The sequence below is a fragment of the Amphibalanus amphitrite genome, unplaced genomic scaffold (assembly GCF_019059575.1).
Source record: "Amphibalanus amphitrite isolate SeventyFive unplaced genomic scaffold, NRLGWU_Aamphi_draft 000361F_arrow, whole genome shotgun sequence".
Classification (NCBI taxonomy): Eukaryota; Metazoa; Arthropoda; class Thecostraca; order Balanomorpha; family Balanidae; genus Amphibalanus; species Amphibalanus amphitrite.
In genome coordinates, this window is record NW_024881855.1 from 15,295 (window position 1) to 137,190 (window position 121,896).

The following is a 121,896-nucleotide window of genomic DNA, read 5'->3' on the forward strand; positions in this document are numbered from 1 at the left end:
AAAATGGTGTCCATGACCCCTGTTTATGCCTTGAGGTCATCTTAGGTCACGAATGGTATCTAACAGTTTTTCGCAAATAACTTTTGATAGAGGCATGCTAGAGCGATGAAAACGCATTAGATGTGTTCAGCTCGACGATACGGATCGACTGACAGGGGCGCGGGAACTACTTTCCGACTGGGGGGGGGGGGGGGCACACCATAATAGAGATTAACCTAGGGTACCCCCAAATCTAGTTTTCTCACCGGTTTTAGGCCACTTATTTTTCACCCCTCGGCTTTTTCAACAAAAAAGAAAACGTTTGCAAAAAAAGTGTGGTATTCCGTCTCAAAGCTGTGGGGGCACCGCCCCCACGGCCCCAGAGTTGGGGGGGGGGCAAGCTGCCCCCACTGCCCCCCCGGCTCCCGCGCCTATTTCGACTGATATGTAACATGACCCTTTCAGGTCAGGTCATGACCTTGACGTGAGGTCAAATTTTCAAGCTGACCTTTCAAGGTCAAGTTTTAGTTCATTCGATGCGTCTTGACGAGAGGAACACGATGCCGGTAAAAGTAAGCTCGTGCAAGGCTTGGGTCAAAAGTTATTGCAGAAAAACTGTTTCCGAAAAAATCGGCTATTTTTGCAGTTTTTGCCCCCTGCAGGCAAAACCGTTGACGTTAGGTCAAATCTGAGAGAATTACTCAGAAAGGGCGTTAATAGGGCTATCGAATGCGCTTTTCCGCGGCGCTGTAGCTCTATTGTTTCCCGAGTCATGCGCTGGCATCTTGGAAATTGTCGACATTCGACCTGGAAATCGGCGAGATTTTGCCTTCAATGACCTCTGGTGACCTGACCTTTGACCTGACCAAACAATTGACCGAAGCGATTTCGTCATTATTTTTGACGCTCTTTCGAACGCCGCCTTCCGCGTATCGCTACGTGGCCCAGGAGCCGAGTTACAAGGGGGGTGTTCAAACACCCCCCCCCCCAGCAGGGCGTGGAAATCCAAGACCCCCAGCCGGGCGCGGGTTAATTAGACACCTTGTCTTAAAATTTCAACCTTCTAACTACCATAGTTTGGCCGTACAGCAATATAAATGGCACCATCGTATTCCTGAGCTCAAACTGCATCTGATAGGCACCTTTTTGTTGGCAAATTTCATTTTCAAAAATTGACTTTTTCTGACCTGAAAGTGACCTGACCTCTGGTAAATTCAGCTGAAAATGGCCTCAAATGACACAGACGACATTATTTTCGAAATCTACGAGTAAAATGGACCATAAAACATGCGTCACGTGACCGATACATGATAAACAATTTTCGTGACCTTGGATGACCTGGCCTTGACCTGAAAAAAAATCGAAGTAAAAGTTCGGTACCCTCAGGGTATCTATGGCACATGTCAAGGACTAAGGAGTGTGTAAATCAAAAATGAGCCTGATCGGCGGCCAGAGCCTAAATTGTGAAGCAAAAATGCCGATAATTTTTACATTGACCTGACCTGTGACGTCATCGGTGACTTCGAGGTCAATGACAATAGGTTTCGCTCGACTGTTTTTTCGAGGGCTATCAGACGCCGTTCGAGTTTTGACGATCGTTCCAGTAGTTTCGGAGATGGGAGGGGGGGCTCTGGACTCTGGAGAGCTCCCCGCCCCCCCCCCCCCCGTCACTCGCGTTATGGAAAATACCCCAGTCATGCGCGGGTTAAGGCTTTAACTGTAATGGTATGTGATTATCCACCGGGCGATCTTTTGGTGAAAGCTTAACCGTTCAATATCACTTGTACCCCTGTTCAAGCAATAATAACTCATCACGTACAGCTTCTGTTATAGTGCCGTAAATGGATCATCGGAATCGGTCAGACGCAGGCTTCCTGTGTAATATGAACCCAGCGACCTGGCGACCGCGGGTATCAGGTGTCGGCGTTGACGTGGTGCCCCTCCCCCTTGGTTGGGTGAGATGTGTGGGCGCAGTCCGGGCACTTAGTCGGGTCGTGGGCGCAGTTTGAGCTCCACGTGGCGCAGTCAGCCCGCCACCGTAACAGCCGAGCTGGCGCAGCGGCTCGCTCAGCCCCCGATCGACACCAGGCCATGGGCGGACGTCCGGGCGCGATATTTGCATCACATTACAATCAGCCGGCCGCTTTTCTGAGCTCCGTAAGTGATCGTACACACACACACGGCTCGCAGAGACGTGCTTGCCACGTTCAGCGCCTACTCCATAACGGAAATCCGTCTCCTGCAACCGGCTATTTGGGCGCGACTTTTCGGCTGATATAAACTGAGTTGTTGGTGAGGCGGATATCCTAATCCATTGTTGTCTATTTTCAATGAAGTGATATCTTATTATTCCTGTCAAGTTAAAAATGGTTTTGAATAAGACCGGTAGGCAACAATTAAATGAAGCATTTGTATAATTGCATTTCGTGTCATAATAAACCACAGATGTGGATTTTTACTCTTTGAAAGCCACGTCTTCCTGTCCTAGTTTTTGAAAACGAGAAAATTGGAATTGCTAATTGGCGTAGCGGATATCTTAACCGATTTTCTATACCGGAATGAAAGGAAAGGATATAAAGTTAAACCCTTCTTCAAAACTCGTGGATATAACGCCTCAAAATTTACTCAAATAGACAATGTTCTGAAAGTTTTTGCTAACCCGCGCTCCCCTGAGAGTCCTGGTTTTACACGCCCTGATTGGGGGATCTAGGAAAGTAAGCATGCTAGAAAGACGGCTAAAGACGCCGTAAAAAACAATAGATTGTTCGCTATAAGATCTGCCAGAAACACCAGGATATTTTTCGATCAGGTCATTGCTGGGTTCACTGGAGGTCACCAAAAGTGAAATGTTAACGAATTTGGGTTTCCGATTTTGACAACTTTTTTTCAAATGGAGCTTAAGTCGGGAACCAATAGAGCTACAGCGTCGTGGAAAAGCGCATTCGATAGCCCTTCAAAAGGCCTTTCTGAGCAAGCTTTGTTCTCAGATTTCACCTAAGGTCAACGGCTTAGCTTCCTAAGGGCAAAAACTCAAAATATGACGTTTTTGCAAAAACGATTTTCTGTAAACATTCTGATAACAAGCTTGTATTCCGTTGCTTTTATCGGCATCGCGTTTCTCTCGTCAAGACGCGTCGAATGAACTATAAGTTGACCTGGAAAGGTTAACTTGAAAATTTGACCTCAGGTCAAGGTTACATAAAAGGTCATGTTGTATATCAATCGACTGGTATGGTTAAGCTGAACGCATCCATGACGTTTTCACCGCTCTAGCAGGTTTCTGTCTAAAGTTATTGTCGACTAGCTGTTAAAGACGTTTCATGACCTGAAATGACCTCGGGGACATTAAATGGGCGGGCCAAAGGTGCAATTTTCCGATTCAGTGTGTTATGTACACCTGCTTCTAGATGTTAGATGATGTTTTCGTCCAAAAGAAGAACAATTCAATTTTCTCCCATTGACTTACAGTGAAGAGGTCGCAAAATTGAGCTGACCTTAGCTCACCGATATCGAAATTCCAAGATATACGAATTGTTTGCATTGATTTCACTATGCAATATCCCGAGTTTCAAACTTTTGGGATGTAAACTGTAGAAATGACAAACAAATTATTTGTGGAGGCATGGTTACCTAAGTTGACCTGGTGACCTGACCTTGTGTGACCTTGGATCAAAAGTTGCACACATGATGCGAAATTGATATATCATGAGATAAGCCAAGTTTCGCGGCGCGCAGCGCCGCGATTTTCTTTATACACGCAAAAACTAGCAGGTGTGGCCAAAAACTCGTCAAAACGCCCCCCACCCTGACGAAGGTTAAAAGGACGTTCTAAAGATTTGATCCAAGGTCAAGGCCATCACCTGGCCGGGAAACGTCATATTGCATATCATTTGATCCGTGTCGTTGAGCCAAACACATCCAGTTTTTAATCGATCTAGTGAGTCTTTCAAAAATTGATGTAAAAACTGCTGGAGACTTTTGATGACCTGAGCTGACGTCAGGGGCATAACGAGGGCTCATGGACAGGGTTGTATACGACTCAATCAATAGCAATCAATTCAATCACGACAAATTTGGGAAACCAATCAAATCAATCAAGTCAAAGCAGTTTTCGGGAATTGATTCAATCGACTCAAACGCGACAATGAAAGAAATCAATCAACTCAATCAAACGACTCAAACCAAGACATACATTAGGTTTTTTGCCCCACCAACTTGGAAAAGTGTCCATAGCAGTCTGGTGTACCTACCTACCTACCTACCTACCTACCTACCTACCTACCTACCTACCTACCTACCTACCTACCTACCTACCTACCTACCTACCTACCTACAGAAGAAACATAAAAGTATTGTCATTTAAAATTATAAATTGCCATGCCATTCAAAGTTTCTATGTAATAAGGATAGATACCTAGTGATGGACAGGTGGATCATGATATTGAGGTTCAATGGGTAGAATTGGAGCAGAAGTTTCATTTAACCCTCGCCCGCACATGGGGGGGGGGTGGTTGCCACCCCCCCAGGCAGTCTTTCTGCTCTGCACTCAACATTTTTAAAGCTAGAAGGCTGATTTTTCGTATAGCTGCTCGTCTATCCTTTCTTGATGTCCACTGAAAATTTCAAGTTCCTGTGATTTTTGGTTTCGGAGATATGACCTTGTTTTTCAGGTCATGTCATGACCCAAATGGCCAATTCTCAACATCTTGCGTTTGCCATGGGCCTTGTGAGCTTTTGACACCCTGATTTCGGCCTTTTTTGCCAGTCTTACCTCCCACCTATCATGGAACATGTTGTTCGACGATGTACAGGGGTCAAGGTCAGGGTCAAGGTCAACCTAGGTCATCTAAGATAATTGCGTTTTAGGCAAGCTGAATTTATTTTTTGTGAAGTTTTTTGACTGCATTTTTGGTAAAAGCTTCTCAGATCATGATTTCATGTGATATGGACCCAAAAACAATCGGTGCACACATCAGTATACACACAGACACACACAGACATACAAACACATATAATTGACCTTGACCTAACTTGACCTGGAATGACCTCAGCAGCAAAATTCTGGTCGGATAGTGTGACAAAGAGGTTCTAGCTGGCTTGGCACCAGAAAACAGCATCGTCATCGGTATTTGATAAGCAGCGCACTTGATATCCAACGGTGACCCAAAACAGCAATATTTTTTAGTTTGACCTGACCTGGAAGGTCAATGATTGACCTGAGAAGGTAAAACTGGGTATCATTGGATTCGTCTCTTCCCAAAGAATCTTTTTGGTCTTTACTGCTAAGCTCTATCTCCAACAGGAACGAAATAGCGCGGGGGGGGGGGTGGCAACCACCCCCCCCCCCCCATGTGCGTTCTAGGATGGGAAAATGGCATGTGCGGGCGAGGGTTAATGGGTGCAAAATAACCCAGTAGTTGACTCGCCCCTTAACCCAAATCACCACCTTTCACCTAAAAGTTGTCAATTTAATTTTGGCCATATTCCAACTCCATTTACACTAAATATCAGATATTGCAGTTGAAAGTTGGCTGCTCGGATTTTGGCAGCGTTCGTGATTTGGCCATTTACCCTACACCATGTCTATTTTAATGGATAATATGCATCAATAACATATTAACCATAGGGAAATAGAAATAAATATCTTACCTGCATGTGACGGTTTCGGTTAGACAGAGACTGACGGGCAGCCTGAAAAATCTTTCCACACAATGTGCATTTGAGACGTGGGATGTTGTCAGATTGGAAAGGAAGAGATTAGAAGTATTTAGCGGTCCACGACTCTGGACGTGGCATGTCAATGTTAGGTAGGTACCTATGTGAATAATTCAAAACATTTTATTGCAATACAATTTGAAACTGTTAGGACTGGGGGATAAGGATGAGGATTAAAATATATTTAAAAGGAAATGGAGAGGACAGGGACTCTGGAACCACAGGATAAGTTAAGGACAAAGGAAGTAGGAACAAGGAAAATTAAAACGTGAAAACGGCACGGTGCGACTGCAAAGAAAACGTTTTGCCAATAAGTATGCTAAGCTTTTATAAATCCTTATTCTACGTCTTTTTATTTTTGGTGAGATGACGTCATTGATTATCATGCAGTATGGTAGATCATCATAAAATAAATCGGTTGTAATACACCAATTTCGTTTCTATTATTATTTCATTTGAAATAAAACCACTTACTAATATTCGGTAAAATATTTTAAGGAAAATGAAATATATTAAATATGTTATGCTTAGTCTCTCAGGAGAAAAGGATCAACAAACGTTCTGCTGCAAATTAAACAATGCAGCAAATTAGCTATTTAGGTAAGTAAACGTAATTAGCGAGACGAAAACGGCGCTTTTGTTTCAGTTATTTTTGTGTGGGTTGTTTCTGAGGAGATGTGGAGATGTGAATTATTAATTAATCACACTTTATTAGTATATAGGGCCTTGCACTTTATCATCTGGTTAAAAAAAAAACGTTTCCTGCTGAGTGCAGAAAGGTAGGTAGGTGCATCGCCAGGTTCTATCACCAGGATTGGAGCACTTATGAGTTATTGCAGTTGAAAGTCAAAGTTGGCTGTTCATGTTTAGGCCCTCTTCTTTATTTGGCCATCTACCCCATATTGCAGTTGTGATGACAAGCAGTTTCAGTGTAGTTTTGTGATCTTTGATTTCATCAATTGGTGTCATTATTTTTTGTCAACTAAAACTTATTTGAACTTTCCATTCAATCGACTCAATCATACGAGTCACTCTAATTTTCGGGAATCAAATCAGTCAACCAGTCGCTAAAGTCAAACGAGTCAGTCAACCAGTCATCTCGAAAAGTCAATCAACTCAATCCAATCAACTCAAAATACGCGTTGAAACAAATCAATCAATTCAATCGACTTGATTGGTATACAACCCTGCTCATGGACACCATTTTCAGATACCATTTGTCATTTCAGTTGAGACAAGTATAATAACACGGAACAAAAATGATAGACGAACGCGTTTCGGCTAAATCACCGTCATCAGCGTCTAAAAGGAGAACAAACGAGTCAGTCCCTCTTCCCATTTCAGCCCCTTCAATAATCGAGTTCGCTGACTAGTTGAATCGTTCCTTATCACTTAATTTCAAACTTTTCAGCCTTGTAAGAACCATTGAATACCACTGACAATTCCTTTATTTCAAGCGACTCTCGTTGAAAGTCAGCGACTCTCGACTGACTCGTTCTCCTTTTAGACGCTGATGACGGTGATTTAGCCGAAACGCGTTCGTCTATCATTTTTGTTCCGTGTTATTATACCATTTGTCATGTTTACGCATTATCTGATGTTGGAGAGTGTTAAGCATGACTTTCTCTCAAAAGAAGCGCAATTCAATTTTCTCTCATTGGCGTATCATTTAAGGTCGCAAAATTAACTTGAAGTTAGTCTAAGGTCACTGAGATCATCCTTGAACAGTCACTATGCCACCTATAAGGGCATAGTTCACTTTCCCAAAATTAAGGATTATATCAAATGACAGATGTGACATATAAGTGCATTGATATGGCCTAAACTTTTGAATTTATTTAAGCTAATTTATTTTTAAAATAAATTCAAACGTTTAGGCCATACATGCACTTATATGTCACATCTGTCATTTGATAATCCTCAACATGTCAAGAAGTGCATTGAATGTGCCATGTCACGTTAGGCAATCTTTCTATCTTTAACAAAAGCTTAACCGAACGACCGAACGAATCGAATTTCTTCGAAGATGCAAGGAAGAACTAGTCCTTACGAACTCAGCGCCGAGCAAGCTTCGCCCAAAATGGAGCAATAAACCCGCGCCCCACTGGGGTCTGTGTATAACGCGCCCTACTGGGGGGGGGGGTATTCATAGCCCCCCTCCTAACTCCGAAACTACTGGGCCAATCGTCAAAATTCAAACGGAATCTGATAGCCCCGGAAAACTGCGAAACCTAATTTCATTGACCTCGAGGTCACCGATGACGTCACAAGTCAGGTCAAAGTAAAAATTATCGATGTTTGGCTTGTTCACATTTTGGGCTCTGGCTGCCGTCTTACCAGTCAGATCAAGCTGATTTTTGGTTTACACACTCGTGAACAGATGCTTTAGATACCCTGAGGGTACTAAACTTGTACTTTGATTTTTAGGTCAGGGTCAGGTCATCACAGGTCACGGAAATCTTCTATCATAAGTCGGTCACGTGACACATGTTTTATGGTCCATTTAGGCCATAGATTTCGAATTCGGTGTCGCCTGTGCCATTTGAGGCCATTTTCATCTGAATATAGCTGAGGTCAGGTCACTTTCAGGTAAAAAAAGGTCAAAGTTTTTAGTCGAAAATTTTTAACAAAAAAAAAAACATGTATATCAGATGCAGAATTTGAGCTTAGGAACACGATGGTGCTATTTTAATTGGTGTACGATATCAAATTCGTACTGAAAAATTGATTTGAATTGTTTAAAATTGTGAAATTTTTGCTATAATGCGTATTCTGGGCCATTTTTGAATATATATGGCTAAAACTTGCTAGAGTCAGTCATAGGCATGTGTTGTACCATATATATATTCCAGTTTTTTCGAAAAGTCAAAAATTTTATGATTTTTTTAAAATACAAATTTTGAATTTTAATATATATATATATATATAATTTTCAGAATTTTCACAATTTTGTAAATTCGAGATGGCAGTTTGATAGCGCACTCCATTCTGAGTCCTCTCACGCAAAGAAATTGGATCTAGCTAAAAAACTGAGCTCTTGGGAGTGACTCCCGTGGTTCAATGTTTTGCGTCGAAATCGGCCGAACATGACGTCACTCTGACGTCATTTCCGGCCGACCTATGATAGATACGAAGTTCAGATTTTGACACAAGGTGTCAAATTGATGCAGCCGAAGGTACTGAAAGTTTGGCGGCGATACGTCAAGTGGTTTAGAAGTTATTGCAGAAAAACGGGAGGGAGGGGGGGGGGCGGGCTATGAATAGTCTCCCCCCAGTGGGGCGCGGGTTAACATCATAATTTAATATTTATGCAAGCAATAGTGCTGAAAACTTACAACCAACATTATCAGCAAAGACGACTCTTGTTTGAATGGTTGCATTCGTTGATTCCGTTTCCTTTTCTTTTTTCTCTTTTTACCCGGCTATAGATGAAGTCAGCTTCTATATTAGACTTCAATTAGACTTCGTAGAGCATTCTTTGAACGGGTCAAGAGCTTGCGTTTGTTGTTTTCCGCAGCCTCTCTAGTATTATCTCTTAACTCTTTCCCTTGCGGTTCGAGGCGAGAGCTTTTTTTTGCACTTGCACTTGTTCGTCAAATATTCGTCATAATTCGTCAAAACAAGTTTACAAGTGCTGGCTTTAATTCATAATTCATAATTCGTCATAGATTGTGGATAAGTAACTCAATGTTGGAGCGTCCGAGTTTGTTGATGTCTCCATGGAAACCGACTTTGCCACGTGTGCCGGCAGCGTTCTAGCAGCGGCCGCGGAACACCGCCCGGGTAGTGACAAGCGGTAGATGAGGTTCGAGTGGTCGTTAGAATCATTAGTGACAATCCCTCCTCCGCACTAGTTTTCATCATAGCCAAATTGGGGTCCCTACTCGGTACTTGCAACATCGAGAAATGCCTTAATTTCGAAGCATTCATTTTCGATGGTGCCTCACTTTAATTTTGAGTGGCAATGCAAAGCAGACATGTGTATGAATTTGAGAAAATTGATTCGGGATCTGTTATACTCTGTGGCGTGGTTCGCTCAGAAAAACCTCGCGCTCGGACGATGTCGCGGTCCGGGCGTTTTTTCCGTCACCGCACAGTTTTTACAGCGTGCCGGTGATATAACTCGGCTCGAATGCCGGCGTGTCTGGTCTGGCCGGCACAGTGCACATTGCGCGGTTTGCAGGTCGCCGGAGACCTTGTGAACGGTGCGCGTCGCCAGCACACAATGGCTGTCGGTGACCTAATGTCGCGTGGAGGTGCGCGCTGGGGAAGCAGCGTCGGCCTTGGCCGGAGACGTCCAGGGGGTGACGTCAGGTACAATTGACTATTTGAGGTATTCGGAAAAAGACGTTCGGTCCTATCCGCTCTACATATTGGTGACCTCATGACTTGCATGCTACAGCGGAAACTATATCTGATTCTTTGACCATTGTTTTACATTCTAGCATTCTTTAGATACAAATTAGTCATTCACCAGCTTCGTTTATGATCGACCTCACGTTGATACTATCTGTCGTTTTGGAGGTGTTTATTCCTCCCGTGCGCTAGAAATTGACGACATTTTATGATATGTTATCCATGTAAGGAAACCATTACGATCAGCATCTTACATTTTGTGTACTTACTGCACGGCCACGTACCTTTGAGCAAACGATTTCGATTTTTTTTAATGTCGAGTTTTCCCTCCCCTCTCAGAGTCACAAGCAACCACCATTCCGGATTCATGAATTGGCGTAGACTGGCAAGTGAAAGTAATTTAGTAATACTGATTTAAATGCGTGCTTTTCTAGCTTTTCCGCCTAGTGATCAGGGTCGATCGTTCAGGGGACACATGGCATGTCGGCATGACGTGTTGTTCTGCTGCCTCTTCTGTTGCTAAAACGTCTGGCCAATAAGAATATACATACCTACTGGATGGAATGTAGGAATGTAGGGCCAGGGCCTTGTTGTTGTAGAAGTGCTGACGTCGTAGTCTTTGACCCGGCTCTAAATTTGTAAAAGTTTCGAACTTGTTGGGGTCTAAAATGTTGAATTTGATATTGTATTCAGTCTGATACTACTACTTGCGTGCAGCGTTAATGGTTAATAGCTCATACTTTATATAGTTGAAAATGTTCTTGTTTGTGAGAAAACTAAAAGCTTGGTTCTTGGTGCAACTGTCTCCTTTCCAGACATTTTCCGGAAGTTCAAATAAAATACTCAACGTCGATGCCATGGACGGCGGTCTAAAGTGCCATCCAATTGTCAGACAGCCCGAGTCCGGCACGCCGGACGTACGGCCCTCCAGGTATTAAAGGGAACCTCCCACCTCCAAAAAAGTTAATGAATTGGCATAAAAGTGATGTCCCTTGGTTCGGAAAGATAAAAAATGAATATCTACCAAATTTCACCGAAAAATATTCACTGGTTTTCAAGATATTAGGCTTTTACTTTTGTTTACTTTTTGAGATCTCCACTGTTCCTAGCGACTTTATTTGAAAGTGCGGCACTTGTTGCGCGCAAAACAGCATATACCGCCGCGTGCTACCAAACGTTTTAGTAAAACATTTAAAATTGTTAGATCTCCGCGGACGTCACAAATTCTAAGGGGGCATTCCAATGCATTAGCCCCTTAGAATCCGAAAACTGCAAGTTTGAAATTCCATATCTCCGAATTCAAGCATTTTTCGATCTTGTGAGTGCCCAAACCGGTATTTTCAGGCCATGGCCACCAATTTGGCTATCTCAACTCAAAGCTAATGTTAAAGTGGGATGGTCACTTTAAGTGGTTGGTTGCCAACATCACAATAATCGATCTGCATTGATGAATACGTCTAATGGCTGTTGAAAACCACTGCCGAAATGTGTGCACGAGCTATTGGTGTCAATTTCAGAAAACGTATGTCCAATGTCCGTCCAATGTCCAATAGTTACGTCGACTGTCCGTCAAAAAATGTCCAAGCCAGCCATCTGTCCAAATATGTCCGACATCTACGCAATAGTTAACACTCAACACCGTTATTTAATTTGCTTTAATGTTTCGTTACCAGCTCAAAAGCGTTAATTATATCGAAAGCTGAGCTTTCAGCTTTCTAATAGCCAATCAATGTTAATTAACCCGCGCCCGGCTGGGGGTCCTGGATTTCCACGCCCTGCTAGGGGGGTGTTTGAACACCCCCCCCCCCTTGTAACTCGGCTCCTGGGCCACGTAGCGATACGCGGAAGGCGGCGTTCGAAAGAGCGTCAAAAATAATGACGAAATCACCTCGGTCAATTTTTTGGTCAGGTCAAAGGTCAGGTCACCAGAGGTCATGGAAGGCAAAATTTCGCCGATTTCCAGGTCGAATGTCGAAAATTTCCAAGAAGCTAACGCATAACTCAGGAACCAATAGAGCTACAGCGCCGCGGAAAAGCGCATTCGATAGCCCTATTCACGCCCTTTCTGAGTAACTTTCTCAGATTTGACCTAACTATAACGGTTTTGCCTGCAGGGGGCAAAAACTGCAAAAATAGCCGATTTTTTCGGAAAGTTTTTCTGCAATAACTTTTGACCCAAGCCCTGCACGAGCTTACTTTTACCGGCATCGTGTTCCTCTCGTCAAGACGCATCGGATGAACTATAACTTGACCTTGAAAGGTCAACTTGAAAATTTGACCTCAGGTCAAGGTCATGACCTGACCGGAAAGGGTCATGTTGCATATCAGTCGATCCGTATCGTCGAGCTGAACACATCTAAGGCGTTTTCATCGCTCTAGCATGTCTCTATCAAAAGTTATTTGCGAAAAACTGTTAGATACCATTCGTGACCTAAGATGACCTCAGGGCATAAACAAGGTTCACGGACGCCATTTTCATGTTCAGTGTGTCTAAACCACTTGTAATTCGGTGTTTGGGGGTGTTTATAATGTCTTTCGTCCAAAAGAGGCGCATTTCAATTTCCTCCCATTGACTTCTAATGGGGAGGTCGCAAAATTGACCTGACCTTAGGTCATCGATATCAAAATTCTGAGATATACATTTTGTACATGCTATTGCTCTTAGCAATCGCTGAAAGTTTCAAAGCGATCGGTCACTCGGTGGAGCTATGACAGACATTGAAACTTTTTATGAGGTGAGGTCGCTTCAAGCGACCTGGTGACCTGACCTTAAATGACCTTGGTCTGAAATTTTCACAACATATGTAGAATTGATGTATGATAAGGTGTTACAAAAAACGAATGTCCACAAGGGGGGTGTTCAAACCCCCCCCCCCCCCCCAGCAGGGCGCGGGTTAAACAAGATTACTTTATAAAAAAAAAAAAATGTTGAGGTGTAGCAAGCGATTGTCCAAAGTTGTCCAAAGCCTGCTGTCATTGTCCAACTGAATTCCGAAGTGGACATTGGACAAAATCGGAATTCCGAAGATTCAAGTTCCGATTGACACCACTAGCACGAACCCTCTTCTCATATCTATTAAGTCATTTCACAGGAGTGTCTCAGTCATTTAAAGTTATTACACCAAAAGCACATAGGCTAACCAACCACTCTTTTGCTGGAGGGCCGTACGTACGCACACGCTGGGTGACTCATTGCAACCGACTTTTCTAAGTTCACGGAGGTGGATAAAAAGTGTTTGTGAATTTGTAACAGGACGGTGAAATCATGGTCGCAATGTCAAATGCCAGAACAAGTCTATTCATCGATTGATGAAGTCATTGCTCACCTATGCCTTCGTACCCATTGGCAAGCACACAAATACAATTCATTCATGGAAAGTTTTGTGGTTCGACGGCCGGTCACAGGACGAGAACGGCGGGCGTGCACGGGGGAAAGATGTGCAAGCTCTCCGTCCTGGGAACTCAGTCATGCGCAGCAGAATCGGGTCTCAAAGCCGCCCCCTGACCCACAGGCGGCACTTTCCGGGAGCGATCCAGCTGACCGACACTGTCTGCTTCTGTCTTCGATCGCTCACACATTCCAGCTAGCGCCAGATGGCTAAGCCTCCACGCTTCAACAACTTTTGTTGCTGGACAACAACAATCGGCCTTGAGCTGCCCCCACCCCCTCCAAAGCACAGCTGGATTTGCCCGTGCATTCCACCACTGTATGTACCCATACTATTGTTTGTGATTCTTGGCATGAACGGTACTCATGATGTTACCAGATCGTCTGTTTTCCAGCTTGGGACTTCTTTGAAATTGATGAGACTTTTGGGTATTGGTAATCTGAGGATGCAGCTGCCAATAACTTGGCAACACAGGTAGAAAGAAGCCTTGAAAAAAAATTAACAAACGACTTACATATATCGGTTGTTTATAGCCTGGTGTCTAAAAACATGCTAAAAGTATGCTGAAACCGCGTGTCTGCACATTTTGCCACATGCTTTGCCGCCTTGGTTCAAAGCGATTCAGCGACTCTCTTAGCCTCTGCTTGGGAAGGCTGAATTCCGAACCCAGCGTGCATTCCATTCATCAGCGACACACTGCAGTTAAAGCAAAAATGATATCATCGCGACCAGTCCTGCATGCGTATGATGTCCGTACCTACCTTTAGACAGACATAAATACATAAATACATACAAAATACCTAATGGCTATTGCCCGCATATATATGTAATTTACATCAATAAATGCGGACATACCTAGGGATATAGCATTTAGTTATAAAGTAGCTTATAGTAGCTTCCTTCGGTCCCCGCCGGGGTCGCATTGCGCGGTGGCTTCTCGGGTCTGTCGGCACCTTACCGTGCTTCCGGCGAGGACATGCCACCCTGTCTGTCCCGTCCCGACCACCGCGCCGTCGGTAGGCTCGGAAAATTCGCAGTAATGGCTGGAAAACTGCCGGTACCGGTCATGGCTGGTGAAAACAAAGTGCCACAGGAGTCGGGCACTCAATAGTGCCGCCGCGTACAATGATCTGTTCCGAAAGGCGGGGGTTTAACTGTTGGCGAAGGCTGGCTGCGTCGAGCGGTAAAAACCGGTCCCAAGGAACGGTAGCAATGTTCATAACTCAACGAAAGGGAGAGCTTGTCTAGTCTGAGGTAAGGACAAGCCCGATGTACATACTGTAATTGTGGCCACTGGGCACGGGCAAAAATCGAAGCGCTTTTGATATGCCTGCAAAATTCAAAGACACACTAAGATTGGTGTTTGATCCTATCACATCCAAATGATATGATGTTTCCGTGATGAAACTTGTCGATCTTCCCGAAGTTTTCCTGAAAAGAAACATTGTTTGTAGTAGAAGAAACCCTGTTTAAAAGCGAAAGGTACATTTACAAACGTGCGACGTGAATTACTCACGGTGCCTCCCACGAACAAATCAGGGCACGACGCGCTTGAATCCGTGTTATACTAGCCTGAAATATATGTAATGACATGCATAACAATAAAATTGCATTGGAGATGCCGCAATATGCGACCATGCATCTTTTTCTAAGTATTATAATGATCCAATATTTTCAGCTAAAGATTCTGTCTCATATGTTTCAGATACCTGGAAGGACGGACATCGGAAGAGCCTGGGGAGATGTCGACACCCACCATACCGTAAATATCCTCGGCCATTCATCGGCGCCTCTCTGAGACACCAAGACGGTCTTTGATTGACACCCCGCCCCTCTCCTTCTGCCATCCACCGCCGGAAAGACTAATGAGACTTCCAGTGACCAATGGTGCACAGTCACAACGTGAACCAGTGGGACGCGAAGCCCGACACGAAGCCCTGCGCGTGCTGCGAGTGTACCGTCACGTCCTGCCAGCGTACCATGAATTCAGCTCTCGCGAACGCGTCCCTGCGGATCTAGGCCGGTTGCGGCAGACGCGTCCGTGTGGATTTGGACCGATTGCGGCAGACGCTTCCCTGCGAATCTCGGGAATCGGGGCCGATAGCCACGTTGGTCACCGGCGGCGACAACAGGTCCCTCTCCCAGTGAGCCGTGGGATCGACACCGGCTGAAGATGTGAGGACGGCGGAGGACCGGTGGCGGCCGGCCACACAGTGAGCGACCCCCAGCCGACTCCCTGGCCCGACAATCCGTCCCACCAGGAGGGACTTCTCTTTACTGCCGTTCAGGTCAGTGTGGCTGCTCCTCCCAGCTCAATGCCGATTCGAGAGAGGAACTCCGTGTGACCGGAAGATCGACTTTCATACAGAAATTGCCCGGGAATACCGTTATTTCTTATTTGACAGATGGTGACCTTTTGAAGCAGATATCTTAGACCAATTCAAGATGCGAAACAAGGTATTCATTGTAGTTCATGACTCTCAAGAGACGACGGGAAAAGATAGTTACGGAGTAAGTTATTTCGCAATTTATTTGGAATTGTTATTAGCAGAATAACTTCATAAATTTATAAAAGCTCAGTATCTTTTTGTATTTCACTTCCCCTCATATTTTTACCAAATTAGTTGTCTGCTGGGTTCTTGGATGATCGCAAATGATACCTAGTAACTAATATCTTATCATCTGCAAACCATGTGAATGTGGAAGTAAAAACACACCACCAACGTCTGTCCTCAGAGCGCATCTGGCCGCCATGGTGCCCCTTTTGGTGACCCTGCTGACCCTAACGGGGCCTGGGCCGGTCGTTGTCCCGTGCTGCCGCCACGGCCACGCCGCCGGTATGGTCCTGCCGCCTGACCAGTGGTTCACGCAGAAACTGGATCACAACAACCCGGGCGACGAACGCACCCGGCAGCGGGTGAGACGATATCCGAGGCCATTGCAGTGGATGGACTATGGAGCACGATGTCGAGTGCGTCAATGCGAGCTTGGTCTTGGTAAATTGACACATTGTGAATTGTGAATGTCCGCCCGAATGGTGAATGCTTGGTTAGATGCGAGCTCGATATTGTAAAGTCCGATCAATTTACTAAAGTTCGCCCTATTCGCATCTTCCTTCTTTCCTCTTTACGTTTTTTTTCTCACATGTTGTTATTCAGCGTCACGTTTTTTTATTATTACGAGTATTATTGCTGTTCAAACCACTCCAATGACAGTTCCCTTCGAAATAATCTAGCTATTTAAGAAAAAATAATGATGCATTTTATTCTTGTAACACACAAATGATTTCGGCGTTTCTTGACCCATGAATAACGTCCCCATCCCGTTCGAAAGTGTTACCAGATGGACGACATATTCTATCAGCCTGGTGTTTCTGATGATCGGAGGAGAGGGTCCCGCCACGGCCAGCTGGATGGTGGCTAGCCATTGGATCGAGTACGTCCAGCAGTACGGAGCCCTCTGCTTCCAGCTGGGGCACCGCTTCCACGGCCAGAGCAGGCCCACCGCGTGAGTGGTAGGGGGATGGAGAGAGAGAGAGAGAGAGAGAGAGAGAGAGAGAGAGAGAGAGAGAGAGAGAGAGAGAGAGAGAGAGAGAGAGAGAGAGAGAGAGAGAGAGAGAGAGAGAGAGAGAGAGCGAGAGAGAGAGAGAGAGAGAGAGAGAGAGAGAGAGAGAGAGAGAGAGAGAGAGAGAGAGAGAGAGAGAGAGAGAGAGAGAGAGAGAGAGGGAGAGAGAGGGGGGGGGGGGTGAGGGGTGAGGGATGGAGGGAGGCATGAGGAAGAGAGGGTTCTTTCATAGGCGTCTTGCACAATTGTTAGGTTACTTTTTTCGGGTTTTTTTTTCAGTGAAAGAACACGTATGTCTCATTCAACCATCTCAAAGTAAAATTTCCTGTCCGCCGATTAATGGTGAAGGATGCTACCCGAACGTTGATATCAAAACAGTCTTGCGCACGATATGAATCCAGAATATGTCATTTAGGCTGTTCATAAGCTTATGATGTTCCGACATCGGCGCTCTCTTTCAATCCACCACCGTCTCCTGCAGTGACATGAGCGTGGAGAACGTGCAGTACCTGAGCTCGGAGCAGGAGCTGGCCGACATCGCCTCATTCTCCGCTGCCATGACCGAGAAGCACGCGCTGCCCGAGGGCACCAAAGTCCAAATGGGTGGCGTTCGGCGGCTCGTACCCGGGCACCCTGGTACCGCCTGGTACAGGCTGAAATACCTGCACATGGTACACGCCCGCAGTGTCCACCAGCGCGCCGCTGCTCGCCAAAACAGACTTCCTGGGTCAGTGCCGGGTGGTGTGGCGAGGGGCCCACCCGGTGCTGCCCTCTGCCTTCACCGCGGAGGTGTATACGCTGCCATCTAGTGGGGTGGTTCAGGTGTGGCTCTGTCGTGTGCGGTAAAAGTGCTGCTCGTCAGTCCGTTCACAAGGGATGGCGTTATTTGCTGCAACTATACTGAAACCCTCTTAGAATATTGATCGGGCCTTGTATGGCTGGAGCCAACAACTTAATTCCTATGCACGCATTAGATCTTTTGCATTGTTGAAAAGTCTCTGTACTTTAACCCTCGCCGGCCGAGGGGGGGGCGGGTGCCGCCCCCCCCCCATAGGGTTTTTTCGCGATAGCTCCGAACACGGTGGCGATAGAGAGCTGAAACTTGGCATACCTGACCTTTGATCCAAGCCGGATCTTTTGACACCAACCGCATTTTTAGGTCAGGTCAGGTCACTGACCTATGACGTCATAAGTGAACCTCTGCACGGTCTTCAGATGTCGCAACTTCGCAACGCCCTCACTGCCAGAGGAGATGTCACAGGGAAATGAAACTTGCAGGATCTAGTATCCATTATGAGTCCCACAACTTGTATATCTCGGATTTATCCTAAAGGTCATATGAGGTCAGGTCATTTTCGTGACCTCACCATTATAAGTCAATGGGGAAAAATTCAAACTGCTATTCTGGCGCCGGGAACGATCTCCAACTATCTCAAGCACACAGAATCGTGATTTGATGCACTCCTTGCAAGGTTAGATGCGTCACTTTTGCAATGTTGACCTTGCGTGACGTCATTTATGACGTCATCAAGGTCAAGTTAGTTTTTCGTCAATAACTCTTGATCAAATTGAGCTAGCGAGTCGGGAAAGGCACCAATGGACTCAGGAAGGCCTGCCGAATCGAATGATATGCGACATGACCTCTTTCGACCAAGTTCGTGACCTGGGGGTGCTGACCTGACCTTGACCTGAGGTCAACACCCCAAGTTGACCTGACCCGGACAAAAAGTATATCATTAGACGCGCCTGAGCGAGGCGAACACGATGCTGCCAAAATCGGCGCTCTGCGGCCGTTTTTTGCGAAGTTATTCACCAAAAACTGAACCGTACCCTGGGGCACTTGACCTGACCTCAGAGGTCACCGGTTGACCTAGGACCTTAAAATCGGGTACCAATCTCTGCGCCTCGTAACGGCGCACACGCTCGTTTTTTCCGCGACGCGCTAGCTCCACCAGGGGCGAAACGGCGAGGGGGGGGGTCGTACCCGCCCCCCCCCCCTCGGCCGGCGCGTATGTAGAAAACCAATAGGTCCGGCGAGGGTTAAACCCAAAGATTTTATGTTATACTTTTAAACCAGATCAATGATGATATCAACTGGTTTTCTGCGCCTTTTTGTTTTTTTGCCCGTGTTCTGTACCAGAAGCATATTTGGCATTCACATGGAGCATTTATTTCAGAGAGTTATACCACCATGACGTGCTAATTAATTTAAATCAAAAGCCGTAATTCATCCTCTCGCCTATCATAAATAACGAGAAGGGGTAAACGACCATTGAGCAAATGAAATGGATGGCTGTGATAAGCATCGTTACATATACTATGTAATACGAGAAGTAGTAGCCTTTGCTCATATTAATTTTCAACTAATGCACAAAATTGGATATATTAAAATAATACTGATATTTCGCCTTGCGGCATCATCAGAGTACACATCGATTTGAGATGCTCGTATTACATAAAACAGCCATTGACATCGATCGCCCATAATGTTCTTTGACTCGCCTACCCCGGCCCCCGGTCTCTCCCTTCCCTCTCCCTCGCTTCTCTCCCTTCTCTCTCTCTTCTCTCCCTTCTCTCTCGCTCCTCTCCCCTCCCCGACTAACCCACTCCCTCTCCCTATCTGCCTCAGGTAAATACGACCAGAGTTCCGTTGACGCCGCTGTGGCTGCCACCAACGCTAAATACGGCGGCCGTGACCTGGCCACCAGTCGAGTTATGCTCGTGAACGGCAGCATTGACCCGTGGCACGCCATGGGAGTGATTGTCAGCAGCGACCCCGCCCTGCCGGCCGTCTACTGATCAACGGTGAGTGGTCCCTCGAATGGGATGAGGCGATCAAGGCCACTGATCATGGCGAACCGCAGCCACACCTCACCCTTCGGGTCTCGGAGTGGACCATCCTCAGTTTGTCCCAAGGATAAGGCTTTGTGTCAAGGGCAGGGGCGTCGCCACGGATTTTTGAGTGGGGGGGTCAGGTTTCTAGTCTTCACCCGATGGATAGGTTTTTTTTTGCCGCACTTCCCAGTTTTGTGCGTGCGTATGTGTGTGTGTGTGTGCGCGTGTAACAAATCGGCGCGCAGCGCCGCGAAATTTGGTATAGCGTAAAAATTATCACTGGTCACTTAAGGTCAGGTCGCCATGTCAAGTTCAGTTATACGGTATACCTCTATCAAACTTTCCCCTCTCGCCATTCTTGTAGCTTTTCTCCCATAACTTCGAAATTTGGTACACTGTATACCTAATGTATGGGGTTATACGACATACGTGTCAGCAATTCATGATTCTGAGGATTTACATCATGATCTGGAGGCAGGTCAAATACGTGACCTCATCATTTAGAAAATAATGAGAAATTAGAAAAAGCACGAATGCCTCCTGCTTTGGTTCGTCAGAAATGCAAAATATCTTTGGAGCCATGGCAAATCAGCTTATCATTTCCAGGGACAGGGTGCAACTTATGGCGAGTGATGACTCGAAAGGTCATTAGTGGAAATGTCCATCGATGGCCACCAGCATTTTTTTTCTACAACTTTTGACGAAGACGCGGTAGAGCGATGACAGCACCTGGAAGGTCTTCACTGTTCAGCTCAACAACACGGATCCATTCATATGCAGCAGGAGGTCCTTTTTCGATCAGGACATAACGTTGACCTGAGGTCGTTTTAACGTTAATTCTGAATGGTCAAATTTTATTTCATGTGACGCGTCTCAAAGAGATAAACACGGTGGTGACAAGACAACATATGTAAATACCATACAAATTCACGGAATCTAAAGTTATTGCAAAGCAAATGTTTCGGCAGAATCTGTCCAGTTAGCTGTTTGCCTTCTATGGGCAAAACATAGACCTGAGATGAAATCTGACGCGAAGCTAGCGAAAGAGCGTTGAAAGAGCTATCGAATATGTTTTCTGCTTCACTGTAGCCCTTCTATTGGTGGGTTCCCAGTCGCTAACGTATAACGTATACTAAAGTAACGCTGAGGGCGCTGAGGTATGCTTTCGACCCCTGATCGATCTAGAGGTTTGCGGAAAAAAAGAGCATGCTGCCCGTGACGAGAGAAAGCCTATGATACCCATTTACAAGGTTTCGGGTCATCTCAGGACTCAGGTCATCGCCAATAAGTAGGGAAACTCGGGACCTGCTAGAACTTTGCGAATGTAAGTTGTGATGGTTTTTCGAGGTTCTGATTACGAATGTTATCTTAGTTTTGAACGAAGATGATGACTCCATGCATTTGGGGTAGATCAGGTCAGGTCAGATCGACCAGTACCTAATAGTGGATGACCACCACCGATTGCTTCCTAACATGCTATATGCATAAGCAACACAGCTACTTCTTAAATGTTCAGATGGGCGCTAAGTTCAAAGTCAGCTCCAAAAACTATTCTATACCTAAATTAAAAGCATGTTATGAAAAAGTGAACCAAGGTCATCTTTATTTGAATCAGGGATATCGATTTATTTTTAAGTAGGTGATTAACTCGAGCGCACCGGAAGTTTCGTTGCAATCGGCTCCTTTTTGCGCGACTTCTTTGCGAAAGTCCGAGACGGTTTCATCTGACTCCCTTTCCCCTACCTGTGCACTGTACATCTAGTTGTGACGGTAGCCATGGGGCTGAGGCTAGTTTGTAGTTTTGTAGTTAGGTACGGATCCGACGAATCGACTGCGACCATTTTTTTTAAACGATCAGACGAACGGCTCGGGGCAGTTTTGGCGCGTCCAATCCTTTGAGGGATAAAAAGGTACTAGAATGGTGGCTACTTAAAATTATTGTTGTGCTGGTGTTCCCCGCCCACAGCTAATTGAACTTTAGGTAATTGGCTAATTGGCTTTAGGGAGCTCTTGAAGCGATTCTGAATCTGATGTATTTGTTGGTGTTGCTGACGCCTGCTTCACTGACATAAAAGCTAAAAAAGCATACTCAGCATCGCAAAAAGTGGGGGGTCGACACCCCCAGTTTTCAAGAGTGGGGGGTCACGACCCCCCCCCCCCCCCCGACCCCCCCGTCGGCGACGCCCCTGGTCAAGGGGTATTTTTCCTGGTCCCTCTCCGCCGTTTCTTGGTACCCCGTCTTCCTCAAGCTTACGTGATCATTCAACGGCGCTAGATGAACTTGAAAGATGTTTCTTATGATTCCTTTTGCTGCGATTTTTTTTTTTTGAAATTAAATATATTTTCAAGAAAACGAGGCGATGTGCTGGTATATGATGGTAGGCACCGGGAAGAAGTGTTTTCGCCCGCTTATGCTGATATTTTGCTAGACTAGCAAAGCCGCCACATGCCTTTACAAGAAGCAGCAGACGGTTAATCACTGGTTGAACACTCAAAACAGTCTCAATCTGTCCGTAAATGTTTGGATTCAAGACACACGGCCGTAGAAAATTGGTCGTGATTAAATGAAGGCACTGGGAGTGAACCCTAAAACAGTAAGCATGGACAGTGGACGCTGCACAGATTTTCAGACTAGTAAAATTTGCAAACACCTCATTGAGGGACTAAGATTGTGCATTCTATTCCATTTTCGATTCAATTCGGTATTCAATATGAATAAAACACGGTAACGAGTCACGGGTTCCATATGAAAACTCGGTCAAAGTACCAGGGTTCCGTTCTATTCTGACCTGCCGCGGCTTGGTTGACCCACTCAAAAGCAAGACAGCCCGGCTAATGAATGCCAGATGTCTTTACGGTACAGGCAGCCTGTGACGCATTGCTTTTATGCGAGCCTGGAAACCGGACTGTTGTATGAGTGATGAGTATTGGCGGCAGTTGGATTGCGATGTGTACCATATCTCGCTCCCCTTCGAGATGCATGGCTTTGGCAACGGTCTGAGCTAACGATTTTGATAACGTTTTTCGTAGAAACTTGAGATGCTGATTCAAATGCAACGCACAAATATGACAAAACGGTGGCAACGACAGGAAAAATCACCGAGTTTAAGGATGACGATTTTGAAGCGTACCTTCTTTTCAAGTGTTTTTCCTTGCTAACTCAGTGGATTCACAAGATGATTCGTGAATTATCCTACACCCGTTGTGTTATGATTATTTGCTCATTGATTTATCTGAACATATTTATGAGCGATCTCGCGATTCCGACGGTGACTGGGCTGAAGTTGGGTTACTAGCCGCGACACTGCCAGTCTGCCACTATACTGATATTGCAGCAGTGTGGCCGTGGCGCTGGCTCCTGTGCTAGAGGATTCTATCATAAGGCACTTCTAATTAAGATCACATCAGCACTAACTGCGAAGAAACTACTCGTCAACATACTTAGAGTAACGAGTTGCATGCGATGACCTAATTTCTGTGCGTTTATGATGAGTGGGCGATTTCAGTGAGGTGAAATACGTGATTCGAGGCACGGTACTCTAACTAACCTTTTTAAGAATGTTTAGGCTTTGTAAAACGCCACCATTACCCTTGCGACCCATGGTAATCACTAATCAGGAAGTTGGACAGCAATGAGGCTTCTTACCCCAGTATCGAGCGCTGTAAGTACATACGACACCGTTGGGATTTGACAGACACGCAGTGAAGAAGCAAGGTTTGTATTTATCGTTATATCGTTATCACACACTTGCATATTGTAGTTCTACATAATTGTATTAGTCATAATGATCTCGCTCTTAATGGCGGAACAGCAGGCATCGTGTAGCTCTAGAATCTCCATACCGCGGAAGTCGAAGCATTACACGCCTTGAACACCTACGCCACTCAAAGCTCTCGCTCAATAAATACGCACTCACACGGTCGCTTAGCGTTGTTATCGACACTACTTAAGTCATAGCCTGTTCATCATAGCCTTGGCCTGTTCGATCTTTACATAAATTTAATTTAGCAATCACTTTGCGTTTTCTAAATAAGCTACCGCTCGCCCAGTGTTGTCATTCAAACCCGTGACTCGTTCATGCAACTCGTTTGCTGTGAAGAAGTGCAAATGTTCACAATATGGGTTGAAGCAGCCGTCGAAGGAAGTTGTTCCGAAGGAAGTTCTGGTGTGGTCGCCCTACCGGGCGTACAACTAAATGTTGCGGACGTTCGACCTGGTGGTAGGTGTCCGGTGGGCTGTGGACCGGCCGAAAGGGTGCCGGTCGTTCGCCGATGATTTTATCTCCCACAGGCGGGTTTCTGTGGTGGACTGTCGACTGAGAATAGGCTGGGAATGCGTGCGATGACGGGTTCCGGTGGTGTTCATGTGTTGGCGGTTGGTGGTGAGGTAAGAAACCGTGCTGGGACGGCGGAACCCCGGCAGGCAGGAGGTGGTTCGATGGATACACAAGTCTGGTCTGTTGTCCCCCTGTGGAATGTATCTGCTCAGTTCCTTTGCCAGCCTTGGTTCCACTTAATTCAGGTGTTTTCTCAGCTCCTGTGCCACTTGGTGCTCTCAGTCCTGGCTCTTGCGGATTGGACTGGTTTGGTCTGGGTCCTCGTTCTGGTAAGATGGGTGAACCAGCGTCCGTTGCAGCAGATTGGGTTGGTCTAGTTTGGAAGGTTATGGCTGGATCTGCCTCAGCCACGAACCCCGGCGCAGCGGGTCTTGCGCCATTATTTACGTTCCCAGTCGTCGGACCTGGACGTTCTGGGCCGCCGAGGCCTCCTGATGCTGGGTCTCTTCCAGCGCCTGTTCCGGCAAACGGCCGAGCTTCCACCGCTGCCGCGGCCGCTCCGCTCTGGGACGACGGCAGTGGGCGTGTTAAGCCATTCTGCAGGGTAGCTGGAACTGGGTTTCGTCCATTCGAAAAACTATTACTGAAAGTAAGCGGTGTTGCAGACGGTCTCGGTGTATCTGTCGATGATTCTGTTCTGGTTCCTTGCAGCAAGCGAGTTTGTGTTCCGTTCGCCGGTCCCAAAGCAGCTTCGGGATCAGTGAATGGGTCCGGAACTGTACCCGTTCCCGTGGGCACTCCTGCATCCATGCCAGGATCTGTCCCCACGCCTCCAGTTAGTGTGGCTGTTCCTGAATCTGTTCCTGAATCTCCTTCAGTAGTTGTTGCACCTCCTGTCGGACCTGTTTCTGAAACTCCTGCAGCAGCTGTTCCTGTACCATCAGCTGTTGCATCTGTTCCTGAATTCGTTCCTGAGTCTCCGTCAGTGCCTGTCCCCCCACCGTCAGCGGGCTGAACCACCGCTGGGTTTGTTACCGGACCAGGTGCCGGAGGATTTGGAGGCGGCGGAAAGTTGGCGTTGAACTGAGCTGTACCTGTTTCTTGCCCTCCATTATCTTCATCATCGTTCTCACCAGGTATGTTTGGTACGTTGCCCAGCGCTCCCTAAAAAAGGAGAAAAAATACAAATCAACTAATGTAAGGTGAATTTAAAGTTTCTTCATAGCACACATTTATTAGAAAATCCGTTTGCAGGGTAGGTATTTAGAATAGGGATAGTTATGACGAAGACAACAAAACATAGAAAACAGGTTGGTCGCAGACTGGTTTTCATCAAGGTTTGTTATGAATCTTACAAATGGTGCGCTATAAAAACATGCACATTGCACCGGCTAGGTTTTGCCATCAATTTTGGTCGCTTATTGACAGTTAAGAAATTAGATCATGCATTATTGGTTTGGTTCTGAGAACCATAGCGCGACGCATGTTTTTCGCCATTGATAGTTTTTTTCGGATGGCTTCACTCTCGCCCTCGCCGTAGCCTCGCCGTAACCCTCGCCCGTATTGGCCTTTTTACAGCGTCTAGCGTATTTGAGGATTCCGCAGCACACCTCCTACCGGCCGCCCCAACCGTTTGGGCCTGGCTAGAGCTTCCCGGTAGAAAACGAGCGTGGTTCTCGTGATGAGAGGAATCACAGGCTACCCATTTTAAGGTCCTAGTTCATCGTTTGACCTTCCAGGTCAGGTCAATTACTCAAAAGTCGCAAAACTTGGGACCTCTTAGAAGTTTATGAGTGAGATTGTCTTTTTTTTCTCGAGATCCTGATTAGGTACGAATTTTATGGTCGATCAGGTCAACCAGTTGGCGTCCTGTAGGGCAATCCGTAGTAGGTGTCAACCACCACTGACAGCTTCATAACATGTTTCGTATAGGCACCAAAATTACTTTTCAAATCTTCAAATGAGTACTTGATTCGAGTTCAGCAAAAAAAAGGCAATGTAAAGCTAAAAAAGTGAGCCAAGTTCATCTAAGGTCAATGACCTTCGCCTGATCTTCACGTGACCTTGACACCCACCATAACGTATGGGACAACCAGCATTTCACATGTTGGAACTTTACAATCACAAGACTAGAAACACGCGGATAATGTGCACTGACATGCGTCAAATCGCAATTCCGGCTTGACACGACCTCAAGAAACAAGCTACAGGTAAAAGGTCATTTTGGTCAGGGCCATGAAATGTTCGGGGTACCGGGTAGGTATAATTTGTAAAATTGATTCACTCAAGGGTATTGCAAGTTTCGTCGAGACCGGCCGCTTTTTGCGCGAGTTATTTGCTCAAAGCGGGGGGGGGGTTGTTCGACCCCCCCTATAAATGCGACGGCTAAGTAACGGTTAAAGTGGTCAAAGTGTAAGTGTTAAGGTAAAAGGACAGGTAAAGTTATAAATGTACACCACAACTTACAAGCCCTCTTTTTTCTGCGTGGTAGTTTTTTTTTTTTTGTTCGACAAAACCGGAGAATAACTCGAAGACTATGCTATCCGTCATTCGGAAATCGTAGTAACAGGACGCGCAAGGCTCCACCTTAGGTTCGGCTCATCATGGTATTTCATTTTCCATCCAGTAAGACAACAATACAAAAAAGTTAATATTTTGTCCTCAAAACAAACTGTTGCCTTTTGTCGCCACAGTTCGCTTAGTATTTATTTTATTAGCCCAATCGACAGAAAAAACATGGTTCATCTCTGTGCTATGAATTCCTATCAACTTATTACATAGCCGTCGAGCTATTAACGGTCTCGTCGAAAAAAAGGATACCTATACCACGCAGTGAGATGAGGACTGTGCAGCGTATGAACACTAATATACTGGATCTAAGGACAGCCCATGTCCGTTATCGCCAGGTAGGTAAGCATTTTGGTACTAAAACGTAACGTCAGTAATGCTAAAACGTACGAATGCGCTGTTGGGTCCGGCGAACGCGGCAATTCCTGCGCCGATGAATTGCTGCAGCCCCAGAACCAAGAGCAGCAGGGAGCCGACCGTCCAGAGCACCAGAGCACCCTCGTTGCCGATCGTCGGGTCGAGGAACGACGAGATGGTGGGAAGACTGTATTTGATCGTAGGGTTGAACGGTGCAATCGTGGTGTTCAGAACTGAAAAGAAAAGAAAAGCCCGGGAGTTGCAGGGTCTCTATTAACTCGTGCCGACTACCGTGTCGTTTTTTTTTGTGTGAAAATGTGTGCTTATCAAGATGATAGCAATTTACCTGTTGCTCATTACTGCGAAGAAATCGAGAACCTTTTTATTATTTTGTTATTGGTCATTTCTTTGGATTTTTGACAATTGGTTCAATGACCATTTTGTTAATGAGCAACAGGCTGATTGTTGTCATCTATAAATGTCATAATTCTCACCATGCTCAACTTCAGGTTCAAAACTTGAAAATGAATACCATGGGATTGGATGTACAACGGCAAGACGCAGTCAGGTATAGTCAGTCGACGAGAATGTGCTACTCAGAGTATGCTTACTTGAATGTAAAAGGGCAAAAGTAAATTGCAAACAAGTTCAAACTTCGTAATAATGGGAGCGTATGTCAAACCAAGCTTACCATTTTCGCACGGACATGGAGTAGTAGCTGTGATCTCAGGAGTACTGCCAGACATGATTTGCAAAGATATTCTGAGCCCGCAATGCCTGCTGACCACGTTTTGCAGCTAGACGTCCGCTCCTCGTCCGATTACGCTTGTAGCGGCGGCAATTGGATTTTTCGGCTCTTTTCGTCTACCTCCAGAAGACTGTTCGTCGAGCCTCAGTAGGACGTCCAGGTACCTCCAGTATGACGGGCGACCGGCTACGTCCAGTAGGGCGTGCTACTTCCTCCAATAGGACGACCGACCACCTCCAGAAGGGCGTCCGGCTACCTCCAGTAAGGCGTCCGGCTTCCTCCAGTAGGGCGTCCGGTTACCTTGAGTAGGACCTCCGGCTACCTTCAGTAGGGCGTGCTGCTTCCTCCAGTAGGGCGTGCTACTGCCTCCAGTAGGACATCCGGCTACCTTCAGTAGGGCGTGCTGCTTCCTCCAGTAGGGCGTGCTACTACCTCCAGTAAGGTGTCCGGCTACCTCCAGTAGGGCGCCTGGCTACCTCTAGTAGAGTGTCCGGCTTCCCCAGTAGGGCGACCGGCTACCTCCAGTAGGACCTCCGGCTTCCTCCAGTAGGGCGTGCTACTACCTTCAGTAGGGCGTCCGGCTTCCTCCAGTAGGGCGTCTGGCTTCCTCCTGTTACACTGACTGCTTACACCCGGCTACACTCGGCGCGTCCCTGGCCACGTCCGTCCGGCGTGACTGCCAACTTCTGACTGCTCGGTGTCTCTGACCTACTGCACTGGTGTCCCGGGCGGCCCCCACCGAGAGGTCAATTGAGGCCACGGGCCTATACATGAGCCGTCAGTAGGTCGGCATTTAGTTAGATACATTTGTGACCCGCCACCAGAGGCGGGGATTACCCTACACAGTACACACTGCATAGTTTGCACGGTTCACGTTCGGTGTGTTGCATTTTATGGCCGAAATATTTGAACGACATGCACTACGACATAGCTATGTCAATGTCGCTGTGTGTATGTCGTTCAAATACGTATCGGTCTACTCCATTTCCAGATATTTTGCCTACGTATCTTGCTGCTTTGCTTGCTGCCTTGAATAAAGGGCCTTGGCGAGGGCCATAGAAATTCATGATTTCGTGCTTCGAAATTCTAGGAAGTAATTAAACATCGTAAAATATGAATGGTATACTTTTCAGAGTTTGAAGAGTACATAGCATGTATTTTTTTTTTAAATGATGGCAAATATTTCGACCCCATTGAGGAGCCTTTTTCAATGCGTGACTATACATCAGTGAAAGTATATAAGACGACTCTAAAATCCCACTTAACTGATCGTAAAATAAGTTCTTTTGCATGAATTTAGGTCGGTATGCAAGTTTTTACCGAAAATTGTTTTTTATGTTTTTTTTTAGGAAGACGATAAGAATGTTTAGTATCACTAGGCTACCTATAACTCAAGAATTTAGAATCTAGAAATGTAGACCGCCCTTTTGAACCTTCGCTAACTGGTCATTGCAATGCAATTTTCATTGCAAGCAAGTATCGACTTATGCTTACCTTCAAATTTGTTTCTATGGAACCTACGTTATCCCGCAAAGTCTGATTTCTGCCGCAAAACTAATGTTATGCCACAGTGTAATAAATAACGTTATTTAATGGCATTGCCGCTATGTGACCTGACCCCACCTGTCGCAAACCTACTGCACTTAGCACACATTGACCTATTCATACACCACCAATACTATGGAGAAAGGGTAGTCTTTCCATACCATGTGTAACGAACGGCTGCAGTGGTGTGATTCTATTTATATCATTAACCCAGTGAACTTCCGTTGACATCGGTCATTGCCCCGACCTGGAGGGCCCGCAGACAGTGTGCTGCATGTATAAAACATTCAGCACAGCTCCCGCACTGGGTCAGTGCTGTCTCCGTATAAGGTCTGGCTCAAACGGTACCGTTTGGAATACGCTCGCCGCTAGAACCGTCGGCGATCTGATGTCAGGAGGCCCACCTCTCGTCTGCCCGTTCCCCGTGGGCGAGCCGCGCAGCTGGTGCGATGACGGTGGAAGCGGTGGAAAATTTCAGAACTGACGAGCCAGATACGTTATCGATGAATGTGTGCTGTATGTATGTCTACTAGATATGTCAAACCACAGGAGCTGTGACGGAATTCTATAACGGTCTCGTGGTATGTGATTTCATCAGATTGCTTCAGGTGAGTATCAATCAATTAATTTCTGCTCGTCAAATGACATTTAATGCTCTGTGATCTGGAACTTATATTGCAATAGGTTTGTCTCTACTATTCTTAATTTATGCGTATTTGGCGTATTTATGTAAGATTCACTGAAATCTTAGAAATGTGTCACAATAATATTAAGAATAGAATTGATATCTATTATATTAGTAGTTAGTACTATACTATGTCATCCATGGTTCAGCCAAAAGCCGAAATCCTTTCTCTCGCTTGTGCACCAATACGTAGCGGGTTTCAAAACAACATCCATCGATCGCCCCGATAATATTTTTTCGACTCTCTTTTCTCTTTCTCTTTCTCTTTCTCTTTCTCTTTCTCTTTCTCTTTCTCTTTCTCTTTCTCTTTCTCTTTTTATTTCTCTTTCTCTTTCTCTTTCTCTTTCTCTTTCTCTTTCTCTCTCTCTCTCTCTCTCTCTCTCTCTCTCTCTCTCTCTCTCTCTCTCTCTCTCTCTCTCTCTCTCTCTCTCTCTCTCTCTCTCTCTCTCTCTCTCTCTCTCTCTCTCTCTCTAACGCGATTAAAGTTGAATTTAATCGCGTTTCATTAATTTAATCAGCTGGCAGCCATCGCCCATCGTCCTCGATGTAGTCGAACTTGGCGCACTCGGATAGTGTTCGAAATTTGTGATGCTTACTTGTTGCTATGGCGACCGGGCAGTACCTACGCTTTTCATTCGTCAACAAGTGCTTGCGGAGCTGCCGCTCAAACTTTTGAACACAGTCTTTATGCGTCAGTTTGTGTGACGCGTCATATCTGAAACATGTTTCGTGAGGCTGCAAAACCATTCAGTTCATCTCCTTCAAAAGAAGTGTTTCGTAACATTTTCGATATGTTTTTTGGGCTTACTTGCTAGCTCCATTCATCCTATCCTGCGTGAGGATAGTCATAACTCGGGGACCAGTCGTTGAAAGCAAGAAACAACGACGAGGAGAATGTCTTGTAAAAATCGCAGCGATTGCGTTGAGCATTAAATGACGAAAATATTTTTTTACCCCCACCGCCTCAGGCGATCACGTGCCGTCACCCACCTGAATAAAACAGCCTAAATATGGGAGTACTCACACTCAGATCCTCACTCGATTTAATCTCTTATTCAGCTCATTTAGGAACTAAGATCGTCGCTTTTCTAAATGTTATGCAATATGATCTGAGTGAAACGGCGTGCGACCTGAATGAGACACGATCATTTATCGAGGTCGATAAAAAAAATAGGTGAAAGTACGAGAGTTTCGCTTTAACCTGACCTGGCTAGGTTTGACTTACCCACTCAAAAGCAATGCAGTTCGTCTGGTAAATATTAGACAACCCTATACGATGCGAAGAGATACTGACATACCGATTGTATGCGAGCCTCAAACCGGATTAAAGCCGGTTAGCCCAGTCACTTCCGCCATCAATTGACGTCTGCCTAAAAATGGGTTAAACAGGTATATTGTCACATCACTTTCGTAAACGGAAGCAGGTCGGTCCACTTTCTACTCACCCCATCGTTATAATATAGCCCAAATAAGCCAAATATAGCAGAATGAGCATCAAACGCACGCTTCTTTTACGGCGAACTCGGGGGTTGAAACTTGAAGGCTCCACGATTTTCACTCGACAATACAGTACAGTACATATACTATACAGTACAATACAGTACATATACTAATGAGTCATAGCCGACCTATTGTTCTTCCTCTCCTACTTTAATTAAAACGTGAAGAGGGTCGCAGCTAGTTACTAGGCACACGCAAGCAGTTTATAGCCAAGGAAGAGTATGCTTTCAAGTCTCAGCCTGGCAGTGCGACTGGTGCATGCGCATGCGTCATGCGTCTCATTTAAAAGCTTAAATTGCCGATTGAAGCATGCCACATTCTGGTGAAGAGCTATTTCCGCGTCAACTCAAAAGCCATTCTGCCTCTTGGTGACTGATTCCAGGGCCGAGACTTGGCCGAAGTAGGTATAGCTACCGAACGTGACACTGCTGCTGTTCTTACTGGCCGCTGTAGTTATTAGAAAAACCTATGATGACGTCTTCGGTGATAGATGTGATAACCAATGAGGTGTGGTGGAAGCGGTGTTCGGATGCCGCCGCTAAAGCCATGAAGGTGCGGGGGGACATAGCCGGGGTATGAGTGGGTCCCATGTCCCAGATGTCCCAGATGTCCCAGATGTCCCAGCGTCCCACAGAGATGTTCCGGATATCCGTGATGGGGACGTGGGTCGTCGTCGCCACAGATGCCGTTGCCTTCGGTGATGATAATTCTGCCCTCAATGCCAGTTATGACGGGAGACAGTCGCTCGATATGATCGCGGAGGAGATCAACGTCGAGCAGGTCTGGCGAGAAAAGAGATTGCCGTTAGTGCTGCGATAAAAATATCGAGTATTTTACACAGTGTAGTTAGTCTTCGAGCAACAGGTTAGGTTAAGCCAATCATTCAGATTGCAATCATTCCACCCACACAAAGAGTGTGGGTAACACAAACGCGCGAAAAAAAGAGGATGTCCACCGCGCTTTCACGTGCACTTAACCCTATTAGTGGCAGGCTCCTGGCTACCCCTATTAGTGGCAGGGGGGGGCTGTTTACGACCCCCCCTGATATCTCGAGATCTAACGGGCCGATTTTCAAAATTCAAACGGCATTCGATTTCGCTCAACGTGATCTACATTTCTAAAAAAAATAATAGGTAATTAAAAAATGTCAATAGGGGGGTAGAGGGGGGTAAAAACGGGCAAATTGCAGATACATTTTAGACTGTTTATCACGGTCAGGTTTCTGAACCAATCTTAACGCAACTTTTGCCGATCGATAGAGAATGAACCAGGAATTCACATGGATCCTAAAAATATGCATTTTCAAAAATCATAGGCGGATACAGATCATTGAGATTGGGGGTACACAAAAAGTATAGTAAATAAGGTTTTTGTTGGTACTGTTTCTAAAAAGGGTGGTAATGGTCTTGTTATGTTACAATTTTCTTATGAGAGAACGACTACAATTGTATTGGTCATGCATAGGCGGTGTCAGGGCACCTATGTTGGGAGGTAAAACATAACCGCCCTTTTTGGACGCCTGGATACGCCTATTATAGCAAAAACGTGTCAAAAGAGGATGCACAATAACTTTGAATATGTTATCACATGATACCTTTCATTCACTGTTCGTAAAACTGGTGCATACATTTATAATACATCAGCATCGTGATCTTCGCCCAAATGATTCGCTTCACGAATAGGACCCCCAATTCCCAGTGCTCTGGAGCCGCCCCTGGTAAAGTTATGAACTTGAAATTGTCAGGAAATGTGCCCAATTTAGTTTTAGGAAAAGTCAGAAAATTTCAGCATCGTAGCTTCAGCGGTTTCGGAGATATTCCCGAAAAACCTGAGGGGTGGATGAAAACAACCCCCCCCCCCCGCCACTAATAGGGTTAAAACGTGCTAGAATATCAAACGACATCCAAACGCTCCTGGAACAAGCGCACGGAGCCGGCGGTCTTATAGTTACTTATCAGAAACTGCCATTTATGTCTTTATAACAGAATTTCATGATCACTACTCACCTGCATTCAGTTCGGCAATTTTATTATCTCTGATGACATCATAACCATCTCCTCCCTGAGAAAGGAAGTTCGGCATTGCGATTCGGTACTCGGCATCGTCCTGAACGAGCTCCAGACGAGGCACGAGACAGAAGGTGCACGTGATCTCGAGGCGGCGCACCCGTGAACCCACCGGACACTCGAGGTCATAGGTCACTCGTATGCCTGTAGGCGGAACGGGGGAAAAGCTACGTTGGTCATTTGAAAATTGGGGTATGCTAACAATCCGGAAAGTATGCATGAATGAGAAGCTTCAGTCAACACCATGAATGTTGACATAAAACATTTAAACTTCTGTTTGAGCTGGCATATGACATATTTTGCTTTGCAATTTTCATGGAATCTCTAATGCTCACACAAACTTGACAAGAAGAAATGCTTTAGGTAAAAATATATCAAGCAATTCTAACGAGAAATTTTGGGAGACAAATGTTTCACACCTGCGACCTGCAGGAAGCGTCCAGCGCCCTCCTCCACTGCTGAGACGGAGTGTTCGAACACATCCCGCAGCGTGGCGCCGCGGAGGGTCACCACGTTGATGGTGTTGCCGAACGGCTGAATCTGGAGCACATCCGAGAGTCGGACGGATCCAGGCGCCACCGACTCGCGGATCCCACCGCCGTTCATGATGGCGGCCGATACCTGAAGGCGTTTGGGAAGGAGGGGGTCACTCAGTCATTCACTCACTCACTCAAGCACTCACTCACTTATTCACTTACTCACTCACGCACTCACTTACATTCAACATTATCTTTGATTGATCATTTGGTATTCACAAACTGCATCGATTCTGAATCCAGCACTGCCGCTCCTCCATAGCTCGTCCACAAAATGTTTATCGGCCTTTTGGCACCTCATTCCTCGCCTCCTCTCAAATGTTGTTATCTTCAGGCCACCTCACCTGGCTCCACTGTCCCTCAGCGGGGGTCAGCAGCGCCCTCAGCGTGGCGTCGGCGATCAGGTTGCCCAAGTTGCACTCCTCGGCGCGGCAGACACTTCTGTCCCCCACCAGTTGTACCAGAGTGGACCCAATCTCCTGGTTCCGGAGCACGACCAACTGGAGAATACGTCAGCGCGATGTGAGAGTGGGATCGTATAATCCATCGTCACTTCTTTCTCTCCCCTTCCCGCATCCTCTCTCTCTCTCTCTCTCTCTCTCTCTCTCTCTCTCTCTCTCTCTCTCTCTCTCTCTCTCTCTCTCTCTCTCTCTCTCTCTCTCTCTCTCTCTCTCTCTCTCTCTCTCTCTCTCTCTCTCTCTCTCTCTCTCTCTCTCTTTCTCTCTCTCTCTCTCTCTCTCTCTCTCTCTCTCTCTCTCTCTCTCTCTCTCTCTCTCTCTCTCTCTCTCTCTCTCTCTCTCTCCCTTGCACCGCACCTGTTCCCTGTACTGCTCCAGTGCCGCCTCAGCAGTCTCGTCCTGCTCTCCGTCTAGCAGGATCGGATTGCCGCCCCAATCAGTCACCTCGCCACCGTCATCAAATGTCACGTCCAGCCTGCCCAGGTACTTGCCGTACTGGTACGCCTGAACGACGAGCACGGTACGACCCGAGTCCTGGCGTACCACCACCGGGTACGGCCCCTCAGTGGGGTCTTCATGCGGTGCATCTCCTGTGAAAGGTTGATGACGTCAGCGGAAGTGTGTAGCCTCGTACCGGCATGTATTTGTATGAGCACGTCACTCTCCGAGATGCATTGGTAAGGATAAAGCTTGGGCCTTACCAGAGCAGACCGATGTATAAAACGATGTCTATGTGTTACAGTTAGTATGCGAAATCCGTTTATACTATGTAACTAGTTACGTTGCAAACTACCTGACCGGTCAGGTAGTTTGCAACCTAACTTAGTTAGTTTGCAACGTAACTATGTAGTTAGGCTGCAAACTCCCTTGCCGGTCAGGTAGTTTGCAGCGTAACTAGCTACGTTGCAACCTAACGGATTTCGCATACTAACTGTAACATATGCATGTCACGCCTTGACTTGGCAGTAGTTACACATTGGAGGAGTAATCGTACGCTTCAGCTACTCAAGGTAGTGTGGCCACTTGGCCACTGGTTACAGCTGTCAGCTTGAGCTACCACTGACCGTAGCACCTAGCTGAAGTGATCTTTGGCTGCAATATCTAAGCTCCACAATTCCTGAAGACCACTCACCTGTGTAGAGAAGCGAGTGAGAGTGGCCGCCGACAATGATGTCGACGTCCTCCAGCAGCTCAGCCATCTCCATCTCGCGCTTCAGTCCCGAGTGGCCCACGGCGAGGATGATGTCGACGCCCTGTCCCCTGAGGCGGCTGGCCTCTGCGCGCAGAGCTGCCACCTCGTCGGTGAACAGCACCTCTCGTGGCGCATTAGAAGTGCTCTGTAAGACAGGTGGTCAATTCTTTCATAGACTTAGTGACAGTAATGACAGATAACTTAGATTAACCCGCGCCCCGTTGGGCTCTGCCGAGCAACGCGCCCGGTTGGGGGGGGGGGGCATTTTGGCCCCCCCCCCTAAGATCTCGAGAACCACGCAACATAGCGACAAGCGGTAAACGGCGTTGGATAGCCCCAACGGGGAACTACCTTGTGACCCAATTTTATTGACCTAGGTCAAACCGATGACGTCACAGGTCAGGTCAAAGGTCCAATTTTCACCGTTTACAGGCACTTCAAGAAATGCGTTGTAAAATCGAGTAAAATGCATTTCATTGAAAATCATCGATGGGGAAATGTTCTTCAAACACATATTTTGCTATTTGAGGTCACTGATACCAGGTCAGGTCACAGAGGTCAGGTCACGGGGGGTCACAATATGAAAGTGTCGTGTGATACATGTTTTATGGTCCATTTTACATGACAAATGCGATTATATGGGTCAGGCAGCCTTTGGGGCCAGCTTAGATCACGTTTTGGTCAAGGTCAGGTCAAGGTCAGGTCAAGGTCAGGTCAAATTAGGTCAAATTTCAAAGTTAATATTTTTGCATAAAATGGGTATCGAATCGATGCAGCTCGTCACGGGGAGTTCAATGGTGGTCTTTGTTTTGCGGTACGTGGTCTAGAATTGCTAAAAATTGAGTTCAAAAATTTGACGTCATCATTTTTGAACAGTTTTTTCGCTATAACTTGGCCGAAAAACGAGATATCGATCTGAAATTTAGTATGTATATAGAAGTGCGCTGGGACTATCACATATATTCCGGTTTTTTCGAAATTCGGGAAAATTTTGGATTTTTTCAAAGTTTTTCTAAAAAAATCAATTTTTTGAATTTTTTTTTTGGTCAAAAACCAAAAATTTTGAAAATCCGAGATAGCAGTTTTGTAGCACCGCTTTTTGTCTAGGGGAGAGTGGGGTAATTTGGCCGCTTTTTTTAGAAAACGATGTAACTTAAAATTGACGACAAATTTCTGCATTTTCTCAACGCTGGCAGGTGTCGCATTCATTTTACTTTACTGGACAGTGAACTGGAAATGATAGAGTAATTACTTATATTGAAATTGTGACGTATTACAAAGGTCTGCAAGGCGGCCAAATTGCCCCACTAGCAGGGTTATTTGGCCGGGGGTGTGGGGCAATTTGGCCGGTGTTAGTTTGCGGTCGGGATTTTCTGCTATCTTGCGAGTAAGCTTCAGATTCAGCAATGACGTGTGTCCTATGACGCATTTGCCGCATTTTGGAGGTTGACTCATGGGGTCACAGGGGTCAAAGTAGCCAAATTACCGGCTCTAGATGCGAAGACAGTTTTTTACGAATAACTTTTGAAGTAATCAAGCTAGGGCAAAACTTCGAGTACCATCGTAATTCTCTCGTCAGTCCGCATCGAAACATATATGTGTTGACCTCGAGAAGTCAAGGTCAAAGGTTGACCTCAGGTCACGTTACCTCAGGTCGCTTGACCTCAAGGTCACGTGATTTCAAGGTCATCATGCATATCATTCGATGCGCCTTGGCGAGCTGAACAGAATGAGACCATTTGTGCGTCTGTACCTTTTTTATGTAAGGATTTATTAGCAAAAAACGTTTGGTAACCTTTGATGACGTCACATGCTCTTACAGTTGACCAATCGGAAGTAAGGCATAAAAGTAGTCAAAGTTGGTCATGAATCATGTCATTTATGGTACAATTGACCATGAAAATTCGGCCGTCCCAGCATAGTGACCATGAGCGCACCGGCCAAGTTGCCCCGCTAGTCCCGGCCAAATTACCCCATATTGCCATTCTGAAATTTTTGTGTATAAAGTCATCACGGCTATACGGAATTAGATGAAATTGCTCTTGGAACCGCTGAACACCGCCAAGAATGGCGCTATAATGTCTGAATTCGTTTTTAGCCCAAATACTACATGTTATACAACTTTGTAAACAGAAGTAAAAGTTACCATTTTCTAATGAAATTAACGTTTTATTAATTTTGAATAAAACTACGAGGGGCAAAGTTTTGACTTTTGTCCTCCAGTTATTTCTACCCATGACAAATGAATAGAGACTAGAGTTATTTCACTCACTTTTATTAGACATCGTACAGGTGGGGGCGGCCAATTTACACCACCGACCAAATTACCCCACTCTCCCCTACTAGACCATATAAAGAACTTTGAAATTGCTTGATAACTGTAGATTTGGTGAGCGTTTCAAGATTGCATGTTTTTTGCTCATTTTTGCTCGAACATGACCTCAGTTTGACCTCAATAACTCCTGACCTAAGGTGACCTAAGACTTGAAATTTGGTGTGAAGGTGTCAAATTGATGCCCGGGAAGGTACTGAAAATTTGGCGGCGCTGCGCGCCGCCGTTTTCTTGCTATTCAGGAAAAACCACAGGGGGGCCAAAATGGCCCCCCCCCCCCCCAACGGGGCGAGGGTTAAGTATTTAATTTTTTTTTACTTTTACGCTCGTTTTGGCAATAGTGATGACCAGGAACGATACGGACGAACGATAATGAAACTGCATGCGAGGAACAACTGATGATGTGAGGTCAGTTAGGTTTAGATCAACCAGATTGTTTAAAATGTATGCCTAAGCTGTGCTGTCTCAGTGCTATGTTAATTCTCCGAGGAAAGCACGACCAGAGGACTACGGCTTGCGCATGGTCTCTGACTCCGATCCCCATTGCGCGTACGGCAGCTTAGATCACATCCCGTCGGGATATCCCTCGTTCTGCATCGTTTCCACGGCTTCACATCCCCGACGTACCCTCGTTTCGGTCGTTGTGTATCCCATGATGCCGATCTTGCGTCCATCGAGCTCCCGGACCACGCTGTTGGCGCACTGGTCGGTGACGGACGAGGCCAGGGCGCCAAAGTCGATGTTTGTGCACAGCTGCTGGTGGTTAACGCCCTCCAGATACGGTAAAAGGCCGTCCAGACCGTCGTCGAACTCGTGGTTGCCCAGAGCCTGCAGCAACGCCATAGTGCACCGGGACGTTTACTGGGACGTTTTTAAAACGTCCTAACACATTCAAGCTCATTTTGATTTACGCAACATTCACTCGAAGAAAACATGTGTTAAACAAATTACATGGTTTGATTTGATGGCAATGTCATCATTCATCAATCATCATAAAAGCTGCAAACGGGTGTATTGACTTTGAACTTACCATAGCATCGTACGACACCATATTGATCATCTCGAGCACCACCTGCGACTTGAACAGGGTATAGTACAGGTCTCCTTGGAATATGTCGCCTCCGTACAGCGCCAGAGTGTTTGGCACCTGCTGTTTGATGCTGCTTACGGCGCTCACCAGCCGGCCAATGCCGCCGTAGCAGGGATTGTCCGGGTCATTGAAGTCACGGCACGCGCCCGTGCTGGCCGCCACGGGGTCAAAGTGGGAGTGCACGTCATTGTTGTGAATAATGGTCAGCTGAAACTCGGCCGCCGCTGGGCAGAGTGCGACGAGAAGAGACAAAAGGTGGAGACAAGCCATAACGCTGATGGCTCCCCAGTGGCCAGTGCTGAGCCCTCGTCACCTGGTCTGTGAGTTCTCCAGAACGACGGGCCTTTGGGGAGCTGCACCGTGCCGCTATCGGTGCTGACTTGTGTCGGCGCGCCGCCCAGATGTCACGTCTTCTGCGGCTGTCCGGTGACTGACACGGTCTGCCAATTATCACCCACCTACACAGGTATCTGCGGACCGCTAATGCTACCGGTCCGAACAAACTAAACTCGTTTCTTATCACTTTAAAAAGACAGGCGGCGCATTGACGGCATCTTCTCTGATAAGTTAAGCTCATTAATTTCTTGCCGGTTTCTGTTCAATTAACGCATACCTACGTCGTATAACGCAAGTTCATTTGCTGCTCCAAAGTTTCAAATAAAGCATGTGTCAGTTTTAGCCGCTCAAATGGATTGGGGACTACCAAGATAACTTAAGTCGGAGGAGCAACTGGTGAACAGGTAGACGACTGTGGGCAAAAGAAATCGTTGCACGGTACTCTCATGACTCACCTAATTTTTAAAACCATTCCTAAGCGTTCAGCACTAAGAACTATTCGCCGACCTACTTAGAGGTTAGGTAATGAGTTGAATGGCACAGCCCAATTTTTTCTACATTTATACTGAGTGAGCGATTTTGGTGAGGCGGAATAGAGTTCGACGTACATACGCTACTGTCCTTTGTTACGGAGCGAGCGAAGCGACTGGAGTCATTCGTAGATTCGCCCCCCCGCGCCCCGTAGGGGGGGGGGGCGAAACGCCTGTCCTTTTCCGTCGATATCTCCTAAACGACTGCAGATATCGTCACCAAACTTTTAGGACCCCTCCGGGCATCAATTTCACACATTGTGACCAACAATTTTTCCAGAGGCTCTGATAGGTTGGCCGCAAATGACGTCAGAATGACGTCATCTTCTGCCATTTTCGACCCCAAAAAGGTTTCCCGGGAAGAGCTGTCAGGCTTATAGCTTTGAAAATGTTCAGAAAAAAAAAATGTTCAAGAATTAAAAGGCGTAGAATTAGCAGGGCTATAAAACTGCTATCTTGGATGTTTGAAAGTTTCTTTGATTTTGACCCCCTGAAACAAAAAAAAAAAGGATTTTTTAATATAATAGCCAAAAAATCCAAAATTTTTCTGAATTTCGAAAAATGGAATATATATGATAGTCCCTCTCACCTCCTATCTACATACCAAATTTGGAGATTAATACCTCCTTTTTGGACAAGTTATAGCGTATACACTGTTCAAAATTGATGACGTCAAATTTTCAAACTCATTTTTTAGCAATTCTAGACGTCGTAGCGCAAAACAAAGACCACCATTAGACTCCCCGTGACGAGCTGCATCGAATCAATACCCATTTTATGCCAAAATATCAACCTTTGCAGGCCCTCTGAGGGCCCTAAATTAGCCTCGTAAGTGCCTAAACCGGCCCCTCAAGGTCCCACATCGGCCTCTGAAAGTCCCATTTCTGTCTCTGGAACCCAAAACTGACCCTTATGTGCCTCTGAGGGCCCCGTACTGGCTTCTGAAGCATCGATGCCGGCTTCTGAGGACCCATACCTATCGGTCTTTAACCCGCGCCCTGCTGGGGGGGGGTGTTTGAACACCCCCCCTTGTGGTTTTTCGCGAATATCTCAAAAACGGCGGCGCGGAGCGCCGCCGTTTTTGGTACACCTTATCATACATCAATTCTACACATGTTGTAAAAATTTCAGACCAAGGTCATTCAAGGTCAGGTCACCAGGTCACTTGAAGTGACCTCACCTCATAAAAACTTTCAATGTCTGTCATAGCTACACCGAGTGACCGATCGCTTTGAAACTTTCAGCGATTGCTAAGAGCAATAGCATGTACAAAATGTATATCTCAGAATTTTGATATCGATGACCTAAGGTCAGGTCAATTTTGCGACCTCCCCATTATAAGTCAATGGGAGAAAATTGAAATGCGCCTCTTTTGGATGAAAGACATTATAAACACTCCCAAACACCGAATTACAAGTGGTTTAGACACACTGAACTTGAAAATGGTGTCCGTGACCCTTGTTTATGCCCTGAGGTCATCTTAGGTCACGAATGGTATCTAACAGTTTTTCGCAAATAACTTTTGATAGAGGCATGCTAGAGCGATGAAAACGCCTTAGATGTGTTCAGCTCGACGATACGGATCGACTGATATGCAACATGACCCTTTCCGGTCAGGTCATGACCTTGACCTGAGGTCAAATTTTCAAGTTGACCTTTCAAGGTCAAGTTATAGTTCATTCGATGCGTCTTGACGAGAGGAACACGATGCCGGTAAAAGTAAGTTCGTACAAGGCTTGGGTCAAAAGTTATTGCAGAAAAACTGTTTTCGAAAAAATCGGCTATTTTTACAGTTTTTGCCCCCTGCAGGCAAAACCGTTGACGTTAGGTCAAATCTGAGAGAATTACTCAGAAAGGGCGTTAATAGGGCTATCGAATGCGCTTTTCCGCGGCGCTGTAGCTCTATTGGTTCCCGAGTTATGCGTTGGCTTCTTGGAAATTTTCGACATTCGACCTGGAAATCGGCGAAATTTTGGCTTCAATGACCTCTGGTGACCTGACCTTTGACCTGACCAAAAAATTGACCGAAGTGATTTCGTCATTATTTTTTGCGCTCTTTCGAACGCCGCCTTCCGCGTATCGCTACGTGGCCCAGGAGCCGAGTTACAAGGGGGGGTGTTCAAACACCCCCCCCCAGCAGGGCGTGGAAATCCAGGACCCCCAGCAGGGCGCGGGTTAAGGGCCTCACACCGACATCTGAGGCCCCACATTAGGCTCTGAGACGGCCTCAAACTCGCCTCTATAGGCCCCCAACTGGCCTATGAGGTCTCTACACCCGCCACTGATGGCCCTATTATGTTCTCTGGAAGGCCCAAAGACTTACCTTTGGGCGTCACGTACTTGCCCCTGAGGGTCCACATCAGCCTCTGCGCTCTGGGGTCCCATCTGGGGCCTTTGAGGCCCTTTGCTGACCCTTGAGTCCAACGCCGTCCTCGGGTGGCTTTGACATTGTACTCTAAGCCGGGCCCCATTGCAGCCTCTAGGCGATAGGTATCGCCAAAGCGCTATCGATGGGCCCATAAGTGTAGGAACCATGGGTGCAGTGGGTGCAGTTGCCCTAACAAATAACAATAATCCTCCAGTGGGTGGCAGACAATTCTGCACCCACAATAATTTGGAACAAAACCCCCTTTTCTCATCAACACTACTTGCCATGCAGCGCGACAAATTCAGGATATTTTGTCCAACATCTATCTTTCTAGTTGAGGTTTATTTGCCATTGGGTCTACAGTGCAGGGATATTTCTATCTTTCGAAGCAATTGCTAGTTGCTACTGTGATGGTGTTCAAATCTTGGGCATTTGTGCTCAGGTAGAAAAAGAAGACATAAAAAATAGCACATACAGATGACTGGTGACCCACTGTGAAAAGTACTGCGATATCTTCAAAAATGGCTAAGTAAGCCGCTTTTACTTTATGCGGTAGTCAATTCACAGTTGCGTGAATTATTGACATTTTCAATACTTCAAAATGCACTTATCGGTAGGTGCCTTTTTCGATATGGTACAGCCTCAAAGCTCGCAATGAGCCTCCACTCGGGTGCCGCTCCCCCCCCCCCCGCTTCACCAGTAATGGCTGGATTTCTGCACCCGTGCGGCGTGCACCCACAATGTTCCAGCCGTTCGCCCCGATGGGCCCCTTTAAGCTAGCACCGGGCCCCCGGGTCAGCGCAGGGGCCCCCTTGCCAAGTTGCCCCCCAAACGCCAAGTCTGCGACCGCCCTGTCAAAAAGGCCAACAAAAATTTCACTTCGATGAATATTAGCATGCTATAATTGACCAAATCCTTTACCGAATCAGAATACAGTTAAAACATAACAAACTCCAGCTACCTACGCACGACATCACTAAGCTGTTGTCAGATGGCTTTATAATTAGATTTAGTGCTGACATTTATTGCAGCTAAAGCTGTTCCAACAGTAACTCTGGCTGCCTTCTTCTTTCTCAGCTGCTACAACACCTGCTGTTCTGTAGCGCTAGTTGCTAACCTATGAGCTCCAGCACCCGCTACCATTCAGCTCCAGCTGACTTCTGAGATCTAGCATCCGCTACCAATCAGCTCCAGCACTTGCTACCAGCTCAGTTCCAGCACCCGCTACCACTCAGCTCCATTGCTACCCGCTCAGCTCCAGCACCCGCTACCACTCAGCTCCAGCATCCGCTACCACTCAGCAGTCCAGCACTTGCTACTACTCAGCGCGGCGCGCTCGCCGCGGCGTTGAACTGACACACAGGCACGGCGTCGGAGCCGAGCTTCATGCCCCAGCTGCGGCGCTGCGCCGACTTGGCCAGCCGGCGCCTCGTGCGCCGCTGGATGGTTCGCTCCACGTCCGGGTACAGGTGGGCCAGCGTCCAGAACCGCTCCCGTCCCAGGCGAAACAGCGTCGTGAAGCCAGGGGACCTGTGAATACAAACGGAAGAGGTATAATATAATATGGCTTGGAACTGAGCTGGAACTTACTCCCTGGCATTGCGGTTTACGAACAGCCCTGATGTTGCTCACTTTGTATATCATTGTTCTTATCTCACACCAACCCTCACCGGAGATCGCACTGAACTGACGTGAAACGTCTCTACTTGATATCGCCCTGATCTAAGCTAACTAATACCTAGACGTAAAGCCGTACACTGATCTGACCCAGGACCCCACACTGACCTGACTGACAGTGACCTGATCTGGCCCGTCCTGACCTGAATCTATGCTGACCTGACTAAACTGAGTACTGACCGTACCTCACACTTACCTGACCTCACGGCTTACTGTGACCTGACCCCACACTGACCTGACATCGACGCAGCGTCTGCAGTGTGGCGTCAGCAGGCTGTTCTCTCCGAACACGCTCCCAACCTGAAGGCGCTTCCTGACGACGTTCGACCCCGGGGCGTCCAGCACTTCAACGAACCCAGAGCCAACGATGTACATGTCACGGCCGACATCGCCCTGAGAAAGGGGAGGCGGAACGTAGACAAGAGATGCAGCTGATGTGGACTAAGCTACGTAAGCGGATTAAAGAGGTTAGCCAGCACCTGGAAAATCATCTAGATATTTTCATTCATGTGATATCGCTTACTAGTTCTCACAAATGAATCGAGAGACGGCTCTCTCAGACAACTTTTGCTGTGCTTGCCTGTCTGAAGACGAAATCTCCAGGAAGGAGGACGACCGGCTGCAGCTGCAGCACCGCGTCTCTGAGGAAGGTGATGTCGCAGCCTCTGAACAGGCGCACCTTGCCCAGCGTGCTGTAGTGGACCTGCATGGCCACATCGGTCCGCAGCTTCAGCGGCAGGCTCAGGAGGCAGTTGTGCTCCGCTGCCGGTGAGATAAGGCGGCATCAACTGGGCGACGTGATCACTGGTCATTGGTTAGACAGCATATACAAAAAAAAAAAAAAAACGGTACGGAGGGGACGCACTGGACCGTGCCAGGTGTTTAGTGTATGACGTCTCGGAATGTCATCAGCTATACCCATGCTCCTTGCCTATACATTCAGACACACAATCTTTGGGTATCCCTATATCCCGTATTCCCAGCTACTGCTGTTCCCGGCCGGAACACTCACTCGGCGTGGTATCCTCCTGATGGGTGTAGGTCAGCCAGAGTTTGACCCGCTGACGGGTCTCCTGCGGCACCCCCTTGTTCTTCAGCAGCAGCATCACCTTGTCCAGCCGCTCACGAAACTCTGTCTGAGACCGGCTCGCCATCGCCACAATGTCGTGGATCTGAGCAAAGACAACAAAAATGTAAAAACACTTAGGCACATATTCTGTCAAGGAATATAATGATCTAGTCTCGTTTCCGCTAAGCTGTCTGGAACTGTCGCATTTTGTAAGCGCTAGATGAAAAATCCACCCAACCTCACCACATCAAAAAAGTTTAGCTCTTTTGACCTCGTCCTTTTGATCTCTACCTGATGTTGCAGCGCGGCTTGACCAATGTCCTCGCCGGATCCGGCTAGTGCGATTTAAAAAATGATCACCTTTCCCAGGTCTGACAATTGACATGACGTTTGCATACCCCGTCTGACCTGACTTGACCTGGCCTGACCTGACCGAGTAGGATGGCGAACACGAACACTCCCAGCAGCCAGCTGGCCGCCATGAACACATACTCTGCGACGTTGGTCGGTTTGGGGTTCCTGCCTACCGACATGGCCGTCTTGGTGGCGAAAAACACGCACCGCGCGTACCTGTAGGGGCAAGCAGAGCAGTCATTACTTTCGTCGGTCAATGTTGATTTTAAACTTTTAACGTGTCAGCATATCGTTCACTCTGCAGGTTCCTTTTCGATTTACATAATGTACTTATTTGCATTTGTTTCGGCTTTGTTTTGCTCGCTAGACTTTGTATACGACAGCCACAGAATAGCAACAACAAGCTGTATCAATTGCTGATATACGCGGCCGACTATCAATAAGCTCACGCGTTGCCGACGTTGTTGTACACCCAGGTGTTGGAGCCGAAGCCCTGCAGCAGACTGGCCATGTAGTAGGCGCAGCTGTTGATGTGGATGAGGAAGAACATGTAGAACAGGGTGCGGGCCACTCGGGTGACGTTGGGGAACGCCGCCACCGCCGTCAGTCGGCCGAAAAACTCCCAGTACGTGTGTATCTGCCGATATGAAATACCGAATCTTTTGAAACGCAACAAAGAGGAAAGGATAAGAATTTCCAGTGGCAATTTATTAACGCTTCATGCATACTTGCACTTAAAGCTTGCAATCATAATAGGCATTCTGACCTTTCGAAATGACACGCGTCGAGAACACATATTCATTGTAAGCTGTAACTCCTACCTCCAAATTTTGATTTGAAAGAGCTTGAATCACTGGGTCAACTTACCTTTACCATTCGGTTTACTCGACAGAATGAGTTTGGGCCGTAAATAGCGTAAAGTATATCCAGAGGTATTACAGCTATAATGTCCATCTGCGAACAAAAACGACAGCAGACGTTTCAATATTGATAGTGGGTATTGATTGACCTTTTTACATGCATCATGCATCTTGACAACCCATCCTTGACCATATTCTGTCTCATCGACCCATATTACCACTGCAGACCTTTTTCCGTCTTCAGAGCACTCACTCACGCCCTTTGTTGGCCTGTTAACCATTCCCTATCCCACATTTACCCAGAACATTGTCGTTCCGACGTAGTGGCGGATGGTTTGCCTTCGTGACGTCACCCAGGTACCGTCCACGGTACTGACGAATGCCAGCCGCGGCTTCATACAGAGCACGTCCACCAGATTGATGACGTCACCGAGGTAGTCGCCCAACTGCCACGGCCAGTAGAACTCTGACGGAAATGTGATGTATAATACAATTTATTGCACTATTGCATTGACATTGATGATAACCGCAGGTTGTTTGAAAAGACAAACACTATTCGTTAGAATTGTGTTTTTCTATTGAAAAACAACCGGAGCGGTCCTTCTCCGGGCTATGTTTTGCATGGCTGGCCGCGAATTGGGGCAACTTGAGCGGGGCCTAGACGAATCGTTCAATCTTCGTAAAAAGTTCAGGGTATGGGCTCCCGGAGGCGATCTACCTGATGGCATCGGTCGCTACTCGCTTAGAATTATTTTGCGCGTGGCACGTGCGATTCCATTTTCCCCATGTTAAGTCAACGGGGTTTTAGACACTTTTTGCGCGATCGCCAATAGTGGAAAAACGAGCCAAGAAGGAGGTGGTTTATGCATGACTCATGAGTTACACGGTGAAGAAAAAGAAGTTGTCGGAAATATTAATCGAGCTGAGCCCCCGGGCGGTTCGGGAAGTGGATCAACGGTTATTTGTCCTACAGGTCCTACATCTTTCCTTGAAAACGGCAGAACAGTTGTACAGCTTGAAATCTAAAACAAAAATGCCGGACAGTTTCTGTCCCATTTTGCATTTTACCTTCATAGGCGGCGCCGAACGGGGAGGGCACCGGGGCACCGTGCCCCCCTTTGATTTTGGCATTTTAACATTAGCCCTATGGCCCGTTGCATGGAAAGAATGGGACCAAAAGTCGGCAGTGCCCCCCTTAATTGAGGGTGTTCCGCCGCTACTGTTTACCTTTATTAAACGCTATAAAATATTATTTGTGTAAGAAAAGATAATGTTCGTGATAAACGCATGCACGTCATGTCCGTTTTCTCTTAAAGGAAAAGTGCCACCTTCGTGAAATATGAAGATATCGTTGCTTTTCATTTTGACATTATTATTTTTCATGTTCTTTTTAAATCTGGTACCAGAAGTGCATAATTCGCAAAAAAGTATGTCAAACTATTTAACATATTGGTACTATGTTTGTACTCTCTACCGCACCTTCTGTATGATGTCATAGCGATGACATCACACTCAAGCCAATCAGCCTTCAGAAGACAGTCTCGTCGGCTTGTGTCAGATTAGCTGATTGGTTAAAGCTGAGCTGATTGGAGCTGATTGGTTAAAAACCAAAGCCTGGCCTCGCCGCGGGTGGCTGTATTACAGGATAAGAACGCATTCCTGGGATAAGGACGCATTCCCGGCATATTTTCTTTTAAAATTGCCGATACCTACAAATGGAGGCCGAAATCGGCCGTAAGGTTGGACACTCTCGGGGTTTTCGGACACGGGCTACAAGATGGCCATCTCAGTTTCAAACCCCATGTTAAAGGTGACCCTTTTCCTTCAAATCTCAATAAGCTTGGCCAGCGGTCATTGGGTGTAGGTTGGCGTTGGTCTGTGCGCTGACCTTGTCTGCCGTAGAAGAAGAAGGCCCTGTAGGGCACCATCCAGCAGTTATACAGAAACACCAGTACGACCACCAGTAGCCAGCCGATGTACCACCCACCTGTGGCAAAGGCACACGCACACACCTAAGGGAAGGAGCTGGAATGGTTGTATCATACTCAGCTGTAGGTGCCTACCTATACCCATTTCTTTTTTTTAGGCATATATTGAAGGTGGACTGGATTGGCTGAAACGGTTAGACTTTTGATAAAAATGTTATTGAGATTACGCCTTCAATTCATGCAGATCTAGTTGGAATGGAAGCTAGAATCAGCAGCTCAATGAAAAGACATTCCATGTCGTCATTTTCTTTTGCCACCCAGCCCCTCTCTCCCACCTCCCGCCTCACTCTGCGGTCTCAGCGCCTCCCAGCATGGCAGGCCGGACGGTTCAGAGAGCGGCCCGTCCTCCGGGGCTGACCCGTCCGGCAGCGCCTCAGGCGGGGTCGGGTCGTGGTACAGGACCCGCTGCAGCGGCGGCGGCGTCCAGTCGCGGCTCAGATCACTCTCCGCTGCAGCGTGGAACAAAATTTTTACAAATTTAAATTGGTGCAAATTGATACATTGATTCTTATCAAATGCAAATTGAAAGGAAGAGTAATAGAATGTTGCAATCAACCTTATGATTAGCTATCAACTTTCGTCTATTTTAGTCATTGACCGTTTAGTCTGAATTCTTTCCAGCTCATTCTTTCGTAATTACAGTTTTCTTTGGTGTTTCCACGACGGACGTTATTGCGTGATCAACACTCAAAGACACTGACACAAGTCAGAAACGTTACCTACATGTGTTAGTGATCATGAACGCTGTATCACACTTACCGTCAGACACATCCTCGATTTCGATATCGTTTTTTGTTTGGCCGATCTGTTTTGTTTTGGACTTCCACTGCTTCATACCGAGTAAAGTTGTAAGAGACCATCTGAAGGAGGTTCTTGATGTCCATGTTTGCTTCTTCGGCACCGAAGGAACTGAAAAATCCACAGATTGTTTGCACTTTGCAGACTGTCGCTAGCCATTTATAAATGCATAGATATAACCCGCGACCTGGTGGGGGGGCTATTTTTTGCCCCCCTCCAGACTTTTCGATATATCTCCAGAACCGCTGCGCCGATCGTCACCAAACTTTCAGTACCCTCCCGGACATCAATTTTACACATTGTGACCAAAAATTTTTCCAAAGGCTATGATAGGTTGGCCGGAAATGACGTCAGAGTGACGTCATGTTCTGCCGTTTTCGACCCAAAAAAGGGTTTCGCGGGAAGAGCTGTCAGGCCTATAGCTTTGCAAATACAGAAAAATGATAAAGACATAAAAGGTGTAAAATCAACAGGGCTACAAAACTGCTATCTCGGATTTTTGAAATTTTTGGATTTCGACCCCCAAAAATCAAAAAATAATTTTTTTAGATATAATAATCGAAATATCCAAAAAGTTTCTTGAATTTCGCAAAAACCGGAATATATGTGATAGTCCTTACCGCCTTCCATCCACATACCAAATTTGAGATTGATACCTCTTTTTTTGGCGAAGTTATAGCGAAAAAACTGCTCAAAATTGATGACGTCAAATTTTCAAACTCAATTTTTAGCAATTCTAGACCCCGTAGCGCAAAACAAAGACCACCATTAGACTCCCCGTGACGAGCTGCATCGAATCAATACCCAGTTTATGCAAAACTATCAACTTTAAAATTTGACCTTTTTTGGCCTGACCTTGACCTGACCTTGACCTGAACTTCACCAGAAGGTGACCTAAGCCGTACCTGATAGTCTTATAACCAACACCATTGAGTTGGAAATGAAAAATTGGCCATAAAACATGCATCACACAACCTTAGTAAAGTTGGGCTCATGTGACCTGACCTGTGACCCTTGGTGACCTGACCTGTGACCTGACCTGGTATTGTCAGTGACCTCTAATAGCAACATATCTACTAGGCAACTGACGCCCTATCGCTGATTCTCGACAAAATGCGTTTTCCTCGGTGTTATAGCGCATTCCCTAGAAGACCCGTGAACGGTGAAACATTTCATCTTTGACCTGACCTGTGACGTCATCGGTGACCCCGAGGTCAATGAAATTTGGTTTCCTTCGACAAATTTGACAGGCCTTTCGAACGCCGTTTGAATTTTGCGGATCCGTCCAGTAGTAAGTTTCGGAGATACGAGGGGGGGGGGGGGCAAAAAATAGCCCCCCCCCCACCAGGTCGCGTTATAAACAGACCCCACCAGGGCGCGGGATAATGTGTGATTTCTCTTTTCAATGTTTCTCGGCAAAACTAGTTTTACATATCGGAAAAATGTGGTACGAACTCGGCAACGTAGTCGTTTACTTCCCGTACGGAAAAACCGCTGCTATGTACGTAAAACGATGGACATTAAGGGTATTGCCAGAGATGAAATGCAGCCTCGTAAGTTGCATTTGTCAGTCATCATGAGTACAACTATCTAATCCTTTGACTTTCCCTAATATCCGAGGCTTTAAGTTTTTACCTGTCGGGTTTTACACTTTCATACAACATAATTAACTACGCTCATTGCCACAATCAATCATAGCTCACGTTTCTCGGGCAGTGTTGTCTGTTCCGCCTCCTCTCCTTTTCCACCGTGCTGCCGACCCTCGCTGTCCCCGGCGGCTGCAGGGGTCCTTCTCTGACCACTACGTAATCGAGATCCTCTGGACACCACGAGCTGCACTGGTGACTGGTCTCGAGGGAGCCGCGAACCTCCGGTGGGCCCCGGGCCCCGGGTGGGCCCTGGACCCCGTCTAGGTCCTGGACCCGGCACAGAGGGGTCCTCGAGGGATCCTGACACGGTTCTGAGCCGGGAGTCTTCATCGCTCAGCAGTGGAATATCGCGGTTCAGGAGAGTGGCGACGGCTTTTAGCGGCTTCACCGACATCGCCTATAGCGAGACACGTGCTGTAGCCCAATGAATTGATGTCTTTACTTCCGCACCAACTGAAAAAGTAGACATGAGTAATGGCTTTTTAGACTTCATAAATTACTTGGCATCATGGGGGACACCGGACAAATCATTTGGCTTTACAGGTTTCAATTTGTATGGGGAACTTTCGAGCCTTGAACATACCAATGACGGTTGAACAAATAGCTCGGTGACTTTGATTTGTGCAGTATTGGACATTGGTTATCCCGCTGGGAAAATATCAAAAAACGAACTATATTGAAGAATGGATGGGAAGAAAATGTTACGCTAACTCTAAGACATTTTAGGCATAAGTTATGCTCACACTTTTTAGTTCAAAGGAAGATCCATGACAAACAGGCTAGCTCTCACTTGTTTCGTCTCCCTGCTCACCGTTGCCGCTCACTGCACAACTGTCGCTGCTCTGTTGAAGGAGCTATCGGATGGCTCCAAACGTTCAATGATCGGCTTCACTAACGACCGCAATGATGGCCCGTACTTAGCCTCCGATAGCGCGCCCCGTTTTCATTATTCAACCACTAAGTGGTGGGCGGCACGGCGGTAATGGCCAATCAGGACGAGCTGTGCGGCCCACTCGGTCTGTGCACGGCCAGGTAATCGTGACCTGTCAAGTGACCCGTCACCAAGGGATGGCAGACGTCCGTGTGCACTTACCGACCACGAGTGACGGGGACGTGACGCCAGATACTGGGTGACGACGGGTGACGGCGTCTTCAACAACGTAACATAAGGGACTGGATGAGCATGTAGCGGTAAACAGCTGCACACTGCGCAGTGCGCTGCATTTTAGTTTGTCGTAGTTATGATCACATGCATACGTCCCACTCCCCTAATCTTGGAAAAAAAAACTGAAGTCGTTGGGTCTTGTACCTACTGAGTGCGCAACTACACCCATGCCACTAGAGTGAACTGAGTATACACCATACCTACCTAATACCTATGTTTATTGCCTAAACAGAACGGAATAGATTATAAGAATATGAATTTACAGCAACTGGAGCTACAGGTAGACCAATCAAAAAATTGCATCGTTGTTCTTCCGTCTGTGCCATGTAAAGTGCGTTGTAACGGGATTGGTCGCTGACTGCCGAACTTTGTGAAACACATGCCTACATTGCACTAATCTGAATACCAGATCGCAGTTTGTGAATTGGTAATTCACGATATTCACGATATCGTTTCATAAGGTCAGTGGTCTCCTGGACCAGTCAGAGAAGGGCCGGTGTAGTTGTCCAGCACCTATACATATATTCCCTCATTGCTCTACTCACAACTGCTTGTGGCGTCATCTGCACAACGCAGTGAACTCAACAATCAACATTGTAGATGACGCAAGTATCGCTGCTAGCGATGGGCGTCTACCGACTGAATTCAGGCTGAGAATGTAAAATAAACGAACGGAGGTAATACAATTTATATATACTTTGCTCGACAGTCCGGTGAGCCACCCCAAAAAAAGCATAATGGCTCAACATAGCCTACAGCCTATACTTTTGTAATTGTGTCTCCGTACGGACATTAGCGATAAGAAGGTACTTACCTACGTGGGGTAGGTAGGGATTGTTGTCCGCAACCCTTGCTTTTCACAGGCCATACTTAGAATACATCAACCTATTACCTAACCACGAGCAGTTTAAATAATGTTCACAAGCATGTATATTTACATTACAAGATTCATAATGAACACTACACATCCAACCAGCTCGCAACCAGCTGTATGTCATCACATTCATTAGCCCGTTCTTCAAGACATAGCTACTCATACCGCGACATGACAATGGCAACGCATTAAAATGATAGGCAACAGATATGCGAGAACAAGGTAAAAATCGGCGAATTGTCAAGTTCTCGGAGACATTCCAATTCATGGAACACCTATCCCTATGAATGTTCAACACTCCAATGGCACAACCTCGTCACCCTCACTCACCAAAATGCACCGCGGTTATCATATCACACATTTCTTTCGCGACTCTCTTATCTAATCACACATTGCGATTGCCTCATTTTGTCCTCCATCGCGCCGACTCCGGCGCGCACCTCGACTTCACCCAGGCTACCTCCATGGCACTGGGCAGCTTGTGTTCAAATCCTGGCACCTCCATCTCCTGCGAGGACCAGTTCCACTCGTGCGCGAACGGGTAGAATCCCATCGCCTGCAAGCCAAGCAATGCGCGATACACTCGCCGGTAGAACTCGCGGTGAAACGTAACCGGTAGATGCCAGGTGAAGTGCAGCTCGGCTCCCAGCTGCTCCACGTTTCTGAACAGGGTGGACTGCTCGCCGCCGCGCACCTGCTGCTCAAACACAGCCCATTCGGAGCCCTCCACATCCAGCTTCAGGTAGTGCACCGTGCGCGCTGCATGTCCCAGTCTCTGCGCGATCGAGTCCAGCGAGCGCACGGCCATGCCGTCCACCTGTCCGTCCCAGCCGCCGATGCCGTGCTTGTGGAAGAAGATAGAGCCGTTCTGGTAGCCCGCCGTGTCGTTAGTGGTCGGGTCGAAGGCGTGCACTGTGCAGCCGAATGACTCCATGTCGAAGTCGAAGGACCAGTCTTCACTGATGCCGAACGAGTAGACCAGACAGGAGGTGGAGGAGAGCAGTGTGAACTCGGCGTCCGCGCACACGTACTTGTGGCCGTCCAGCCGCAGGGACTTCAGATTGTCAAGGTGCTGAGGGAGAAGAACAGGGGCGTCACAGGAGGCAGCGGAGTCTATTTGAGAGGGCATGACGGATTCTCAGATCACATCGTCCCGTTCCGTCAGCCTTCATCAGATCGGACAGTCAGGTCTATCAGTCATATGACTCCAGCACTAAGCAGTCCGACCAGAAGTACAGACGTAAGTGCGAACTGCGGCCAATCATACACATTATACATCGACGGCCAGTCAGCTCACATCAGTCTGATCACTCAAACGGTTTCAGTGATTTGAGTCGTGGTTTGAGTGGTTTGAGTCAAACCACGTCAGTCCGCTCAGTCATCCCAATCAGTCAGCTCAATATATTCCTGCCCGGGGCCGGGATGATTCAATAAATGTCACCGAGGTTTTTTAGCGAAAACTCCGAGGGCCGTTAGGCCCGAGGTGCTTTTCGCTAAAAAAGCGAGGTGACATTTATTGAATTCCCGGCCTTAGGGCTGGAAGGTGTTTCCCATACCTGCCAAAAAGCTCACAACTATAATTGATAGTGACGTCAGCAGCCGTGTGGTTCAACGCGTTTAACCACACCCCTTGAACCACACGGCTGGCAATATTAAAGCACTGCATTAAACTTTGAAAAGTGTGGTACAGTGCACGTGCCATTAAAATGCCTGGATGTCTCGATTTAATCATGCAATGTAGCAGGTATGGGAAAGTCAGCACACTCACCGACATGCCGCCGAAGCGCAGCACCCTGTCGCAGGCGGCCCGGCTCGGTTCGGTCAGGTACCGGAACAGGGCGTGCAGCAGGACGTTATCGTCGTCCGGCATGGGCGGCAGGCGGGTCACCTCCATGTCCGGCCGGCACACCGAGCTCCCACTCCTGGCGAGGTGAACAGGGCTGAGTGAGCAGGGAGACTGGGGCTGAAGATGACGCATACCCAAACACACTCCCCGTTGACGATGGTTTGCGTTTTTACTGATATTCCTCCCTGAATTGACCTATACATACAGAATCATACATACAGACGTGATCCACGTTTCTGGCGCCTTTTTGGGAATACGTAGGTATAGGTTCCCCATTAATGTGCTTTATTAAAAAATGACCTCACAGCACAAGCAGCAGATTAAAGACGGACGGGCCCTTACTAGCGTCTTTCAGAGCACAAATAAATTACCTAGCGTCTATGTGTAAAAAGATTGTACGGAACGCTTTGGATAACCAGCAATACGACCCCTCCCCAATATTGGCTCAAAATGGAGAGCGGCCTTGTCCTGTTCAGCCGAGCTGCTTTGTGGTTACGGCCTGGTTCGAACCGCTTCGACACCCGCTAAACTGCTTCTTCCGGGAATAGGTTGCGGTCAGTGGCGGTGGTCGCGTTTCAGGTAATATGGGGCCAGTGAGCGGGACGGGTCGTGTCCGGCTCTTAATGACTGCCACGCCCACGGCAATGTAATTGATTGACTGACTGAACTTTAACTTATGTACAGGTGCTTAACAGATTTTTATTTACGTTTAATCCTTAGTAACATTTCAGAAGAATGTATATTTGAATTGACAGAAAGAAGACGGTTTATGACAGATTCAGTTACATAAGTGACATTCGTAATTTGCGCTGTCTGCAGGACAGAGGCCTAGTGCGCTCAAGTTTTGATCGTATTCTATTGACAGTTTCAATTTTTATATGAAAATATATTTTAATTGCTCAGTGCTTTATCAGTTATCGGGTTGGAAAAGAAATGATGTTACCTTCCCATGATAATAAAACCCGAAGATAACGTTCTGCTGTCGAGTCGCATATGCCACTCACCTGTGACGGCTGTGACCATCGTTCACGCTGCGCTGATCACGTGGCGGAAACAACAGCGAGAGAAGCGAGAACGCCGCAAGGAAAAACGCCACAGCCTGTCTCCTGTGCGGACACCACCGCCGCACCATCACCACCGTACCACTGACACCACTGACACCACCACTGACCTGACCTGGTCAGCGGTAACAAGGACTGCTCCTGTTTCGCTCACACCTCTCGCGCTCTCGCCTCAGTCACCTGGCCTGGTGCTGGCGTCAGGCCGTGAGCAGCGGCGGCCGCCGCGGTCCGCGGGGTCAACGACTGGCTCGCTGCGCCTGCGGCCGTCCGCCGTCCGCCGCGCGGCGGAGGAGACTGGCGGAGACGAGCGGAGGAGACGGGCAGAGACGACGGAGGAGACGGACAGACGGGTGCGGAGACGGAGGCCGGCAGATATTGGCAGACACGATCAGAGGAAACGGGTGGAGTAGACGGGCAGAGCTGGGGACGGGCGGAGGAGACGAGCATAGACGGAGACAGGTGGCTACGGGGACGATCGGAGACGAGGACGGAGAGAGACGGGGACGTGAAGACGGGCAAAGACGAGCGGGGACGGGTGGAGACGGGGTTGGGCCGAGGAGACAGGCAGAAAAGGGGCAGACGGTCAGAGACAAACGGAGGAGACGGTGGATATGAACGGAGACGGGTAGGGGAGATGGATGAGACAGGGAGACGGTCAGAGACGGTCACAGACAAGCGGAGGAGACGGTAGATATATTCACGAAGACGACGTGGATATGGAGGAGACGGGCACTGAGACGATCACGGAAACTGAGGAGACGGATAAGACGAATGAAGAAGACGAGGGAGACAGCGGAAACGGCGAGACTGACGGAGACAGCGGAGATAAGCAGAGGTGAAGAAGATGATGAAATGACGCCAGTTTCAGATTCACAGACCTCAGGCAGTTGACAAATGATGGGCAGTGGTCATCGTGGTGAATGATGACATGATGAGATAAAGTCAAAATTTTATCAGGAAAATGCATGATCGTACAAGGTGCTGAAACTAACGAAAATATGCACATTAATTTGGCAAACGAATAAACGTGCATGATCTCTGTTGATAAATATTGTTATTAAAAAATGGTTGTTATTCGTATTGCTATTGATTCCCTGTTGATACATCTTGTTATTCAAAAACAAAAAACGTGCATTATCTGTGCATATTTGAGACGTTCCTCCTATTTGTTCTACAATCTCAAGCAAGCTGTCATTGCAGTGTGCATGGAAGAGCGATGGTTGATCCTTACTACGTCACCCCACATCCGGAGCTGCAGCCGTCCGTCGCCGTCCTCAGATCAAATACCAGATGAGCGCACACTGACACCGTCGGAAGACGTGATTTATTTGCGTGTTGAGCGGCAATCGGCAGCAGTAGACGGCTATCTCCCAGCAGCATCGCCTGTGCTGACGACAGTCCCTCAAGGACGCGGGACATGCCACTGACAGGAACATCAAAAGGTGCGTGACGCTTACACTGACAGTCGCCTGTCGATGACATTGAGCGCGCGCCACATGACAGACGTGCAATGTGGTATGCGTGCTAGCGATAGCCCTATAGCAAAAATTACTTGCATCGCATTGTACGGATTAGGTAGGTAGGTACTGATGATATATATTTTACGAGTGAACAGTGGCGTCCGCACAAGCAGCAAGAGAGCGTTGAAAACTAAATGACTTGATAAAAGACAAATACCTAATGAAATTCTGTCATGTTAGGAGTTGCAACACCATTGAGCTCTTATACAGTGTGCACTGAAACTGAAACACTGTCAGAAGCCCCCTATGAATGTGCATGATAAAATGGTGTCGGTGTGGATTGAGTTCAGATGTAACGTTGAGTCCAGATGTAGCGTAACCCTGTGTTTCTTTTTATTGAACATCACATAGTTATTTGCCCAATCGTTCGCTATTCTGAGCAATTTTCATTGACCTGCGGGCAGTATCTACATAACAGATAACATTATAAGCATTAATGTCACCTCTGACAGACTGCCAACAGAGCATGAGTAGCTGCGGCACCCCACCGACTGGCCTCACACTAAATGTCGCGACTGACACCGGGTGACACGACTGAGTGACACCGAGTGACACTGGGTGACACCGATTAGTGTGAGTGACTGATGACAGCCGGCGGTGGTCGTTTGCGGAGTCGTTTGCAGGAGCGAGCTGTCGCTAACGTGGCCTTCCCGACACCTCCTGCACACTTCTTTTCGGTAGCACTGTTATCTTCTTTTGCACACTGAAGGCCTATGACCTGTTATCATCATGATCTTGAGTGAACTGCACCTATTTGGCATTCCCTAATTGGATCCGCCGTGTGCAAATTTCCAGGGAAACCCGCGTTAATTGAAACGCAGGGTACTACCTACCGCATTGTTTTTTACAGACTGCAATATAGTGTGAATATGGACACGCTTTGCACGCCATATAATGAATCTCATTTCCTTCTCGGCAAGAAATTTGGAATTCCCACGCCAGAGGTCATGCGGTCAAAGCTTGCAGCACAGTTACGGTCTGAGGTTAGGCATGTCCGGGTGTGCAGTGGCATCATCCAATTCCAGCATCAAGTGTGTGACTGCCTCGCGACCATATAAAAACAATCCCGGCGACGCGACACTCGGTGGGCGATTAGCCCGGCCGCTGCCGGTGCTGATAAGCCGCGCCGATTTTCTGCGACCGAGCCGGTGACGTTCTGCGGTGAGTCGCCTTACCCCTCCCCTCTGTGCGTCACCGACCCCCCTCTCTCCCCCTGCAACGTCCGTCGACGTCGACGATTCACGCTGCTGGCAAACAGTCGGCCCCGTCGGCGGCGGCGGGGGCGGGGCGGCCGCCCGCCCGGTCCGCCCAGCCCCCGCGGTGGCTCGTTGCTCGACGCATGCACAGTGCGCGGCGGGCGGCGGCGCCGGTGGGTCACGTTACGCAGCGCTCCCAGTCGCGTCACGGTAGCCGTCACGGGTAACATCACCAGACCTCTGCGCCGCTCTCGGCACGTGCCGACTACATCTGTCCCCGGAGATCCATTGGAGGCCGAGTTGGGTCCCAGGCAGCCTTGCGAGGCCGCCAGTCCAGTACGCTGACGGTCGCCGGACCTCCGCTGGTGACGGCACGTGCAGTCCTTTAGCCGACCGCGGCCGGGCGCTGAACCAGTCGCACACGACGTCGGAACTCGCCCGTCCGTCCGCACTTCTCCGCGAGCTCGCTCGGCGCCGTGACTGACGCGTGACGCACTGTGACACGTTGTGACGCGGTGTGACAGAGTATCCAGTATGGCGGAGACTCCTCTCCGAGTGGCCGTCTGCGCCGTGACCGCCCTGCTGCTGCTCGGATGGTGCGGTAAGTGTCACCTCCGTGACCGCCGGCTCAGCCGTATTCAATGAAGCCCCACCTTCGGTCTGTGACAGTCTGTGTTTTATGTTCACCTGCAGCGTAAGCCCCTGTCTCGTGAGCGTCCAATCGGTATACCTGCGTTGACGAGTGTCTGATCGAGTTCAGCCACGTCCGGCGCATGCTGCCCGGCTTTGTTGATCGTGAGGTTGGACCTAGATGAGCTGGGGTGGGGTTAGGGAGGGGCTCATGAATTCCGGCAATTAATTTCAACGTCCCGCCTCATGACAAATGCCCAAAGAAATCACACATCATGTTGAGAATGCAAAATATTTGGAATGTTGAAGTGCATTAGCGGCAATCGGCATTTTAATGAAACGGGGCTTAATTTGAAATAGCTGCGCCTGCAAAAGCACAATCATTGCGACTATGCCATTTATCTTTTAGATCAAAGGAGCACATCAGAGACGCACATTACCTACGCATCTAATTTGATTGGCTTCCATAAAATAAATTGCAAGCACTATCTACATGTTAGGATTACCACACGATCGTTTAACTTTCTACAACAAATGCAAAAAGATAGTCGAAGAAATAACTACGAGTACAATAGGGGAAGTTGGGGCAATGCCGGAGTTGGGGCAAAGCCGAAATTCGAGATATTTCTAAAACCGTACGACATGGATGCCACGTCTCAGTGATGCTCTGAAGCTTAAGTCTACAATTATCGCATGTTTGTTACGAGTTGTCATTTGGAATACTTCGGCTGTGAGGGCGCCAAAAGCGTTTTCAAGGTACGTTTCCCTTGTACTACATGCGCCTTTGAAGCTGCATTTCTTACTCATTATGCTACCGTTTGTCTGGCCAATTCGGTCAAGTAATCTTCAGCATGTCTTTGCATAAGTGTGCTGCCTATTTGAAATTTATACAGCACGTTTAAAAGTTATGGGCCTGCAAATGAAAGTATGGCTGGCTGGGGTAATGCCGAAAACGTGCAATTACGCACGTTAAAGCACGCTACGTGGACTTTGCTGCTGTAGAATAGCAACGCGTATTTTTAGTCAAACCATGGTGTGTCAAAAGTGGAAATAGCCGGTGCGCCGTCTGGCAACCCGGCAGCCCGCCGCCATAGGGAAATTCATGCTTTTTGTCGCTTTATCGCTCCCTATGAGTCACTTGATCTAATTAGAGCTTAACTAGGAACGAGGCGGGTCACTTGGACGTATTCGGGAGCCGAATACGATGTTTTCGAGCCAATACCTGGGAAACCCTGCCCGCCCAATGCGAGTTTTTAAGAGTCTGCATGCCCAAATTAACGTTGAGCGCGGCCATTTTCGGTCGGTTTTCCCCGACCTTGTGGCGAAATCGCCTTATTTATTCAACCAGGGTGGGCTAATTCGCTTAACTAGGAATGAGGCGTTGAAGAGAATTATTCAAGGAATAGAGCTGTGCAAAAATATTTTTTGTATTGTTAAAACTGTATCCGCCCTCGAACGATACATATTGTTGACCCATCAGAAACACATCACCTGGAATGCGTTTGGACTTGGCTGGATCTAATATTAGCGAGTATCTGCTAATGCAGTTTCTTGGCTTACATAGTACGCACACAAGCATGCATACTTCCTGCCCTTGGTTATTTCTCATTTGAATGAAAATTTTGCTATAATAACTATTCCAAGCAGTTAACAGGTTTTAGTGCAGTGCCAATCGGAACCGTTCAGCGCCGCCAGCCTCCCAGGCGGCGCGTAACGGCTGCCGCCGGCCGCCGCGCCGCCGCTCTGGCAGGGTGTTTGACTTCATATCTCTGTTGCTAGAAAAGTTGTGGACCGATTTACTTGATTCTTGCATGAAAAGATCCGCCATTCAATTCTTAGCAGATAACGAAAATTTGACGTCAATTGCACGATCCGCTGCCCATATTGTGGTACTGCCATCTATTGACAAGGCTGGCGAACTAAAGCCGGGCGGCTATTTCCACTTTTGACACACCATGAAATTACACTTTCAGCCGGCACAACGGCCTGTTACCTATAAGGAATGATTTACCCAGCATTTTTTTTATTATATCACACAATTATAACTTCCAGTGTGCACCAAGCGTCCTCAAGCTCTTAAAACGCGTGTCAGCTTTGATGAATTTTGGATAAAGTTTGAGATAAATTGGCAAAACATCAATGTCTGCATTCCTCGTAGATCATTTATCCCATTTTCGGCTTTCCCCGCAGTCCGGGGCAACGCCGAAAAAGTCAGTTCTTTGATATTTTTAGTTTTTGCGCTTAACGGTATGCGAATTCATCAAATGCGCCTGGTATGTTTGAAAGACAAAAGACTGGCCTCTCGAATGACGCCAACAAGAATAGCTTATGTTGTCTACCTTGCGTGCTACGGGCGTCAGAAAAAAAGTATTCGGCGTTCCCCCAACTTCCCCTACTATACATGGCCAATACTGAAAGCTGGGACTGGTGTATTCATGCGATAAATTGCGGTCTTTTTGAAGGTGTCAGACCATGAAACCTAACACCATGTCACAGAAATCACTGGTTTGAGCGGTGTCAAGTGGCTCGTTCGTTCCCTCGCACGTTGTCGGTCCGCTGACTCGCCGGAATACCTGTCCACCACAAACTGCCAACTGTGGCGGCCGCGCGATGTCGCACCGCGCCGCTCGGTGGCTCGTTTAGGTACCGCTCCGGTGGCATGTCGGCTCGTGGTCGCGTGCGTTGCGTCGGTGTCGCTGGCCGACTCATAATTGTACCGCCGCGACCCTCAACTCGAGTTGTCGCTGTCGCTGCTAGACCTACAGAGACGGCGCAGTGACCAGAGCGGCACAGACCACCGTAATGGATGCCTCATGTCTTCCTTCCATGAGTGAGGAGCTGCGTTTAGGTACAAATCGTTGCAGTTCTTCGAGACACCGGCCAAAGAAAAAAGAGATCAAACATGGGACAGCATCGATTTAGTCACCGCAGAATAAATTATGTTCCGCTGGTGCGCATACATTGCATATCAATGTCGTTTCGTAACCACATTCCTAATGGAAATAAACGAATCAAAATTTATCGCACTAATGTTTCAGCTAGTTGTAAGCTGTAACAAACAAGTGCCGCCTTTCGTTATCATAGCCGACTGTCCGGCAGCGCTAACAGCCACACCCGTCACGCCACCGACCGCTGGTGCCGCGGCGCTCGTCTGCAGGACGTTCGGCCGTGCCACCGTGTTTGTTTTCGTGCCACATTGGGAGCGTGCCGCGCGGCGCCACGAACACTGAAGATGTGTCGACTGGTCACCGCGAGCCGCGCTAATGGGCGCCGGCCCGTCAGCCGACCGCTGAACTGCACTCAGCGTGGCACGTCGATAACAAACTGAGACGGACCGCGTGCCCCGCGGCCGGGCGCGGTGATCGATATACCCGTTGACACTCCTTGATCAGGCCACGGACAGTGCACACGCCGCGAAACACTGTTAGTTTGCATGCATGGGTAACGTCAGGCAATGTTTTGGAGGACAATGCATAAAGGAATTTCTGACACATTCATGCTTTGATTGTCTCCTGGTCACTATTTGTGTTTTATGTGACTGTCCCACCTTTACATGAAAATTGAGTTGAGATAACCAAGTTGAAGTGGAACTCGAGAAAATACAAGCTGTGCTATTACTTTGACTTTTAGCTACTTGTTTTTCGAGAAAATCGCTTTCCTTCGTTGCAATGTGCGCATCATTGGGACCTCATCTCTTTAACACGGATTTAGTGTTATCATGGACTCGAAAGTTGTAAAAAGACGATTTTTTCGAAATCTAGCGGGTATCATTGGGCGAAAATTTGTTGATAGGTAGGTACTCGTCAATGATGCGCTCAAATGTATAGGGACAACACTTTTCAGCTAATTCTATAACATTTTTCAGGTAGGATAGTCCCTTGACCCTTTAACCTTAACCCTCGCCAGGCGAGGACTTGTTTCATAACACGGACGGCGAGGGGGGTTGGTACGACCCCCCCCCCTCGCGATTGACTCCTATGGCACTTAGAAACGCCAAATTTACAGGGTAGGTGGGTGAGGTCCATAGGAGATCTCGCCCCTGTGAAAGTTTGGTGACTTTATGTCAATATTTAGGGGGGTTTTAGGGGGTATAAGTGCAAAAAAAAAATTGCTAAAACATGTCAAAAGTTTTTCGCTTATAACTTTTTACCTAGTAAAGATAGAGCAAAAATAAAAGCATCAGTGAACTCAGGACGTCCTTGCGCATCGAATGATATAGGTACTTTGTTACCAATTTTAGTGAACTCTGGAATTCAGTTGCCAGTCCGATTTTCTAAGCTAGTCCAATTTTCCCCTGACCTTGTACCGGGTTTTGTGACCTGGTGACCTGACCTGAAAAGACTGGGACTTCAAATTTTTAGGAAAGGTGCGAAAATGTTGCCCCAGAGGGTATGTCAAATTTGGCACTTACGTTATTTGCGAAAACCCTTAGGGGGGTTGCATCAACCCCCCTCGCCGGGCGAGGGTTAAAATGTCAGCATCACACAACACCGAAACACTTATGAAGGAAGTCGTCCGACCTATCCCTGATAATTGGACACATTTTATTGGGCGCTTTTCCATTGCTGTTTTTAAGTCAAACACACTGCGCATAGTCACATAGATAAATTAGTTATGTCATAGCACACATCGCCTTTAGAGTCGATGCATCATGGGGCAACCATCTATGGAAAAGGTCATAAAAAAAAACTTAATTTTTGTCTGACCTCTGGGATTCTTGGTCATGCTAAGCCCTTTTGACTATTTCAAATTTTTCGATAATGTCTAGCAGTAAGGCTTCATGCCAATGACGTCATCAGCCTCCCTGACCGGGCGTCGGTCATGCAAACCGTTGTTTGGTGGGAGTTTGATATGTCTCCGATATTTTTTCACCTTCAACGGTGGAATCAAACATTTCATATTAAATCACTGTTTGAATACCAAACCAAGGAATGTTAGAACATGGCGTGGACACATTTCTGTAGGAATTGTGGTCCAATGCGTCCATGAAAATGTATGTTTCCATGTTGCGTCAGGCTCGTCCGCATGCACCTGTAGAACAGCCGTTCAGAGTTATTGCTCAGTGCCGCGTAAGAGCGAGGCCTCTTCATATGCATGACTGTTCCGCGGTTGATGCATGATGCAACTGCGGATAGGACACAAGGGATAGTGGTAAATGCATGCTGTTATCCGTCCCTAACATCCTGATAGCCATGGGGACCTTCAAAATTCCTAAGATGGTAATGAAAACCGTGAAGAATTCAACGGACCAAGCTGCATCGCAAATAGTTTAGTTACAATACTTTAGAATTCAGCGCTTTCATACACATTTCTCGAAGCATGCAGACGGCAAATGAAAGCACTATGTAGAATATTGTATTCAAAAGTATAATGCTGCAACTTAAACTTATAATTATTTCCCCTAGCTAATGAGCTTGATATAGTTAGGTATTCACCTCTTCTTTTCATTCTCAAATTACATCTGTCAGTTATAATTTTGGGCATGTTAACCTTTGATATACATAGACGACACGCTGTGGCTGAAAACTTTATTAATCGTTTGGGATGTGACAAATTGTAGGAATTATATAATGTTTTACATTTATTTTGCGCTCTTCTAAATTGATTTACGTGTTAATAAAAATACTCTTGTGGGAAGAAATTAAGATCATGAGCTCATCACCTTTGATGCAATGCATCCCATCAACGTTCCAGGAAATCCCGGTATCTACCGATTAACTTCAACAAACTGCATGGCTAAGCAAGTCATCCATGAAGATTCATATCAATGTAGCAACTGGTTCTGTGTAACTGGATGAGGTGGACCCTCGGACAAATGACTGATAACGTCGTGCACAGCTGCACTAGTGTTCCGTCGCTATCTCTAGGCGGCGGAATGGCTCTGCATGATTAAAAACGACACGAGACCTAGCTTCTTGTTTCCCGAGTGACGAGTCGTAAGAGTGCCTTGCCCGGCGATTAGGTAATGTCAATTGTCAAATTCAGCCAATGCATGCAAAGTTCGGGATCATTCAGGGGAATAGTAGAATCTCCGAAAGACGTTAAAATGTACAGCCTGAAACTGTCACTGTTTGAAAACTCACTTCGAAGCTGGAGAGACCGGAGAGCAAATAGTGACATCAGGAAACAGAAGCTGTCTAGAGAGGAAGCGTTTATATAACTATGATGAGCCTGTCTGAGATAGGCAAGAGCTGCTTGCTATAAATGAGGGCTGATGGCTGAGACGTTAGCTGTATGGTTCGAGATGAAAACAAACAGACCAATTATCTATGGCTTCATTTGATGGCTTCATTGTTCAGCAGACAGCTGAGAGCTGAACCATCATTCTGGCAACCGAAGTCTGAGTAACCGACCACAAAACAACTGACAATTTAACTCTTCGACCGACAGACCTGACTGCTGAGTGCTGAACATTTGACCATGACCGTTCAACCGTCATTGTATGCCCATGCCCAAGTAAACGGCCGACCGACCAACCTATCGGCCGACCGACCGTCCAGCCCAACCGTCCAACCGCTCGTGCGTCCCAACCAACCAAACGTCCAACCACCTGACCGCCCGACCGTCCGAGCGACCAAGACCGTCCGACCGCAGACCTTCCAGCCGACCGTCCGACGTCCCGAGCGACCTGTCGTGACGGAGGGCGGTCAGCAGGCCAGTTCACCACTAATGGGACACAAGGCTGCCGGCGCACGCTTCCCAGAAGCTCCTCGGCCGTCTGATCAGCTGCAGACGGGTTGGCGGACGGGAGTCGACCGGATCGTGTGGTGGACGGGGGTCCGCGGGGACCAGAGCGGGTGGTGGAGGAGAGGGGAATAGGACGGACGGTGGAAGGGGAGAAGAGCTGCTGAGCACACTGGGGACCAGGAGAATATCCACGACGGACGGTTGGAGGACTAAGGACCACTATTTCTGGGTACCGGCATACATACATACATACATACATACATACATACATACATACATACATACATACATACATACACATTACACATGTCTATAACTATATGTAGACCTTTGGCGTATATGCGACCAGACTGGGCGGAGAAATAGGTCTTCTGCCGCTTTGGGTGTCGTTTGTCAGAGGCGCTAGATACGATAGGTAGGCATTCGGAAGAGAGATGCAGGCACAGCATAGGGAGCCGTCATGACTGGATGCCTGCGGTTGTGTTTGGTCGCATGCTTAGGCAGTCACGGCCACAAATATCAGCGCAGGGAGCTGCAGAGCACAGTGGTGACGGGCATCGGTGACCGTTGTCACCGGCACACTGCACTGCAGGCCGTCCCGCTCTGTCTGTCCACAGTCCAGCTGCAGACCCAGCGTGGGCAGATCGCTGTGTCCTCTACATTGTCTCAGCCATACCAAAGTCTGTCTGAAACCCGGCCTACAAGCTTACCTGTCTACCAGGTGTGCAGACGACGAGTCTGGGGTGTTCAACAACTGTTCTGTAACAGACCCCTGTGACGGGTAGTGTGACAGGGTGCACTGTAAGAGACCCGGAGCCAGCCGTAGATTGCAGACGGCTGGACTCTGCCACTCATTAGGATCAAGTGACAAACCCAGGTCAGCAACAGGGGCGTCCTTATCAGCAGAGTTGGCACAGCCTCTCAGGCGGAAATCAACCAGCCTGCTGCGAGGCGTGAAAAAGTCCGAGGGATTATCTAACGAGCTCATTTGCCAGCACGTGGTCACTGGCTCCTCGAGTGTGTATTGTGTTTGGATTAGGCTTTAAGGTGTGATTTGTCACAACATATTTGAGCGCGCTGGCAAACACTCGTCAGTTTTGATTTGCCACATAACATCAAATACCTGACTTACTGCATTAATTTCCAACCGTGCATGGCTAGAAATTAATCGAAAGTAATCAGCCATATGCATGACAATGTTTCCATCGCTTCGAGACAGATCAGCGACGTGGACCTGCATGACATTTTTTACACTTCGCTTGATTTTCCACTTACTTCAAATTTAATTTTACATATTTGAAGCGCATTGGTCAATAACTATTTGGACATCCTACAGACTGAGAAAAATTGTCTGTTTTACCAACACACCTGGGTTTTACTCCAGTCAAGTGCAGTGCTGTGATGAAAAGATGCACAAATCATTTTCGATTAATTTGTTAGATAAGCTAAATCAGGCTGGAGATCGGCATCATTCAGTTCATCTACCTATTACTGCAAATTCAAGTTCATTATCTATGCATAAGCAGTGTGTGCATCCTTAACAATGCATCCTTAATGGTTTATCAGAGAAGTGATACACACGAACATTTGTTCCCGTCAAGAATGGATTACTATCGCATTCTTTCCTGTTCTGTCACGCTTTGTTCTTGTTTGCGGACGCAGTATTTTTCACCGTTTGAACCAGTGACAATGCAGCGTGGGTGGAGCCACAGTAGTTTAAACAGCCAATTAGTAGTTTTGTATTGCGATGACGCAGCAAACTGACCGCAGCCGCCATGCACACCCCTCCCCCCCCCCCCCCTCCCTCGAGGTCCGCGAACTGCCCCGCCGCCTTGGCGCACCGAGACGTTAAAACGGCTCTGCCGGGCGCCGTCGGCGGCTCAATGCATATTAAACATCTCCGCTGATGCGTGAATCATCCAGCAGCTATGTCGAACAGTAGTGCCGGCCTGGCTGCGTCATGGGGCGGCGACAGGACTGCATTTATTCGCCGGACGACTGGCAGTCGTCTCTGAACCAGAACTTGGGCTGGGGAGTGAGTTCGGTGTCACCACATTTCAAACATTTGTCGTACGCTGCGACCGTGTCGTCAGCCAGTTTCGTCAGCGTCAGCAGTGGCGGTGACGGCTCACTCCATTATTGAGCGGCTGTATTTCGATTCCAGCGGCCCAATCAATTAACTGGCGCTCTTTGGAAGCGGCGAGGGAACCGTGCAGCACTGCAGCAGGGTTGGACCTCGCCGTGGATGCAATGGCGAGGTTGCCTGGGCAGGAGCGAGGGCTGGACGGAGGATGAGTGGGGTTGGGCTATCCACTTGGGCTGGGCAACTATCCTTGGGGCTTGGGCTGGGGCTTGACAGAGTTGGAGCCCGGGCTGGCATTGGGATTGATGCGAAGAAATGAGTACCTATGCACCTGGCCGGCCCGTGCAAAGATTGAGACCTCTCGGCCTGGCTTAACTGCGGACCGGGGCCTAACGTCTTCCCTGGCATACCTTCAAAGCCATTCCCTCGGCCCCTCCCTGGCCGCCTGCGCGGTGGGCCGTGTCCACCGATGACCGCCGTTCGTCTCTGACACCGAGCTACCGCCATAGCGCTGCGTTCTGCGTAGAGCCGGGTTCGGTGATCAGCCCTGATGTTCCTCGCGCCGCACCCGCGGGCCGGGCCACCGTCGTCGCCGCGGCGTCCGTTCTGAGGTGATGTCAGCCGGCTGATGGGCTATAGCGGTCACAGCCACCCGGGAATCACGCGGATCTCTCGCCACCGCTGCCGCCTGTTGGTCACGGTCAACATAGTAAAACAGTAGTCAATTGCATGATGGGACCTTTGGAATGGACTATAGCGGACCTGACCAAAACAGGTCCACTGAGTGAGAGGATGTCAGCCGCTGGATGGAGCTGTCGGTCAGTGCACGTATGGGCGTCGGGCCTGCTCAGTCAGCATGAGAACTCGTGTGCTGGGCTCTAGTCATGGTTTACGGTGTACTTTGTAAAGGAAATGTTTAAATGCTTAAATAATTCATGTTTAGATGCTGGATCCTCCTAATTTTGATGTCTTATTAACGATGAAAATGTTAAAATCCATTATCAAAAACATCGAGAAATTGGTATGGTAGACATACGACGGGCCAGAGTTGCCAACGTGAAGGTTTATTGTCATGCTGCTCTTGCAATAGTTTTCTCCGACCACCGGATCTTCTGATGAAAAAGCTGAGCGTCTAGAACGCGATAAAATGCTGTTGCGTGATGAACAAGTAAAATAATTAGATTTGCTGCTCAAGCCTTTATCCTTGCGGCTAAGTGTGTTTGGGTGAGAGAGGGGAGAGTTTAGCTGTTGTTTGGGTGAAATAGCCGTGAATCAGGATGAAGCGCAAACCAAATAAGTTCTGCTCAACATGAGGTAGGAAGTTGCCAGCTTTATTTGATCCGTGAGAGTATGCGGCGCAAGATACTAAGATGCCAAAGGTAAGGCAAAAGATGCATGACGCGCAATGATGATAGGTGCGATTTGGTCACTATGATATACGGCAATAAGAAGGGAACTTGGTTTCCTTTTGCATGTTTCTCATAAAGTGGCGAGTATATGACCCGTGACTTAAGGCCCGGCGGTAGGCCCTGAGTGTGTCCTACATCGTCTCTACATATAAAAGCGCTCCCGCGGCCGAGTGGCGGACGGGACATTAGCTGGAGCTGCCTGATAGCGAGAGAAGGGTGGAGCTGGAAAATGGCCGCCGATCCTCTGAAGAGCTCATAAGATGCTAGCCGGATTTCATGCGCTGCAGCTCACCAACATTTGTATGGTGCTGGCCTGAAGCCGGTTTTTGGCTTTGTAACCACTTGCATCGCTAATAGGTTGCCCGTTAGTTAGCCATTCCTGCAACAAAACAGCCGGCATCCTCCTCGGGTTTTACAGAAGCATGTGCGAAATTGCATGGAGCCTGGTTGCAATTATAAATTATTTAATATGTCAATTGTCAGCGGTCAACAGCATCCTGATTCGTCAAGAGACCTTCGATATGACTACTTAACTACCAAAAAGAAACGGATGATACCTAAGTTTTTGGCAAGTACGAGAAAGAAGGTACCTACCAGACGAAATTGGAAAATCTTTCAAGTTTCAGCACAAGGCTACTTCACCAAGCGAGTTGCCATTTGCGTCTGCGTTTATTACAATTTATTTTCTTCTTTCCTTTTCTTGCTAAGGCTTTGCGTGATCGCCTGGTTTGGTTTCTCCTATCACTATAATTGAACATGTAAAAACGTTAACCCTCGCACGACCAGGCCATTTCTCATAACACGAACGACCAGGGGGGGGGGGGTTGTTACGACCCCCCCCCCTGGCGTTTCGAAACGGAAGGTCGTAGAGCTTAGCGGAAAAAACCAACGGATTGCTCTCAACGAGATCTCGCGATTGGTGGTATATTTTTTGGTCCTAGGTCAACATTTGACCTACTTTTGACCGGTCAAAGGTCAAATTTTCGGAAAAATAGACTTTTTTCAACTTTCGGCGGCGATTGCGGCAAAACGGTGGGAGATATCGTCTTGAAACCTTCTCTATCGTGTTCCTTGATCAATTCTCTATCGTTTGGTATGTATTTCGTTTCCCTAGCTCTAAAAATGGCGCGTTGGGAGCGCCGGAAGTCGGCAAGGTCACAGTCGGCGGCAGAAATTCGAAAAATCAAAATTTAAATTTTTGAAATCTGATTGTATTTTTGGATTTGGGAGGTCCATTTGCTCCCTATAGAAGCTAATATTGCTGCATATTCCCATTGAGGTGACAAGAATTAGCAAAATAGTGGTTCGGGCGCTTTTCAAAAATAGTACCGGACGCTGTTCCTCTTGTGACGTCATAGCTCCGTGACCTGACCTGACCCGGTCAAATTTCTTATACCATATGATAGCCAATACTTGCCCCAACATGCATAGGAAGTTTCATTACGATCCATCAACCGATGTCCGTACCACCGGCAGGAAACCTCGGGCGTTGGCACTCAGTTTGTGAAAATCCGGCCGGAGGCTGTACCTCTTATGACGTCATAACTCCGTGACCTGACATGACCCGATCAATTTTTTTTCGGCAAAAGATGCGCAAAGGTTGCCCCAGAGGGTATTGAAAATTTCAGCCCGCTATGACAAGCCGTTTAGCGTGCACTTCGAAAAAAACCTCAGGGGGGGGGGGTTGATACAACCCCCCCCCCCCTAGGCGTTCTAGGGTTAATATAAAAATGGTTAGACCCATTTCCTGGCCACGTTCCGTTAGTGATATCTGACGTTTAGTTCAGTTTCTTTGCCGTATGATTAGTATGATTTACTCGAAATGCGAAATGGAGAGTGACATTAACCGCTTTTCTTTGCAAAATATAAGTTGAATAGTAGGATGTCTGTCTCAGCTTAAATTCATACTTACGTCAAGGTTTTCTTTTTAGAAGCAGGATCCGCGCATCAACTGTTTTGTGCGGTGATCCGTGAACGTTCGAAAGATCACCACAGCACGCATGCGGCCTCTTTTAAGAACGTACATAGATAAAGCAATACATCCTGGGGAAATACGCAATTATTGCTCCAGATGCAATTAATCTGGCTCTAGCTGGGGTATTCCACACACAGTGGTCAAGTTGTGGTTCAAGGCTTGCAGTACAGCTCCGGTATTTCATGGTAAGTCGGCTATAGAAAGGTACAATTATTTTTCAGGATTAGGTATCTGGTTGGAAGGACAAAAATAAAATGACTTCATGTACCTTATATTTGATGAGGATAATTTTTGAAGCCAAAGATTCCTATCACGTCATCAATCTTGTCAATATATCCGGCTCGGAGGGCTTGTCGAGTCTAAAATTCTTCTTACCAGCACCTATTTACTTTTCATAAAATTATAGGGCCGCATCCTCGACAGATGGAGTCCTAAAACGGATAGTCAGTCTTACTCTCAACGCCAGACCGTCACATTATTTTCGCGTATGTTTGTAGATTGGTACATACCACCGAACACGGATAATGAAGTGATGAACTATGCTCTACAGCGGCGGAACCATGGAGAGTATTTTATTGCCGTACACCGCCGCAGCCACGGCTTGTTTGCCCCATGTCAGCAGTTAAGTGTTCGTGTGTCACATTCATAAATCGCACCTGTGACGCATTACGGTCGCCGTCGTGCATGCCTGCCGTGTAGCATTTACCAGCCATTGCGGGTTAGGCCAACGGGGGCATGGTACTGCATTCATCCGATACCGAAACGGGTCTGTGGCACAGCATCCGACCGGGGCGGACACAGCATCCGAATTCCGAGCGGCACCGGCCCAGCATTCACCGGGGACGACAGCGGAGCGCGCTCCATCCCCCGGCGTTTCCGGGTCCGGTTTGGCGTGGCACCTGGCACTGCCGATGGTGCTCGAAATTTGACAGAATTATCCAAATATCCTACAAAAATAGCCATTTCTGTCTTTTCTGGATAACGTTAAAATAATCGCTTTCAATACAGAAAAATGCAGAAATACTTCGATTAATTGTGCTTTATAAAGAACGCCTAAATATTTTCTCTCCTCGTTGACATATCTGGTGGTATAATGAGCGGTGTATATGTCAGCGGTGGATGAATATCTGCCAGTGAGTAGAAACCTCCAGCGACCCCTCTTCTGACGTGGCGAGTGCGCGGTTGGGGCGTCGGTCTCATGCACGGCTGCCAAAGAAGATCGATGATGATGAGCGGCACAGCTTTGACTGCGGGCACCGACCGCCAGCGTCTACCGCCCCTCTGAACGTAAATCACCTGTTCCGGGGTCTGCGAACGCCACGGGAGGGCGAATTGACTTCAGGGGAACAATTGCAGGTGTAGTTACAATGGAACCAGAACACGTGGGACGAAGTAATATCGAACAGACTAGCAACTCGAGGGAAGTGCGGCACTACTATAGCAAATCACACCCCCATGGGCCATGGGGACGGAAAGGTGCCAACACGCACGCCCAGGGGAGGGGACTGATGGCTATATCGACACTCACGGGGCAAGAGTGGTAACTGGTAGCGCCCTGGTCGACACCGGCACCAGGCCAGCCCCCTGCAGACGTTACGTAAGCCGCGATATCACCATCAATTATTCGCCGCCAAGCAGGTGTACAATGGGCCCCAGCTGGATGTCGGGCATATGACGAGAATTCCCGGGTGGCTCTGAGGAATGACTCGGACACACGGGCTGTCGCCAAGGATATATGTACGTGTTTTGCAAGGTGGGAGGGGAATGACAACGAACGCTTAGCCGTGTCTCCAAGGAGAACATTTGTCCTGCAATGTTGATGGATGCTGATAACAAATACGTGGAAACTATGCATGATTTGTGAGGACATTGCACAGCTGTATACATACGGAAACTTGGTGAATAAGCGTGGCTGGAGGATTCTCAGAAGTGTCATCTCTTCCGCATTTGTTCCAACATTCCAACAGCACTCTGAATGAGATTAGTCCAGGTATCAGAATCGGTTTGACATGATCTTACATCACACGTGTCGCCGTTGTGTTGTTGGACATTTCCGGCGCCCCAGATCGGTCATTAGCTGGATGCGCAGCCAGCGCTGATTATAATCGGGCTTGCACTGTATCCCGCTCCGCAGTTCACCAGGGGAGTCGCGCTGTCCAACATGCACTATCACATCGTCAGAGAACGTTATGTTCGACGGTACAGCGCAGTTCGCACCTAACTGTCCAATTGCATGACCAATCTCACACATGGGCAACCAAGCGTGCATTAACTTTTTGTAAAAATGTGTGCACAGCGCTTGTCCAGGCAGCAGGCCGGATGCTATCTTTTGTTGGCAAGGGACGTTTTTATGTAAACTTGGTATAAATTCCCGAGCCAGATGGTAGGTTGCATCACCTACCTGTATTAGCTGCACGAAACTCTTCCAAGTATACCTTCCTGTTATGTAGCCACCTGTTTCCATGCACACAGTTGTTATTCTATTATTTTTTCCGCTTTTGATTAAATCTGCCTGCTAAGTCGCAACACATTTTTATGGATAGCGACAGTCCACTTTCATCCAGTTTTTTTTTCTTCGGCATTATATCAGAGCAAAACTTCATAAGTTGTAGGTATGCGTGCTTCACCGGGGACGAATCAGCAATCATCTTTCCAAATACATTGTAATTAAATCGTCCATATTCCGCTTTCAAAAACATGCGAGCTGTATCATGTCCTCGATAATAACAAATCATGCATGTCACTCTAAACAATAAATTCCTCTGGCTGGGTATGCTCCCGTTTGCAAGAAATTTCATCGTCGCACGTCTTGGACACATTTTGGACACATTCAGCAACCAGTAACCACAGCACAGGCTATCTGCCGAATAGAGATTAACGGAGAAGTCTGACGTTTACGACCTCGTGTCGTAACTCGACTCAACTAGCCGACTATGTGCAGTGATTGCTTTGTTTATCGCGCGAACACGCCTCTGCGGTGTTGTGAGTTTGCAAAGATAAATTGAGAAGATTATGTGGTGGTGATCGCCACGCTCCGTGCCTCCCAGCGGCTGCTTCAGGGTGTTTTCGCTCCTCATGACTATGAAATCGTGCAAATCGTAAGACCGTGTGGCGGGCGCTACGGGCTCAGTGGCGGGCTCTTTTGAGGTGACAAAGTAAGGGAGCTCTCGCTTTACCAAGCGCCTGCGGTGATCGACACAGGCCGATATTTCCTGGCGAAATTTGACAGCTGATTAGCTGATTCTATTTTTGTAGAGCTTTCCTTTCAATTATTTTTATATTTGCTACTACATAAAACATGAGTAGGTACATGGCAATTGGCAAGGCATTAGCATAAGGAAGAAAGTAAGAAAATAAATAAAGAATAAGACCAATGCGAGTCGGCTAATCATCATGAGTAAAAACGAGTGCAAACTGGGCCTATCGTTGTGGTATTATATTACAAACTCGTAATACAAGGCTTGTCAACATATTTTCAGGTACCATGGCAAAACCCGTGTAAAAAAGCGTAAAGCTTTTCTAGGGTAGCTGCGATTATTTTTATTCTTATTTTTCATGCGAGCACCAGCATTATCTAAATTATCCACGGCATAAAGTTACATGCTCGGGTGAGCGCATGCACATGCACACCACAAGGAAAATGTTCCACTGTCGCATACCGCGGAGTTTTGGCCCACCAGTCCGGTCAGTGTCACGCCAGTGCCCTGGTCGCTGCCGGTCCCCTGGAGTCACCTGAGACTGTTCCGGGGGATTACCTGCCACATTACCAGAGACGGCATACCATTCAGCACGGGCAGTTACCAGGCGAGCCAACTGACGCGTGATTTCACACGTGCGACACACGTGTGGCACGTGCCACCGTGAGCGGCATGTCAGGCCACGTGTGTCATTTTACCACGGATCTACCGACAATCGACATACACACAGCGGCGCTCACAGACGGAGCAGCGGTGGCCGGTCGTGGCTGGGTCGGGACTTGTCGATCACGGATGTGGCCTGACCACCACGGCACGTGCCACGCTGAGCCTCATGGGATCCGCCTCCGCCGCCTCAGTAGGGTATTATCACACCCGTCCGGACCGGCGGAAATCCCTCCTCTCTCGTTAGAGGAGGCAGGTGCCCAGGACATGGAGCCAGATCAGCCGTGAAGTTTGAGCCGTATTTTACGGAGCGCTGAGCGGAGATCGCTGGGGATTGGGTGCTGGATGCTTATCATAGCCTTGTCAAACAAGGGTGTACAGGATTGTCGCGTTATATCTGAAAATTGAGCTTATTTCAGCATTGTAATTTACCGGTAGTGCGAAGTACCCAGCAACGCCTCAGCATAGTTAACATGCGTCATTAATCGATGACTGACGCCGTGTGATGATAAGAGGTGACAGTGTGAACTGAAGCGCGGACGGTGTCAAGTTTTATCACCGCATCTGCAGTGACGCGCACGGCGCAGTGGCATTGGCGGCGGTCGTAAATGATGCGCCACATTCCTCACTCCCCACCAGATACGTCTCCGTACCCAGACACTAGTCTCACAGCGCCTACGCGTAGTGACGTCACCGGCGGGTGCAGTGACGTCACTCACGGGTATAGTGACGTCAGCCGGCGTGTGATGATCTCATCCATTAGCTAGACCGGTGAAACGGCGAAGACGTGATCTCCACTGCAATGAATGTGGTCATTGTGGTAAGTGGTAACACCTGATTGAACGGTCATCTGAGTCCTCCATAACCTCTCCATCGTCCATGGCTCCTGGATCAATGGATCCTTATGGATGCTGGATCCACATGGATCCTGCATTCTCTATGACTCCTGTATCCTCCAGTGCTTCCTGTATCCCCATAGCTCATGTGTAATGTGTATCACATGACTCCTGCATATATAGGCGGCGGAACGGGGAGGGCACCGGGGCACCGTGGCCCCCTTTGATTTTGGCATTTTAAAATAAACCCTATGGGCGTTGCATGGAAAGAATGGGACCAAAAGTCGGCAGTGCCTCCCCCCTTTAATTGAAGGTGTTCCGCCGCTACTGGACTCCTGGATCCCTGTGACTCCTGGATCCACCATGGCCTCTGTATCCTCCCTAGCTCGTCCCGTTTCTGGTCCTCCACCACAGAGGGACCAGATCAGCACTCATGGTCGCCTGCCGCTGCAGTGCCACCGTTCCGGTATCCTGCACAGGACAGCTGGTCAGGGTCGGCGCGGCGGCGCACGGTCCGACCGCCGGTATTCGTGGCCTGACCGGGAGCTGCAGCGGCTGACAGCGGGGTTAACTGTCAGGCAGCAGCGGCGACAGCTGGGCTAGCTGTCACTGTCAGGCAGAAGTGGCTCCACTTAATATACCTAGGTACTCTGGACGTGACACAGCTGTGGCAGCTCTGCCAGACTGCGCGGGCCATGCGGAGCTCCCGCAGAGTCAGGCTACACCGCTACTACCGTCAGACGGTCGGGCGCCAGATGCCTGAGAGTCAGCGTGCTCTGTCAGGCAGCATAGATACAGCTTCGTTGGACAGTCGGGATGCAACTAACAAGTCCCGTTAGTCCTCATCACACCATAACAGAAGCATGTAGGACTACTTTTCCAAAACCTGACCGCAAGTAAAAACCAGGAGGTCGTTTTTTTAGGATTCTCCAACTGAACGGCCTACCATGGTCGACGCTACGCCATGAGCGCCCGTTTCGCGGTGACTGCCGGCCACACAAACGTACAGTGATGACACACGGTGTCACGGTGACTTTGGCGGAGCAGCAGCATAGATTACCGGGCGACACGCCACTCGTGAACATATTTCGGCCCAACCGGTGGTGGCACAAGGCCAGAGCGAGCCACGAGGACTGGCGGGCGAGCCAGAATGCACCCCAAACTGCCGACGTCGCATGCGCTTGCAATCATCCGGTGCATGCAGGAATCCATGAATGTGGTGCTCTTAGACACCACCTGTGCTGCGCTTGCGGTGGCTGTCATGGCTCAGCGGAAAGGGAATGCAGCAGTTGGCACAGACAATGGAGGGAGACGGCATGAAGTGTTCCCCGAATGGCGTTGGACCAAGACGGACTATTGGTCGGAAGATATCGCTGACGGATCTAATGATGGATGGAGCTGACGAATATCTTTGACGGATCTGACGGATATGACGGACAGGGCTGACAGATGTGTGTCTGTGCGGGTCTAGCGAAAATATCCGACTGATCTGATAGATATGCCGCAGGGCAGGTGGGATATTCCAGACAAGTCTATTGTAGCATCTCGCAAGGATCTGATTGAGATCAGATCTGTCGTCGGGCCTCCAAAACTGTCACGTCATCATTCCGGCCTTCCAATGGGCTTCTGTTATCCGAATTTCTGTGCAGTGGCGGATCCCGGGTAGGGCAAATAGGGCAATTGCCCTCCACAAAGGACATCATTTTTAACATTACGTCTATGGCAGTGCATGAAAAGAAACAATAAATTGTGATGGTTTGCCCCTCCCAAAACTCTGGGTTGGATCCGCCTATGTTTCTGTGGACGGATCATGGTAAATAACCAAATGTTTGCGGGACACCTCAGAAGCGATCCTCCCTCTCCGGAATCCTGGCCGGACCCGGACCCGGCTGGGACCCGACCCGGATCCGGGCCGGACCGGAGACAGTGGGCGCCGGATGCGAGCTGTCCGGAGACACTATTTACGGGCGCAGAACTGTCGTGACCCGGGGAGGGGACATGGCCTTGGCAGCGTTTCACCGTCTGGCTGTATTGCGGTGGGACCGTGGTGTCCTCCCTTTCATGGCTGTCCTTATCGCAGGTGGCGGCCGTTTCAGTAGCATGCAATGCTACAATGCAACGTGTGATGCGCTACATCATTACGTGAGCTTGGTTTGGTCAGTTCGTGGTGAGCGGAGCAAATTTGTTCATGAACTTAGTGGACTTTTGTCGTAATAAATCTGAGGTGAGCGCCGTTTGTGATGTGTGTGCCGCAGCTGACATTCTCATGCTCGATGGCAAAATCCATACTTCAATATCCCGTTTACAAAAAAAAAATATAGGTCAAAATTGCACAAATATGTCTTTTAGTTTTTCATATTTGGAGAAATATGAGAGAGCATGGTAGATCCCTCAAACTCCTCAGTTAAGCGCGAGTAAATATGCCTATTATTATTGAAAATACGATCATCAAAACATATAAACGTGCCCGACTCTTCGATGGTGAGACTGCTTTTTGGTAAAGCAGCGGCTCTGTAGATATGTCAGGATTGTTGACACGGACTGACCTTCGACATCGACCCTCACCAGCGATAGACAGGTTTTACGCAGACACACAAACATATACAGCGTGACGCACACAGCATTTTGTCCATGCAGGCCATGTATGTAGTGTGTAATAACACAGCTCGGCTCCGGAGCCATTTATAAACGAGTTACGGCGTAGTCCGCTTCTGAAACGGTCTATAGACACGGTGTCGGAAAGCTGACATGGGGTCATCCATTACCTGACCTGCCAGCAGTGTATTCACTTAGCGTCAGAAATAGAACACGGCAGCTGGGGCATTCCACGATAGATCGTACCACTTTTTTCTAATTTGACACCCTCATCTCTCGGAATTTGACGAGAATTGGTCTCAGGGGTAATCAGGGGCTCTGAATCCACCTGTAACAATTTCAGGCTTATCAGATTAGTATTTTTTGAGTTATGGTGTATAACATTTTTTGGATCTTGCTTTGCAGCGCTAAGTTTGGCGGGCTGTAACTCTAAGACGGATTATTCAAATGCCAAATGTTATATAACATTGAACTTGCAATGAAACAGAGATTAATATGTATTTTTGAAATTTTGAAAAATACGCTATTTTTGATATATGACATATCGAGTTTTCTTTCATTTGTATTTTTTGGACTTAAGGACCAAAATTTTTTGAATTTTTATTTCTTTAAAAAAATATTTGGCTCATTGTTAAGAAGTATGCAAAAAATTAGGAAGGTGTTCTTTCTATAAATGTATTTATTTTACGTCACGATAACGGTTTCGAATAGTGATTTCGGGAGGGGAACTTACCAATGGCGTGGTAAAGCTGCCTAGTGACATCACGGGTTACTGAAATTTCAATTTAAGTCTGAGTCATCTGAAAAAAAGTGAAAAGAGGGTTCATTCAACCCTCTTTCCTATAAGCGCGAGGGTGAAAAAGGCTGTTTGGTTCTGACATTGTTTTGGACGCCAATGACCATAGCTGTCCGAAATAAAAGTTACAGGACGCATACATGGTGTCCTCCAGAGGTCTCACAACTTGAATATCTGGGAATTTTTCAAGGTTACATGAGGTCAGGTCGGTCACGTGACATCACTGTTATAAATCAATGGGGAAATATAAAAACTGTTATTTTGGCGCCGAGAATGATCTAAAACTATCCCACGTACATGGTATCGTGATTTCATGCACTCCTCGCAAAGTCCAATGCTTTACTTTTGCATTGTTAACCTTGCGTGACGTCATTTATGACGTCACTAGGGTCGTACGAGTTTTTCGTCAATAACTCCCGATCAAATGGAGCTAGAGAGTCGGGAAAGTCACCAATGGACTCGGGAAGACCTTCCGAATCGAATGATATGCCATATGATACCCTTTGCCCAGCTTCGTGACCTGAGGGGCTCTGACCTGACCTTGACCCGAGGTCAACTACTTAAGTTGACCTCACCCTAGCAAAAAGTATACCATTCGATGCACCTGAGCTAGGCGAACACAATGATGCCAAAATCGCGGCTCTGCGGCCATTTTTTTGCGAAGTTATTTACTAAAAACCAAACCCGTAACTTCAGTCACGTGACCTGACCTCAGACGCTACCGGTTAACCTGAGACCTTAAAATCGGGTACCAATCGCTGCGATTTGTAACGGCACACACGCTCGTTTTTTCCGCGAGGCTCTAGCTCTATTAGAAGCGAAACGGCGTGCTGGGGTCGTATCAACCCCTCCGAAACCCATTTTGTTTGCGGGAAAATGAGGAACTTATAGAAAGAACACCTTTCTAATTTTTTGCATGTCGATTTGCAATGACATGAAGTTTATTTTGAAAAAATAAAAATGTGAAAAATTTTGGTCCCAAAAGTCATTAGAGGCAAATGAAAAAAGGTTAAGGTTTTTGCTCAACAATGAAATTTTTTCTTTGGAATTTTTAAAAAGTAATATTAATTTTTGATTCATCGCAAACTTAGTGTTGTTTACTTTTTGTTGGTTGCTTAACCCGTTTTTGAGTTATAGGCCATCAAACTCACCGTTACATACCGAAGTTAAAAAAATGTAATGCAATATAACTCAAAAAGTTTTGATCTGAGAAGTCTGATATTTTGCCAGGCGTCTTTGGGGCCTATGATTACCCCTAGGACCGATTTTCATTAAAATCTGAGAGATGAGGGTGACGGGCCTGGTACGATCTATCGTGGAATGCCCCAGCTGTCCATTGAAGCGTCGTTGCCCGATGATCGTGAGGTAAAAATATTCAACTGGCTGGGTATGGTGAGTCGTTTAGCTCGGCAGCTTGTTTGGTAGGAATGTGTTATGGGTCTGTGGCACTTGTACATATAATTTCATTAGTTCACTCATGTGTTGTCGGCTGTCTTTGGGAAATTATTGTTTGTTTTTGCGTGTCAGAGAAAAATCGCACAAAATGCCAATCAGTGGCAATACTCATGCAAAACGGTTTGACATGTGTACGTCGCTTCTAAAGAAATTGGTTTTGACTAATAACAGAGTTTATAAGATACGGGCGTTTTTTCACAATTCAAAGTCCCAACCTTCGGGCCGCAGCGCACTCGAAAAGCGCTGCCCTCGAGTAAGATAACTTTGTTTTGTTCAGTGTCTTTGCATAATGATCAAATTATGCAGAGGAATTGATTGTGATTTGTGTGTGACCAATTGAGCATAAATTCAAAAGGCGACGCACCGTGTCATAATTTTACTGACACATTGCATATCCCGGCACCGCCTGGGCTATTTCCGTACCCACGACAGCCTGGGGGGGGGGGGGTCGGATCCGACCCCCCCCTGTTATCTCGAGAACCAATGGTCGTATCGAGCCCCGCGAGGCGGCGTTCGAAAGGTCTCTACGAGACCTTCCCAAAGCACTCTTAAGATTTTAAGATTGAGGTCAACTTTCGGGTCAAGGTCAGGTCAAAGGTCAAATTCAGGGGTTTTGCATGAATCGGCTTACGGACAGTGGAATCGATAGCTGCTGCTCGAAACTCACCAAAAATGACCTCAAAGGCCTAGTGAAAGTACCATGTGCGTATAGGGGTCATACTAGGTACAGGTCAAGGTCAGGTCAGGTCACGAAAGGTCACGGTTTTCACTTTCTGCTACATGGGCGTGCGACACATGTTTTATGGCTTATTTTTCACGCCGAATCCGATGGTAATGGTTATATGTGACCCCAAGTCACTGTGCTGGTGATAAGTGTGCATTGAAAGCATAAAAAAATGTTTATTCCATACATAACTAAACGAGGGCTAAGAAAAAAGGTCAATTTTTCAACTTTTTATTTTTGACATAAAAACGCACTTTTCTAGACGAGCTTTGTCCCAGGAATCTAGTGGTGCCATTTGTTTTCACATGCGATGTTCAGAAGTGCCTCTAATTCACGAAAATGCTTATGACGTCACCATGCCCTATGCATGTTGGAGCTATTTTTTTACAATTTGGGGGTCAAAAATCAAGATAGAAAGTTGAAATTTGGGGCATCTAATGTTCTAATAGAGCTCTACAACATATATTCCGTTTTTTTTTTTTAATTCCCAAAATTTTGGATTTTATTAGCTGTTTTCCAAAAAATATAGTTTTTTGAATTTTTAGGGGTGAAAAACGCATTTTATGCCAAATCCGAGATAGCCATTTTAAAGAACTCGTTGAGCTGCGTCTTTTGATGTCCTTAATTTGCAATTTGCTTTAAACCCTGATTTTTGGTGATTTTTTTAACATTTACCACTTTTTGACTAAAAACGCCATGTAGTTACATCACTAAAATCGATATATCTCAGAAATTTTTGGAAATATTTTCTTAAATATTGCACAGGAGACGTCAAATTGCTGGGGGAGAAGGTATGCCAAGTTTCAAGTAGATAGCGAAAGTGGTTCATGAGTTATTCAAGAAAACGACCCCCCCAGGCGGTCGCGGGATATAACAGCGCAATAGTACTCAAACCTGCCATTCTCTGCCTCCGAGACTGTCGATGGCGCCTATTCGCGCTCCTGGGCTTACGGCAGTGAAATATGAACGGTTCAGTCTTCAGAGGTAGATGGGCTGGGAATTCCACCGTCGTGCACCTCTGCCGCATTGGTATGCGCCGTGAGGTCGTCTATATTACGCCCGTCTCGTCCGTCAGCGACGTAACTGACAGCTGATCGCTGACAGGGGCCCGCCTCCGGTACTGCATCCGGATCTGTATGTCTGTCGAGCTGTTCGTCTGTCAGTCTGTCTGTCTGTAAGTCTGTCCGTCTGTCCGTCTGTCAGTCTGTCGGTCTGTCGGTTTATCGGTCTGTCCGCTTGTCGGTCTGTCGATCCGTCTGACTGTCCGCCGGTCGGTCTGTTAGTCTGTCAGCATATTGATATCGGGATGTGGGCCTGGGTCTGTATGTCTGTGTGTCTTTGTGTCTGTCTGTCTGTCTGTTGGTCTGTCGGTCTGTCTGTCACATAGTTACTTGCGGCATACACCATACGTTATGCATTCATACTTTCATACGGTCACGCGTTTGCCTGTCAAGTTCCCCCTCTACGCATTTCAGATCTGATGGGTCATGTCCCATCACGCACTGATAAATGTGCGCGTTTCCAACTGTGCAGTGGGTGGCATATAGTATACGGTCCCCTTTCATAGAACCCTTGTCGTATATATCGGCTATTACCCTATTCATATGAGCTGTGAAATCCGCACAGCTTCTGTCAATGAGGGGTGCACGCCCCCCCCCCCCCCGGGCCGATCACGTGCCCACAGTGCATGTACCGTATTTTAATTTGGTGATCTCACATCAGCGGAGTATGCATTCCTGTGCGGCCGGGGGGTGTAGCTGCATGTTGCACGCGGTGCCTTGACATGCGTCAGAGGGGCTATCGCCTCACGAACGCCCCAGCTGGCCAGATGAACGGTGCTTTACAAGTGTCGGCTTTATTTGTAGATAGCCCAAGCAACATACAAAGCTCATTCAATTGTACCGCTTCGGTGAAGGGTGCTCGTGTCGTGATGGAATGAGGCACGTAGCTTCCAGGAAAATATACAAAAAGCAGACTAGTTACGTTTTTAAGTTATTAAAATTGTTTCTTCAATCAGTGTCAATAATCGTCATGATTTTCTTGGAGCACACTCGGCTAAAATTACCGCAGTCATGTCTGATAATGCCAGAAAAGTGCCCGGGCATGTTGGGTAAGCTCTGTTTAGGCAGCCAATCCCTCAAAGCTGATGTAGTACGGCCGCGGCCGTTTAAGCTGCGGCTGAACTTGTAGCTACATGAGTGTGCTGGGCTGATCCAGTGACTACGAGCGCTGCTGCCGGCCTGTCTGCCGTTGACAAATCAATCCGGTCGCAGTGCGGTGATGTCATCAGAATCCTGGACCAGAGTGCGCTAAAGAATCCACTCAACACATCATCTGCGGCCAACAAAAATATGCGAGAGCATACCTATGGCTTGCGGTGTTCAATAATGCATTTAACAGTTAATTGCTTCTACTCTTTTTGTTGTGGTGACATAAGCCAGTCATTTAGTTTCAAAATTAGGGATTACAGAAAAATGATGGACGGCATGGGTGACCCAAACTATTATAGCTAGCTATAGATGTCCAAATATGGGACATTAGCCCAAATGTTGAGAACATCATAGGTATCATTAATCGTAATTATGTTCTCCCCATAGAACATTTTAACTGTGTTCAGTGCTAAATTGCTCAGATAATGTAAGGACTGAGATAAATTCGCGAGCCGTGTGGCTGGCACCGCACACCTCGTGTGGGGTCATACCTACAACTACATATAATCTCACCCAGAATACCGCGCAGCTACACGTCAAAGGAGCACGATTCCGCAGGGTGTCGCCTTCTCATCGGATTAGACGTGTCACAGAATGAACTCCCGACAGATCTGCACCAGAAGTATTCGGCATTAGCATTTCCAGCAGGCCCATGTTCAAAGGCGGCAACTCTGGTAGATGATAATGCACTGTCCTGAGGAACTTGTCACAGTGCACACTTCATTTCTCTTGCGTCACTGACGAGATAGTCTAAATCAACTAGCGAGCAATGTCAACCTCAAAAACAACAATATAAGCTGGATAACATTGGCTTGGGCCGTGTGACACATACGCCCGTTCTGCCACCAGAAGTACCGCACCATGAAAGTTAACTTATTCTTTGGCAGTAAAAGAGGAAGTACCCACCCACCCACCTGCCACCGCCCACCTAATAGCCTCTCGCCTGAAAAAATGTCATGTCACATTCATCCGACATCGGTATTTACCTACTTTTCATCAAAAACGTAGTAGCGATTGTCATATAAAATTAACACGATATAGTACGAATATAGCTAATGCGAAAATAATTAGGAAACATTGCAATCGATTCGGCGCATTTTCAAAAATCGCTCTTTCCATGTTGTGTCCGTTATTTTGCAGTGGGCCGATATCGGCAGGTTCTGTTAGTTGTCCATTGGTTTCATCGGTCCGTTTGGTCGTCTTTCTGTTCCGACCCCCTCCCCCCCCCCCCCCCACCAAGAAGCTCGCTGCTAACATAGACTTTTCATGCAGTCTGCGCAAGATGCTGTTCCACACTCCCGAGCAGACATGTGCTTGGATCCGGAAAAATGGATCTGAGATCCGATCCCATGGATCCCGATCCGAGATCCATTCAGATCATAGATCCAACCCCTCAATTTTGTCGAGAGATCTACTGGGATCATAGATCTGACCCTTCAATTTTGTCGCTAGATCCACTCGGATCATAGATCTGGCTCCCCAATTTTGTCGTGAGATCCATTGGGATCATAGCTCATAGGTGCTCAAAATGTTAACAACTTTCTTTCATAAGAAGTTTTGAATACCAAAGTATGGTTAGAAACAAACAATCTTATACAAAGGAGAAGGACATATTAGTAAAGGCATCCAGTTACATTATACAGAATACAAAATAAAGGAGGCTCATGACGGTCACAACTTGAGAGAATTGAGTGACATGAAGATTGTTCACAGTTCACATACCTACCAACAGAAAAGTTTGCATTAACAATTAACATAGAGGTAAGTCAAAGTAATGACTAATGAACAATACATAACTAGGTACCTACCACATCACAATTCATGTTAGAATCTACATAATGATATTGATAAGACAATCTTGCATTAGACAACCATGAGCCATGAGGCTTTCCACTTTCCAGCTACCACAATTGATTGATAAACAATAAAAGATGATACTGACACATGTGGCTTGGTTGGGTAAAGGTATTTCAATCTATTGAAAGAAATATTTGATAAAATAAACTGAGATATAAACAAAAGTATAAAAATATTCAACAGCCTGCGGAAGCGATGGGAAGCGAAATATCAATTGTAATGGCCTTGGATATTTACCGTAAAATGATTATTCAGTATCTAAATAGAACTCCTGACGTCATTTCAAATGACAAATGAGCTAGGCGTTCTACCTTCGAGTATAATGAAAATAAATAAAAAATCAAACTGGAAATTCAAAAGTCTGGAGTTTTTTTTTTAAAGAATGTTCATTTTTTCTGCCTCATATAATTTTACGATACGATTGTTTGTGAATATCATCTTTGTAGCGTTGAATTTAATGACGTAAACGTAAGCTGAAACGGTATTATATGGCCCAGAGCGGTGTGCGCCTTGCATCTTTGTTTTATTCATTTTTCAAAAGAATAACAATATCTTACGTCATTAGTTTAAAGGGCCTATTACGGGGAATCTTTTGGAATCATTTCGGTTTTGGTCAAATTAAGATTTTTCATTGGTCAAACGATAATGACGTAATAAAACCATATTACCAAAACGTGAGCTGTGAATTTCGTTTGTCTTTTTTTGGGAGGCTCTCTCATAACAAAAGCACAGCATGGCACCACACACGTGGCGGTGGCACGGTGCCAAAAGTAGGTAATCTGAAGAAGTTGATGCCATTTTTGATCTTATAATTTTATTTGGAAAGTATTAGAGGTTGGTTGCTATTCTTACTAAATCGAAATTGTGTTGCACATACATAGCTCATACGAACATTCTGGATTGGGATTTCATACCTGGCAGAAGTGGATTGCTGCATGTTTTTAACAAAACTGACCTATTTGGCTTCCAGGTTTGATTCCCTAACATCTGTCCATAGGCGGCAGAACAGGGGGGGGGGGGTGGCACCAGGGTACAGTGCCCCCATAGATTTTGGCATTTTAACATTAGCCCTACTGGCGTTGCATGGAAAGAATGGGACCAAAATGAAAATCTGCAGTGCCCTGCTGCCACTGCATCTGTCTGTACTGCTTGTTCATTGAATTAAAGTGGCTGTAGCTTGTTGATAAGATTGTCATCAGTGCTGTCATGAAAAAGTTACAATTGGTCACAAAAAGTAGCAATATGCATGTTCTTGGTTTATTTTAAATGTAGTACAAATGTTGTTTATTTAAATTCAAATTTAATGATGATATCTAATGATTACAAGTGGTCTTAACCAATAACCATGTCCACAAGTGATAATTCTCAATTGTATTGCACTGTAAGGTGTACAATTATGTAGGATAGGGGTTTCATTGGCTACATGTTGTCGTGAGATCCATACAGATCATAGGTCCTCCACAAATTTTTGCCCGCTGGATCCACAGAGATCATAGATCCGACCCCTAAATTTTGTCGAGAGATCCATTCGGATCATAGATCCAACCCCTGAATTTTGTCGAGAGATCCACCCGGATCATAGATCCAACCCCTCTATTTTGTCGAGAGATCCACTGAGATCATAGATCCAGCTCTCGGATCCAAGCACATGTCTGCTCCCGAGCACGTGCAGACAGGTTAGACAGGGGGGGGGGGGGGAGGGCCGGGTCACGTGCTCTGCAGACCGGGTAATGACTCCCCGGTAGATCGCCAGATAGGCTTCTACGAGACTTGTCTGAAAGTGAGCATGTAGCTGGCAATTGGTGGAGGCCTCTCCATTGTCCGATTTATGGGATCTGATTATGGTGTGGGCCTGTATCGGCTATAGGAACAAGCATGATCCGCTTCCAAGCCGAGGCGCTGCCTGTTGAAGAAATGAAAGCATGCCTCCAGCTATGGCGACGAGTTAGCCTTGGAAGGGTAAAGTTATGTTGATTCAGTGGTGAATCCGGGTAGGTTGATTTGTTGTATTCATTACCTACTTGCATCATCCCTCTACATAGGACTACACTAGAACTTCATTAACAAATGGTAATCGACTCCATCACAGTTTTACTTTTAATTGAAATGTGCCTGTGCAACTGAGAGGACAACTTGTTGATTTGCCCGAGCAGGGAGTGGCAATATTCTTTGCAATAATGGGGTAGACTACCTCATTTAACCCTCGCCGGCACAGGCCATTTTGAGTCCTTCGACGGCACAAGGGGGGGGGGGGTTGGTTGGTACGACCCCCCCTCGCGTCTGGCCCCTGATCGAGCTAGAGCTTCGCGGAAAAAACGAGCGTGTTGCCCGTCACGAGAGGAAGCCGATGATACCCAATTGTAAGGTCCTAGGTCATCGGGTGACCTTCCAGGTCAGGTCAATGACCCGAAAACCGGGAAAATCGGGACCTGTTAGAAAGTCGTAAAGTGTGGCTGCTATGTGGTTTTCCGGGGTGCTGATCACGAATATCGTGTTAGTTTTGACCAGAGATGATGTCTTTAAGCATTTAGACCAGGTCGGGTCAGGTCAGGTCAGGTCAACCGGTAGGGGTTGTGACGGGTATTCGTAATACGTGTCAACCGCCTCGGACAGCTTCCTAACATGTTACGAAGGCACCAAAACTACTTCGTAAATGTTCAAATGGTTGCTAAATTCGAATTCAGCTCCAAAAACTAGCCTAGAAACATGTAAAACTCGAAAAAGTGAACCGAGGTCACCCGAGGTCACCAAAGGTCAATGACCTGACCTGACCTTCAGATGACCTTGACACCCACCCTAATGCATGGGAGCAGCATCAAATCACAATATCACATGTTTGAACGTTTGAAACCACGAAAAGCTTGCAAACGCGCGGCTAATGCGAGCCGACATGCGCCGAACCGCGATTTCGGCCAAACATGGTCACAGAAAAGAGGTCACAGGTCAAAGGTCATTTGGGTCAGGGTCACGAAATTTTCAGGGTAGGTGTGAAATTGAACAACTCGAGGGTACTGAAAGTTTCGTCGCGATCGGCCGCTTTTTACGCGAGTTATTCGCAAAAAACCTTAGGGGGGGGGGTTGCATCACCCCCCCCCCCCCCCTGTGCCGGCGAGGGTTAAGTTAGTTCTGTTTTGTCAGCTATCGAAATATACCTAAACATTCAGCAAGCTCGATATTAGTCCCGCACTCACGAATCCACTCTCCCTCACAACTCTCTCGAGCTCCCAAACGTCAACCCCCTATCCAATATCCGACTATCTCTCGATCGGCTCCGCTGCAGGGGCTCCATCATGTCATGAGCGACACCCTGGCGCCCCGAGATAGCCGTGCGATGCTCGGCACGCGTCAACTGCGCCCGTCACAGCCGTCATAGCCGTCAACTGTGTACGTCAACCTGTCAGCCGATAAGTGCAGGCGTCAGGCGGGGAGCTGGAGACCGTTACCTCGGAGCGTGCATGAGGGTCCAGTCGTGCCTGCAACCGTGCCGCGATCTTCCAGCTTCCAAAGGGCTGGGACTTGCGAGATAGGTGAGGTTAAAAGGGATGACGGAATGGTATACGGGTGATGGGATGATGACGCGGACGGATGACGGCCGTACGGTGCCTCTGATGACGGTAGCGTAGCTGCGGACAAAGGGCTGAACTGACGATGGCACCGTAGATGTAGTAGGTATACCAGACGTTTCCCTGCCGGAGTGACTAATGTCGGACCCACTGTGACGGGGGCAGCTCATGGTGCAGGGATCGCACCCGCGGCGGGTCGGGTGACCCCACCGACACCGGCCTGGAATGCCCTGTCGGTAAATGTTTACATTCCGCGTGTGATAGGCCGTCTCCTGTGTGTATATGTTGCGCGTAAACGGCCGGAACGAGCTGATCTGGCCCGGAGTTTCCGACGGTAATCGCTCGAATCACTTAGCACCCAGATGTCGGGTATCTTACCGAGCTATACGCTCTCGAGTCCGAGAACCGGCTCGGGGGCGTAACTGTGCCGGATGGTGGGGGAGGGGAACGGGGGGGGGGACTGAGCTGCTATGAATATGTTGAAAGCTGCCAGCCAATTAAGCTAGATTATGTCCTATATCCCCGGAATTGCCCATCATTTTGGCTGAAGTATTTAAGCGCATGAGATTTGAGACCGTTAAGGTAACAATGGGTTTAAATCTGGCGTCACCTGAAAAGTTGCTGTGCTGATTCCTAGAACACCGTTTAGTAGCCACCTAATTACGCACATAGCCGCGATGAGTTTGATGAAATAAAGTTATGTTATGGCTATCGATATTAGGCATTTACCTACTGAAGATGTACAAATACTGAAACAGTGGCAGCATTTGGATATAAATGACTGGATAGCTTGAATGGAGAAACTTCGTGACATTGCTGATGATTTTCTCATTACTTCATAAACATTTTTTACTGTCGCATTTAATTTCAATGCACACAGCTTTTGCGCTCTTCAATCACATTTCCCTGAATCGCAGAAACGCGGCTGGATCGGCTTATCCGTTACAGCGAACTGTGATGGTGTTTAGTAAACGGACTCACGATATTGAAACTAGGACGCAATCATTCTGTATTATGCAAAATCACGACAGGCAGGAGGGGTTTCTCCATTGTTGTGCAATGTGCGCTTAATAAGGATTTATGTTAGAAGAGAAGCATATACCACAAATTAATTGCTTTTTGCTGACGCAAATGGAATTCATCTGCGCCTGCCACTCGACCCCTGCAGCTGGAGGCCCATTACTCGGATGCATTCAAAACTTCACTGAATTCACCCTTGCGAACTAGGGCTCAAGTAGCTCCGTTCTGAGCGAAATTAAATCGATCGACACTGATAATGTCATATAGTCAAACATAATATAGTCACAACATATAGTCAAACAAGCGTACCATTGTCAAACATAATGAAGTTCATAATGTCGCAATGTTTTGTAAATTCAACGTAAAAGTTGTAACATAATAGCAAACAATCATGTTTTAATGGTTTTTTTTTTTACCTCATGAAAGCCACAGCACAAGTCGCAGGTCAGGTCCTGAGGTCACAGCACTCGTCACGGTCCCGTGACCTAGGGACCTCGGGTCACGGTCCCCTGGGTCAAGGTCCCCCACTCCCCAGGTTACGGTCCCTGGGTCACGGTCCCCTAGGTCACAGCCCTTTAGGTCACACTCACAGTACCCTCGCCAATCACCCATTTAGCTTAGAACTAGCCAGCGATCTAGTCAAACCAGCTGCTGAAGCATGTTCAATTCAAATCACCCAGTAACAAACCCCGTCTCCTTTCTGTTTCAGCTCACGCTGTCGGCCCGGCTGCAGACTGCAGTCAGTTCACCAGCTGCCGAGACTGCGCAGACAGCAGCGCCACCTGCGCCTGGTGCAGTGACGCTAGTTCGGCCGACCGCCGCTGCGTGTCGCTGTTAGCGCCGCTTGGCCCCGGCGCCAGCTGCTCGCCGTGCGAGGAGGACCGGGTGCGGGTCGCGCGTGAGGTGGACACATGCGATGACTCCCGGTGCCGGGGCGTCGACGGCAGACTGTGCTCCGGCCACGGCACGTGCGACTGCGGCACGTGCACGTGCGAGACGGGCTACACGGGCCGCGTGTGCCAGAACTGCCCGTTCAAGTGGGACGACTGCCCGGGCAGCGATGAAGCCTTCAGTAGCTGCTGTAGTAACAACATGAACCACTGCTTCGACTGGCCGTCTCGCTGCGCTCGCTGCATGCGTAACGAGCGTAACGTCACGTTATGTGACATGTGTCCGCGTGACACGCGTCTGGTCACCTCGGACCCGGGCGAGCCCCGCTCGGCAGAGTGCGTGTTCGACTCTGTATCGTTCTCCTCCAACCTGCACTGCTCGTACCACGTCTACTACTGGCACGGCGATCCTCCGGCGCTGGAACTTCACTCTCGCGTCCAGCTAGTATGTGGATCAGCCGCCGACAAGACCATCTTCCCCAAACGGAAGGAGAAGGCGCGGCCGGCGGCTCCCAAGGCGCTGCCGACCCCTCTCCCTGCGACCACAGAGGCTCCTTCCAAAGCGCCGCAGCCGGCCCGGCCCCGAGCGCCGCCGGTCAAACCCAGAGAGGAGGCAGCAGCTGCGGGCACCACAGAGCGACCGGACGAAACGGCTAAACAGGCGGCCGGAGCACCGGCGGTGCTCTGCCAGATGACAGTGCTCCTGTGCTCTGGGTGGGTGCTCGCAGGGCTGAGATAGGTGCGACCAGCGTCCCTGAAGTACCCGTAGAGCCAGCGGGTCAGCGCTAGTGTAGAAATGTCAGGATAAATCATTCCGGTTTGATGGCGAGCAAGTAGTGCGCAAACCAAAACGCTGTAGATCGTGGATCATTTCAACAGTGTAAGGAGCGGGGAACTTGCGCCACGTGCACGGTACACCATGCCCGCCCCATTCCTCCGTCCTCGTGGCACGTGTCAGCCCACGTGTGGCGCACCTCACACTCGCCGACCAAGTACCCACGTGTTTTCCACGTGTTCCCGGCCGAAGATTGGTAAACTGTGTGCCTTCAGAGTTGCCTTACGGTCTTTGTGGGGTGACCCAGTGTATCCAGAGGACCTGTTGTGTAGCTACGGGTGGGGCATAAGGCTGTGCGAGAGGGATTTTGTGGTACTGAATGCCGGGTCACACCCGACCAGCTTGTGTTTTATCGTAAGCTAGCTGAGTGGGACTGTTGTGTTTTATTGTAACGAGGTGTCAGATTGTGTCGGAGTGTGTCGGCCGGTGGAATTAAGGCAGAATGTGCCTTGTTTTTATTCCGCAGGCGTACCAGCACATGAATTATTATTGTTTAGTATCCAGTAGAAAATGGGCCAAGTCCGAGTGTGGGTGAGACAATCACTGAATGACGGAGGTGAACCCTATGGTCCTCAATGTATGCACCATGCGTCCGTTGCCCCACGGACTGAAGATCCAGTGGTCTTCAATGCGCCTTCTGCAGCAGGTCCAGCGTCGCCTGACATGTGACAGCGGTGCACCAATTGTGAGAGGCTACCGATTCGGTGCACACTGCACAGTGCACATTGTATAACGGTGGTTTGGGACTTGCCGACTTGTTAGCGGCCGTGGTTACGGACTCATCGTGATGCCTTATGCGGTACATTTAGAGTACCTACACTATATTTATAGATGCAAGTCGCAGGCGCCCATATTGCTGTAACGGTAGGGTGCCACCAATGCCAAGTCCGGAAGAACGCACTATTCATCCTCTCTGATGGAGAGAGGTGATGCAGAGATGTGTCGAGGAGTACATTCGTTTACGGAATCTCTGCGCAGTTGGGTACGGAATACGGATGCACTGTTTCCATGTGAAAAAGCAGCAATAAATACACCAAGTGTAGCTCAGCTGACTTGATACATGTGGTTGATGGTTTCATGATTAATTGGTGAGTGGTTAACCTGGAAACGAATATCTAAGCCACTCGCGGGCTGTGATGGTAAATCAAACATACTGATGTGGAAAATGTGAGAACACGAAAGCCTGAGAATCATGACATGTCATGCTCATGACACTTCAGGAATCGTAGACATATTACAACGCGCAAATAGTAAATAATAAAACGGTAAATGGGTAGCTCGATACAGACCGACATATTCCGTCCTAAATCCTTTCTGTATTCAGTTATTGTACACAATGAAGCCTACAATATCGAGTAACACAAAATCACCGAGTCCCTACACGTGAAGGCGAGAGGGGCACGCACGGCGGCGCATACGCCACAAAACACACGTGCGAAGGCAAGAGAAGCACCAGGAGTACAAGTGTGCGCCTGAGATCGACTTACCGGTGGCCGCACCTCGCCCTTCAGCGGACCCGGCTCAAACGAAGGCACTGATTCTCCAGAATCTCTCTGCCTACCAGCATTCAAAGGCATGGTAAAATAACGACACAATAAGCAAGCTAATCAGCCGCATTAGCTAGCAGTAGTCACTGATAGTATGCTCTTCAAGAGGCTCTCCTGTCGCATACCGTCAGCAAAGTAAAGAAACGTCAACGGATCACGCGGGAATGCAGAAGCTAAAACCGAAGCTTACGGGAAACATATGGCATGCATTTAAAAATAGGAATTAGACAAGTTGATCATCTTCAAGCGAGGCTGTTTAATCACTTATAGGACCACACCAAATCACAATGGGAAGTAGGCGAGGGGAACTCAATTAGCAGGAAACTCCAATTTCCTATAGCTCGTGCGGTAAGACACGTAGAATAATCACAGGACAAGATCTGATACCTGATCCTCTCGACAGATGTCTCATTAAGATATTCGGGCGACATCTGTAACTGTCCAGGTCGTACAATCACACTATCCGAGCGATTATTGGCACGCTAATTATCTGCTTTCACAAGCACTCAAGTCATGATTGGAACTCGCTTTTGATAAGAAAACGTCTGAATCTCTTATCACAAACGGAAACACAGCAGCTGCATCTCGCAACACAACATTGATACCATCGTTGTTACCCCACAAACGATTGATTAGACATATGACTATTATCGTTGTTCTTCCGTACCGTAGTCCTCATCGCAGCGAGTTCCGATTGAAGGAACTCGAGGAGAAGTCGCCTTAAAAGCACCCTGTGAACTGAGTACACTTATAGCACCGCTCCGCCTTCAGTCCGGGGTCACGGTATGTCCGATAGCTGCCCCCGTGGCCAGCCAGGCAGTGATTCCATCCGAGGTAGCCCAGGGGGGACCTCTAGTAGCCACAGTTGGGGGAGCGGGGGACAAACGACAGGCAGGAGGGACGGCTTTGGCCGTTCACTGCTGCGATTAGTGGGAGCTCTCCGTCTGTGGAATCCCGCTCCACACTCCCACAGCACCCCTCTGCGCGCCACCTGCCGGTGACCCCGGCAACTACAATACACAGGCGACCGCAGCGCCACTTACATCAACCATGGCTGGTGTGCGCCGACCGCAGCGCCGCCTGGCGCCGGCCGGTGAAGCTGCGGTTCGGCGCGTCACCGTCCGAGGTCGCTCTTGCGGCGGCGCAGCGTGTCCTGCCGATAGTAGGCGACCTGCGCCAGAATGGCCACGTCGATACCCATCTGCAGGAAGCCGCAGAGCCAGAACTGCGCCGGCGCCGAGCGCACGATGAAGTAGACGGTTTTGAACGTGTCGCCACACGTCCACATTACCACCATCTTCACACTGAGGGAGGAGGGGGGGAGGGGGTTATTAGATCACGGGCACTCGTGACAAGTCACGGGCACATTGGATTACGTCAACGACTCGTAGTGTGCAAATCTCATGAAAAATACCACTAACTTATGTACTTTTCCTATCTAGCAAACAATCGTATGGCGTCATATGGCTACTTCGTAAAATGTTTTCTAAAATGATTAAACGTTAAATGATAAATAATAACATCCTGTCCTAACTCGGCTGAATTATAGCCAGTAAATATGATTACTGATTGGTCACTATATCATGACAGCTTATAGAAACAAGGACAGAACAAAACTAAAAAGATAAACACTAGAAAAACACTGCGTGATAAGCACATACCTCATTCCATAGGTTGACTTCTGCTCAAAGTTCTTGTAAAACTGCGGTGCCCCGAGCATTGCTTCGGTAAACACAGCCAAAAATCCCACCGTTTCCACGAACCATGGATTATCTGAGGATATAGAGGCTCATGACAATGCCACAAAACGTGCAATGAAACACAAACGGCGACAACAGCGCATGGACCATAATCAACAAGCTCAACTAAGGTGAGCGGCAGATGACCGATACGTAAGTACACAGTACGCACTACACATGTAAAGACAATCGAACTATAGAGTGATATTCCGACTTATACAAAACTTTGCCTGTCGCTGTCACACTAGGCCGGGAGTAAAAGTCAATTATGGACTTAATCCTTAAGTGCAGGAGTCACGTCAACGTGTCTTTAAAGTTTTACATGTGCTTTCCAGAAGACTTATAAGATCAGCTACTCACCAATCAGGAAATACATGAGGACGGATCCCACTAGCGCGAAGGTGAGCATGCACTCCACGTACGACTCGAAGTCGGTCCACTCCCAGAAGTAGCGCATGTCGAAATCTGCCGACACAAGGAGAGGGTACGTGTCACTGACACCGATCAAATATCAGCAAACACAACGCACAACACGGCAAAGAGCATACCTCTGATCACCAGACTATTGCCGCGAAACACCCAGGGGCCCGATAACTCTGAATCCGGCCCCAATCCAGATAAAAAATTGGCTTCAACGCCATGGCTGTTTCTGACCTCTAGCTAGATCGTCTCAATAACGAGTCGTTATTAACGACCACTATTAAAATACTATGTCACTGACTGGATAATGGATGCGTCACACTCCCCCCGCCCGCTCCATACACATACCAGTAAATGTGCGCTCCTTGTGTTTGACGATCTGCTGACGGGCCTTGACGGTAACACAGACGTGAATCAGTAGCAGCATCACCACGTTCATGATGACGCTCTGAGCCAGCAGAGGCAGCTCGAACGGGTGGCCCATCCTGCCGGCAGAGCAGGCACACCGTCAGTCGTAGCGTCACTCGTCACAGGTTATCATATTGTCATCTGTTCGAACTTCGAGCATCATACAGCATTGACACTTCATCACATCAATAGTCGTCGCTGTTACATCGACACTCGTAATACGTGTACGTCACACGGATACTCGTCACACAGTCAGTCACATTGAAACTCCGTTACTCGATACCGTCATTACTCCGATACCGTTACTCGGCACCGTTGCATCGCTACTGGTCACACGTCGTCACATCGTGATCGTCACGCTGCCACCTGTCCCAGGATTTCACGGAACAAAGCATGGGCACTAAGTCACTCGTTATGTCACTCGCGCCACTCATTCACGCTAACTGAGGTGCTATGCCGATTGCCGCCTCAATGTTACACAATCGTAATGCCAAACGCTACACGTTTGACGTCGCACTGCTACACCGTAAGACGTGACATCACATCGTAGTTACGTCATGATATTACAAACATGCTACATACTAGAGGTCTTAAGATGGTAAAGTCGACAATATCAGTAATCAGTGACCCATGGCTAAGCTACACTGTACTCCCAACGTACCAGAACAGGATACGTAGCGTGTTGGCCAGCAGCAGGGCGAGACAGACGAACAGCGAGAAGCCGTCCGTGTTCTGGTTCCTCTTTATCTCCAGGTACTGCGGGATGTAGGGCACGGCGCCGCCGAGCACCATGGCGCCGGCAGACACCACGGTGATGGCCTGCAGCAGCAGCTCGACGGCCTGCTCCTCGAACGAGAGCTCCGCCAGCGGGCCCGGCTCGGCGCCCGCGCCGGCGGCGGCCACCGCCTCAGCCAGACCATCGTCCATCGCTGCCGGTCACCTTCCTGTCTGAAATATTACACAGATGGAGTAAACACATCTTTCCTGCACTGGAGTACTTGAGTACACACAGGACTAAAACAGCTTATCTTGTCAACTTTGGACCAATATTGTAATGGAACTGGCCAGACTGTAAAGCATGGTACTTCCAAATATGTATTTTCTTTGTACCGTGCAGGGTCATTTAGTAGTAGGTGGTGCTTGGTGTGATGCATATTTACTATGGATTGATGACAATTTTATAAGGAAGAGTCAGCAGCACTGCCTTAACATGGAAGGCAGCAGTACCACCCTCATCACTCAAGCTATCTGCCAGTGTAGCTTGTCCAATAAAATGAGATGGAGAAGGCACCAAATTGACATGGTCAGCAATGAGCAATGAGCCTTCAGCCATGGACAATGTACAGGGTGTTCGCAAAAATATGTCATGATTTCGTTACGCCATTATCGCCAGCTCAAATAAGCAAGGATCAAATGTCTTGCTGAAATGTGTTGCCCGGATCTTCAAGTTTTGTTATACACATGTATCAGTGCCTCATGTCAAACCGGGCGCACCCCACACGCTGTTTTCAATATGAACCCCTTTTCGGCGGATGCACGTATCACCTAGAGATTACACATAAGGGTTCATTCGCACGCACGTGTTATAAGTGAACACGGACGGCCTTTGCAATCACTATCATCAGCCGAGAAAGATTCTTGGCTGTCTTCCTGTAGTCCTTGGACTTCAGATATCCCACAGGTAACGGCCGATGGGGCTGACACCAAGTGAATGGGTCGACCAGGGGGTAAGGGTCCTCCTGCTCAAGAAACGGGCCCTAGCATTTCGTTTAGGCACCGGAGTGCAATTTTCGAAGTGTGGACTTGAACCCATCCTACCCGTGCGCATGTCTGCAGCGTTTTGACCATTGTCTTGCCCCGAGTTGCCCCACATTTCTCGCTTAAACTTCTAGAGCACTCCCACGCAGCAGTTTTCAGCGGCAATGTTGGTGTTTCAATTTGAAGTCTTAAGAAGAAGGCCTCGCGGCACCATGAGCGTCTATCGCAAATCAAGCAATGACCTTCGGACTGTGGAGCTGGTGTTCTTACCTAGCCTTTGAGGGTGGCATATCTACCCAAACCGTTTGTTCTGGCCGTCGGCGCCTCCATGAAGGTGGATGTGTGCTTCACTGGTTGACCGGGCGTGGCCGGTGAGCGGTGCTCAGAATTGATTTGGGTTTTTATCCTCGAAGCAAAGTAAATTCTTAGCCCTTTTCTACCCTAAATAGCACCTATTGATTCCTGACCTTGTAGGGTATAATCCCCATTAGGGTGGTCCTTATTTTCGAAAATCGTATTTGGATACCTTGCGCCCCTTCAATCGGTGCCGTTTAACGAAAAAACATGTCTGTCAAAATTTCAGATCCCTACTTCATTATTTACTGGTAGCTCAACGCTCGTTCGTTCGTCAATGTTCGCTCAATGTCCGTTTCGTCGATCAACGTTCGTTCCCTCTTCCTCAGGTGTAACGGTTGTCTGCGTCGCAAACTTCTGGGTACATGGTGTCCCCCAGTTATGAACTCCTTGGCTCCAAGTTCCCAGTAGCGGCGGAACACCTTCAATTAGGGGGGGGGGGGGCACTGCCGACTTTTGGTCCCATTCTTTCCATGCAACGCCCATAGGGTTATACTAAAATGGCAAAATTAATGGGGGCACGGTGCTCCAGTGCCCCCTCCCGTTCCACCACCTATGCAAGCTCCCATCCCGCGGCCAATCTCTCGCCTACTTCCTCCACCGCCACCAAATCCTCTAGGAAACGGTCCGGGAAGTGGCCAACCGGACGTTAGAGAAGGTACTAGAGTAGAGGAGTTCTGGGCCAGGGCCAGGAATCCCACCCAGCACAAAGGGAGAGCGGTCAAGAAGGTGGAAACTCTCTTCGACGAGTGGAAACGCCTGAAAAAGAACAAGAACAGGACTTCCGCCACCCAAACAAGCAACGAGGACGTATTCAAGAAACAACTGGAAAATATCTTTGATATCGCCCACGGTGACGCAATGTCCTTGATACCTAACCATCCCGGAAGATCGCGCCTTCCTTCTCGCCCAACGTGAGCCAGGGAGACGGGATAGAATGACAGAGGCAGACATGGCGCTCCATTCCCAAGAAAAGAAGAAGAGGAGGAGGGATGACGCCGAAGAGAGGAGGAGGAGCAAGGCGTCGCGTCGGAGGAGGCGCGGGCGGCAGCCGACCAAGTGGAGCTGGAAAGCATAACCTCGAGTAGCTCCGAATCGTCCCCACTTCGCGGAGCCGTGAGACCTGGCCCCAGCATGGGTACAGCCACTCTGTCATCCCGAAAGCGTGGTCGAACCACGGCCATCACGCCGCAACTTTCCGCTAACGTCTAACGTGTGTGTGTGTGTGGGGGGGGGGTCGGTTGGACCCCTCTGCCTTTTGGCTCCAGATCGCGCTAGAGCTTTGCGAAAAAACGAGCGTGTTGCCCGTGACGAGAGGAAACCGATGATATCCAATTTAAGGTCCTAGGTCATTGGTTGACCTTCCAGGTCAGGTCAATGACCCAGTGGTCAGAAAAATCGGGACCTGCAAGAGCTTCGTACAGTGAAGCTGTATTGTTTTTGGGGGTGCTGATCACGAATTTCATGCTAGTTTTGATCACATATGATGTATTCGTGCATTTAGACCAGGTCGGGTCAGGTCAGGTCAGGTCAGCCATTAGGCGTCCTGCCGGCTACCCATAGTAGGTCTCAACTACCACTGGTGGCGTCGTAACACATAACAAAGGCACCAAAACTACTTCGTAAATGTTCAAATGGATGCTAAATTCGAAATCAGCCCGAAAAACTGCCCTAGAAACATGTATACCTCGGAAAAGTGACACGAGGTCATCATAGGTCAATGACCTGACCTGACCTGACCTTCAGGTGACCTTGACACCCACCGTAATGCATGGGGCGAACATCATTTCACATGTTTGGACGTTTATAATCGCAAAAATATTAGAAACACGCGGATAATGAGAGCTGACATACGCTGAATCGCGACTCCGGCCAAACATGGTCTCGAGAAATAGGTCACAGGTCAAAGGTCATTTGGGTCAGGGTCATGAAATTTTCAGAGTATGTATAAAATTGATCATCTCGAGGATACTGAAAGTCTCGTCGCGATCGGCCGCTTTTTACGTGAGTTATTCGCGAAAACTCATGGGGGTCCATCCCACCCCTACACATACGAGGGTTAATATGCATTGAGCCACCAAAAAGCATCCGCCGATTTCGCTCTTTTTGCTCTTTTTCCACGTTTCTAGACGAATGGCATCATTTGAGGGGGCGCAAGCGCGAAAAAATAAAAATAAAAATTTTGTATGGAAATAAGGACCACCCTAATCCCCATGTCATTATCAATAATATAATGAGACATGTTGGACCGCACCCCGCATCTTGCGCGAGCTCGCAGATGGTCAGGGAAGGCATCTCGTTGACCAAATGGGTGATCTCTTTGTAGTTTAAATGACTATAAATAATTCTTTTTCTCGGACTTTCAAGGGTTCATTCGATTTCTAACGATCACTTTGGTAGTAAGTTGCATGTGCAGTAAAAAAATCGCCTTACAAGGGGTGCAGCGGAGGCATCAAAGCATGCACCGAACTGTTGTAGCATGGAAACTACGGGCATCGAATCCAAGTGCTTTTTGGCGATATTTGTTTTTCGCTCTGTGCAAGGCAAGATTTTTAATATTATAAATTAAAATGCATATGAAAGAAAACTTGAAAATGTCCTCTGTCAAATGGGCATAAATACGTGCACGTGCGTTCAAGCAATTTTTCCTACAAAGCGATTAGAATCATGACATATTTTCGCGAACACCCTGTATTGCATTTTTTTAACAAGTGCTGATTTTTTTATCACAACAGAAATATTCTAGGTCTTGTTTGGCATAAGCTGATTAAGGTTTGGTTTGATGGCCTACAGCAGCAGCTCAACTGCCTGCTCCTCAAACGAGAGCTCCCCCACTCAGCAGCCAGCGCCCAGCAGGGCCGGCTCAGTTCCCAGACTGGCAGCGGAATGGGAAAAGGTTCTGGCCACTCCACTGCTCACTGGGAAACCAATGTTTTAACAAGTATGACACAAAACTGACAAAAACTTGCCTCTAGATACACTAGAATTGAAATAAAAGTGTTAATTACTGCAGCAGCAATCAACAAGCAACACTGAACAGTGACAGTGAAATTGAACTTCTTTTTTGTTTTGTATGTGCATCAGATAGATTGAGATAGGTAGGTAGATAGATAGGTAGGATCTATCTATCTATAGATAGGTAGGATAGATTGAGATATATGGTACCTACTAGGTAACTGAAATTTGAGCACCGATGCGACAAGGAAAAGGTTCTGGCCGCCGGTAATCTAATACTTGGTCATCTATCATAAAAGCAATAAAAGTAATTATCTCACCCCTAGATAGTGACTCGATTTAATGTCAAATAAGAGTAAATTACCGCTGTACTTTGACTTGGCTGTGATATTCAGCAATATATCAATATATTCGCTAAACAATAACGAGATTTGTTTTTGTATCATCTGCGCCGTTTTGCCAAGCAAGTTATAGAGCTGGATAGACGTACTTTCCTTCTTTCCAAGTACCTCCTAAGGAACAAAAAAGGTACTAAGTTTCCATGTAAACGCTGGATTCATTATTGACTTATAATTTCTAATTTTAAGTGTATTATGTACTCTTTATTGCTTGCCACTTTTATGCAAAAATGCAGACTTTATTTCTTTATTACAAGTACTTGCTCGTTTCAAGTAAGTCGCGTTTCAACGAACCAGCACTATTAGTTCGACACGTCTGACGCGCTCACGGTCCTTTCACGTGCCGGCGTTGCCCCATTCGTGTCGTTGTGTGTGTGTGGTGAGATTTACACACCTTTTCGACTTTATATAGATCAAAATGGTCAGCAGTGGTCAACCCAAGAAGGACCTGCTATGGTTCGACAAGGCCACTCACGATGATGCGGAACGCAAGCACTACGAGCGGCTTTCGCGGGGCTTCGCGACTCCATCTGCTACGCCGGCATCGTCCGTGGCCAGCGAGATCGCCAAGGCTAGGCAGCAGATTCAGAAATCGCTGCAGGCCGGAGGCGCGGGGGCTGGTGGCGATGTCATTTCCAAGGTCTCCGTCATCGAGCAGGAGAATGCTGAACTCAGGAAAATGTGCAGCGACATGTCAGAAATCATCAAGAAACTGGAATCGCGTCTGTCAGCGCTGGAGCTGAAGGTGAATGGCTCTGCAGCACCTGCTGCCACCAAGCCTGCCTCAGCTCCTGCTGCTGCTAAGGATGACGATGATGATGATGATGTGGACCTGTTTGGTAGTGATGATGAGGAAGAATCTGCAGAGGCAGAGCGTATCAAGGCTGAAAGGGTGGCTGCCTATGCTGCCAAAAAGTCTAAGAAGCCAGCCCTCATTGCTAAGTCCTCAGTGCTACTTGATGTGAAACCTTGGGATGATGAAACTGACATGGCAGAGTTGGAGAAGGTGGTGCGCACCATTGAGATGGATGGTCTCCTCTGGGGCGCAGGAAAGCTTGTACCTCTGGCCTTTGGCATCAAGAAGCTCACCATCATGTGCACAGTAGAAGATGACAAAGTCTCCATTGAAGAACTCACAGAGAAGATTGAGGAGTTTGAGGATTATGTCCAGAGTGTTGATGTCGCTGCCTTCAACAAGATTTAAAAAGCTGTGCCTGTGTCCTTACATAAAATATGACTTGACCTGGCCTTTCATATCTATTTTGTGGTAAATCAATCAATTCCACTGAAAAGTTCAAAGTCTTTTGTAAAGCTGTTGATGCCATTGCAATAAAAATGTCAGTCATTGTGCATGTGCTGTTTGCTGATTAGTTATACTTCAACTTGTAGGAATGGTTGATGGAAGTGACTGCATATATCAGAATGTATTTGGGTACACATTTACTATATGTCTACTGACTTCTGGCTACCATGTATTTGCTGCTAACCTTTAAGCCTTCAGGCTATGTTCCTTTTCAACTTTCAAGCAGCAGTTAGACTGCAAGATGGGTACTGCTAATTTTAATTGTTTTGCAGCTTGAAATGATTCCAGTGGTCAGTGGACCAGTCATGAGATTGAGTAGGTATGTCACAGTAAGACAGCTACTAAATGTCATAAGTACATTAGTGAGTCCTTTGTCATTTATTGCCGTAAACCTTAATGTCATCATTACAGTCAATAGTTTTCCAGGTCATCCAGGCAACACCATTTATATCACCTTCAGGCTTCATGTGAACTATCCACTTCAGGTCACTGGTGTAGTCTCCAAGTCACTGGAACAGTCTCCAGGTCACTGGAGTCACTGTAGCAGTCTCCAGGTCATTGGAGCAGTCTCCAGGTCACTGGAGCAGTCTCCAGGTCACTGGAGCAGTCTCCAGGTCACTGGAGTAATGTCCAGGTCACTGGAGTCAGGAGTGACAGTGGAGTAATGTCCAGGTCACTGGAGTGACAGTGAAGTAATGTCCAGGTCACTGGAATGACCTCCAGGTTACTGGAGCAGTCCTCAGGTCACTAGAGCTGACGCGCCACATCTCCAGGTCACTGGAATGAAATCACCAGTTACTTCAAGTGGACTATCCGGGGTACTGGAATAAGCTGGGCTACTAGAGACTACGAGCCACTGCAGTTCAGACTCGCGGCATTTCCCAGGTCACATAAGTTGACTGTCCAAGGGACTTGACTGTGTAGGTTCCTGTCTCAAATGTCAGTAAATCTAAATTCTCCACGATATTTTTTTTTTCATTCACTTGGGTATGCAGAAAAACTATTTCTATAGTGTCAACTCAGAACCAAGATCAGTTATCTAGGTCAGCCTAGATCATGATCCTTGGTCGGGTCAGTGTCCTTTCTTAGTTCTTCGTTACTTGTGATCAGGCTAGGAGAATGCACAAGAAAGAATCCGGTGCCATAATCGCGTTAGTTTCTCCTCTTCCATACAAAATATCACGTTTGGAAGTGATTATTCGTATGGATTTTTTGGGGAGGGGGCCATTTCGGTCTGACTAAACCATTTCAGGGCCGGAAGGATTATAGGAATCCCGAATCAGGGAGAGACGTTGGTCTGGGCGTGCACGTTCTAGAGTCTAGACCTAGAGTCACCGGGGCTGAGCCCGTCCGAAAGGCCCCGACCAGCCCTCCTCCCCCCCCCCCCTACTCTCTGCACCCGGCTACGGGTGTCGCTTCCCCTGGGAGCAGCGGTGCCGCTCCAAGGGAGCAGCCCGCATGAGATAAAGTTGCCTGTCCAGCCCGGAGCGAGGGTTGCAGCGTGAAGGATCAGGATGAGCATCCTGAGGATGAAAACGAGGGACGGATGATTCGTATCGAGAGGACATTTTCTTCAAAGCTTCGGTAAAGTGGTTCATCCAGTAATCTCGGGTTCATCTATCGAACTCTTCAATTTCAAATTTCGACCAAGGCCATCAATAGATCGGACTGTCCGAGGCTCGGGATTACTTGTGCAGTCCTGACCTCTTTCGGCAATTTAGGACACTAGAGCTTGTATCATTTATCGCCAGAAAAATAGAGATGAATTTTCCCTAACAATATCATTATTTTACATGGATCTTGAATCCTTTCGTTATTTTCTGGTGGAGTTATTTGAACAAACATATTATATTTGCATAAAAAAGAAAGCGAATCGCTTATGTTTTTGCAACTTCAATTTACATGCCTGAAAACTGTTTCTCTATCTCCGTGCACTTGGATACTGGGGCTTGGGTGGTGTTTTTTGGTGTCTGTGTTCTGCAAAATTTCCGAAAATGAACGCGCTCGCTCGCAGTAGCTCTATTGCAGCAGCGGTCAGGGCAACTACCCAAGTTATTCCCTCAGGTGCGACTGCAAATCCAGTTTTGGCTGAAAGGCTAATTGCCACTCCTGCGCAGCCTAAGCTTTCTAGCCAGATTTTACGTAATGCAATTGCTCCCAAAACTGCACCAATTGCTTCTGTTGGACTTGGTGGTAAGCATTTTTTTATTTTCCAGGATAATTCGAATATGAGATATTAATAACTTCATAATGTGTTTCCCTGTGCTTTCGCTCATGTCGTCGCCTGATGTCCTTTCCGAGTTTCAGGGGTTATTAGATCAGTATTTGGTGCTTTAAATCAAAATGGCCTCAAATACGTGAATAAGTTAGGCTGTATCACTTATGAATTGTTGTATTTGCTCACTGTTGTATATGTTTTCAATGCTTATTTATTTTACTCTGCTAGTGCTAATTTATGAAACATTAAATCATGTTTTATTCAATGTAACTGGAATCATAAAAATAATGAAGTTGTCAGCTACCTAATCATCATCATCATCATCATGCTGTATGCTGTTTCAAAATAGAATTAACTTACAAAATGTGACTTAGTTAAGTCAGCTAGTTACATTGTGAGCCAATCTGCCATACCAAGGCAAAAACTACTATGTGAGCTCAGAATCTGACCTCACATAGTAGGCCTTGGCATGACAGCAATGTGAGCTAGTCACATAACTAGCTCACAGTAAGCACATGCTATAGGTTATTAACTAGTAGTCATATAACTAGCTCACAATAAGTACCTTCATTGGCTGAGTAACTAGCAGTATATAACTGTATCTGACTGAATTTTGGATGAGCAATCAACAGTCCTTTCAATGTTGTCAAATTTCAAGAAAATAACCAATTTTATTATGAGACTTCAAGTGTAAATGAAATTATTGTAAAAATGAAACTGCTGGGATATGTACTAAGACCAGGCTGACATTTACTTATCCAGAGTTACTTAAAAATATAATTTTGCTACTACAAAATCTAGGTCAATACAACTTTGGGTGCATACATGGTGTGCAAGATGTGCCAATTAGTTCATAAATAGGTTCAGAAAATGGTCAAAAGTCAATTGATGGCATATTTAAACACCTTAGATTAGATGATTATGGCTTTAAGTACCAATTGATCAAAATTGATCAGTGAAAGATCAATTGAATTTGGTACAAGTTTTTTTTTTACTGCATATGACCATGTTTCTATGGTTCCACATATTCTTTCGGTGTACACTCTGACATAGTTACACTGCCAGACATCAGTGCACCCACTGCATTGTCAGTCTGATAGTGAACAAAATACCAGATGTTTCTAACAGTTCACCTACCTTGGTACACTGCTTGTGCCTTGCTACAAAGATGTACCTACCTAGGTACATCTTAGCGGCATCAGCTTCACAGTATCTATATCATCTACATGGAGATCCTGACTGCTCCAGCTTCACAGTATCTACATCATCTACATGGAGATCCTGACTACTCCAGCTTCACAGTATCTATATCATCTACATGGAGATCCTGACTACTCCAGTTTCCCCTGCAGTCTGCACCCTGCAGAGTCTGGCAGTGCGCAAGCCTACCATCTGCCCCATGCCCCCAGTTTCTGACCACCCCTGCCCCATGCTCACAGTTTCTCACAACCCCTGCCCCCTGCTCACAGTTTCTAACGACCTCTGCCCCATGCCCGCAGTGAGCTCCCAGGTACGATGCGCCCACACGGACCTGCAGGTGCCCGACTTCAGCGACTACCGGCGCAGCGCCACCACCGACCCGCGCGCGCGCGCCGAGGATTCGCGCGCCTCCCGACAGAGCTTCTCCTACATCCTGGCCGGAGGTTAGCGGGGGATGAGTGGGTGAGGTCGGCTGGAGACACTCATAGACAGCTGGTGGTGGGAGGCGAACACTGTGAGAAATCACATTGGGTGCGGGATTTCAGTAGGATAGGGAGCAGACTGGAAATGCAAAGCATGGCTTACAGTCTGTATAATTCAGAACAATCCCTTTCAACAACTTTCTTGGGGGATGGGGTCGGGGATGTTATGTTTCAGTTTTTCGGACAATACATACATTGTGTGATCAAACATAAAAGTTTGCAAGCTTTATTTTTGCAAAATATTACATAGTTGAAGCTAGTTCGTCCTCGTATGGATGACGACCCCGATGCAGACCCTGACCCCGTCCCCCTCCCCGCTGGCAGCCGGCAGTGTGGGCGCGGCGTACGGCGCCAAGTCTGTCGTGACCCACTTTGTGTCGTCACTCTCGGCCTCCGCTGACGTGCTGGCGCTGGCCAAGATTGAGATCAACCTCAACGACATCCCCGAGGGCAAGAACATCACCTTCAAGTGGCGCAACAAGCCGCTCTTTGTCCGCCACAGGTGGGTGGGATCGGCACGGCGGTGTTTGATGAGACTTCTCCGAGGGGATATATCGGTGGAGGGGACTGTTGAGTTGCGTTCCCGTGCTTGTAGCTGAGCTTGTAGCTTGTGTCATCCTGATGTGACTAAACTGGTGACATTTAAGCTTGGTATGATTGGCGATTCTAGTGTCTATGGGTTCTGTTGAGTCGCGAAATTGCCTCGCGATCCGCAACGGACTTGATCGTCATCCACACCACTTTCAACCTGACAGCACCCCTTAGCCCCACCCCCACCCCTCCCCCTGACCGCCTTGATTCTGATCGTGTTCTTACCGCCCGCCGCCGCAGGACCGCTGATGAGATCCAGACCGAGAAGAGCGTCAACCTGGCCACCCTGCGTGACCCGGAGCACGACGACGTGCGCGTGAAGCAGGACCGCTGGCTGGTACTGGTGGGCGTCTGCACCCACCTGGGCTGCGTGCCGATCGCAAACTCCGGTACGTGACGCGCGCTATCGCCGGCATCGCTCAAGAGTGGCGGGGTGTTAGAGCGCGTGTTGAAAAGAACTTAGCAAAGTGCAATGGTTGAGGAGTGGATTGAGGCGTGAACCTATTTGGAACGGTTTAAGAAATGCTTTTGGTAGCCCCCGACTTTGAGAAAGAAAGTTAAGATATGGGCGCGATATAGCCTCGTTGCTGGTGCGCCCTTAAACACCAAATCATCATCAGCTTTTGGTAGCAGCGAGTAGACTCCCTGTGTGCAATTGAATATGTTACACACTGATAAACTGACACGGTTTAATCTGTTATCTGACCCGCAACTCGAGAGCTTCGTTAATCCCGCTGCCCGATCCCCCGCCGTACTGACCGGGTCCACTGTGCCCCCAGGTGAGTTCGGCGGCTACTACTGTCCGTGCCACGGCTCTCACTACGACGCGTCAGGCCGCATCCGCAAGGGACCGGCACCACTGAACCTGGAGGTACCCGAGTACACCTTCACGTCAGACGAGCTGCTGGTGGTCGGCTGAGCCGGTCCCAGCCGGCCTGAGCTCGATTGAGCCGGTCTGGGCTCGACTGAGCCGGTCTGGGCTCGACTGAGCCGGTCTGGGCTCGACTGAGTTCGGCTGAGCTCGACTGAGTTCAGCTAAGCCGGTCTGTGTTCGGCTGAGTCGGCCGAACCACGGACCGGCTCTAGGATGATAATGTCGGCGTGCAGAGGCGTCGGGTGTAAATGTGAATACTGGCGAATACAGGTCTATCTATAGGAGGAATGGCGTTTGTGGGGTCAATGTGCAAGCAATTTGCATTCGACAGTGTTGTTTCGGTCGTTTGGCGGAAGTTCTGAACGTTGGTGTGTGGATGTGCGAAGACGATGGATTGGCTTTACGACTGGTGTTCCGGAGGGCAGCGTAAGGCATTTTCAGTATGCAAAACACGAGTTGTACATTGTTATTGCTCATTTATTAGCCTAATCGCGGTGGCCACACTTTTTTGGCATTAATTGTCGGTAACAACAATGCATGATTCAACCGATTTGCCCAGCGTTCACCTAGCACCCGCTCTTGCATCCCGCACTAACGCTCGAAAAATGCCCTGATCAGAAAGCATTCGAATAACACCCCGATATGTTTGCATTGCATCATAATCACTGGGGACTAGCCCGCCAATCATATTCACCGCCGAGTATTTGCTAAATCACTGGCCCAACACCCCGCACAGCGAATCCCCAATCGATGTTGAGCGGGTCGACCAAACACTCCGGCCAATCCTTACGTAAGCACCGGGTTACATAACTGTTGAACCGGCGGGTCCTCGCGCAACGATCGTCGACCCTTTGCTACGCACATACGCCGCGAATGACTCACACAACAGACGCAACGACGCCACAGCGCTCAGGGCTGCCAAATCGAGCGCTGCCAAATATAGGTCACCTATCTCCTGTCTACCCTGTCGCTCAATCCGCAACAATAATATGGCAAGCTTCCACCCAGTCTTAGGATTGCTTTGTGCAATCCTTGGATTGCTAGGATTGCTGCACGTGAAACAGGCATCCGCTGAGTTTACACTACTTTTGTCGCCAAGCCGACCGCCATTCATCTTACAGTTTGTAAGCTGAATGGCGAAAGCCTCTCAGCACGCCCACGCATATCCCATGGATCGCTCATACACATGTCATGATTATTTTGCGATGAGCATTCAGGTTTTCACATACGAAGACGTTTCAAACATAGTATAATTTGCCCGTTTTATCAAAATTACATGCACATTACTAACAAACGCGATTCTGACTTTGAAAAGCTACTAGCAAAATTACCTAAACAGATATACCCCCATAGATATTGGCACAATCACTATCGTTACCCATCACGGCCAATCAATGCCCGAATCACTCATAGAATTCGATGTAACGATTCCAGTCATTCTGCTCGGGAGTACACAAGATATCAAGACTGTAATTAACTGACGTTGACAAAAAGGGACAGTAGATTACGGCACCTATCACGAGCAGCCGCCACGAACGCTTGCGATCAATGCACGTTTGTTACAGCCAAATATTGCTGCCATCTGCTGTGTGTAAGAGGATAAGCTCGGCTCCAAATAATTCACAAATACAAAACATCGACCACCTAGCCACATGTACCGTCGCAGGGTGACTCCAAATGGTTTCCTGACATTCCAGCACATAACTAGTTGAAGTCGTTCATTTCATTATTGAAGCCAGTAGACATAATTGCCACATGGTACGTAAAGCGCCCTCGCCAGGAACCAAATAGAAATAGAGCATCTGGTCATCAGACTCTGTGACTATGGCCATGAGTGAGATGCATCAAAACGTAAAACAATCAAACCGGGAATGTGCGTAGAAATGCCTCTGAAAACCTAGTCCATCGATCACACTTTGATCATCCACATCGCTAGCCCAAACAATCATCGATATTCAGATCAAACCCCTGATTCTAGACGGCACGTCAATAATTTGTAACAAAGACGTCACCAAAGCTCACTACTGCACCGCCCAGCAACAACTATCACTCTAACTAACCAAACATCTACGCCCCTCACACAGCAGAGTCTATGGTAGACTCCCACTCTCACCGTCTCCTACAACCCAACGTCTACCCGCATGTCTTCCCACGTGCCGCGGATCGGCAGACACCCCCGCTGACAGACCTACTCGGCGGCGATATCTTGTCGCTCGATGATGTAGTCGTGGTAGTACATCATGATGGCCATAGGCTGGCCGATGATGAGTGACAGCCACACCAGCACGTTACCCAGGCGAGGGGAGAACCGCTTCCGTACGAATACGGTCAGCGTGTCCAGCGGGATCTGTGGGGACACAGGCGCACAGTTAGTGTTTATTTACCATCCGATACCAATTAAGTTTTCTGCTAGCAGTCAGTACCATTGGATAGCAAAGTCGATAACTCATCCACCAGCTCCCCATCTCATAATTATCTTAAAATGCATTGACCAGAAAATACTGAAACTCTATAATGCCTCAGTAACTGACGTCTGGCCGTTCACGCACTCAAGTACCCCTCCAAAAAGTTGAGTCAATAACCTACAAATGTCACCTAACGTAATTCTTGACCACGTCAGCTCTGTTTACCAAAGAAACCAGGCGACCCCCACTGCTCCCTTCAGGCGACGGCTCCTTCCGCACCCTCGCCCTCCCCGGCTCACCTGTGCCATCATGCCGAGGAAGGCCCAGACTCTAAGGAGCCTCAGCGGCGCCGCCACCAGGTACTCGTGCAGAAAGGCCGACAGGAAGAACACCGCCACGGCCGCCGAGAACTTGCTGAACCGGTGTCGCAGCAGCGGCAGGTAAATGTGCCTGAAAAACACGGACACATTGAATGTGACGTGCATGATGGCAAGGTAAAGGCCAGGGTTGATTCTGAAGGGAGAGTGCAGATGGTTCGACACAAATGACATGTAATGACGCGAAACGCGTTATCGGTGACAATGATGCTGAAATTCACTCAAACAAAGTTTCTAATCCTGAATCGTTCGGCCTAGCTCCGGTAAACGTTGGTAAGGGATATCAGTGAAAAACGTAGGGAATAGCAACTTCAAAACTTGTATTAACGTACAACATATAAAATCGCCTATTTGGCCCACAGAAATGGACAAAGCTGCGAATTAAATTAAGAGGTTCGTAACAGACAGCATCTACGCGGTAGGTGAAATATGAAGTTAGGACAGCCGGGCCTACCTCATGGCGAAGCGGTGCACGGGCAGGTTCCAGGTCCTCCAGAAGGTGTTGATGTCGGGCGCGTTCCACCAGTCCAGGTAGAAGCGGCGGTCTCCGAACTGAGTCAGCTCGCCGATTAGGTTCAGGTACGAGTGGAAGATCAGGTAGAAGCTGACGATCCACAGCAGGTGGTTGGGAATGGCCAGCTTCAGCAGACGCTCCGTGGTGTGGGTGATGTCCATTTTCTGTGACATGGGAGACGTGACTTAGTGGTCAGGGGTAGGTGAGGTGAAGCAATGGCTGATTGAACACTGGCTTGCACTGAGCGCTGGTAAGAGATGGCGCCGATGTTCTGTAGAAAACGTGGTGGGTCTCCACGCCCCATGGCCTTCTATTCACGGCAGTTTTAACAATGAGAATCAAAGTCGACAAACAGCAGCTATTATGGTGAAACCTTCAGAAGGGTGTCAAATGTTTGATTATGTCGTCAGACCCAAGATTACTTTACTACTCGTCAGACCAGCATCGCCCATAAGGACCACAGGACAGTATCAGGCGGGACTTTGGCCGGTATCCAATGTTTAGTAAGGAGGTTTGGGCCGTGATGGCCATGCGTCGGGAGGGTGGCGCATCTACTGACCGAGAAGGGTTCCAGCGAGTTTCGGACGCTGGGTATGATCCACTGCTGGAACAGCGCCACCATCATGTTGATGCCCACGATGAGCTCCAGCACGCGCCGCGCCAGGAACCTGCCGGGAGGAAACAGAACACGTTATAAGCCTGCATTCTACAAGCTGGAATTTTGGGGTAGGTTATTTCGGAGAGAGGGAAGCTCTGCCACGCATAAAGAACATGTAAACTTCCTCGGGTCTGTCACAACTCGCACCAGTAGTATACGTAAACGAAGCCACTACACGTGACCCTTTACCGACTTAAGAGTTTGAGGAAGCATCCAATAGAGCCGGCTGCGACACAGACGTAATAGAATATAAATCAATTTCACATTTTGTTATTCACCTTTTGTTCATCTAAGGAGTTGGAGATTTAGAATATTTTGATAACCATCAAGATTATCCTCATGAGGCTTTACAGTTTAAAACAGCAATAACTATAACCTGTATGGTTTTCAATACCAAATTGTATAGAAGTTTTAGTCATTATGTCCTGCGATTCGGTAAAAGTAAGGAACCATAAACATCAAATGGGCGTCAAATCTACAGGGTGTCTCAAAAGTTCGTTTACACATTTCCCATGTCAATAAAGCATATAAAAACCGGCCAAAAATCTAAGGTTTTGGTGTCCGTGTGTACACTAGACAAATATGCATGCTTTGACAACTGATTCGGAAGGTTGGAAACCAAACCCTTTGCTGTATCTCCAAAAAATATTTGCCCATACCGATTTTCGTCACTCCGTCAGGTGCCGGAGGCTGATAAAAGGTTTCCAGCTTTCAAGCTCTTGTAGGGGAATCCCCCGCAGTTTCTGCGTCGGATTTAGGTTTGACGAGCTCCCCGGCAACATCCGCTTCTCCCTGAAAGCCGATAGCTTGCATCGACACCATCCGTGAGTATTTTGTAGGTCTTCTCTGGCGCTAACTCCTTCATGAATGACTGGCGCCGACCTCCCAAGCACCATTTTCCTTTTCAAAACAACCCCATTCCTGAACAAATGGGAAGTGCCAGGGGCAAATTTTTCGCAGCATATCGTAGCAGAATGTGTCGGCCATCTGTTTCTTAGACACATTTTGCAAAATTTGCAAATCCCGAACGCTCGTCATTCCCAATGCCAAGACCTTCGCTGGGTTCCGGAGTGTTTTCCTCAGGAGAGGTTCTGCTTTGTAAACGGCCAAAACCTGTCCATCGTGCGGTTTTGTCCGGATTTTGTGTGTAAAAGAAAGCTATTTGCTCCAGATCTGCCTCTTGAAACTTCGTTAGATAAAACTTTACATTAATTGACACTTTTGGAGGGTCACTTGTCCTCGGCATTGACGATTTTCGCATTATTTTCCCTCAAAATTTAGCGTTATAGATATTATAAACAATTTTAAATGATATTTTGTCTTTATTTTATGATGACCTGCAATTTTTGAAACTGGGTAACCTCTGTCTGTGAGCTTCTAGTCAGTTTGCAATAGTTAGGACTGCATTTTCAGCTGCTTTCCGGAGCACGAGTCTGCTGCGGTACAAGGGTCGTTCAAAGCGCTGTTAGTCTCGCATGGTTTTGTCCTTCAAAAATTTTAGCCACCGTTTTTATTAGATGACCATCATGTTGTACTCATCCTCGCCGACACTTTGCCATGTGTCATTTCCGACCTAACCATTCCCATTACTCGTGAAGCAGAGAGTTTCTCAGCCGACCCGAGTATGCGACCTCCATTTTCATACCTGATCCATGGTCAGAGGTGAACCCTTTTTGTGAGCTCATGAAGGGTCGAATGCGCTTGAAAACAATGAAGCTGCTTGAGGAAGGCTGTTACCAATGCCCATGCAAAATTTCGACTGTTAATTTCATGTTGATTAAGAATTATTGACAAAAAAGCATGGCTGGTACCTGTAAGCGAACTTTTGAGACACCCTGTAGATAGAGAGAGCTGGTGGACCACTGACCAGATGCGCAGTCGGTCCGAGCGCGGGAAGTTGAGTTCGTAGCACAGCGTGGGTGCCATCAGGTAGTAGTATAGGTCAAACAGGTTCAGGTTGTCCGGGTAGTGGACCAGCTTCCTGATAGCCACCCCTTCAGGAGCGGAATCCACCTCGGTTCGGTCGGAGGCCGGCGGGTTGAGAGACTCCACTGGAATCGGTAGATACTCGGTCAGAAGAGCTAGTAAAGCAGGACGTTGTGTGGCAGACTACACTGGAATCGGTAGATACTCGGTGAGAAAAACCACTTATACGGTACCTACATGGCGTGTGAGATTACAAAGAAAGGATGCCGGTGATATAGTTGATTAGGGTACATTGCAAAAGGAACACATCGATTCCAACTCAACTTCCTAAAAAGGCGGCGAACGATAACTCAAACGCAGTGGCTCTCATGATTACTAATCAAGTAACTAAGGGCAACACTTTATTTTTACTCCAATCACCAATACCCACGCACATTGAATTCCACATTTGATTGATCGTCGACTAATCAGCACAGCAAACCACCCCGCTCGAACGGACATGCCCAACTCACTGGACTTGCTGTAGGAGAGGCTTCGTCGACGCTGGGTGCCGCCTCTATCCCGGCGACACCACGAGTTGACATGGGCATAGCTGGCCAGCTTCAGGGAGAGTACCACGCAGCACCAGCAGACACAGGTCAGACCCACTGGAAGGGGGGACGGGAGGTCAGAGGTGCTGCAGGGTCAGGGGTCAGGGGTCAGCGCCCAGCGATGGTAAGGGGTCAGAGGTCAGCCGCCGGGTGGGTAAAGGCTCAGAGGTCGTCACCCAGGCGGTAATGAAGGGTCAGCGGTAAAGAAGCCTCAGCAGCGATACATTGTTAGCTGATGGCACACAGTGTAGATCTGTAGACAGATCTGAACATGAATACCAGTAAAATTGTACTGTCTCATATACACTATTGCAACGAGACAATGTCCACGTCGTTTCGTTTCAATGCAGCGGCTGGTTAATTACCCAGTGGGACTGCTTCCAGGTAGGTGACGACGACGTGCGGCACCATCAGGATCATGATGATGTTAACGATCTGCAGGAAGACGCCGAAGCTGGGCCGGATGACCGACTGCAAATGGGTCACGTCGAGGTCAAATGATCGGTGCAACAAATTTTGTATTGTCAGTTAGATGTTGCTACCGCATAAATTATCCATAGAAAAACACAATTCTCGAATAGTGTTGGTCTGATTTCCAAACAACCTGTGGTATAAGCTAGCCCATGGCCTAAACCGTTTCTAAAACGCACTGAAACCAGGAAAAGACATTCTATTAGGTACTTATGCCGTTCTTAAGCGCTGTTGAGTCGAGGGATATGAAAAATACGGCCTTGGAGATGTTCATTACCTAAAGAGAAAGTGATTACTTAACAAGTCCTATTCAATGCCTTCTTCCGCATACAGCTCATGAATCACATAAATGAAGCACAAAAACCAAACTGTAAAAATCACGCTAACATTTAAAACATGTTTTAATTAATGTACAAAAGAAAAGGCATAGTGAAGTGTGGTACGGCACATCCAAAGCAATTGTCTAATATTATAGAAAAAGGAAGAAAATAGACATTTCGTTTACGAACAATATACAAAAGATAAAGAAGAAAACATCATCAGTAGAAGAGGCACGGGAGGAGTGTAGGACCAATAGAAGGCCACAACACGACACGCTCAAATAGTTATGTCATTTTTTACGAGGAAAAAACCCTTGAGTTCCATCGTTGCGACCACGCATGGGAAAAAATGTCGATATTAAATACATCTTCCGGAGTAGCAGAAACGAAAAATCACAAACATTTGATACCTTTAGCAAGGAAAAATGGAACGTTATCACTTCAAAAAGTATAGTGAAAAATGTTACCACTCGGATTGTCATCATTGCGGCCGAACTAACTTATTTATTTTATAAACTCCTTATAGTTTCCATGTTGCATGACATGAGTAACTGTGACATATATCAATGCCACTTAAGAAGGCAAGCCTCAGGGCACCGCAAACCTGCCAATGTTCAAGTGGCATTCGCACACGCTGCCCACACCGGTTCTGCTCATTAGCCGGCCGGAAGGGGCCATCCGCCCTGATGCGGCGGTTGGTATAACATCGAACTGTGACCAGGAGCCACCACACCACCGACACTCACCCGTGCGAGCAGTTTCTCTATGGCCAGCGCCGCCCACGCGTGGACCTGCAGGTCTGAGCGGCGGCACGGGGCACGCACCGGGTGGGCACACAGACAGGGAGGCGTTAGGGCATGCCGGAGGGGTGCACACTGCACAGTGCTGCGGTCTGGGATCGGCAGAGTTTCTACGTGCGGAGAGAGACAGAAGAGACTAGCGAGAACAGAGGAGAGACTGAAGACGTGTAACAAGGCGGGCATGCAGCTGTAAACACATTGGTTACTCAACGCATATCATGATTTCTAGCCTAAGTCATAACCAGAAAATGTGTGCAAAAAAAAAACGCAAACACACACGCTATTCATAGACAACTGTTAAGGACTATTTGCGAGTGAAAACTAAATAAAAATTACCAAAAAATAAAAAATATAAATAGTGAAAGGCCACTGGCGTTCATTACAGTTGCGTTTAACGAAAATAATTTGAACACGCCCAGCTCTAGGAACGTTCTGGCATAAAGTGCGGCTCCTTATCAGTTCGCAGCCGGGTGGTTACTTACAGATGAGAACCATCAGCGATGGGTAGCGGTCGCCGAAGCGGAAAGGGCCTCCGTTCAGCGTGTAGAACCACTGTGGTGGGTCCACCAGGAGACCGTACCTGGCGGAGAGACACCGGTCAGTGAGATTCAAGTCACCCCGCATAGATGTATCATAAGAACGGACATTTTACAGTGACGAGCTGTGGAGATGGGCAGTGAGAATATACCATGATACGTACTTGCGAATGTTTTCCAGCATCAGCCTCGCGCCTCCCAGGAAAAGAAGAGTGAAGCCCCAGTTGACAAAACCTGCAAGCAGTATTTGTAAATACAAGAGCGTCAGTGACTTACTCAAAAACAAAAGTTCGTTCATTTTCGAGTACCTAATCAAGACAACCAAAGCTGCTGCAGATTTTATTGATCACTAGGCAGTAGGCAGCAATCACGAAGGCGTTTCATAATAAGTTTCCACACTATCAACACATTATCCTCTCCCCAGCGACAAGTGAGTTCAAAGGTCAGTGTCGCACATTTTCTGCCGATTCGTCTTACCGCCGTATTCGGTAAACCCTGCCCTCCAGGACAGCAGCGAGTCGCCGTGTTTGTGTATTCTGAAAACAAGGACCGCCCGTCACCACCACACGCGCCAACAGTCAGAGGGCAGCGGCCACAACGCGACGGCAGACACGTGAATGCTAATCGGTGATGATCAACTTGAAATCGCTACAAAGTCTGACAGTGTCCTGAAAAAAAAATAACCCAGAAAGTGCCACGGCCCAGAAGATGATGCCTAGAGATACGTTTTGATATGAACACACTACAAGCATGAGAAGAACTGGATACCATTGAATCATTTCAATTTCCAGTACAGTTTGCAGAGGCTAGTTGGCATTTTCTCGTTAAATTTCATATCACCCAAGCGTCAAGGGGAAAATAGGTAAGTGTTAACTGTAGCCAGCTCTGTAAACCCACGAACTGCAACTTTTAGATAGACCTTAACAAGTCTATTTCATCACAAAAGGGTCATTTTGACATATGTTTCGAAATAAAACCGTAGAACTGAAATCATATCCAGCCATATAATTCCGAAAGGACGACATAATTCAGGAGAGCCTATGCGAGAATCTATTGCTAGAAAGCACCAGTCCTCATCTAGCTCATCTCGATAAAAAGTTATGGCTCTTTTTGCCAATAACTAAGCGTAAAATAGGAAACATTGACTTTTGACGACATGACGTGACGAATCCGCTTTTGGTTTGACAACAAAAAAGGTCAAAGTACTTCTGTGATAAATCTGGACACACTTTCATACGAGGTAACAAAGACCGTGCCAGAGTCAGTCGGAGTCAACAGTTTTGGACGGAGTCTCGGGTAACGTCGCATCGGAACGTCGGAAAAACGACGACGGGGTAGGAAACGACGAAATCTGACGGATCCGACTTTCGAGTTGGAGGCAGTTGTCTCAAGGTTAACCCTCGCCCGTAATGGTGTTTTTCTCAGGGTATATAGAACAACGTTTTTCCAGCCGTGAACGTATAAGGGGGAGGGGTCCGTTGGACCCTCCCCCTTGCCGTTTCGCCCCTGATCGAGATAGAGCTTCGCGGAAAAAAACGAGCGTGTTGCCCGTGATAAAAGAAAGCCGATGATACCCAATTTTAAGGTCCTAATTCATTGGTTGACCTTCCAGGTCATGTCAATGACCCAAAAGTCGGGAAAATCGGGACCTGTTAGAACGTCGTAAAGTGTGGCTACTATGGGGTTTTCCGGGGTGCTGATCACGAATATCATGTTAGTTTTGATCACAGATGATGTCTTTATGCATTTAGGCCAGGTCGGGTCAGGTCAGGTCAGGTCAACCAGTAGGGGTCCTGCCGGGATATTCGTAGTAGGTTTCAACCGCCTCTGACAGCTTCGTAACATGTTAAGAATGCACCAAAACTACTTCGTAAATATCCATATGGTTGCTAAATTCGAATTTAGCTCCAAAAACTGGCATAGAAACATGCAAAGCTCGAAGAAGTGAACCGAGGTCATCAAAGGTCAATGACCTGACCTGACCTTCAGGTGACCTTGACACCCACCCTAATGCATCGGACGAACATCATTTCACATGTTTGAACGCTTGAAACCACGAAAAGACTGCAAACGCGCGGCTAATGCGAGCCGACATACGCCGAATCGCGATTCCGGCCAAACATGGTCTCGAAAAGTAGGTCACAGGTCAAAGGTCATTTGGGTCAGGGAGGGTCACGAAATTTTCATGGTAGGTGTGAAATTGATCAACTCGAGGGTACTGAAAGTTTCGTCGCGATCGGCCGCTTTTTACGCGAGTTATTCGCGAAACACCGAGGGTGGGGGTCCGTTCGCCCCCCCCCCCCCCTATGCGGGCTAGGGTTAACTCCGACCGAGCACTCTTATGGTTAGCTCCGACTGAATACAGCTGCGCTCACGGCTAGTCTCGAACGAATACAGCTGCGTTCATGGGTATCTCTGACCGAGAACAGCCGCACGCACGGTAAACTCTGACCCGAGTACAGCCGCACGTGCAGAAGCACCCACGGGTATTTTCGACCAAGTATAGCCGCGCTCGTGGTTAAATCTGACCGAGTACCTAGAGCCGCACTCACGGCGATGCTTTACTCACGGGTGGTCCGGCTGGCTGTGTCGGATTTTCTGCTCGGTCTGGGTGATGTCCTCGGCACGGCCCATGGAGGTGGTACGTCGCAGTCGCGGTCGGGGACCGCCACCGCCGCCGCCACCACCACCGCCGCGGTCACCGGATGGCTCCGTCCTGCCGTGGCTGCGATTGTGGCCAGCCATGTCTGTACCAACAGAAATAGGACGGTCAATCTCCATTCTCCAGGTCTTGAAACATACGCATTCATTTCAATGTCAACTTCATCTTGTCACAACACTCTCATATATTGCATATGCATCATGTATTATACATATAGGGATACCAGGACTGCCACAAAAAGCAGTGGAGCCAGGAATAGCTTGGAGAAAGTGTGTGGTATTTAAAAAAAATGGAAACCTGTTTCTTGAATGTCTACTGGATTCACTGTTGTATTGAAGAAAAAAAACTGGACATCAAAGAGACTATGAAAAAGTTCCTTGAATCATATGTCAAATACATGATCATCACTCATACAGCTACAACTCTTTTAGCTCATGTGTGTTGGTGCCTACTGCCTACTGGAGCAGCATGATGTGATCAAATGTTTTATTGAAACACAGCAACTGTGAACTGTAAAGAAGAGGAAGCTTTTTAACAACCCTCTGATCACACAATAGAACTGAGAAATAAAGAGAATTTTTCCCCAAGGGGCATATGACAGTTGGACTAGACTAGACTAGACTGGACTAGACATATACTGAAATAATTATTGTGATGTTGAGATAAAAAATGCAGCTTGCACAGTGTACAACATATATGTATTCACTGACACTAATGGCTGCATTGCAAGCTCCTGTTCAAAGGCACAATTTCAAAATGAAAACAAATGAAAAAAACAGCCTGAAATGAATCAAACTCAAAATGAAAATTTTGGAAGTACCTATGTAAGCACTGACTGAAGTGACAACAACGTATATAAACATAATGTTACAAGTTTCACAATGAAAAGAAGAGGCACAACACATGTGTTTCAAAATTATTGCTTTGATACAGATAGGAAGTCATATCAATACATCCCAATTCCCCAGCACAACATTGACATGGATAGAAAAAAAATATTCTGGTGTTTCCATTCAATATCAGAGAAAAATAGCTTCAAATGTTCAGCACCATTGAACTGAGAAGCGTTCTTATCTTCGCAAATCAATCACACATGTGAGCATACGTACCTACTCGCAAAACACACATAAACACACATCAAATCAATAGAAACATTTATAAAGAAAAATAATGCTCAAAAATGATTTATACTAGTTCAATGTGATAAAACATGTCAATGGTTTAGTAAAAGCAGCTCTTGCTCTTGGCTTTCCACTTTTTTGCAACTGCTTTTTACTTTATACCATTACGCTTGGATGTTAACTGCATTTTTTACATTGACAGTGCAAATTAATAAAAATATTGATCAACATCCAATATTACCATTTACCTAAAGGAAAATAATCTACAAAGATCAGTTACCTTACCTATCAATTATCAGATTGAGATCAAAACTGCAATCGAGTTTATCCTCACGTCACGGCCTGGGCTCGTGATGGTGAGGCACGACGTTTGCACTGTATTTTTCAGTGTACCTAGTGAAGATTTCTGGCAGGAAGTGCCCCACCCACCACCCTCCTACTGACCACGATGCGACAGATAAAAAGATCTCGAGCCCCGGTAGGTGACGAGGCCGGCCGCACTCGAGTCAAAGGGCAGAGATCGAGGTCATCGCATCGGCGTATCAGGTTTGTTTACGCAAGTAGCGCTTCCGGCAAGGTCATTTGCCTGCGTCGGAAACATCTCAGCTGCGTCATTGTTGTAAATGCATTCTGTCTAAAGGACTGCTATTACAAAAGCAAGAAAGAGCACTATTTCACTGCTAATCTAGAAACTACATATTTAGAAAGAAACCGTCAGTGATCAGATCTTCAAAAAATTTACCAATTAGCTTTTTACCAGTTTTATTCACAATTCTGAATATGGTGACTTCAAGTGACCTGATTGACTGGTGAAAATGTTGTTATGGTTAGTGGAAGCTTATTGAAGGAAGTAGAAGAGTTGTTTCACATCTCTTCTACCCATTTTGCCTTTACCTACGTATTTTTTTACATTTTTCATACCTAGCCTTTTTACAAGGGCGCACACAAGGGGGGGCACACGGGCCCGTGCCCCCCCATTCGAGTTGGGGGGCCCAACTCGAAGGAAGGGGCCCATTTGAGGCGGCCGAAGGCCGCCTCAAATGGGCCTCTAACTAATCCTTAGACCACCGAAGACCGTGTACAACGGGCCCTCAAATGGCCTTAAAGGGCCCTCAGATGGTCTCAAAAGGCCCTCAGATGGCCTCGAAGGGCCCCCAGTTAGCGTCATAGGGCCCTCATCTGGTGTCAAACGGCCCTTAGATGGTGTCAAAGGGCCCTCAGATGGCCTTGAGGAGCCCTCAGATGACCTCAAAGGACTCTCAGATGGCCTTAAAGGGCCCTCAGATAGCCTCAAAGGGCCCTCAGCTAACGTCAAACGAACGTCAGAAGGCCTTAAAGGGTGTCAAAGGTCCCTGAGCTGG

General features: G+C 47.5%; 11 protein-coding genes across 16 annotated transcripts; 4 read left to right on the top strand and 7 right to left on the bottom strand.

Moving 5' to 3' along the window:
* Window positions 1-16,175: 16,175 nt before the first annotated feature.
* LOC122389510 (putative serine protease K12H4.7) lies at window positions 16,176-19,802 on the top strand. The gene is made up of 4 exons (XM_043381621.1): window positions 16,176-16,356; window positions 16,773-16,946; window positions 17,485-17,744; window positions 19,633-19,802. The coding sequence occupies exons 2-4, from the start codon at window positions 16,816-16,818 to the stop codon at window positions 19,800-19,802; spliced, it is 561 nt and encodes a 186-aa protein (XP_043237556.1). The 5' UTR covers window positions 16,176-16,356; window positions 16,773-16,815.
* Window positions 19,803-23,541: 3,739 nt separating this feature from the next.
* Window positions 23,542-28,476, bottom strand: LOC122389538 (putative per-hexamer repeat protein 5). The gene is made up of 3 exons (XM_043381683.1): window positions 27,732-28,476; window positions 27,074-27,273; window positions 23,542-25,279 (listed from the first exon to the last, which is right to left on the bottom strand). Exons 1-3 carry the CDS (start codon window positions 27,784-27,786, stop codon window positions 23,951-23,953), a joined length of 1,584 nt encoding a protein of 527 aa, XP_043237618.1. The 5' UTR covers window positions 27,787-28,476; the 3' UTR covers window positions 23,542-23,950.
* Window positions 28,477-31,262: 2,786 nt separating this feature from the next.
* On the bottom strand, window positions 31,263-40,064 carry LOC122389537 (snake venom 5'-nucleotidase-like). Its single transcript, XM_043381682.1, has 8 exons — window positions 39,133-40,064; window positions 38,730-38,930; window positions 35,711-35,915; window positions 34,936-35,168; window positions 34,465-34,620; window positions 34,004-34,205; window positions 33,525-33,728; window positions 31,263-32,300 (listed from the first exon to the last, which is right to left on the bottom strand). The coding sequence occupies exons 1-8, from the start codon at window positions 39,460-39,462 to the stop codon at window positions 31,975-31,977; spliced, it is 1,857 nt and encodes a 618-aa protein (XP_043237617.1). The 5' UTR covers window positions 39,463-40,064; the 3' UTR covers window positions 31,263-31,974.
* A 3,649-nt stretch (window positions 40,065-43,713) lies between these two features.
* On the bottom strand, window positions 43,714-44,493 carry LOC122389541 (cyclic nucleotide-gated cation channel-like). Its single transcript, XM_043381687.1, has 2 exons — window positions 44,339-44,493; window positions 43,714-43,956 (listed from the first exon to the last, which is right to left on the bottom strand). Exons 1-2 carry the CDS (start codon window positions 44,476-44,478, stop codon window positions 43,749-43,751), a joined length of 348 nt encoding a protein of 115 aa, XP_043237622.1. The 5' UTR covers window positions 44,479-44,493; the 3' UTR covers window positions 43,714-43,748.
* Window positions 44,494-44,659: 166 nt separating this feature from the next.
* Window positions 44,660-46,475, bottom strand: LOC122389511 (cyclic nucleotide-gated cation channel beta-3-like). Its single transcript, XM_043381622.1, has 5 exons — window positions 46,394-46,475; window positions 45,976-46,163; window positions 45,601-45,742; window positions 45,116-45,275; window positions 44,660-44,865 (listed from the first exon to the last, which is right to left on the bottom strand). The coding sequence occupies exons 1-5, from the start codon at window positions 46,400-46,402 to the stop codon at window positions 44,660-44,662; spliced, it is 705 nt and encodes a 234-aa protein (XP_043237557.1). The 5' UTR covers window positions 46,403-46,475.
* Window positions 46,476-52,899: 6,424 nt separating this feature from the next.
* On the bottom strand, window positions 52,900-55,977 carry LOC122389540. The gene is made up of 3 exons (XM_043381686.1): window positions 55,711-55,977; window positions 54,629-54,782; window positions 52,900-53,932 (listed from the first exon to the last, which is right to left on the bottom strand). Exons 1-3 carry the CDS (start codon window positions 55,836-55,838, stop codon window positions 53,264-53,266), a joined length of 951 nt encoding a protein of 316 aa, XP_043237621.1. The 5' UTR covers window positions 55,839-55,977; the 3' UTR covers window positions 52,900-53,263.
* A 2,651-nt stretch (window positions 55,978-58,628) lies between these two features.
* LOC122389539 (integrin beta-like protein 1) lies at window positions 58,629-92,969 on the top strand. Of its 2 annotated transcripts, none has more exons than XM_043381684.1 (2): window positions 58,629-59,084; window positions 90,893-92,969. In XM_043381684.1, the coding sequence occupies exons 1-2, from the start codon at window positions 59,018-59,020 to the stop codon at window positions 91,810-91,812; spliced, it is 987 nt and encodes a 328-aa protein (XP_043237619.1). In that variant the 5' UTR covers window positions 58,629-59,017; the 3' UTR covers window positions 91,813-92,969. The 2 variants fall into 2 exon arrangements, with proteins under 2 accessions (XP_043237619.1, XP_043237620.1); XM_043381685.1 differs by lacking the exon at window positions 58,629-59,084 and adding an exon at window positions 86,313-86,370.
* A 233-nt stretch (window positions 92,970-93,202) lies between these two features.
* LOC122389542 (solute carrier family 66 member 2-like) lies at window positions 93,203-101,526 on the bottom strand. 3 transcript variants are annotated; one of them, XM_043381690.1, is made up of 6 exons: window positions 101,410-101,526; window positions 96,684-96,970; window positions 95,963-96,099; window positions 95,555-95,659; window positions 95,117-95,228; window positions 93,203-94,759 (listed from the first exon to the last, which is right to left on the bottom strand). In XM_043381690.1, the coding sequence occupies exons 2-6, from the start codon at window positions 96,947-96,949 to the stop codon at window positions 94,570-94,572; spliced, it is 810 nt and encodes a 269-aa protein (XP_043237625.1). In that variant the 5' UTR covers window positions 96,950-96,970; window positions 101,410-101,526; the 3' UTR covers window positions 93,203-94,569. The 3 variants fall into 3 exon arrangements, with proteins under 3 accessions (XP_043237625.1, XP_043237623.1, XP_043237626.1); XM_043381688.1 differs by having other exon boundaries at window positions 101,454-101,498; XM_043381691.1 differs by having other exon boundaries at window positions 101,462-101,490.
* Window positions 101,527-101,803: 277 nt separating this feature from the next.
* On the top strand, window positions 101,804-102,839 carry LOC122389543 (elongation factor 1-delta-like). Its single transcript, XM_043381692.1, has one exon. The coding sequence runs from the start codon at window positions 101,906-101,908 to the stop codon at window positions 102,689-102,691; it is 786 nt and encodes a 261-aa protein (XP_043237627.1). The 5' UTR covers window positions 101,804-101,905; the 3' UTR covers window positions 102,692-102,839.
* A 1,854-nt stretch (window positions 102,840-104,693) lies between these two features.
* On the top strand, window positions 104,694-108,440 carry LOC122389545 (cytochrome b-c1 complex subunit Rieske, mitochondrial-like). Of its 2 annotated transcripts, none has more exons than XM_043381695.1 (5): window positions 104,694-104,983; window positions 106,508-106,651; window positions 107,015-107,192; window positions 107,522-107,670; window positions 108,061-108,440. In XM_043381695.1, exons 1-5 carry the CDS (start codon window positions 104,785-104,787, stop codon window positions 108,198-108,200), a joined length of 810 nt encoding a protein of 269 aa, XP_043237630.1. In that variant the 5' UTR covers window positions 104,694-104,784; the 3' UTR covers window positions 108,201-108,440. The 2 variants fall into 2 exon arrangements, with proteins under 2 accessions (XP_043237630.1, XP_043237631.1); XM_043381696.1 differs by having other exon boundaries at window positions 104,694-104,854.
* Window positions 108,441-108,614: 174 nt separating this feature from the next.
* On the bottom strand, window positions 108,615-121,140 carry LOC122389544 (diacylglycerol O-acyltransferase 1-like). Of its 2 annotated transcripts, none has more exons than XM_043381693.1 (13): window positions 120,980-121,140; window positions 119,322-119,499; window positions 117,230-117,288; window positions 116,917-116,986; window positions 116,699-116,796; window positions 116,163-116,215; window positions 114,991-115,096; window positions 114,548-114,682; window positions 113,977-114,160; window positions 112,011-112,119; window positions 111,392-111,615; window positions 110,860-111,010; window positions 108,615-110,502 (listed from the first exon to the last, which is right to left on the bottom strand). In XM_043381693.1, exons 2-13 carry the CDS (start codon window positions 119,495-119,497, stop codon window positions 110,344-110,346), a joined length of 1,524 nt encoding a protein of 507 aa, XP_043237628.1. In that variant the 5' UTR covers window positions 119,498-119,499; window positions 120,980-121,140; the 3' UTR covers window positions 108,615-110,343. The 2 variants fall into 2 exon arrangements, with proteins under 2 accessions (XP_043237628.1, XP_043237629.1); XM_043381694.1 differs by having other exon boundaries at window positions 120,821-121,052.
* Window positions 121,141-121,896: the final 756 nt, after the last annotated feature.

What these genes read in the sequence shown, in the direction of transcription:
- LOC122389510 (XM_043381621.1), top strand. Translation starts at nt 16,816, where the DNA reads ATGATCGGAGGAGAGGGTCCCGCCACGGCCAGCTGGATGGTGGCTAGC. An exon ending in GGCCAGAGCAGGCCCACCGC is followed by an intron (nt 16,947 to 17,484) that starts GTGAGTGGTAGG and finishes CGTCTCCTGCAG; the next exon opens with TGACATGAGCGTGGAGAACG. An exon ending in TCCTGGGTCAGTGCCGGGTG is followed by an intron (nt 17,745 to 19,632) that starts GTGTGGCGAGGG and finishes TATCTGCCTCAG; the next exon opens with GTAAATACGACCAGAGTTCC.
- LOC122389538 (XM_043381683.1), bottom strand. Translation starts at nt 27,786, where the DNA reads ATGTCTGGCAGTACTCCTGAGATCACAGCTACTACTCCATGTCCGTGC. An exon ending in TCCATGTCCGTGCGAAAATG is followed by an intron (nt 27,274 to 27,731) that starts GTAAGCTTGGTT and finishes TTTTCTTTTCAG; the next exon opens with TTCTGAACACCACGATTGCA. An exon ending in CCGGACCCAACAGCGCATTC is followed by an intron (nt 25,280 to 27,073) that starts GTACGTTTTAGC and finishes CTCCTTTTTTAG; the next exon opens with GGAGCGCTGGGCAACGTACC.
- LOC122389537 (XM_043381682.1), bottom strand. Translation starts at nt 39,462, where the DNA reads ATGGCTTGTCTCCACCTTTTGTCTCTTCTCGTCGCACTCTGCCCAGCG. An exon ending in TCACTCGCTTCTCTACACAG is followed by an intron (nt 35,169 to 35,710) that starts GTGAGTGGTCTT and finishes AACCTTTCACAG; the next exon opens with GAGATGCACCGCATGAAGAC. An exon ending in CTGAGGGACAGTGGAGCCAG is followed by an intron (nt 34,206 to 34,464) that starts GTGAGGTGGCCT and finishes AAACGCCTTCAG; the next exon opens with GTATCGGCCGCCATCATGAA.
- LOC122389541 (XM_043381687.1), bottom strand. Translation starts at nt 44,478, where the DNA reads ATGTACATCGTTGGCTCTGGGTTCGTTGAAGTGCTGGACGCCCCGGGG. An exon ending in AGACGCTGCGTCGATGTCAG is followed by an intron (nt 43,957 to 44,338) that starts GTCAGTGTGGGG and finishes TTGTATTCACAG; the next exon opens with GTCCCCTGGCTTCACGACGC.
- LOC122389511 (XM_043381622.1), bottom strand. An exon ending in TACAACAACGTCGGCAACGC is followed by an intron (nt 45,743 to 45,975) that starts GTGAGCTTATTG and finishes TTGCCCCTACAG; the next exon opens with GTACGCGCGGTGCGTGTTTT. An exon ending in TCGCCATCCTACTCGGTCAG is followed by an intron (nt 45,276 to 45,600) that starts GTCAGGCCAGGT and finishes GTCTTTGCTCAG; the next exon opens with ATCCACGACATTGTGGCGAT.
- LOC122389540 (XM_043381686.1), bottom strand. Translation starts at nt 55,838, where the DNA reads ATGGTGCGGCGGTGGTGTCCGCACAGGAGACAGGCTGTGGCGTTTTTC. An exon ending in GATGGTCACAGCCGTCACAG is followed by an intron (nt 54,783 to 55,710) that starts GTGAGTGGCATA and finishes TCACCTCGCCAG; the next exon opens with GAGTGGGAGCTCGGTGTGCC. An exon ending in TGCGCTTCGGCGGCATGTCG is followed by an intron (nt 53,933 to 54,628) that starts GTGAGTGTGCTG and finishes CTTCTCCCTCAG; the next exon opens with CACCTTGACAATCTGAAGTC.
- LOC122389539 (XM_043381684.1), top strand. Translation starts at nt 59,018, where the DNA reads ATGGCGGAGACTCCTCTCCGAGTGGCCGTCTGCGCCGTGACCGCCCTG. An exon ending in GCTGCTGCTCGGATGGTGCG is followed by an intron (nt 59,085 to 90,892) that starts GTAAGTGTCACC and finishes TTTCTGTTTCAG; the next exon opens with CTCACGCTGTCGGCCCGGCT.
- LOC122389542 (XM_043381690.1), bottom strand. Translation starts at nt 96,949, where the DNA reads ATGGACGATGGTCTGGCTGAGGCGGTGGCCGCCGCCGGCGCGGGCGCC. An exon ending in CAAGGAGCGCACATTTACTG is followed by an intron (nt 95,660 to 95,962) that starts GTATGTGTATGG and finishes TTGTGTCGGCAG; the next exon opens with ATTTCGACATGCGCTACTTC. An exon ending in CCTCATGTATTTCCTGATTG is followed by an intron (nt 95,229 to 95,554) that starts GTGAGTAGCTGA and finishes CTATATCCTCAG; the next exon opens with ATAATCCATGGTTCGTGGAA.
- LOC122389543 (XM_043381692.1), top strand. Translation starts at nt 101,906, where the DNA reads ATGGTCAGCAGTGGTCAACCCAAGAAGGACCTGCTATGGTTCGACAAG.
- LOC122389545 (XM_043381695.1), top strand. Translation starts at nt 104,785, where the DNA reads ATGAACGCGCTCGCTCGCAGTAGCTCTATTGCAGCAGCGGTCAGGGCA. An exon ending in CCGCTCTTTGTCCGCCACAG is followed by an intron (nt 107,193 to 107,521) that starts GTGGGTGGGATC and finishes CCGCCGCCGCAG; the next exon opens with GACCGCTGATGAGATCCAGA. An exon ending in CGTGCCGATCGCAAACTCCG is followed by an intron (nt 107,671 to 108,060) that starts GTACGTGACGCG and finishes CTGTGCCCCCAG; the next exon opens with GTGAGTTCGGCGGCTACTAC.
- LOC122389544 (XM_043381693.1), bottom strand. Translation starts at nt 119,497, where the DNA reads ATGGCTGGCCACAATCGCAGCCACGGCAGGACGGAGCCATCCGGTGAC. An exon ending in TCGGACCGACTGCGCATCTG is followed by an intron (nt 112,120 to 113,976) that starts GTCAGTGGTCCA and finishes TCCTCCCGGCAG; the next exon opens with GTTCCTGGCGCGGCGCGTGC. An exon ending in GTGCACCGCTTCGCCATGAG is followed by an intron (nt 111,011 to 111,391) that starts GTAGGCCCGGCT and finishes CGTGTTTTTCAG; the next exon opens with GCACATTTACCTGCCGCTGC.